Genomic DNA, 144179 nt, shown 5'->3' with positions numbered 1-144179 from the left:
GGTGCAGCATAATCCACTAAAGATCTGATGTATGCAAGGTACATCATTTTGACAATTGTGACATTGGCACCATAGCCTGAGTGATAACCTGCAACATCTCCAAGAGGGCTTATGGAGCCTCTCATTATACTGACGACAGAGTTTGAATACAACAGGACAATACAAGGCCAAGGTATTTGAATCTGTTAACATAGTCAAGCTGGGAGCCATCATACCGTTGCATCTTGCGAACAGCTCCTCCCTGCCTGGGTGAACACCCGTTTAGTATCTTTGTTTCCTCTGCTGAGATATGACTAAACCTAAGTCCTGACATAAGACTAATACAGAGTTAAGAGTGTTCTGCATGTTAGCATAACAAGTAGTGTGTATCATTATATCATCAGCATATACCCAGTAGTGTGTATCATTATATCATCATGTATGATGATTCATGATACAAGGGGGTCTAAATTGATCTATCGAACGATCTAAATTGGGTACTGAAATATGGTCAAAAGATTGGCAGAGCCGTTTAATTCTGACAAATGTAAGGTTTAGAGGATAGGTAATGACAATAGAGTTAGAAGCAAAAGGCAACATGAAAAGCAAATGGAATACCATGACATATCTATTATCCTAGGAACTAAGCAACACTCCTACAACCAGATACTGTACCACTCCCTAAGGATGGCTTTACACCGTCAACTGACTTAGAAATGGCGAATGAATTTAATAGCTTCTTTTCATCGGTTGGTGCTAACCTTGCCAGTAAAATCCCACAGACTCAGACATATATCAACACATATATCTCTCAGGCAGCTATCCAAACTCTCTTCTCCTTTCACCAGTCAGTCCGACAGATGTTGTGTCCATCATACACTCACTAAAAACCAAAGCTGGGAACATCAGTGAAATCCCATCCATTGTATACAAGAGCGCCTCCCATGCCCTTGCGCAACCTATAGCTCTGCTGTTCAACAAATCCCTTGAGTGTCATACCTTTCCTGATATCCTTAAAAAAGCAAGAATAACGCCAGTTCATAAAGGAGGTAATCCGTCAGACATAAACAACTATAGACCAATATCGAACCTACCCATACTATCAAAAATATTTGAAAAATTATCTACAAACAGCTCTACTCCTACCTCGTAAAATTAAACATTCTTAGCCCCTGTCAGTTTGGCTTCCGCTCCCAAAAGAGTACCAACGATGTAGTTATTAGTCTCCTTGATACCTTGATATAATTTACTCAGCCCTTGACAAAAATGAGTTTCCGATTGGACTCTTCATTGACCTGAGAAAGGCCTTTGATACTGTTAATCACAACTACCTCTTATTTAAACTTCATCATTATGGAATCCGAGGCCATGCACTGGACTATATCCATTAATCCTATCATAGTGATAGACACCAATGTGTAACCATCAATAATATATATCCTCTCCCACTCTATCAATAACCGTTGGAGTGCCACAGGGCAGCATCTTGGGACCTCCCCTATTTCTTATATACATCAATGATCTGCCTAATGTCTATAACATTCTGAAACCTATTTTGTTTGCTGATGATACTACCCTCATCTACTCTAACCCCAACCCACATACACTAAATGATGTTAATAATGAACTAAAAAAAGTCCACTTATGGATGTCAACCAACAAACTAACGCTTAACATAGAAAAGACCTACTATACATCTTATTTGGAAGCAAATCTACAAAATCAATTCAGCTTCAGATAGATAATGTAAACATTAGCAATAAAAATGATGGAAAGTTTCTTGGCCTATTCCTAGACAAGAGACTCAACTTCAGTACCCACATACAACACATAACTAAGAAAGTCTCTAAAACAGTTGGTATACTCTCCAAAATCAGATATTATGTACCTAACTCTGCTCTCATCTCTCTATATTATGCACTAATCTATCCCTATCTCAACTATGGTATCTGTGCATGGGGTTCAACCACTGCAAACCACCTCAAGTCCATCATCACCCAGCAAAAATCTGCTATCAGAATAATATCAAATTCTGCTTTTAGACAACACGCAGCCCCCTTGTTTAACTCCCTAAACATGCTAAACATAATCTCACTCCATAAATTCTCTTGTGTCAACTACATTTACAAAACCCTGTTCTTAAATGCAAATCCTTGTCTGAAACTCTTCCTGGACAGATGTATTAGGACCCATTATCACCACACCAGAAATAAATATCTCTTTGATATCCCCAGAGTTAAACTTAATCTGTGTAAACACTCCATGCAAATAAAGGGAACCAGTTTATGGAACTCACTCCCTACTGAATTGAAAAGCTGTCCAACTTTTACATCATTCAAAATCAATACTAAAAAGTACCTAATTTCATCCTCATAGTTTTTCACTTTTTGCCTAAAATTGCACTGTATCTATTGCTACCCAATCTCCCAACCTTTATGTTCCCAATTTGAACATCTTTACCATTGTGATCATTGCTGTTGTAGCGAGTAGATTATCCCAATAATATACTCGCTCCAAATGCATTGTTAATATTCCTGTCAACCTTTGGAGATGAATGAGGTGAGGCGTTGCCCGGGCAACACGGTGAGGAGTTGCCCGAACATATAAGCAGCAGAATAGCAAACATTCACTAGAGGGCTCACACGCTGACAGCACGGGAGACATCTCCCGTCACGCAGGGTGCAGTCGCACCTCCACAGATCTCCTGTATCTTCTATTGATACTGGAAATGGCTCAAAAGGGCCACCACTTATGGGCTATTCATGCCCAAGCCACCTTTTGGGTGGCTTAATCTTCTCTCTCTCTCTCTCATCACTGAGCCACCACCATCTGGTCACCATTTGGTCCGGGAGACATCTTCCGTCACGCAGGGTGCAGTCGCACCTCCACAGATCTCCAGTATCATCTATTGATACTGGTGATGGCTCAAAAGGGCCACCACTTACGAGCTATTCATGCCTGTGCCACCTTTTGGGTGGCTTCATCTTCATCTTAACACATTCACAAGGGAGACATCTCCCGTCATGCAGGGTGCATTCGCACCTCCACAGATCTCTAGTATCAGCTCTTGATACTGGTAATGGCTTAAAAGAGCCACCACTTACGGGCTATTTATGCCCGTGCCACCTTTTGGGTTGCTTCATCTTCATCTTAACACATTCATAAGGGAGACATCTCCCGTCATGCAGGGTGCATTCGCACCTCCACAGATCTCCAGTATCAGCTCTTGATACTGGTAATGGCTTAAAAGGGCCACCACTTACGGGCTATTCATGCCCGTGCCACCTTTTGGGTGGCTTAATCTTCATCAATCATCATCAATCAAACATTCACCAGAGTCTACTTTCAAGTGTGGTCTAGAGCAGACACTTGCGAGATAATGTACCGACGCTCAGTGCGCTCAACTCACCAAAGTATCACCTGTGTACTTCTGTATATTAGACCAAATATATATATATAGTATCTTAGTGTCTGTGTTTATTGTCACCATACCATTACGTAACAATAGAACCGTTACATTGGTGACCCCGGAGAGTTTCGACGATACCCAGCCACGATGGACTACAACATGGACTCTCACTGGACCTCTACTGCAACTGTTTGCTGTGATGGAACACTGCCAACACCCTCGCCACAGCTATGATTTTCATCGCGTCCATCTCTGCATTTTCATCTACTACGGCTTGCTGCTTCACGATCGTTACTCACTCATCTGACAGCCTCATCAATGATTACATCATGTTGGATCTACAGCTTGTCCTGCCGACTCTCCGTCGCTGCCAGGGCACTGCTTGTCCTACGCCCAGGACAGCTGCTCTGTCATCAGATTCATCTACACGTTCACTGCATTTTGATACTCGGCCGACTCAAGCCCTTTGCGCAGTACAGGGCTTACAGCTTGCGTTTCCGACACTTCGTCGCCTTCAGGACAATTCAGCTCTAGATGTGATTACCTCGTTGTCCTATAACTACGTGCCTACATTACCTCCTAATGTCCTGGTGCCCGAGCCCATCCGCCCCGGATCTAAATGCTCCACCAGCGACCCAAGGACGCAACAATTATGCATATTCTTCTCCTGCTACACCGAGCTTGTCCACACGCTGCCTACATCTTTTATTGGTACCAGACTACAATTTCCACAGTCAACAATGTAGTACTCGGCGTGTACAGTCCTAATCAACCCAAGACGCTACAGCTTCGACACAGAGCAGACAGCAGACTACGACCGCATGGAGCCGCCACGCTCTCGCTCCCCGAGTTCAGACACTCACAATTCTCAATCGAGCCGCCACGCTCTCCCACATAGAGCTCCACGACTCCGGCCTCACTCAGCTCTCTGCTCTGCTCCAGGCTTCGTCTCAACGTCTGCGACACTGCTAAATCCAGAGACACATCCGCCGACTACGCAGTTCACTTTTTCGACCACAGTTACCAGCAGCATCGCCACCTACGACAACGGACAATCCTGTACGACCTCCCACCCTATAACCCCAGTTACCAGCCGCACCACAACCTGATCCTACGACGACGGACGATCCTGTGCGACCTCCCACCCTACGACCCAAGTTACCAGCCGCACCACAACCTGATCCTACGACGACGGACGATCCTGTGCGACCTCCCACCCTACGTCCCCAGTTAGATGACATCAGCGAAGAGGAGGAAGTTAACTTTGATGGTTATGAAACGCGAGCAGGGCGTACAATTCACCGACCAGCTAAGTTCCTTGATCAAGTATTTTTCCTTTCATCCCCTGGGAGGGGGAGTTCTGTACCGAGTAGATTATCCCAATAATATACTCGCTCCAAATGCATTGTTAATATTCCTGTCAACCTTTGGAGATGAATGAGGTGAGGCATTGCCCGGGCAACACGGTGAGGAGTTGCCCGAGCATATAAGCAGCAGAATAGCAAACATTCACCAGAGTCTACTTTCAAGTGTGGTCTAGAGCAGACACTTGCGAGATACTGTACCGACGCTCAGTGCGCTCAACTCACACCAAAGTATCACCTGTGTACTTCTGTATATTAGACCAAATATATATATAGTATCTTAGTGTCTGTGTTTATTGTCACCATACCATTACATAACAATAGAACCGTTACACTCTCTTCTTATATGTGCTGCCAATCTGTTGTATGGTGTTTATAAATCTTGTTTATCTGTATCTTTTGCTACCCAGTCTCCCAATCTTTATGTACCCAATCTGAACATCTTCACCATTGTGATCATTGCTGTCTTATATGTGCTGTCAATCTGCTGTATGGTGTCTATTAATCTTGTTTAAATTACTAATCAAGCTGTCAATGTAATCAATCAGAGCTTTAATATAACAATGTGCTTTAATATACCTACTTATCTCTCTCATCTCATTTTTCTCTTGCAATGTATCTTTATCATTTATCAATTCTGATAGAAATTACCTACTTAAAATTATCTGCTAGATAAAGGACCTGCCCGAAACGCTGTGCGTACTAGTGGCTTTACAAGAATGTAAATACTGTACTATCCAATGTATTCTCACAAACCCAATGTACCTTCTTGTATATATATAAATAAATAAATAAATAAATAAATAAATAAATAAAAGTGAATATGAAAAACTTGTTGGTCAACTCTGCGCATGTAGTGCATCGGATACAAGACACTCCGTACATTGACACCATCGCACACTAATATTTTTACCACTTCGGACACCAGCTTTCGACGTTTCGCATATGTGTACGTGTTCCATATTAAAACGACAATATAATGCTATTAACAATTAAAATCTTCTATTTAACAGGCATATAGTTATTAAATGAAGTTTAGTGATGTAATAGACATAATCCGGAGTTGGTAAGGACGCCGCCCGCCAGCGTAAACACAACACACCCGAATGCCTACAAACACGATACAACGCACAAAACACAACACTTCTGTCAGTTTTTGGATAAACTCCTTTTATATTTATTATGTGAGAGTTATACATGTATAAAATGATAACTATTATAGGTAAGCGCCTAATATTTAATATTAATCAATAAAAAAGAAGTCAGAAGCCACACGCCTGTCTGTACATGTCTTTTGTGTAAAAGTATTTTGGGCGCTCATGTACTTGTGCGCTAGCTGGCGTTCACAACTGTTCTCGCCTACAAGCATTAGAATTAAACAAACGAATTTATTTTTTCATTTATATACAAGAAGAGAAGGCTACCCTTGAGTCTGTAATATTCATCTGATCACTGGTCTCCCATTTGGTCCTCATTGCTTTATCTTACTATTATTGAATGTCAATAACCGTATTATGCAATTTCAATTTCTTCTATTTCTTTCTTTATTATGCACCCCATACCCATCCCGTGGGCGGTGGTGTAAAGGATTACAGAGGCACATAATCGGTTCAGGAACTGAACCCTCTAGTTCGTTTAGCTAAGCAAATAACAATGTTTGACGCTAGTTACAAAATTATATATATATATATATATATATATATATATACGTATACATATATACATACACATACATATTTAATCACCTACACAAATACACACATCAATAATCTTTGTGTCACAGGTGATCAACAAGAGGCTCACAACAGTCACTATAAAAGGCACTTTACATCTATAGTGAGTCACACAGTTACTAGTCTTGCTGCAAACCCACCCAACAGGGCGGCAGCTTTACAGTCATGTGCTCCACACCCACCCAACTGGGCGGCAGTTTTACAGTCATGTGCATGCATTACCTACAGTAAGCAAATTTTTGATACTTCGCTAAGATTTCGGGCAGCACATCATTATGAATGAAGTACTTACACATTTCATTATGCAACTTTAATAAAGTTGTCCATCAGCATTTTGTGGTGTTCAGCTACCCTTATCTTCTGTATGTTCCTCACATTACCAGTATACACAAACATTGACATGTAGGGATATAGACCCTCAGGTAAGTTAGTAATTTAAATGCACAGTAGCAGTCCTAGGCGTTCAATCCCCGCCCGCCGTCCAAGTGGTTTGGCACCATTCCTCCCCATCCCATCCCCCAGTCTTGATAAGTCAGATATATTGTTTGTTAACACATTTCTCAACAATGAACAGTCAGTTTTATCAAGCTAACATATCCTAACACAACGAGTGAGAGTATTAACTGGTCTAATTATTTTATTAGACCAGTATATATTATTAGATTATACTGGTATAATTATATATATATATATATATATATATATATATATATATATATATATATATATATATATATATATATATATATATATATATATATATATATATATATATATATATATATATAATTATACCAGTATAATTATACTGGTATATATTATATACAGTATAATTATATATATATATATATATATATATATATATATATATATATATATATATATATTATTATACCAGTATAATCTAATAATATATACTGGTCTAATAAAATAATTAGACCAGTTAATACTCTCACTCGTTGTGTTAGGATATGTTAGCTTGATAAAACTGACTGTTCATTGTTGAGAAATGTGTTAAAAAACAATATATCTGACATTATCAAGACTGTAGCTTGCTTAGCAAAAGGAACTTTTTTTAAATTTGGGTTCAGTTTAACTACCGCTCAATGGATGAGTAATTGGGGCATAATAAAGGCACTAAGCTGATAAAATGAAAGATGGGAAAACAACATTAGAGAGATAAACTCGAGAGACGTTTTCATGTTAACCCGAAAATTATTTGAGGAGCAAGACGGACTGCGGGTCAGGCAATTGGTCTTCATGCTATCGTGATGGGGGATCAGCCATTATACGTGTTAATGACTCTTGTATAGTTGTATAGTTAAGGACAACAGGGTAAAGGGGTAATGGGCATTGTGGTTGATTGTTCTACCTGGGAATCCTCCACTGTTTTATATCTTATGTATGTATGTATGTATGTATGTATGTATGTATGTATGTATGTATGTATGTATGTATGTACTAACCTAGTTGTGGTTGCGGGGGTTGAACTTTGGCTCTTTGGTCCCGCCTCTCAACCGTCAATCAACTGATGTACAGATTCCTGAGCCTACTGGGCTCTGTCATATCTACATTTGAACCTGTATATGGAGTCAGCCTCCACCACATTACTGCCTAATGCATTCCATTTATTAACTACTCTGACACTGAAAAGTTCTTTCTATAATCTCCCTGGCTCATTTGGGTACTCAGCTTCCACCTGTGTCCCCTTGTGCGTGTACCACATGTGTTAAATAAATGTATGTATGTATGTATGTATGTATGTATGTATGTATGTATGTATGTATGTATGTATGTATGTATGTATGTATGTATGTATGTATGTATGTAAGGAGAGAAAGAGATGAAGACCGAGACAGAGAAATAGATATAGACAGAGTCAGGGAGAGAATGTTAAACACAGAGACGGATAGATAAGGATATGCAAAATCAGTGAGAGAATGACAGAGATAGAGCGAGGAAAGAGACAGAGAGATAGGCTGACACAGAGAATGGCAGAAACGAGGAGAGGCAGAGACAGAGGGACAGGGACAGACGGACAGGGCCAGGGACGGGGGAACAGAGGGGGGCAGTGGGACAGAGAGGGAGACAGGGACAGAGAAGGGGACAGGGACAGAGACAGAGGGACAGGGTCAGAGAGGGGAACCGGGGGACAGAAGGAGGAGAGGGGGGCAGGAGACCAAGAGAGAGGGGACAGAGGAGAGACAGGGGATAGAAAGAGTGGGCAGGGGGACAGAGGGAGGGACAGGGACAGACAGAGAAAGACAGGAACAGGGGGGCAGAAAGGGCGGACAGGGGGACAGATAGAGGGACAGGGGGCAGAGACAGGGACAAGGGGACAGAGATGGATAGGGGGACTGGAGGAAAGGGAGGGGGACAGATGAAGGACAGCGGACAGAAAGAGTGGGCAGGGGGACAGAGAGGTACAGGGGACAGAGAGAAGGACAGGGGGACAGAGATGGACAGGGGGACATAGAGGAACAGGGGGACAGAGAGTGACAGGGGGACAGAGAGAGGGACAATGGGATAGAGAGGGACAGGGGGACAGAGAGATGGAAAGGGGGGACAAGGGGACAAAGGGAAAGGGATCGGGGACAGAGGACAGAAAATGTGGGCAAGGGGACAAAGTGAGGGACAGGGGGACAAAGATGGACAGGGGGACAGGAGGAAAGGGGGGAGATGTATGAGGGGGAATGTTTGCGAGAGATGGAGAAGGGGTATTTAGAACGGTAAGTTAGAGAGGGGACAACTAAGGCGCATCATTGAAAAGCAAAGCAAATGAGCATCATTGCAGTAGCAGGAGCCACGCACATCTTCAGCCTGCGTTGTTGAGACATTGTCAATTAAGCGGTGTCCAATAGCTGTATCTTCGGTATTTAAGCGATACCTTAAAAAATACTGGAATTATTGAAAGATATTAATCCAGATATAATCCCCTTGTGCAACGCACACAAGAGGCAACAGCTTCTAGCTCTACAAGCGGCAATATAAAATAGAGAATAGGCGATTGTTTTCACTCATAGTGTAATAAACCCACGGACCCACCCACCCGCTGAAGCCGTAAATACCAAGACATTACTTCCGTTTAAAATTCAGCCGGAATAATCCTCAGGTATGTGGAGGATGTGGGAGGCCTTTGATCAACCGCCGACTTCCTGCCCCGTCGACGGGGCCATCAGCCCTCAGCCAAATTCATGTGAAACATGTATGTGTGTGTATTAAATATTTTAATTTATTATTCCCAAGATTTAGCTGTTAGCTCTTGGACCCCGCCTTTCTAAGCGTCGGTTGTCTAATGTACCAACTCTCAGCCTCTTTTCCTCCATCATATCTAAACAACATATATTTTTATCTAACACACACACACACATCCACAAGATGCAGCCTTTAGCAGCTTCCTGACTTTCAGGTTCCTATTTACTGCAAGGTGAATAGAGGCATTAGTGTGTGTATGTTTGTGTCTGTGTGTGTGTGTGTGTGTACGTGTGTACGTGTGTGTGTGCGTGTGTGTGTTTGTGTGTATACTCACCTAGTTGTGGTTGCGGGGGTTGAGCTCTGGCTCTTTGGTCCCACCTCTCAACTGGCAATCAACTGATGTACAGATTCCTGAACCTACTGGGCTCTATCATATCTGCATTTGAAACTGTGTATGGAGTCAGCCTCCAATGTGTAATAGTCAACAAAATAAAATCCAGCCCATCAACCGTGAAGAGCTCAGTCCCCCAGGGTACTGTGCTTGCTCCAGTACTTTTTCTCATCCTCATTTCGGACATAGACAAGAACACAACATATAGCACTGTATCATCCTTTGCAGATGACACTAGGATCTTCATGAGAGTAGGCAACATAGAGGACACGGCGAACCTCCAGTCAGATGTAGATCAGGTCTTTCTATGGGCTACAGAAAATAATATGGTGTTTAACGAAGATAAGTTCCAGCTCATGCGCTATGGAAAAAATGAAAATATAAAAACGGAAACCACGTACAAAACTCAGGCAAATCATAACATAGAACGAAAAGGCAATGTAAAGGATCTGGGTGTACTCATGTCGGAAGACCTTACCTTTAAGAACACAATAAAGTAGCCGTCACAACTGCAAGAAAAATGACAGGTTGGATAACAAGAACTTTTCACACTAGAGATGCTATACCGATGATGATACTTTTCAAAACGCTTGTGCTCTCTAGAGTGGAGTACTGCTGCACAATGACAGCACCTTTCAAAGCTGGAGAAATTACTGACCTGGAGAGCGTGCAGAGATCCTTTACTGCTAGAATCCACTCAGTAAAACATCTAAACTATTGGGACCGACTAAAGAGCCTAAAACTGTACTCCCTTGAGCGCAGGCGGGAGAGGTACATAATAATTTACACGTGGAAAATATTAGAGGGGCTGGTCCCAAACCTGCACACAGAAATAACATCACATGAGACCAGAAGACATGGCAGGATGTGCAGAATACCCCCGTTGAAAAACAGAGGTGCAACTGGTACTCTGAGAGAGAACTCTATCAACATCAGAGGTCCGAGACTGTTCAACACGCTTCCACTACACATAAGGGGCATAACTGGCCGACCCCTCACAGTGTTCAAGAGAGAACTGGATAAGCACCTCCAAAGGATACCTGATCAACCAGGCTGTGACTCATACGTCAGGCTGCGAGCAGCCGCGTCCAACAGCCTGGTTGATCAGTCCGGCAACCAGGAGGCCTGGTCGACGACCGGGCCGCGGGGACGCTAAGCCCCGGAAGCACCTCAAGGTAAGGTTGCTAAGTATTCTTATATATCTACGTCTAGCTTCCAAGACAAGCACGTTATTACTTGATTGCAAACTGTTTATTGCTCGTAGTGAGGAAAGAGGAAGTAATTAAGCAGTATTAATAGTATGAAGTATTAATAATTAATACTTCAGTGTTGTCAATAATTTCAAGAGACATGAGACAAGCCCATGACATTACTCTAACAAGAGAAATGTTGAACAAGAATACTTGCATAATAGACAAAACCCAAGATTCAAGAAGATTACAAATTCTTGAGGCAATTCACATAAGAATAGAGCGACCTACCATGAACACCCAAATCACGGAACTATTTACTCTACCCACCATGAGAGTAAGGACAAGACAAGAACATATCGATGCCAACACAGAAGACAATGTCCAACATAACAGGCCAATTACACTGGATTAATCTTTGTGTTTAGATAGGAGATGCCTCGTATGGGCCAATAAGCCTTCTGCAGCCCCTATGTTTATCCCTTATGTATCCCCCCATGTTTTCACCTTCATTGTATATATATATGTACATGTATGTATGAGAGTGTGTACATGTATATATAATATTAATAATTTTGTAACTAGTGTCACAAATTGTTATTTGCTTAGCTAAACGAACTAGAGGGTTCAGTTCCTGAACCGATTATGTGCCTCTGTAATCCTTTACACCACCGCCCACGGGATGGGTATGGGGTGCATAATAAAGAAAGAAATAGAGTTGAATTGGCCTGATTAAGACTTTATGACCATGTAATCTATGTTTTGCTCCACTACTTACTGGTTGAGTATGGGGTGCATAACAAATAATAGCCTCCTTCGGGGGCGCCTTGTTTCTAAACGTGTTAGTCTTAAATCCTTTAATCTCAAATCTTGCTACAATGTACCTCTTAATATATGTTATGTACTCTCGCAACCCAATGTACCTTCTTGTATATAAATAAATAGATTTCAACTGTAAGGGGGGTATAGTTTGCACCTTGTTATTCTAATAATGGATAAATAATTCTAATAATGGAAGCGCTAATTATATGAACAAGTGCCATGTATTTATTCAGACGAGAACAACAGCGAACACAAACCAGCGCATATACGAACGGAATGGTTTGTATGTACAAACTTCTCAGTGAACGAAGTTGTTTCTAGCCCGGTATCCGAAATTGCAGTATACGACTTGACCAGTCCCCAGTGCATCAACTGTGGGAGAGCTATTTCCTTCAAAAAGTATAATCGTGTGGCTTTATGTTTAAAGATACAATTTCAAGTACATTCTTTGATTGAAAAACATAAATAAAAATACAAGTGTTAATTGTAAATGATCACTTATAAACAAAAATAAGAAGTAGGAAAAATGATATGTGGAACCAGACAAAAACATTGGAACGCTCAGGTGATGAGAGGGTAAACAACCGCCACCATTTTAGCAGCGCGCCAGCCGGTGATGTCCAGCACGAGCATTAAGGGAAAACCTTGACACAAACTGCACCTATCATAAAGAAGAAGCACCACCACTGACCGCCAAGTGCTCACATCAAGTCTAACTCTAAGAAACAACACTCAAGCCTTGACGCTTCTCCCAACATCCGGGGTAGAAAACCTTCACACAAACTGCACCTGTCATAAAGAAGATGAAGACTCACCAGTGTCCACAGTGTCCGAAGGTATTCACCCGTCATGGACATGTGAAGACTCACATGTTAGTGCATTCAGGTGATAAACCTCACGAGTGTCTAGAGTGTGGGAAGAGATTCAGTAAACGTGGACATATGAAGACTCACATGATGGTGCATACGGATGAGAGACCTTTTCAATGTGCTGAGTGTGGCAAAAAATTTAGAGTACGTGGAAATATAATAAGGCACATGTTAGTGCATTCAGGTGACAAACCTCATGAATGTCCAGAGTGTGGGAAGAGATTCAGTCAAGGTGGAAGTATGAAGACTCACATGTTAGTGCATTCAGGTGACAAACCTCATGCGTGTCCAGAGTGTGGGAAGAGATTCAGTCGTCTTAGTGATATTAAGACTCACATGTTAGTACATTCAGGTGACAAGCCTCATGAGTGTCCAGAGTGTGGGAAGAGATTCAATCAGCGTGGAAGTATGAAGAATCACATGATGGTGCATACGGATGAGAGACCTTTTCAATGTGCCGAGTGTGGCAAAAAATTTAGAGAACGTGGAACTATAATAAGACACATGTTAGTACATTCAGGTGACAAACCACATAAGTGTCCAGAGTGTGGGAAGAGATTCAGTCGTCTTAGTGATATTAAGACTCACATGTTAGTACATTCAGGTGACAAGCCTCATGAGTGTCCAGAGTGTGGAAAGAGATTCAGTCGTCTTGGAAATATGAAGACTCACATGATGGTGCATGCGGATGAGAGACCTTTTCAATGTGCCGAGTGTGGCAAAAAATTTAGAGTACGTGGAAATATAATAAGGCACATGTTAGTGCATTCAGGTGACAAACCTCATGAATGTCCAGAGTGTGGGAAGAGATTCAGTCAAGGTGGAAGTATGAAGACTCACATGTTAGTGCATTCAGGTGAGAAAGCTCATGAATGTCCAGAGTGTGGGAAGAAATTCAGTCAGCATGCACATTTGAAGACTCACATGTTAGTGCATTCAGGTGACAAGCCTCACGAGTGTCCAGAGTGTGGGAAGAGATTCAGTGAGCGTGGACATATGAAGACTCACAGGATGGTGCATGCGGATGAGAGACCTTTTCAATGTGCCGAGTGTGGCAAAAAATTTAGAGAACGTGGAACTATTATAAGGCACATGTTAGTGCATTCAGGTGACAAACCTCATGAATGTCCAGAGTGTGGGAAGAGATTCAGTCAAGGTGGAAGTATGAAGACTCACATGTTAGTGCATTCAGGTGAGAAACCTCATGAATGTCCAGAGTGTGGGAAGAAATTCAGTCAGCATGGACATATGAAGACTCACATGTTAGTGCATTCAGGTGACAAGCCTCACGAGTGTCCAGAGTGTGGGAAGAGATTCAGTGAGCGTGGACATATGAAGACTCACAGGATGGTGCATGCGGATGAGAGACCTTTTCAATGTGCCGAGTGTGGCAAAAAATTTAGAGAACGTGGAAATATAATAAGGCACATGTTAGTGCATTCAGGTGACAAACCTCACGAGTGTCCAGAGTGTGGGAAGAGATTCAGTCGTCTTGGTAATATGAAGAGCCACAAGATGATACATGCAGATAATAGGCTAAACACTTAGAGTGTGGAAGGTAATTAAGAGAATGTTGAAGGATAATGAGGCAGATAATGGTATATTATCTTACCTTTAATCTAACAGTGTGCTATCACAATGCCAGTTGGATGTTCTTCAGAGGTAATTATATTTTGCTTGAGAAATACACTTCATAATGAAAAGGTAAAGATCTGAAGGTATTTTATTATATTGTTCTTTTATGAAAGTTAGATGACTAAGCAAGAACTGGAGAAGCTGTCACTAGGAAAACTCAAAATTGCTTATAAGTACTGTATAGAAATATCTCTTTAATTTAGCAAAGGTAAAACAAAGCTTTAAATGTTTTTCTTCATATTTATGTAATAATGTGCTTCCTTTTTTTGCTTCCTGTGGAAATTTATTTAAAATGTAATATACTCTGTAGCTAAGTTATGGACATTTTTGTTGTAATATTATTTAGCATTGGAGTTGGTGAAGAAGACAATCTGAGATGTACTTAAGGTGACACTATTTGATTGGTAAGGAAATGTATATTAATCGAGGAATCTTCTCAGGAGATTCATATGCAAACTGATGTCCATTTTTTATTTTTTGTTTAGGCCTATTTATGAGTTCTATTCTTGATTATAAATATTTCACCGAAGAGCGTATTGAAGGCTGATTGGCATTTATAGCTGTCAGTCAAGTTAATATGAAATTTAAATTTATATTACTCTAAAAATTTATCACTCTAAATTTACCAGAAATTTATTACTCTAGCCTAACTTTATCAGTTATGCTGTAATTGTCTGGGAATAATATTTTACCCGATTTACCTGAGGGCCACTAACCCGAGTAGCCTCAGTGAAAACAGGAAGTCGTCGGCTTGTTGAAGGTTCCCTTCCCCCTCCCAGTTTGCCTTCATGATTTTTTCCAGGTATATTTTGAAATTCAGCACAGTTTTGGCAGTTATGGGTTTGGTGGGTCGGCAGTTCCATTGATCAATTACCCTGTGGGTGAAAAACCCTGATTCAAAGTTATATTAGTCTGATTGGCAATTATATTATCCTGACTGTCAATTTATATAAAAAAAATTATATCGAAGAGATATTTATGTTGTGGTGCTTGTGGGTTCTATTACATCTATCAATGGAGAGTTTCAGATCAGGGTTAGCATTTAGGAACAAGGTTTTGTACTTGTAAATAGTACAAGAGAATGTGTAGAGCGAGTGTATATGTAGCATGTTCAGGGATTTTAAAAAGAGAGGTTGGGTGTTGTTTGAAGACAGTTTTATTGTTCTGATAGCAGATTTTGTTGGATGATGATGGGCTTGAGGTAGTTTGTAGTGGATGAATGAACCTCATGCATCGATACTGTATGTTGAGATACCACCCCTAATTTACAAAAAAAGCCTCTAGATTTTTAGCTCCAGCCATTGCATTGCTCTACAACAAATTATTTGAACTCTAAACCTTTCCTGATATTTTGAGAAAAAAAGCAAGAGTAACCTTAGTCCTTAAAAGCAGCAATCTCTCTGAAGTCAACAATTATAGACCAATATCAATTCTGCAGATTTTGTCTAAATTATTTTAAAGTTAATTTACACGCAGCCTTACTCCTATTTATACTTAGTTCTTCCCATAACAGCTTCAGGCCCAAAAAAGGACCAATCATGCCCAGTTAGTATGATTAATTTCATTTATGCAGCCCTTGGAAAACTTATTCATTTATTTGTTGACCTACATAAGACGTTTTGATACTGTAAACACATTAACTTTCTTAAATTGCAACATTACGGAGTAAGAGGTCACTCCCTCCAATACCTACAATCTTACTTCAGTGACAGGCTCCAGTATGTCTCTGTGAGTGATTCCAATTTTCCCACTCTACCCATTAACACTGGTGTCTCACCGGGCAGTATTCTTCACCCTCTCGTCTTTTTCATCTCTCCCTCCCTTTCCAGCTCATTGCCATCGTGAGGGGGCTTGGTTGGCAGATGCTAGAGTGTGATGCTCCATGGGACAGTGTCCTCTGTCCTTTTGAAGCCTTATGCTCCTGCTGCCTTCTTCACTAATTGTGCTGAATGCTTTTTCCTACTAAGTTTAATTTCTCCTTCCCAAGTCTCCTTTTTAATTGCTATTTCCCAGCGACTTTTTGCTATTCTTGATCATTCTTTTAGATGTCATCTTCTGTTTTGACACTGGGTGTTAGGTGAGGCACAGTCTCTCGCAAGTAAAACTGTGGTACCCGAAATTGTTGAGCAAAGGGACACTTTTATTGTCACTCTTTTTCTTTGTTGCTGAGCCCAATCTTGACGGACTGATGGTTCTTAAAGTGGTACATGTGATTGCTGGGCATATATCCACGATATACCCCTGGGGAAGGTCCACGTCTTATCGAGTGTCCTATCCTCGAATTGTGTCGCCATGGTGGGTATGGGGGCTTGTTTGTTGATGAAATGATTACCTGTTCATTTACATGCTGATATCTGACCCTTATTTTTAAGTTCTCAGATGTGGGGTGGGAGACCAGGCCCCCGAGTCGGACTGTGATGGAAAGCCGGGCTCTGTAGCCCCCTGCTACTTTGGTCCCAGACCAAGCAGCTTCGGACTTTCCCTGCTTGATGGTGTTTTGGGTGTTCTTCTAGTCTCCGAGGCCAGGCTTGACTTGTGAGAGCTTGGTCTACCAGTCCCGACTATCTCTGCTCCCCTTCTACCTCTGTGGCAGGGTTGAGCCCCAAGCCCCCAGTGATGACCACCTCATCACATGGAGTGGCTTCATCTCTCATTGTAACAACTGCACCTTTTACCCCCCTCTTACTGGGGGTGCTCGGTGCCATCCTCTCCACAGTCACACTCACACGATTCCTTCCGGTTCTAATACCTTCCAAGCTTTGTTTGGTCCTGCTACATGGACTAAGTATTTTAATCTCGGTCATGTTAATTCTACTCGTCCTGATGATTTATTCATCCATAAACACCTAGTTGATACCTGGTTGATGGGGTTCTGGGGGTTATTCTACTCCCCAAGCCCGGCCCGAGGCCAGGTTTGACTTGTGAGAGTTTGGTCCACTAGGCTGTTGCTTGCAGCAGCCCACAGGCCCACATACCCATCGCAGCCCGGTTGGTCCAGCACTCGTTGGAGGAAACTATCTAGTTTCCTCTTGAAGATGTCCACGGTTGTTCCGGCAATATTTCTTATGCTCGCTGGGGGGATGTTGAACAACCATGGACCTCTGATGTTTATATAGTTCTCTCTAATTGTGCCTATGGCACCCCTGCTCTTCACTGGTTGTACAGTACTCTGCATTTTCTACCATATTGTTCACTCCAGTATGTTGTTATTTTACTGTGCAGATTTGGGACCTGGCCCTCCAGTATTTTCCCACTTGTATATTATTTGATATTTCTCCCATCGTCTTTCTAGTGAGTACATTCGGAGAGCTTTGAGACGATCCCAATAATTTAGATGCTTTATCTCGTTCATGTATCCCGTATATGTTTTCTGTACTCCCTCTATTTCAGCAATCTCTCCTGCTCTAAATGGGGAAGTGAGTACTGAGCAGTACTCAAGATGGGACAGCACAAGTGATTTGAAGAGTACAACCATTGTGATGGGATCCCTGGATTTGAAAGTTCTCGTAATCCATCCGATCATTTTTCTGGCTGCCGCAATATTTGCTTGGTTATGCTCCCTAAAATTTAGGTCATCAGACATCATTATTCCCAAATCCTTTACATGTTTCTTTCCTACTATGGGCAAATTAGATTGTGTTTTGTACCCTGTATTAAGTTTAAGGTTCTCAATTTTACTGTATCTTAGTACCTGGAATTTATCGTTGTTAAACATCACGTTATTTTCTGTAGCCCAGTCGAAAACTTTATTAATATCTGCTTGTAGTTTTTCAATATCTTCAGCAGAGGTAATTTTCATGCTGATTTTTGTGTCATCTGCAAAGGATGATACGAAGCTGTGCCTTGTATTTGAGTCTATATCTGATATGAGAATAAGGCAAAGCCGTGGTGCAAGGACTACCTTGAGGTACTGCAGCTTTTAACTGCGCTTGGACTCGATTTTATATGGTTAACTGTTACTCTCTCTGGTCTGTTCGACAGAAAACTGAGTATCCAGCGTCCTACTTTACCAGTTATTCCCATTGACCTCATTTTGTGTGCTATCACTTCATGGTCACATTTATCGAATGCCTTTGCAAATCTGTGTATACTACATCTGAACTCTGTTTTTCTTCTAATGCCTCAGTGATTTTGTCATAATGGTCAAGTGTCTGTGAGAGGCATGATCTTCCTGCTCTAAATCCATGTTGGCCTGGATTGTGGAGGTCATTGGTCTCCATGAAACTAGTGACCTGATCGCTCTCTCAAATACAGTAATTTTATTATGTGGGACGTAAGTGCAACTGGTCTATAATTCTTTGCCAATGCTTTGCTACCTCCCTTGTGTGGAGGGGCTATGCCTGCTGCTTTAAGCGCATCTGGTATCTCCCCCGTGTCCAAGCTCTTTCTCCACACTATACTGAGTGCCTGTGCTACTGGCACTTTGAATTTCATTATAAATATTGAATTCCATGAGTCTGAACCCGGGGCTGAGTGCATGGGCATATTGTCAATTTCTCTTTCAAAACCTGCCACGCTCGTGTTGATATCAATTATATTTACAGGGGTTTGTATATCACGCGTAAAGAAGTTGTCCGGATCTTCCACTTTCATGCTGTGTATCGGGGTGCTAAACATGTCCTCATATTGCTTTTTTAGGGTTTCACTAATTTCTTTGTCATCCTCAGTGTATGAACCTTCACTAGTACGAATAGGTCCAATACTGGCAGTGGTTTTTACTTTTGATTTAGCATATGTGAAGAAATATTTTGGGTATTTCTTTATTTTTTGAATTGCTTTCTGTTTTAGTTGCCTTTCTTCAAGTTGATATGAATGCTTCAGTCTGTTCAATTTCTTCAATCTCCCTGTTTAAATTATTCCTTCTTTGTATGGAAAGTCGTGTCTGCTTCAGCACTTCTGTTAACTTTTTTCTTCTTCTGTAATGTCGTCTGTGTTCTCTTTCTACGTTGGACCTTGTGTAGGATTTTATTTCTTAAACATTTTCCCATTGAATGTTGTAAGTTCCTTGTTTATTTTCTCCGAGTCTATCCTTTTATTATTAAAATTTAATTTATTGAATAGCCCTTCTCGCTTGTTGTTTCTCTTGGGCCTACTACCATTATTAATGTTAGTTTCCACTTCAATGAGCTTGTGGTCCGAGTACATAGTGTCCGAGACAGTAATGTCTCTGATTAGCTCATCATTGTTCGTGAATATGAGGTCCAGCGTGTTCTCATTCCTAGTCGGTTCTGTAATCTGCTGACTGAGCGAGAATTTGTCACAGAATCTCAGTAGTTCTCTGACCTGTGATTGGTTATTTCCAGGTTGATTTCATGCTATAGTATTACTGTTTATTATTCTCCATTGTAAACTGGGTAGATTGAAGTCTCCAAGGAAGATAATATCTGGTACTGGGTTTGCTAGGTTATCAAGGCTATTTTCTATTTTGTGGATCTGCTCAGTGAATTCCTGAACTGTTGCATCTGGCAGTTTGTATATTAGAATAATAATTAGATTTATATTCTCTACCTTGATTCCAAGTACCTCTACCACCTCATTGGTCAAGTTCAGGAGCTCTGTGCATTCCAGCTCCTCTTTAATATACAGACCTACTCCTCCACTTGACCTAATTACTCTTACTCTAGTTGATTTGGTGGATACCTTTGTCACTTTTAACCCCACCCATACTGGTACACGTGTTGTTGCAGCTCCTTCTCGGGAAGCAGCTGTCCACTTAGCCTCGTTGTCCTGCATTGGGGAGACACCGGTTCGAATATAAAAAAATGCCTGGTTAAATAAATGCCAGGATTGGCACAGTTATTCTTCCATACCATGTAGCAACTGGTGATAAGGAACTTAAAGACTACCATAATAAACATGTCCTTGAGGCCCAAGGCCATTCTATCCTCCTTATTAATATGTTACTCGCCTTCCCTCGTGGTCGTCATGGCCAGTCTCTTTGTGTAATGAAAATCACTTTTGATAGGTCCCTTCCATCTTCCGTAACTCTTGGTGCCAGATGCTGTATTCAGGAGTACATCTGCTCTTCTCGGCCCCCTCCCCTCTGTGGTGTCACCTTGTCATGGTGAGGGGCTCACGTACGCCACCCTGGGACTAGTGAGGGTTGCCTTTGCCCACTCTCCTGTCCCCCTCTTTGTGTGTTGTACATGCAGATAGGCACCACGTAGGGGGCTTGTGAGCCATCGGACCGCCCGCTGGAGGGGTAGCCCTGAGTGGATGGCTGGGTGTCCAGGCTGGAGCAATAGGGGGAGTGGGGTCTTTGCACCAATGTGGGAGAATGAACTATGCAGTAGGACTCCTTGTTAAAAAGGGGGGGGGGCCCTGCTGAGAGACGATGCACCCTTCCTGCACTGGCCCGTGCTGTTCCAGGCCCCAAACTTTTAGAAAGACTGCTGCATGGTTGATGAAACGACTTCTCTTTCCCAGGCTCATGGGGGGTGGGTGACCAGGCCCCTGAGTCGGACTGTGCTGGAAGACTGGGCTCTGTAGCCCCCGCTACATTGGGCCCAGACTGGACTACTCCCCCGCTCCCCTTCCTCTTCTGTGGTTGGGTTGAGCCCCAAGCCCCCTGTGGTGATTACCTCGTCCCCTAGTACGACTCCATCTCTCATTGTGACTACTGCACCTTATGACCCCCCTCTCTCTCTCTCTCTAGGGGGTTCTCACCACCGTCCCCGCCATGGCTGCTCTCGTATGCTTCCTTCCCATACCAATTCGTACCATGCCTTGTTTAATCTTGCTACGTGGACTAAGTACTTTGACCTCCATCATTTAGATTCTACTCCTGACAATTTCTCCCTCCATAGGCACCTTGTTGATTCAGTAGATGCCTCTGTTACTTTTAACCCTACCCATCTCGGTACGCATGTTGTTGCTGCTTCTTCTTGGGATGCAGCTGTCCACTTGGCTACTTTGTCCTGCATTGAGGTGACCCTCCCTGTTGGGGTCTCCAAGAATGCTCAGTTAAGTGCCAGTGTTGGCATGTTCTCCTCCCACACCATGTTACAACCGGTATTAGGAACCTCAAGGACTGCCACCAGGATATTAAACATGTCCTCGAGGCCCAAGGCCATTCTGTTCTCCAGGTTTACACTTTCACGACCCCCTCGTGGCCATCGCCGTCTGTCCCATTGGCTTGTGAAAATTACCTTTGATGGTTGGACACTTTCGCCCTCTGTTATTCTTGCTGGTGCCAAATGCTCCATTCAGGAGTACATACCCTCTTCTCGGCTTTGTAATAAGTGCTGGAAGTTCGGACATGGTGCCCTCAAATGCTCCAGTATTCTCTCTCTCTCTGCCCTATGTGTGGGAACGAAGGTCACTTTAAGTCGGAGTGCACTTCTCCCCAGGCTCGCTGCCTCAATTGCGGTGATGCCCACCCTACCTTCTCTCGCGTGTGTATCCATTACAAACACGAGGCAGCTGTCCTCAACTTGAAGCACTGGGAACGTTTGTCTTTTGCTGAGGCGAGGCGCCAAGTTCACCATCCCCCTCCTACCCCTTTTGCTGGGGTTTCTTACGCTCACGTGTTGCGCTCTTCCTCTCCTCGTCCTTCCGACCTTCCTCAGTCTCAACAGTTTCCAGGCCTTAGACCCAGATACGCCCACCGCCTGCTCCCCTGTTCCTTTACATTCTGACCCGAAGGTCCCCTCGCCTGGTTCTCTGTCTGGGGTTCCCCTTCTTTCTACCCAGTTTGCCATGTCTCCTGTGTCTTCTTTCTCATCTCCCTTTGATCCTCCTTCCCATCCTTCTCCTCTGTCTCTTAGCTCTCCACGCCGCCTGTCTGTGCGGGCTGATGTCCATTCTTCTCCTAGCAATCATCGTATTGCTCGCTTTCGTTCTTCTGTTTAGACGTTTGAGTCTGTTGCCCAGTACGTTGCTGCTGGAACACCTGCCTCTCTGAGTCAGAAGCAAAAGCCTGGCTTATCTCCTTTCTCCTCCCCGGCTGGTAAGAAAGCTTCACTTTCATCCTCGCCCCCTACCTCTGACTCTATCGCTCCACCCCTCCCATTTTGGTGGTCGAGCCCCCTGTTCCTGCTGTGGAGGTTTCTTTGGCCCCCGCTACCCTCTCGGTTCCTGCCCTTGCTGAGGTGTGCTTCCTGGTTTCTGCCCCTCCTGCTGTCCTTGAAAGTCCCTCTCGGTTGCCTCCTCCTCTGGTCCCTGCTCATCTGCCTCTGGTCTGTCCTCCCACTCCCTTCCCTCCATCTTTACTCAGTTTACCCATGCCCACTATCCCTGACTTCGCTGACCCTGATCCTGATCCTGCATTTCTTTGACATGCTGTGTTCCTTTTTAACCTTTGTTTCTTCATTGTTCTCTGTTCTTGTCCTTTCTCTTTTTGTCGATGTCTATTCTTCAATGGAATATTCATGGATATTACACCAATTTCCATGAATTCCAACTTTTGATTTCACAGTTTTCGCTCCTTTGTGTCCGTCTCCAGGAGCCGACGCTTGGTGCTCGTGATTATTCCTTTCTCTCCCCCTGCCCCACCCCCCCTTCATATTTTGCTGGGGCCAATAACATTTCTGCTTTTGATTCGTTCTGATGTTCCCTTCGTCCCCTTACTTTTTCCATCACCTCTTCAATGTTCTGTTTCCCGTGTCTTTGTGCATAAATGGTACACAGTTTGTTCCATTTATCTCCCTTAAATGTGCTGCTTTCTCTTCTCGATCTTAAACACCTAGTGGACTCCTTGCCAGAGCCTTGTGCTCCTGCTGGGTGATTTCAGTTGTCGACATACCCTCTGGGGTGATGTTCTGACAAACAGCCGGGGTCGCCTTCTCGAACCGTTCGTCCTCCCTTCTTCCCTGTCTCTAAGGAATTCTGATGAGCCCACTCATTTGGACTCTTGGACTGCACCCTTTCCTTTCTTGATTTTTTCTTTGCTCGTTGTCTCTTTACTTGAATTTCACATGGCAGGTTCTTGATGACTTCCTTGGCAGTGACCATTTCCCCATCCTTGTTACCTTTTTTCTTTTCACCCTGCCCTCTCCTTCCCTAGGTGGCGGTTTGCCGAGGCTGACTGGCATCAATTTACCCTCTGTGCTACTCTCCGACCTCTCCATTTTGCTTCTCCCTTGCGCCCTCCTCCTTTTTCATGATACTGTCTTCAATGCTGCCATCCACTCTATTCCTCGCTCTACCTCTCAGGAAACATGGAAGTGCGTTCCCTGGTGGAATGTGGACTGTGCTTGGGCTGTCTGCTATAAGCGTGCAGCCTGGAAGAGACACCGCCGCCGGCAGATGGCTGATTCTTGTCTTTTGTTTCGGAAGGTGAGTTCAGTGGTCCGTAGGACCATCTGTTCAGGTAAACGTGAGTGTTGGAGGTCTTATGTTTCCTCCATTACGTCCGAAAATACTCTGCCGCAGATCTGGAGGGGTATCCGCAAGATAGTGGGTAAGTTTGCTTCTGATGTCTCGCCGGTCCTCCACCTCTGTGGTACTCTTGTGGTGGACCCGTTGCACGTTGCGACCAAACTGGGTTCCCACTTTTCTTCTGTTAGCTCTGGTTCTCATCTTCCTTAATCTTTCCTTCTTCGTAAGCCTGTTCTTGAATCTCGTCCTTTACATTTCTGCACTCATCTCAGCCTTCCCTATAACGATCCGTTCTCTCTGAACTTAAGTCTGCCCGGTCCCTCTGTGGTTCTATGGCAGTGGGTTCCGATGGCATTCATTATGAGATGCTTCACCATCTCCATCTGTGCATGTCTCGGTATTTACTGAGTCTGTATAATCGGGTCTAAGAGTTGTCTTCAGTACCTGAGGACTGGCTTGATGCCATTGTCCTCCCCGTCCTCCCTGTTATGTTTCCAGGGTCTCTCGGGACATTCCCTAAGGACTTCCACCCTATTGCTCTCATGAGTTGTCTGCAAACTCTTTTGAACGTATGGTTAATGTTTGATGTGGTTTTTAGAATACTCACCACCTCTCCCCTTCTTAATTTGGTTTTCACAAGTGCCGAAGCACAACAGATGTCCTGGCAAACTTGGAGGTCTATATTTGTACTGCTTTTGCTGCGAAGACCTCTGTTGTTGCCGTCTTCTTTGACCTGGAAAAGGCTTACGACACCACCTGGAGATATCATATTCTGTCACAACTTCATCTTGCCTTCGTGGTAATCTCCCTCTCTTCCTCCAAAGCTTTATCTCTTGTTTCTTTCGAGTTAGGCGTGGTGCCACTCTCTCTGCCCCTTTTAGGCAATATGAGGGTGTACCCCAAGGTAGTGTTCTGAGCACTACTTTTTTTCTAGTTGCCCTCAATGGTCTTATTTCCTCCCTTCTGGTGTTTTCTTCGCTCTCTATGTCGACGATCTTGCCCTTTCCTGTCAGGATAATGATTCGCCTCTCCTTCAACGATGGCTTCAACTTGCGATTGATGCCATGTCATCTTGGGCCACTGATCATGGCTTCAAGTTCCCCATGTCTAAGACTTGTGCTATGACTTTTACTCAGAAGCATGTCGTTCTTTGTCCCTCTTTCGCTTTATGGTCATCTCCTTGTGTTCAGGGAGTCCGCTAAGCTTTTGGGGTTAATCTTTCACACTCGTTTGTCTTGGTTGCCTCATATCTCTTACCTCCAAGTTGAATGCTCCAAGACCCTTACCATCCTTAAGGTTTTGTCCCATACTTCTTGGGGAGCTGATAGCCGCACACTCCTCTCTTTACATTCGTCTCTCGTCGTGTGGAAACTCGATTATGGTTGCCCTGCTTACTCATCTCCTTTTACTCTTCGTCGTCTTGATGCTTTGCACTGTACTGGGTTGCGCCTCAGCTCTGGTGCCTTTCATTCGACTCCCACCCTCAGCTTGTATGGTGATACTGCCTTCCTATCTTTCCAGGATCGCCGTGATCGCTACTGTCTTTGATATCTTGCGCAGTCCTTGCAACATCCTTCCTCTCGCCTCTTGTCATGCTTTGACTTTTACCCCTCCTGTAGTTCCTCTTCTTCATCACCACCTCCCTCTTTTTCGTCTTGTCTGTATTTAGATTTCACGTGGTGGGTTCTTCGTGACTCCATAACAGTGACCATTTCCCCACCCTTGTCACCTTTTTCTCTTTTCACCCTTCTCTCTCCTTCCCTAGGTGGCAGTTTGCCAAGGCTGACTGGAATCTATTCACCCTACATGCTACTCTTTCTGACCTCTCCTATCTGCCTCACCGTCGAGCCCTACTCCTTTTTTCATCACACCATATTAGACGCTGCCCTCCACTCTATTCCTTGCTCTACCTCCAGGGGAATGCGGAAGTGCTTTCCCAGGTGGAATGCTGGGTGTTTCGACTGTCCTCTGTAAGAGTGCAGCCTGGAAGAAAGATAGATGCAGACAGACGGCTGTTTTCTTTTGTTTTATAAGGTGACTGCGGTCCGTACGGTTAAACTTGAGAGTTGGAAATCTTTTGTCTCCACCATTACGTCTGACATTCCTCTGCCCCAGATCTGGAAGAAAATCCGTAAGATTGCGAGTAAGTTTGTTCCAGATGTCTCGCCAGTCCTTCACTTCCATGATTCTATTGTGGCGGATCCTGTGTCAGTCGCCACCGAACTGTGTTCCCCTTTTTCGACTGGTGGCTCCAGTTCTAGTCTTCCTTCATCTTTCCTTATTCGTAAGCACCTTCATGAATCTTGTCCAATAGATTTTCGCATGCATCTCCAGCTTCTCTATAATGATCTCTCTCTCCGAACACCAGTCTGCCCTGACTCTCTGCGGTTCTATGGCAGCGGGCTCAGAAAGCGAAACATCTCCTAATAAATGTCACCTCTCTCAATGCATGGTTTCAGTATATACTGAATCTGTTTAACCTTATCTGGCAGTCATCATTTGTCCCTGAGAACTGGCTTCAGGTGGTGGTTTTTCCTATTCAGAAACCAGGGTCTCTAGGGATAGCTGCTAAGGACATCTGCCCTATTGCCCTCACGAGTTGCGTCTGCAAACTCTTTGAACGTATGTTCAATGTCCTTATGATGTTGTTCTTTGAACACTATCGCCACCACTTACCTTCTCAATTTGGCTTTTACAAGTGTCATGACTGATGTCTTGGTGAACATGGTCTATATATGTACTGCTTTTGCTGCAAAGACCTCTGTTGTTGCTGTCCTTTTTTTGACCTGGAAAAGGCATATGACACCACCTGGAGATACCATATTTTGTCCCAACTCCATTCGTGGTAATCTCCTCCTCTTCCTACGAAGCTTCCGCTCTAATCGTTCCTTTAGTGATGGTTTGTACCATTCTGCCTCTTTACGGCAATATGAAGGTGTACCTCACAGTAGTGTTCTGAGCACTTACTAATTTTCCTGGTTCCCCTCAGTGGTCTTCTTTACTCCCTTCCCTCTGGAATCTCATCAGCTCTCTATGTTGACAATCTTACCCATTGCTGTCAAGGTGATGACTTGCCTTTCCTTCAACGGCGACTTCAACTTGTGATTGATGCCGTGTCATCCTGGGACACCAATCATGGCATCAAGTTCTCTACAACTAAAACTTTTGCGATGACTTTTACTCGGAAGAAGGTCGTTCTTCATCCCCCTTTGTCGCTTTATGGTAATCCCCTTTTGTGCAAAGATTTTGCTAAACTTATGGAGTTAATCTTTGAAACTCGTTTGTTTTGGTCTCTCCATATCTCTAACCTCTGAGTTGGATGCTCTAAGGTCCTTAATTTACTTAAGGTAAGTTATACTTCCTTGGGAGCTGATACGAGCACGCTCCACCTTCGTGCTGTCTAAACTCAAGTATGGTTGTCTTGCTTACTCGTCTGCCTCTCCTTCTACTCTATGCTGTCTTGATGCTCTGCATCATAATGGGTTATACCTCAGCTCTGGTGTCTTGCGTTTGACTCCTACCCTAAGTCGGTATGATGAAACAGGCATACTGTATCTACAGGATCGCCATGATCGCTACTGTCTTTGCTACATTGCACAGTCCCTACAACACCCTCCTCACTCTCGCTTATGTCGTACTTTTCCTTGCACACTTTTCTTCACACTTTCGCTCCATTTCTGTCTTCACAGATGGGGTCAAAGTCTGCAGATGGTGTAGCCTACTCTGTTGTTTTTCCTGACCACACCTATGTGTCGCCTGCATCCAGAGACTAGCATCTCCACAGCAGAACTTTGTGCTATTTTGTATGCTCTTTGTCAACAGCTTTCTTGCTGTCAATTTTCATTTATTGTTGTAGTTGACTCTCACAATGCCCTCATGGCTCTGGAGCCCTTTAATCCAGTAAATTCGGTTGTAGTCGAAATTCAACATTGGCTGTTTCTTATCTCCAATAGATTTAAGACAGTGGAATTTTGCCGGTTTCCCAGCCATATTTGTGTGTCCTTAAATGAGCGTGCGGACTCTTGTCACTAAGGAGGCTATCAGCACTTGCCCCATCTCCCTTAAAGGTGTTCCTTATTCTGACTTCTACCCAGTTATTCATTCCTCCATCCTTACCTATTGGCAGGATTGTTGGTCTTCTGTTACTCGTGACAAACTGCTTACTCTTAAAGGTAGTGTGTCCCCATGGCCCTCCTCCCATCACCATAATTTGTGGTGAGAAATGGCTCTGATGAGATTACGTATTAGCCATAAATGTTTAATTCATAGGCACTTAATGGAGCACCGCCCTGCTCTTTATTTTCCAAACTGGATTGTCCCTCTTATGGTCGTGCATATCCTTGTTGAATGTCCTGACTTCCAGGAGGCGTGTGTGTCTTGTTTCCTGACTGTCCCTCGTGGTCACTTGTTCCTCGATAGACTCCTTGAGGAATCAGATACCTTTGACATTGTCTGCCTTATGCACTTTTGTTTTCGAATTGGCATCCTTAGTGATATTTACCGTTTTTTATATCCCACACAGTTGATGGTGCTTCGTAGCCTTCCGGGCTTGGTGCCCTCTTTTGATAATTACTTGCATACTCTTTCTCATCTACATTAATGACATTCCGATTACCTCTCAATACCTCAAGCCAGTTTTATTGACTGTTTACACAACCCTCATTTTCTCCAATCCTAAGAATTGGCAATATCCAGATTGGTAATAAAGTAGATGGTAAATTCCATGATGTTCTCATTGATAAAAAGCTGAAATTCCAGTGTCACATACAAATTATAGCTAAAAAATATTTTAAAGTCACGTGGCATTCTTTTCTAAATCAGATATTATGTACGTCACCCTCTACCTTGGTTAAGCTTTATTGGCCTCTCGTCTTTCCTTATCACAATTTTGGTATCATTGCCTGGGGTTCTCCCTAAAATTATTTATGATCTCTAATTACTCAAGACAAATCATCAATTAGAACAATAACAAACTGAAGCCACGGACAGCATTCTGCCCCCCCCCCCCCCTTTCTTAAATCTAAATCATTGAATATTTTAGATATTAAGTCTAAGTCACTTCACACCCTATCAAGTGCACTATATATATATATATATATATATATATATATATATATATATATATATATATATATATATATATATATATATATATGTCGTACCTAATAGCCAGAACGCACTTCTCAGCCTACTATTCAAGGCCCGATTTGCCTAATAAGCCAAGTTTTCATGAATTAATGTTTTTTCGTCTACCTAACCTACCTAACCTAACCTAACCTAGCTTTTTTTGGCTACCTAACCTAACCTTACCCATAAATATAGGTTAGGTTAGGTTAGGTAGGGTTGGTTAGGTTTGGTCATATATCTACGTTAATTTTAACTCCAATAAAAAAAAATTGACCTCATACATAGAGAAAAGGGTTGCTTTATCATTTCATAAGAAAAAAATTATAGTAAATATATTAATTCAGGAAAACTTGGCTTATTAGGCAAATCGGGCCTTGAATAGTAGGCTGAGAAGTGAGTTCTGGCTACTAGGTACGACATATATATATATATATATATATATATAATATGAAACACTGAACTGCAATGCTCAACTTGTTCTTAAATACATGGTAGGGGGCTGTAGCAGAATCTTTGAAATCCACACTAGAAACAAATATTTATTTGATATTCCAAGAGTGCAACTTAGCCAAAGTGGAAATATTCCACAAATCAAGAGTCCCAAAATGTAAAATGTTCTTCCCAATAACATCAAAGACTGTCCCTCTCTCAACCAGTTTAAGAGAGAAACTAAGTACTACCTAATAAATGCCATGTAACCTACCTTACCTACTGATTGTCAACCTATGTCTTGCTATTATTAAACAATAATGAATAATGACTGAACTTGTAATACTGCTATATGCCAAGTAAAAAAAAATACTGTTTATATAGTTAAAATTACCATCGGCTGTTCTGTTGCAGTTTTGCTGTTCCGTTCATCATGTAATTATTGTCATTCTTTTTATTTTTTTCTACTTTTGTTCAACTTTTGCTTTTCATCTCAATTATTTTTAACAATTAGTTTTAAGTGTTTATCCACAGCATGCCTGAAACACTGTGCATATTAGTGGCTTTAGGCATAGTATATTCTTGCTTTATCTAGAAATCCAACATTGTGCTTGTAACCCATTTTCTATGTACGTTTCTCAAAAAAACATTATCATCTTTAGCATTGTCATTATGTTAAACAGGAATATTTTAGGGAATAGTATAGTGAAAGGATAGAAGAGTGGGGAATATAATATGTGATTTTTGAGAATATACCAACAGTTTGAGACTTTGCCTGTGTACTGTATGTGAGTGTTCAAATTTAGTCTCTTGTTTATGTATAAGCCAAGGAACTTTTTCATCATTTTTAATGGTAAAGTTGACATTATCTATTTGAAGGTGAATTTCATTTGATAATTTACTTCCAAATACAATGTAATAGGTCTTCTCTATATTTAGTTTGTTGGTTGACATCCAACCACATCCAGAGTGTTTCAATTTGTTGTTTACAATATTACTTATTGTGTGTTGCATTGGAGTTTGAATAGATGAAGGCAGCATCGCCAGCAAATAGTATTGGTTTAAGGATGTTAGAGACATTTGGTAAATCATTGATGTATATAAGCAATAGGAGAGGTTCTAAGATGCTGCCCTGTGGCACTCCTACGGTTACAGTAGAGATGTGGGGGGGGGGGTTATGTCATTAATGGCTACATATTGGTGTCTATCATTAAGATATGATAGAATATAGTTATCAGGAAGGCCTCAGATTCTGTAATGATTAAGTTCAAGTAAAAGGTAGGTATGGCTTACAGTATCAAAGCCTGACTGTCAATTATATTAACCTGAATCTGGCAGTTATATTACCCTGAGACTGGCAATTATAAAACTCATATACCTGTATATATATATATATATATATAAATAGCATAAATATGTTAATTACATTATCTTGAATCGGGCAGTTTCATATTTATATATGTATATATGAATCTGGCAATTATATATATATAAGTAGCAAGCAATTATATATATATATATATATATATATATATATATATATATATATATATATATATATATATATATATATATATATATACAGTACTGTATATGAATCTGGCAATAATATTAGCCTGATTCTGATATTTGTATTATCTTGTATCTGGTATTTTATAAACCAAAACTTTGCATATATATGAGTGACTCCAGAATTTGTATTATAATGCGGAGTATTTCATCAAAAGCTTAATTACTAATATTTATTTCATTTGTTTACAGATGCCTTAATCTGACAATTTATTAATATAAAAGGATGTCTGCTTTTAAATTAGTGATTTAAAAAATTTGATGTAAAGTCCTTAGTTTGAATATTGTTTAATTGATAAGTATATTTATGATCATTATTGGCCTGTATTATGAGGTGTAGGAGTAACCTATATGGTTTTGATTGGTCGTTTAATTTCTTGTCTTGATGGATGTGAATGATGTTTAATTATTATTTATTTAGGCTCTATTATTAGTTCAGATTATTTATAGATAGAATAATGTGCAATAGATGGCTCTTAAAACCTGTTAATTATTATATTATTATTACTTGACAATTGTCTGAACATTCCAATTTACTGTCCTCTTACTATAAGTGTTGTTTTAATTAGCACATAAATGATCTTCACGTAATATGGTTTATTTACCCCCATGACAATGCTTCAGTATTTGTAAAGTTATAATTCCCGGTTATTAAGGTAATTAGAGAAATAACAAACCCTGAATATATGAACGTTAAAAGCATTTTGGTATGTGCAAAATATTCTTGTTTTGCAAGAACACTGGCTTACATCTTATGAATATCAAAACCACTTTAAATTTATTGATAGTTCTTTTTCCACTGCCAGTATTGACATGTCTATTGACTGGTCAGGTCTTGGAAGACCCTATGGTGCTGCTGCTATCCTGGGCATAACAATATGCAATGTAAAGTTGAGGTTGTCAATATTGTATCAGGGCTCACTCCTGCTATACTTTTGTCCTATAGTTATCTGGAGATGATTTCGGGGCTTATCCCCCACGGCCCGGTCCTCGACCAGGCCTCCTTTTTGTTACACAATCCCAAGGAAGCAGCCTGTAACAGCTGTCTATCTCTCAGGTACATATTTACTGCTAGGTGAACAGACTCATCAGGATGAAAGAAACTCTGCCCATTTGTTTCCGCCCCCACCAAGGATCGAACCTGGAACCTCAGGACTATGAATCTGATGCACTGTCCACTCAGTTGTCAGGGGCCTGAAAGGTGCTCAGCAGTATTTGATTATGTGTGTGTGTGCATATACATGTTTCACAAGCAATATCAACTGTGCAGATGAGTATGGAAATATATGATCAGAAATATATCAATTGACTAATTTGTATCATAATGCTGAACTCATGGGGTGGTAGGTGATTTTTAACACTGATTTTACTCGCTAAGATGTATACTTAAATTTGTTTAATGAATTCATGAATTCTGAAAATTTACATAATCCTGCTATTAATGATTTATTTACTATTACTATAGCTTTATGTCATGAGATAGGAATGGAAGGTCTCATATTGATCATTTTCTTATTGATGATATAACTGGTCACACCTTTAAGTATAAGGCTGTCAGTGATGACAACCTGTCCTGGTATCATCCTGCCATGGCCACCTCCAATATACCTCACTCACAAGTTGCTGCTGCCAAAGAAAACATAAACCTCCCTAGAACACACCTAAACGTAGGAAGGCCACTCTTGCTGACCTGGATAAGTTTAAATGCCTGCTTAACCAATACTCAAATCACAAGTGATGCAATTGCTTGCAATATTATTCAGTGCAATTTGCATCAGAACAATCTCAAGGACTTTTTCACATCAGTCGTTTCAGTGCTAGATAGGGCAGGGGAAGAGAGTATTTATCTTATAACCAATAAAAGAAGTAGTATGCCAGGTTGGAATAATCATGTTAGGGAATTTCAAAATAGATCTACCTCTTGGCATAACCTACAGAAAGATGAAGGGTGCTCCAGATCTTTTGGAAAACTCTATGGGAAGTTGCTGGGTGCTCCAGACCATTTGACATAACCTACGGAAATATGCAGGGTGTCCCAGACCTTTTGGCATAACCCACAAAAAGATGCAGGGTACTGCGGACGTTTTGGCACGACCTACGGAAAGAGGCAGCAGGCCCTAAACCTTTTGGCATAATCTGCGGAAAGAAGCAGGGGGCCCCAGAGATGGTTGGTGGCCCCAGCTCAGGTGTGGCACCAGGGCTCAATATCATCAAGAAAGAGGATTAAGAAAGAGAAAGATAATATTGTGAGATCAAAAGTAGTCGATAATCTTTCAAGGAAAAAGTTTTATGATTTTTTGGGTGAAATTAGAAAAAAAGGATCATGCAGAGGAGTAACAAAAGTTATAGATGATGTCTCCGGGGCCCATTAATATATGAAATGGTTTAAAAGAAAAATCTTTAACATTGTAGAACACTGCGAGGTGCAGGACAGATGAGACTGAAACTGACCTAATTACAGCTGCATGTGAAGCCTGCATGAACCCTGCCTCCCCCCTAATGTTAAACACCTGCACACAGTAACCCATGTAATGTTTGAGAAAACTTAGAAAGCTAAACAATAGGAATTATGATATTTTACAAAATTATGATAAAATACAGTAATATATTATGATATATTACTGTATTTGTTTATTATTTTTGTATACAAGGGTTCTTACATTCTTGTACAGCCAATAGCACACATAGCGTTATGGGTGAATGTTTGTGTGTCTTACAGGCACACTCTCTCATGGTACATCACCACCTTGTGTCTTACAGGCACACTCTCCCATGGTACATCACCACTATGTGTCTTACAGGCTCTCTCTCCCATGATACATCACCACCTTGTGTCTTACAGGCACACTCTCCCATGGTACATCACCACTATGTGTCTTACAGGCTCTCTCCCATGATACATCACCACCATGTGTCTTACAGGCACACTCTCCCATGGTACATCACCACTATGTGTCTTACAGGCACACTCTCCCATGGTACATCACCACCATGTGTCTTACAGGCACACTCTCCCATGGTACATCACCACCATGTGTCTTACAGGCACACTCTCCCATGGTACATCACCACCATGTGTCTTACAGGCTCTCTCTCCCATGGTACATCACCACGATGTGTCTTACAGGCACACTCTCCCAAGGTACATCACCACCATGTGTCTTACTGGCACACTCTCCCATGGTACATCACCACCATGTGTCTTACAGGCACACTCTCCCATGGTACATCACCACCATGTGTCTTACAGGCACACTCTCCCATGGTACATCACCACCATGTGTCTTACAGGCACACTCTCCCATGGTACATCACCACCATGTGTCTTACAGGCACACTCTCCCATGGTACAATCACCACCATGTGTCTTACAGGCACACTCTCCCATGGTACATCACCACCATGTGTCTTACAGGCACACTCTCCCATGGCACATCACCACCATGTGTCTTACAGGCACACTCTCCCATGGTACATCACCACCATGTGTCTTACAGGCACACTCTCCCATGGTACAATCACCACCATGTGTCTTACAGGCACACTCTCCCATGGTACATCACCACCATGTGTCTTACAGGCACACTCTCCCATGGCACATCACCACCATGTGTCTTACAGGCACACTCTCCCATGGTACATCACCACCATGTATCTTACAGATGTTTATTCAGGTAAGGTATATACATACAAGTGATGTTACATTAATGGATTGATATATAGATAGAGCTAGTACATACAATGCCTAAAGCCACTATTACGCAATGCGTTTCGGGCAAGAAAAACATTAATATCTAGAACTTAATACTAATTGAGCATAAAGAATAAAAAGTGTTGAGAACAAATACAAATAAAGATAAAAAAAAAAAAAAAAGGGGGAACATGACTGAAAAAGCAGTACAAATACAATAGGTTGACAAACAGTGTTGATTAAAAAAAAAGAAAATAAGACATGGGTTGACAATAGAGGAGTGAGGTAGGTTACAGGGAATTTATTAGGTAGTGTTTAGTTTTTATCTTAAACTGGTTGAGAGAGGTACAGTCTTTAACATGGTTGGGAAGGTCATTCCACATTCTGGGCCCCTTGATTTGCAGAGCATTTCTAGTTTGATTAAGTCGTACTCTAGGAATATCAAAACTGTATTTATTTCTGGTGTGGTGCTCATGGGTTCTGTTACAACCTTCTATGAAGCTTTTGAGATCAGGATTGGCATTATAGTTTAGCGTTTTATATATGTATAATACACATGAGAGAATGTGCAGTGACTTAATATCTAACATATTCAGAGATTTGAGTAGGGGTACCGAGTGATGTCTGGGGCCAGAGTTGGATATTGTTCTAATAGCAGCTTTGTGTTGGGTAATTAGAGGACGTAAGTGATTTTGGGTAGTAGAACCCCAAGCACAAATACCATAGTTGAGATATGGATAGATAAGGGAGTAATAGAGAGTCACCAGGGCAGGGCGTGGTACATAATATCTGATCTTAGAAAGAATGCCCACAGTTTTTGAAACTTTTTTTGATATATTTAGAATGTGTCCCTGGAAATTCAGCTTGTGGTCAATGAGAATGCCAAGGAATTTGCCATCTAATTTGTTACAAATTTGGGTATTGTTTATTTTGAGATTTATTTGACTAGAGGATTTATTGCCAAACAGAATATAGAAAGTTTTGTCAATGTTAAGGGTGAGTTTGTTGGCAGTTAGCCAAAGATGGACTTTATTTAGCTCAGTATTTACTGTGGCATTTAGAGCAAGAGGGTCAGGACTGGAGTAAATGAAGGTTGTGTCGTCAGCAAATAGAATTGGTTTGAGGTGTTGGGAGGCATTTGGAAGGTCATTAATGTAGATGAGAAAGAGGAGAGGGCCAAGTATGCTGCCCTGAGGAACACCAATGTTGATGGGTAGGCACACTCTCCCATGGTACATCACCACCATGTGTCTTACAGGCACACTCTCCCATGGCACATCACCACCATGTGTCTTACAGGCTCTCTCTCCCATGGTACATCGCCACCATGTGTCTTACAGGCACACTCTCCCATGGTACATCACCACCATGTGTCTTACAGGCACACTCTCCCATGGTACATCACCACCATGTGTCTTACAGGCACACTCTCTCATGGTACATCACCACCATGTGTCTTACAGGCACACTCTCCCATGGTACATTGACACCATGTGTCTTACAGGCACACTCTCCCATGGTACATCACCACCATGTGTCTTACAGGCACACTCTCCAATGGTACATCACCACCATGTGTCTTACAGGCACACTCTCCCATGGTACATCACCACCATGTGTCTTACAGGCACACTCTCCCATGGTACATCACCACCATGTGTCTTACAGGCACACTCTCCCATAGTACATTGACACCATGTGTCTTACAGGCACACTCTCCCATGGTACATCACCACCATGTGTCTTACAGACACACTCTACCATGGTACATCACCACCATGTGTCTTACAGGCACACTCTCCCATGGTACATCACCACCATGTGTCTTACAGGCACACTCTCCCATGGTACATTGACACCATGTGGCTTACAGACACACTCTACCATGGTACATCACCGCCATGTGTCTTGACCTTGTCAAGCACAAGGCGAAGCTTGAAAAATTTCCGAGGTATGTCACTAGACTAGTCCCAGAATTAGGAGGCATGAGTTACGAGGAAAGGCTGCGTGAAATACATCTCACGACACTAGAAGACAGAAGAGTAAGGGGAGGCATGATCACTACCTACAAAATTCTCAGAGGAATTGACAGGGTTGATAAAGATTAACTGTTTAACACGGGTGGTATGCGAACAAGGGGACACAGGTGGAAACCTGAGTATCCAAATGAACCACAGGGACATCAGAAGGAACTTTTTCAGTGTTAGAGTAGTTAACAGGTGGAATACACTAGGCAGTGATGTGGTGGAGGCTGACTCCATACACAGTTTTAAATGTAGATATGATAGAGCCCAGTAGGCTCAGAAATCTGTACACCAGTTGATTGACAGTTGAGAGGTGGGACCAAAGAGCCAGAGCTGTTGGATATTTCCAACACCGAATACAACACTGTTGTATTCTCATTACTTATTACTAACTATATTAATTATTGTAGTAAGTAAAATTAACAACACGTAGAATTCTCATGTACTAATAATTCCATCTGTACAGTAGGCTAGAATTCTCACGTCACCTGACGCCAGTATTGCGTCAGATTTCCTTACAGTGAACACATTATATCCAATGTATGTGAGAATTAAAATCGATTCTCTATAACTAAGGCATTCTGTATGATAACTAATTGCAGATGAATTGACTTCCAACTAAAAGCCAAATAGAGCGTTGGAGTCATAACGTTTATCTCGTAATAAAGCTAACGTCACCAGTGAATGCCATGGGGAGACATTAATTCCTCTCCCTTATATATTTACTATTCTTAAAGTGGTAAATAATAATAATTTCCTCCTCTAAATAATAAACCCGTCCAGTCTTCAACGTTTCAAGCGTAAATGCAAGAAATATTTATGTTCGTGACATAATTTGTTTTATGAACGCGCGACGCGGCGTGGGTTGAAGAGGACCAACTCAGTACACGTGTGGAGCCGCTCAGAGGCAGACCTGCGCATACCGTACTCACAAGGAGACGCCATTGCCCAGCCACTAGGGCAGACGTTATCCATCCTCAGATGAAAGTCGCCACTGTGAGGCGTGAATAACCTTGCAGATAATATCTTCAGCTGGTGTTGGTGTCAGATAAGGAACCTTTTAACCTGGTTCTTGACGACACGTGACCAGCCAGCGAAGCGCGCCACTATCCAGGATAGGCTTAGACGGAGCCTGGGGACGCGAATTCCGGCAATCTTAAAACTTATACAGTGCCCTTTCAGCTAAGTATATTCCCTTTATGTGATGCATCTAGTAAAGAGTTTTGTAGTAGCTGGGTGATTGACCGTTATGACGCATGATAACATCTAATAACAGGTGATTAAATTTTTCACCTGTAACTCTCAATTTCTTGAATATAGAGATTCAGTAGTTAAATTAGTTGCTACTGTAAATATTTGTCTTGCAGCACGTGAGAAGAATTCTTCCTGCCGCCTTCTCCCATGTTAATCCGTCCCATTCGTCAGCCAACCGAGTCCAGAGAATAAGAGGAAACTCCATGGCTTGTCTAGAGGAATCATCATTAAGCTAAGATTTTATATTCTTTCATGAATCTATTGCAATTCTTTATGTGCAGAATTCCTCAGGATTAATATGTGTTTACTGTAACTCTCATTACTATACATATAATCTATGTTCTCATTTATGGTAATGATATCAGTTTCAATATAAAATTTATAGGATTAGATAATTATTAATTGAATTAGTGAACGAACCACACTAATTCCTGGACGTACTTACCTCCAGTAATAACCCCCCAATGTAGGTGTTTGAGGGTTTGATTCATTTAATTATACAGCCCATTAATTATTTCTATGATCATATTCTCTAGTATTTTATCCATAGTTACTGGTTCATCTAGGAATTATCTAATGATCAGAAATTCTCAGTTTCCCTCTTTACTATAAAAGCGGGTGGTCCTTCGTAATTTAATTTACTACATTAATATTTAAATAATCACAATCAAGCCCCAAATATCCCACATTATGGTCCTTATCGAACCGGATAGGCATTAAATTTATAATTAAAATATTAACCATTAATAACTAATCCTTGTGTAACAGTTAGTCTAGATCACACTAACATATTGCTACTTTCACCTCATGTATAAGGTAGCTTTAGTGGGTCATAGCCAATTACCCACAACATTTAGACCTACAATTCATACTGAAGTAGAATCTTTAGGTCACCAAGAGCAACAGCTCATAACCTTATATTAATCACTAACACCAATTAAGTGTTAACCATTTAGGCTATACCAATGTTTCAATATATGGCTGTCAGCAGACTGTCCATTATAGCCTGAATCCATGTTATAGTTACTGCTTCACTCAAGTCAGTGGATCATTAACATTTAGGGATCCAGTATACTAATATAAATTACTGATCTCATACTAGTTAATTATTACTAACCCTGATAACATTTATTCCACAATTAGGAGTACATTCAGGAGTTAGATAATATTTACGGCAGTAGAATACTTGCCAAACACAATTAATTCCTTTGTGTTCATTTAATTTCTTATACACACAATTACACAAGTGTATATTATATAAAATACAAAAAAAACAAAAACACAGCACAATTATTTGCACATTACTGCACCATAATATAATCTTTGCCAACCTTCATTAGGTAGCAATTTAGGCTGTGATTGTGTTGAATTTGGCACAAGCACAGACTAAATATAGTTGTAGTTTCTCAAGTAGAAATTCTCACGACTAGGCTTGAGCTAGTTAGTGACACATATATTATTCATTTGTGCTGACCCTATCAAGGGTGGGATTAACCATTTATTGTGTAATTATTTTATTGCATATTTCTATGTATGTCTTTGAGTGTTACTGTAAGTCTACTACCCATCCGAGGCTGATTTAGATGAGCTAAGCTGAGGAACACCTGTAGTGAGACCAAGGTACCACTCAAATCTTAGTTACTTATTACTAGGTAGGTAGCTAACCTCTAAATGAGGTAAATTACAACCAGCCTCAAGAAATATTAGGCTGTCAATACTTATACCTGCTCTACATCAAGGAGCAGAAACTATAGCTATACCACTAGCTACATAAGCCCTATCAGGCTGTCAATAATTATACCTGCTCTACATCAAGGAGCAGACTATAGCTATACCACTAGCTACATAAGCCCTATCAGGCTCAATTTACCGCAAGAATGAATCCTTTAGAAAGGAATGCAAGATTCTTGACAGCTCTTCAACGTCCCTTAGGAAAACTGCTTATGAAATGTCATCTCTGTGTCGAAACTGACCCAGGTGACGTCTATAGACTAGCAAGTTACATAAGGAGCGCCATCCAAAAGTATGATCATGTATAGACTGTAATCGAGTCCCACAGGAATTTACTCCAAGTCGGTCATACTGTCTCAGACCACTTACGTCTAACAGAATCTGATCTCGATAACTATGAACATTCCGTTCAAACCAGGTTAGACCGATATAAGGAGGTGCTTGCGAGACAAGATATTCCCGAGTGGGTAGATCAGATCATTAATAGACTTGTATCCAAGTTAACACTCAGTTCAGATGATATACCTGAACTACCTCAAGACGAGGAGAATCCTCTAATTAATACTGATCACTACACAGGATCCATAACTGAAGTTCAACCTTCATTTTCTAACCTCTCATCTAATACAGCTTCATGTGATGATTTGTTTACAGAGTCTGACCAATTTTCAGACCACTCTTCTCAATGTTCCCTGGATTCTATAAGTTCAATACATAAGGCTACTGAATTAACTAGCTTATCACCAGAACCCAAAGAAACAAGTGAAGCTGCCGATGAAACAAGTGAAGCTGCAATGATCAGTGAATCTGAACCTGAAAATGATAAAGCTAATGCTGCAGCAGCAGTCGAAGCTGTAATCAAAGCTGAGGCTAAGCAAGAAGCCTTAAGCAACACAAGTAATGGTCACAATTGCTCCCAACAGCCTTCTAAAGTAAGTGCTAACAATGAGAAGACTATTATAAACCTTGTGCACCAATTATTAAATTTATCTTCGCCAGAGCAATCAGTTGACTCTTTACAAGACTTTAGTTTTCAGCTTGAGTCACTGATAAATTCTTTCAGTAAAGAGGTGGATCACCCAACTACTGAGTGGATGACTAAAATTATCATCCAGAGAAAATTGTCTGGTGACACATTTAATAAATTATATGTATGCCAGAATGGTAATACCCTGTCAATGCAGGATATATTTACAGGTTTGCGTAATATGAGAAATCATACAGCAGACCAAGCAATTAATGCTAAATCTGAATGCACCAAAACTGTACCTACATCAGTTTCCTTGCCTGAAACTCCTAAAGTGACACTGTCACTAGGTAACAAAGGTGCTAATAATCCATGTAACAACAATCAGTCAAATACTGATTCATCAGTGAGGCCTAAGAGTCCCACAGGTGCTCCTAAGAGACCTAATAGTCCAAAGAGCACTCCCAAGAGCCTGTTAATGGTTCCCCAGAGTACACCAAGTACTCACAAGAGAATAAATAACAAGCAAATGCAAGCAGCAAAACCATCACAACCTGCAAATACTGTTTTACCTAAACCGGTAACCCCTAAACGATCTGTAGGATGGGGAATGTGCTTGTTTTGCAATCAAAAACATTCTCTGTACAAATGTACTAATTATCCTAATAGAGACACAAGAGTCAGACGACTCAAACAGTTACACAAATGTACTAGGTGTCTCAAACCACATAATGTTAACAGCTGTGACACCCCACTGAACACCTGCAATAGGTGTAGAAGGGGCAAGCATCATGCTGCACTGTGCAAATTAGTTAGGACTAATTATGTCAATCCTAGAATAGGACGTAGAGAATCTACACCAGTACAGTGCTGCAAGGTGCGAGATGTGTACAGCGTAACTTCACAAGCATCTCAAGTGGATGGTGCTTTGCCTACTGCCCAACTTCAAGTGAAGAACAGAGGAGCCAAGATCACCATACGTGGACTATTTGATCAAGGTTCCCAGAGAACTTTCATTACTCAAAGGGCAGCAGAGGCACTTAATTTACAACCAATAGGACAGGTAAAATTAAACTTGTCAGGGTCCATGATAAATCGAGGAACCCATGAATACTCCGTAGTTCAACCGCTTGTACGACTAGGTAGTCATGCCAAGGCTATCCAAGCCATTGTTGTAGATCAAATACCTTTAGACTTACATATTAAGGGTCTGGGGTACACAGCCCACTTCCTGCAGGAACGTGAAATTAATTTGGCTGACAACAAGTTAACGTCTGACCGCCTTAACAATATAGATGTACTAGTAGGGGCCGACTACTATTACCAGTTCATAACTGGACATGTTAAACGATTGGGAATGAATATGCTCCAATCTGCAGGAGGCTACTTACTTACTGGTAAAGTTCTGAATGTGAACAAGCCTAAACCTGCCAACAATAATAAATTAGTCAGCAGTAAATCAATTCTCAAGCAGCAAGCTAAAAGGAGAGACACAGCTGAGTAATAAACTCAGATTGAATGTAGTGCAATTGATACTCGCCGAGATGTTTCATAGCTCTCAGTGAAAACCAATGGTCCGTACTCAAACAAGTACAAGTCACAGCGACCAAGCCATTGAATTCACTGCAGACCTAGAATTATTCTCGACAAGTAGTAACTGACCACACTCAGTCTTCCTAGTTAAATTGTAATGTTGGGCTAGAGAATCTAGTACTCCCTAGGTAATTAATAATGTTAGGCTAGAGAATCTAGCACTCAATGCCACTGGCATTTCCTGAATTTAGTAATAAATTCACTAGGACCACTGGTCCACTATACTTGCGCTTAAAGGTTTGCCAAGAAAACCTTCTTAATACCATGTTTTCTGCACTAAGAGTTAGTGATAAATACTTGCATTAATTGTTTGAGTTGTTTTTTCTTTCGTTTCTGCTTATTTAGTGTAGGAGCGCAGCACGAACAAACTTGCAAACTTACTAATATGTAAGTGAATTTACAGAGAACTAATATGTTTAATGCATTATCGTTAAACATTAGCATTGTTAATTAACATGCTTCATGAGCTTAACATAGCTCACCTTAGAATTAATGTAATAATATGAGTGCTTGTTCCCCATGCGTACGAGCTTAATATTGCTCGCCATGACAATTGAATGATGCAAAACTCCACCTCGTTAATTCGAGTTCACTGAACTCACCCTGTTAGCACTGCTAACGAGCTCACTGCAGCTCACCCTGTCAACACTGTTGACGAGTTCACTGTAACTCACCCTGTTAGCACTGCTAACGAGCTCACTGTAGCTCACCCTGTCAACACTGTTGACGAGTTCACTGTAACTCACCCTGTTAGCACTGCTAACGAGCTCACTGTAGCTCACCCTGTCAACACTGTTGACGAGTTCAATGTAACTCACCCTGTTAGCACTGCTAACGAGCTCACTGCAGCTCACCCTGTCAACACTGTTGACGAGTTCAATGTAACTCACCATGTTAGCACTGCTAACAAGCTCACTGTAGCTCACCCTGTCAACACTGTTGACGAGTTCACTGCAACTCACCCTGTTAGCACTGCTAACGAGCTCACTGCAGCTCACCCTGTCAACACTGTTGACGAGTTCACTGTAACTCACCCTGTTAGCACTGCTAACGAGCTCACTGTAGCTCACCCTGTCAACACTGTTGACGAGTTCACTGTAACTCACCCTGTTAACACTGCTAACGAGCTCACCCTGTCAACACTGTTGACGAGTTCACTGTAACTCACCCTGTTAGCACTGCTAACGAGCTCACTGTAGCTCACCCTGTCAACACTGTAACTCACCCTGTTAGCACTGCTAACGAGCTCACTGTAGCTCACCCTGTCAACACTGTTGACGAGTTCACTGTAACTCACCCTGTTAGCACTGCTAACGAGCTCACTGCAGCTCACCCTGTCAACACTGTTGACGAGCTCACTGTAGCTCACCATGTTAACGAGCTCACTGCAGCTCACCCTGTCAACACTGTTGACGAGCTCACTGTAGCTCACCATGTTCACGAGTTCAATATAGCTCGACTTGTTAATGAGCTCAATACTGCTCACAATGTTAATTCGAGTACATTTTTGCTCACAATTAGCTTAGTCCCTTACTTAGGTAGGTTAGAAATTCAAACCATTTATTTAGGTAGGTTTAGGGACTTTAGTTAGTGTCAACTGAGTACTAGCCTAGTCTGTACTCACCATTAATTGCAGTTGACTATACTTATAGGGACTGATTTAATAAACTCAAATTCATGTAAAGGTGATTTCGTACTAACCAGTTTACAGTGTCAATCCTATGAGCTGCCGTTTAATTAGCTCATAAGTCAGAATGACTAGGCTACTAATCTCACTGTCGACTCAGAATTTTCCTTGATTTAATTAATAAACTTTTCAGTTCTCTACTTCTATTATTTTAGCTAGTTAGCAAATTAATTGTACCATCAGCCAGAATGACTACTGCACGGCAGTGCACATTAAATTCAATTTCCTCATTTGAATTTGAGGTGATCGTGATGCTGCGTGATGTTATTGTCTAGTAACTCAATAGTTACAAGTCACAGCGACCCTAGACAGTCACCTTACTGTAGTGTCATAGTCTCCTTGATCTTAAATGACTAATAATACTTTACTGTATAATCATACAATAGTGTTATCAGTTCTTAGGAACTTATTCTGAGTTTACCTACGATAGAACAATATCCAACTCTGGCCCCAGACATCACTCGGTACCCCTACTCAAATCTCTTAATATGTTAGATATTAAGTCTCTGCACATTCTCTCATGTGTATTATACATATATAAAACGCTAAACTATAATGCCAATCCTGATCTTAAAAGCTTCATAGTAGGTTGTAACAGAACCCATGAGCACCACACCAGAAATAAATACAGTTTTGATATTCCTAGAGTACGTCTTAATCAAACTAGAAATGCTCTGCAAATCAAGGGGCCCAGAATGTGGAATGACCTTCCCAACCATGTTAAAGACTGTACCTCTCTCAACCAGTTTAAGATAAAAACTAAACACTACCTAATAAATTCCCTGTAATCTACCTCACTCCTCTATTGTCAACCCATGTCTGTTATTTTTTTTTTTTTTTATTTTCTTTTTTTTTTTTTTTTTTTTCTTTTTTAATCAACACTGTTTGTCAACCTATTGTATTTGTGCTGCTTGTTCAGTCATGTTTCCCCCTTTTTTTTTTTATCTTTATTTGTATTTGTTCTCAACATCTTTTATTCTTTATGCTCAATTAGTATTAAGTTCTAGATATTAATGTTTTCTTGCCCGAAACGCATTGCGTAATAGTGGCTTTAGGCATTGTATGTACTAGATCTATCTATATATCAATCCATTAATGTAACATCACTTGTATGTATATACCTTACCTGAATAAACATCTGAATCTGAATCTGAATCTGATTCAGCCGCTACGTAATACACCATTACATGTCACTGCGACCCTAGTTGTTGAGTTTATTGTGAGCTTTAGAGTGTTCCTGATTGCCGATAACTTAATCATTTAATGTTTCAATATTTCATGCATGTTTCCACTAAGGGAAACAGCAAGCCTATTACAACTCTGAAGAAGAGTAATTTCCTTCACTTCCCACTGAGATAACTATGATGATACTACGATGTGATATCACGTAACAAAACATTACATGTCACTATGACCCAGGATATCGCATCACCGTAGATTCTGTTAGTTTAAATTGGGAGAGTTAAATTCTATAAATATTGTGTAGGCTACAAGCAACATGTTTCATTTGACATGTAAATAGCAAGACTCAAGTTCTTGTAAGCCCTTGATAAATCCGGGACGTTTGTTATGTGTGTACTAACATACTAACATATTAACATACTAATGTACTAATCTTAATATCACTTTGGGATAGGTCAGTACTACGCAGTACACTACGACCCTAGAATCCTCCCCCCGGAGTTATGTTGGATATTTCCAACACCGAATACAACACTGTTGTATTCTCATTACTTATTACTATATTAATTATTGTAGTAAGTAAAATTAACAACACGTAGAATTCTCATGTACTAATAATTCCATCTGTACAGTAGGCTAGAATTCTCACGTCACCTGATGCCAGTATTGCGTCAGATTTCCTTACAGTAAACACATTATATCCAATGTATGTGAGAATTAAATTTGATTCTCTATAACTAAGGCATTCTGTATGATAACTAATTGCAGATGAATTGACTTCCAACTAAAAGCCGAATAGAGCGTTGGAGTCATAACGTTTATCTCGTAATAAAGCTAACGTCACCAGTGAATGCCATGGGGAGACATTAATTCCTCTCCCTTATATATTTACTATTCTTAAAGTGGTAAATAATAATAATTTCCTCCTCTAAATAATAAACCCGTCCAGTCTTCAACGTTTCAAGCGTAAATGCGAGAAATATTAATGTTCGTGACATAATTTGTTTTATGAACGCGCGACGCGGCGTGGGTTGAAGAGGACCAACTCAGTACACGTGTGGAGCCGCTCAGAGGCAGACCTGCGCATACCGTACTCACAAGGAGACGCCATTGCCCAGCCACTAGGGCAGACGTTATCCATCCTCAGATGAAAGTCGCCACTGTGAGGCGTGAATAACCTTGCAGATAATATCTTCAGCTGGTGTTGGTGTCAGATAAGGAACCTTTTAACCTGGTTCTTGACGACACGTGACCAGCCAGCGAAGTACGCCACTATCCAGGATAGGCTTAGCCGGAGCCTGGGGACGCGAATTCCGGCAATCTTAAAACTTATACAGTGCCCTTTCAGCTAAGTATATTCCCTTTATGTGATGCATCTAGTAAAGAGTTTTGTAGTAGCTGGGTGATTGACCGTTATGACGCATGATAACATCTAATAACAGGTGATTAAATTTTGTCACCTGTAACTCTCAATTTCTTGAATATAGAGATTCAGTAGTTAAATTAGTTGCTACTGTAAATATTTGTCTTGCAGCACGTGAGAAGAATTCTTCCTGCCGCCTTCTCCCATGTTAATCCGTCCCATTCGTCAGCCAACCGAGTCCAGAGAATAAGAGGAAACTCCATGGCTTGTCTAGAGGAATCATCATTAAGCTAAGATTTTATATTCTTTCATGAATCTATTGCAATTCTTTATGTGCAGAATTCCTCAGGATTAATATGTGTTTACTGTAACTCTCATTACTATACTTATAATCTATGTTCTCATTTATGGTAATGATATCAGTTTCAATATAAAATTTATAGGATTAGATTATTATTAATTGAATTAGTGAACGAACCACACTAATTCCTGGACGTACTTACCTCCAGTAATAACCCCCCAATGTAGGTGTTTGAGGGTTTGATTCATTTAATTATACAGCCCATTAATTATTTCTATGATCATATTCTCTAGTATTTTATCCATAGTTACTGGTTCATCTAGGAATTATCTAATGATCAGAAATTCTCAGTTTCCCTCTTTACTATAAAAGCGGGTGGTCCTTCGTAATTTAATTTACTACATTAATATTTAAATAATCACAATCAAGCCCCAAATATCCCACAAGAGCTCAACCCCTGCAAGCACACACACACACACACAGGGGGCCGGTGGCTGAGTGAACATACGAACGTATGTTCGTATGTTCGTATGAACGTATGTTCGTATGAACTTGTATATCTTTCCTCAATCTTTGACGGCTTTGGTTACATTTATTAAACAGTTTACAAGCATGAAAAATTGCCAATCAACTGTTGTTATTGTTATAAACAGCCTCCTGGTGCTTCAGGGCTCATTAACTGTTTAATATTTGTAAACAAAGCCGCCAAAGATTAAGAAAAGATGGACAGGTTCGTAAGTGTTTGCGTAAGTGCTTTCGTGAATCTGGCTCCTGAACTAGACTCAACAATACGGGTGCTCACTTGCACTCAAGATGCAACTCCAAACAATTGCAACAAAACAATAACAACAATGTTATTTGCCTACAACGCTGCGTACTAGTGGCTCTAGGTAATGTATGTACTAGCTCTATCTATAAATACAACATTATGTTGTAAATCATCTATGTGTGTGTACTTTTCCTCAATAAAAATTTTAATTTGAATTTTAAATTTGAATTTGGGTCACTGAGACGGTCTCCATGGAGACCAAACACACACCGAAACTACGACGTTGGTACAACGTTGGAACAAGTTTTAAAACCTAACCAGTTATAACAACCAATATAGCAAGTTGTAACAACGTTCTAATACGTTATAAACACGATGTAACCACGTTATTACAAGTTGTAACAAGCGGAAAATAGAGACAGTTTCGGTTTGTGTTTCCAGGGTGGTAAACCCTCACAAATTACCTTAATACATGTCATTAAGGACGACAATCAAAACAATTACTTTATCTGTTCGTATCACACAGATAAGAACAGTTGACTACAAATCAGTTTAATCAAAACCACAATTTGGGATATTTACAATGATTAATTACGTTAATTACTGTCATCCAGACAGTTAACAACAACAGTAATTTACGTTAATGACCACCTGTCACTCAGTCCGACAACTGAAGCAATAATTAACAGTAATTACTCTGTCATCAAGACAATTAAACAATCAGTAAGTAATTAGTACTGACACACGGAGGACAGCTTAATCAAGACAAATTACATTAACACAACTATATCACTCAAGACAGCTTCCCAAACAAGAATGTGTCACCTCACATAATTACGCTAATTACACTGCCTCACCGGACAGTTAATGACCACAACTAATTTACTTCACTGACTCTTCAATTAACCTCGTCACGCAGACAGACAAACACGATAACACTACATCCCGTCCTCTTAAAGTAATGTCGCTTTTCGCTCGTCTGCTTTGGCCAAAATTGGACATAATATGAAATGAAATCGGCTCATGAAAGTGACGTACTGTCCCGTTTTCTGTTTGAGTCGTCCGGCCTACTCGGTAAGGTTAGGAGAGGAAACTTTCAATTAACGTTTTTTCATGACGTTTTGAAACTTTAAGAGAATTTCCCGCTGTCCTAACCTCTTAGCGTGCTCGGGTGGGACAGCGCAGTGGGACGCAGAGGAGGCAGCGTGCGTTGTGCTTCTGGGTCACAAAAGTGAGTTAGGTTCTCTCCCAGGTGATGGCAAAGGAGCTTACGGAGTCACAGCTAAGCAGAAGGGAGGAACGAAATGGCACTCGCCCCTACGGTGGTGAGGTGGGCTGTGTACAGTGGGTGCTCATCAGATCATTTGGGAATGCATCGGATGAGGGAGTGGGGAATGGAGGGGAGAACGAAGGGAATAGAGTAGGGGATGGTGGGGAGGACAAGGAACGAGGGAGTGGGGAATGGCAGGGAGGACGAGGGAGTGGGGAATGGCAGGGAGGACGAGGGGATGGGGAAGTTGGGGATGGTGGGGATGACGAAGGAGTAGAGTGGGGGATGGTGGGAGGACAAGGGACGAGGGAGTGGGGAATAGTAGGGAGGACGAGGGGGACCGGGGACCGGAGAGTGGGGAATGGCGGGGAGGACGAGAGGACAGGGAAGGGTTGCTGAGCCACAGCAACGCATGGCCGGGTACAGCTAGTAGTAAATACAGAAACTCACCAAGGCCAACACGAGCAGTGACCTGCAACATTCGTAACCACGAGACATTGCTGTGACTGAGAGTGAGAAAGTTAGGGCAGTGTTCTCCGTCAGTTCTCCCAGACAACCCGTTTCTTCAAAGGTCGCAGGACAACAGCTCTAAAGTTCTTTCTTTGTTCCAACAAGCTCTAAAAATCGAACTTTTGTAGCAATTCTTACCAGGCATTAAGAGAAAAGTCTTTTGTTTGTTGCATGCAGTTTGGCTTTTTTGTTTTGTTTTATGTGTTGCCGCCCCGGCGTGGAGTCCTTGCTATCGTACTCGTCAAAAAGGACCTTTTTTCATGAAATATTACTAAAATACTTCCATAAAAACTTTATTATACTACCTCCTCTCTTTTTTGTAATTTATCAAAGGCATAAAAGACTTTCGCTTCAACACTGAACTGAAAAAAAAAATAACTTTGAAAATCTTCAGACATGTATTCTTGAAACATCTGAGAAAAAACTCCTCCTGAGGTGTTTCCTCACCTGCTTCTCAGAGTGTTCAGGGAAATGTTCATTGTTCTACGCCAGAGTGTTCTTCATGAGAATGTTCTTGGCTCTCAACTTACTTGTTCCTCAGTAATATCAATTGTTCTCCACTGACGATGTTCTAGGTAATGTTGATTAATCTATGCAAGCGTTTTTATTTTGATTTATTTATATTGTATGTGGGTGTAGGTGTAGAGGAGACGGGTGTAGGTGTAGAGGAGATGGGTGTAGGTGTAGAGGAGACGGGTGTAGGTGTAGAGGAGACAGGTGTAGGTGTTTAGGAGACGGGTGTAGGTGTAGAGGAGACGGGTGTAGAGGAGACGGGTGTAGAGGAGACGGGTGTAGAGGAGACGGGTGTAGGTGTAGAGGAGACGGGTGTAGGTGTAGAGGAGACGGGTGTAGGTGTAGAGGAGACGGGTGTAGGTGTAGAGGAGACTGGTGTAGGTGTAGAGGAGACTGGTGTAGGTGTAGAGGAGGTGGGTGTAGGTGTAGAGGAGACGGGTGTAGGTGTAGAGGAGACGGGTGTAGGTGTAGAGGAGACGGGTGTAGGTGTAGAGGAGACGGGTGTAGGTGTAGAGGAGGTGGGTGTAGGTGTAGAGGAGGGAGTAGATGTAGAGGAGACTGGTGTAGGTGTAGAGGAGACGGGTGAAGGTGTAGAGGAGGAGAGTGTAGGTGTAGAGGAGATGGGTGTAGGTGTAGAGGAGGAGGGTATAGGTGTAGAAGAGAAAGGTGTAGGTGTGGAAGAGACAGGTGTAGGTGTAGAGGAGATGGGTGTAGGTGTAGAGGAGGAGGATGTAGGTGTAGAGTAGACTGGTGTAGGTGTAGAGGAGACGGATGAAGGTGTAGAGGAGGAGGGGTGTAGGTGTAGAGGAGATGGGTGTAGAGGAGGGTGTAGGTGTTGAGGAGACGGGTGTAAGTGTGGAAGAGACAGGTGTAGGTGTTGAGGAGACGGGTGTAAGTGTGGAAGAGACAGGTGTAGGTGTAGAAGAGACAGGTGTAGGTGTAGAAGAGACAGGTGTAGGTGTAGGAGACAGGTGTAGGTGTAGAGGAAACGGGTGTAGGTGTAGAGGAAACGGGTGTAGGTGTAGAGGAGACGGGTGTAGGTGTAGAGGAGGAGGATGTAGGTGTAGAGGAGACGGGTGAAGGTGTAGAGGAGGAGGGGTGTAGGTGTAGAGGAGACGGGTGTAGAGGAGGAGGGTGTAGGTGTTGAGGAGACGGGTGTAGGTGTGGAAGAGACAGGTGTAGGTGTAAAAGAGACAGGTGTAGGTGTAGAGGTGGGTGTAGGTGAAGAGGGTGTAGGTGTAGAAGAGACAGGTGTAGGTGTGGAAGAGACAGGTGTAGGTGTAGAGGAGATGGGTGTAGGTGTAGAGGAGGAGGATGTAGGTGTAGAGTAGACTGGTGTAGGTGTAGAGGAGACGGGTGAAGGTGTAGAGGAGGAGGGGTGTAGGTGTAGAGGAGACGGGTGTAGAGGAGGGTGTAGGTGTTAAGGAGATGGGTGTAAGTGTGGAAGAGACAGGTGTAGGTGTAGAAGAGACAGGTGTAGGTGTAGAAGAGACAGGTGTAGGTGTAGAGGAAACGGGTGTAGGTGTAGAGGAAACGGGTGTAGGTGTAGAGGAGACGGGTGTAGGTGTAGAGGAGGAGGATGTAGGTGTAGAGGAGACTGGTGTAGGTGTAGAGGAGACGGGTGAAGGTGTAGAGGAGACGGGTGAAGGTGTAGAGGAGGAGGGGTGTAGGTGTAGAGGAGACGGGTGTAGAGGAGGAGGGTGTAGGTGTTGAGGAGACGGGTGTAGGTGTGGAAGAGACAGGTGTAGGTGTAGAAGAGACAGGTGTAGGTGTAGAGGTGGGTGTAGGTGAAGAGGGTGTAGGTGTAGAAGAGACAGGTGTAGGTGTAGAGGAGATGGGTGAAGGTGTAGAGGAGGAGAGTGTAGGTGTAGAGGAGACGGGTGTAGGTGTAGAGGAGGAGGGTATAGGTGTAGAAGAGACAGGTGAAGGTGTGGAAGAGACAGGTGTAGGTGTAGAGGAGACGGGTACAGGTGTAGAGGAGGGTGTAGGTGTAGAGGAGACTGGTGTAGGTGTAGAGGAGACAGGTGAAAGTGTAGAGGAAGAGGGTGTAGGTGTAGAGGAGACGGGTGTAGAGGAGACGGGTGTAGAGGAGGAGGGTGTAGGTGTGGAAGAGACAGGTGCAGGTGTAGAAGAGACAGGTGTAGGTGAAGAAGAGAGAGGTGTAGGTGTAGAAGAGACAGGTGGTGTAGAGGAGGGTGTAGGTGTAGAGGAGACGGGTGTAGGTGTAGAGGAGACGGGTGTAGGTGTAGAGGAGGAGGGTGTAGGTGTAGAGGAGACGGGTGTAAGTGTAGAGGAGACGGGTGTAGGTGTAGAGGAGACGGGTGTAGGTGTAGAGGAGACGGGTGTAGGTGTAGAGGAGACGGGTGTAGGTGTAGAGGAGACGGGTGTAGGTGTAGAGGAGACGGGTGTAGGTGTAGAGGAGACGGGTGTAGGTGTAGAGGAGACTGGTGTAGGTGTTGAGGAGGTGGGTGTAGGTGTAGAGGAGACGGGTGTAGGTGTAGAGGAGACGGGTGTAGGTGTAGAGGAGACGGGTGTAGGTGTAGAGGAGACGGGTGAAGGTGTAGAGGAGGAGAGTGTAGGTGTAGAGGAGATGGGTGTAGGTGTAGAGGAGGAGGGTATAGGTTTAGAAGAGAAAGGTGTAGGTGTGGAAGAGACAGGTGTAGGTGTAGAGGAGATGGGTGTAGGTGTAGAGGAGGAGGATGTAGGTGTAGATTGGTGTAGGTGTAGAGGAGACGGGTGAAGGTGTAGAGGAGGAGGGGTGTAGGTGTAGAGGAGACGGGTGTAGAGGAGGGTGTAGGTGTTGAGGAGACGGGTGTAAGTGTGGAAGAGACAGGTGTAGGTGTAGAAGAGACAGGTGTAGGTGTAGAAGAGACAGGTGTAGGTGTAGAAGAGACAGGTGTAGGTGTAGAGGAGGAGGATGTAGGTGTAGAGTAGACTGGTGTAGGTGTAGAGGAGACGGGTGAAGGTGTAGAGGAGGAGGGGTGTAGGTGTAGAGGAGACGGGTGTAGAGGAGGGTGTAGGTGTTAAGGAGATGGGTGTAAGTGTGGAAGAGACAGGTGTAGGTGTAGAAGAGACAGGTGTAGGTGTAGAAGAGACAGGTGTAGGTGTAGAGGAAACGGGTGTAGGTGTAGAGGAAACGGGTGTAGGTGTAGAGGAGACGGGTGTAGGTGTAGAGGAGGAGGATGTAGGTGTAGAGGAGACTGGTGTAGGTGTAGAGGAGACGGGTGAAGGTGTAGAGGAGACGGGTGAAGGTGTAGAGGAGGAGGGGTGTAGGTGTAGAGGAGACGGGTGTAGAGGAGGAGGGTGTAGGTGTTGAGGAGACGGGTGTAGGTGTGGAAGAGACAGGTGTAGGTGTAGAAGAGACAGGTGTAGGTGTAGAGGTGGGTGTAGGTGAAGAGGGTGTAGGTGTAGAAGAGACAGGTGTAGGTGTAGAGGAGATGGGTGAAGGTGTAGAGGAGGAGAGTGTAGGTGTAGAGGAGACGGGTGTAGGTGTAGAGGAGGAGGGTATAGGTGTAGAAGAGACAGGTGAAGGTGTGGAAGAGACAGGTGTAGGTGTAGAGGAGACGGGTATAGGTGTAGAGGAGGAGGGTGTAGGTGTAGAGGAGACTGGTGTAGGTGTAGAGGAGACAGGTGAAAGTGTAGAGGAAGAGGGTGTAGGTGTAGAGGAGACGGGTGTAGAGGAGACGGGTGTAGAGGAGGAGGGTGTAGGTGTGGAAGAGACAGGTGCAGGTGTAGAAGAGACAGGTGTAGGTGAAGAAGAGAGAGGTGTAGGTGTAGAAGAGACAGGTGGTGTAGAGGAGGGTGTATGTGTAGAGGAGACGGGTGTAGGTGTAGAGGAGACGGGTGTAGGTGTAGAGGAGGAGGGTGTAGGTGTAGAGGAGACGGGTGTAGGTGTAGAGGAGACGGGTGTAGGTGTAGAGGAGACGGGTGTTGGTGTAGAGGAGACGGGTGTAGGTGTAGAGGAGACAGGTGTAGGTGTAGAGGAGACGGGTGTAGGTGTAGAGGAGACGGGTGTAGGTGTAGAGGAGACGGGTGTAGGTGTAGAGGAGACGGGTGTAGGTGTAGAGGAGACGGGTGTAGGTGTAGAGGAGACTGGTGTAGGTGTTGAGGAGGTGGGTGTAGGTGTAGAGGAGACGGGTGTAGGTGTAGAGGAGACGGGTGTAGGTGTAGAGGAGACGGGTGTAGGTGTAGAGGAGACGGGTGAAGGTGTAGAGGAGGAGAGTGTAGGTGTAGAGGAGATGGGTGTAGGTGTAGAGGAGGAGGGTATAGGTTTAGAAGAGAAAGGTGTAGGTGTGGAAGAGACAGGTGTAGGTGTAGAGGAGATGGGTGTAGGTGTGGAAGAGACAGGTGCAGGTGTAGAAGAGACAGGTGTAGGTGTAGAAGAGACAGGTGTAGGTGTAGAAGAGACAGGTGTAGGTGTAGAGGAGGGTGTAGGTGTAGAGGAGACGGGTGTAGGTGTAGAGGAGACGGGTGTAGGTGTAGAGGAGACGGGTGTAGGTGTAGAGGAGACGGGTGTAGGTGTAGAGGAGACGGGTGTAGGTGTAGAGGAGACGGGTGTACGTGTAGAGAAGACGGGTGTAGGTGTAGAGGAGACGGGTGTAGGTGTAGAGGAGACGGGTGTAAGTGTAGAGGAGACGGGTGTAGGTGTAGAGGAGACGGGTGTAGGTGTAGAGGAGACGGGTGTAGGTGTAGAGGAGACGGGTGTAGGTGTAGAGGAGACGGGTGTAGGTGTAGAGGAGACGGGTGTAGGTGTAGAGGAGACGGGTGTAGGTGTAGAGGAGACTGGTGTAGGTGTTGAGGAGGTGGGTGTAGGTGTAGAGGAGACGGGTGTAGGTGTAGAGGAGACGGGTGTAGGTGTAGAGGAGACGGGTGAAGGTGTAGAGGAGGAGAGTGTAGGTGTAGAGGAGATGGGTGTAGGTGTAGAGGAGGAGGGTATAGGTTTAGAAGAGAAAGGTGTAGGTGTGGAAGAGACAGGTGTAGGTGTAGAGGAGATGGGTGTAGGTGTAGAGGAGGAGGATGTAGGTGTAGATTGGTGTAGGTGTAGAGGAGACGGGTGAAGGTGTAGAGGAGGAGGGGTGTAGGTGTAGAGGAGACGGGTGTAGAGGAGGGTGTAGGTGTTGAGGAGACGGGTGTAAGTGTGGAAGAGACAGGTGTAGGTGTAGAAGAGACAGGTGTAGGTGTAGAAGAGACAGGTGTAGGTGTAGAAGAGACAGGTGTAGGTGTAGAGGAGGAGGATGTAGGTGTAGAGGAGGAGGATGTAGGTGTAGAGTAGACTGGTGTAGGTGTAGAGGAGACGGGTGAAGGTGTAGAGGAGGAGGGGTGTAGGTGTAGAGGAGACGGGTGTAGAGGAGGGTGTAGGTGTTAAGGAGATGGGTGTAAGTGTGGAAGAGACAGGTGTAGGTGTAGAAGAGACAGGTGTAGGTGTAGAAGAGACAGGTGTAGGTGTAGAGGAAACGGGTGTAGGTGTAGAGGAAACGGGTGTAGGTGTAGAGGAGACGGGTGTAGGTGTAGAGGAGGAGGATGTAGGTGTAGAGGAGACTGGTGTAGGTGTAGAGGAGACGGGTGAAGGTGTAGAGGAGACGGGTGAAGGTGTAGAGGAGGAGGGGTGTAGGTGTAGAGGAGACGGGTGTAGAGGAGGAGGGTGTAGGTGTTGAGGAGACGGGTGTAGGTGTGGAAGAGACAGGTGTAGGTGTAGAAGAGACAGGTGTAGGTGTAGAGGTGGGTGTAGGTGAAGAGGGTGTAGGTGTAGAAGAGACAGGTGTAGGTGTAGAGGAGATGGGTGAAGGTGTAGAGGAGGAGAGTGTAGGTGTAGAGGAGACGGGTGTAGGTGTAGAGGAGGAGGGTATAGGTGTAGAAGAGACAGGTGAAGGTGTGGAAGAGACAGGTGTAGGTGTAGAGGAGACGGGTATAGGTGTAGAGGAGGAGGGTGTAGGTGTAGAGGAGACTGGTGTAGGTGTAGAGGAGACAGGTGAAAGTGTAGAGGAAGAGGGTGTAGGTGTAGAGGAGACGGGTGTAGAGGAGACGGGTGTAGAGGAGGAGGGTGTAGGTGTGGAAGAGACAGGTGCAGGTGTAGAAGAGACAGGTGTAGGTGAAGAAGAGAGAGGTGTAGGTGTAGAAGAGACAGGTGGTGTAGAGGAGGGTGTATGTGTAGAGGAGACGGGTGTAGGTGTAGAGGAGACGGGTGTAGGTGTAGAGGAGGAGGGTGTAGGTGTAGAGGAGACGGGTGTAGGTGTAGAGGAGACGGGTGTAGGTGTAGAGGAGACGGGTGTTGGTGTAGAGGAGACGGGTGTAGGTGTAGAGGAGACAGGTGTAGGTGTAGAGGAGACGGGTGTAGGTGTAGAGGAGACGGGTGTAGGTGTAGAGGAGACGGGTGTAGGTGTAGAGGAGACGGGTGTAGGTGTAGAGGAGACGGGTGTAGGTGTAGAGGAGACTGGTGTAGGTGTTGAGGAGGTGGGTGTAGGTGTAGAGGAGACGGGTGTAGGTGTAGAGGAGACGGGTGTAGGTGTAGAGGAGACGGGTGTAGGTGTAGAGGAGACGGGTGAAGGTGTAGAGGAGGAGAGTGTAGGTGTAGAGGAGATGGGTGTAGGTGTAGAGGAGGAGGGTATAGGTTTAGAAGAGAAAGGTGTAGGTGTGGAAGAGACAGGTGTAGGTGTAGAGGAGATGGGTGTAGGTGTAGAGGAGGAGGATGTAGGTGTAGATTGGTGTAGGTGTAGAGGAGACGGGTGAAGGTGTAGAGGAGGAGGGGTGTAGGTGTAGAGGAGACGGGTGTAGAGGAGGGTGTAGGTGTTGAGGAGACGGGTGTAAGTGTGGAAGAGACAGGTGTAGAAGAGACAGGTGTATGTGTAGAAGAGACAGGTGTAGGTGTAGGAGACAGGTGTAGGTGTAGAGGAAACGGGTGTAGGTGTAGAGGAAACGGGTGTAGGTGTAGAGGAAACGGGTGTAGGTGTAGAGGAGACGGGTGTAGGTGTAGAGGAGACGGGTGTAGGTGTAGAGGAGACGGGTGAAGGTGTAGAGGAGGAGGGGTGTAGGTGTAGAGGAGACGGGTGTAGAGGAGGAGGGTGTAGGTGTTGAGGAGACGGGTGTAAGTGTGGAAGAGACAGGTGTAGGTGTAGAAGAGACAGGTGTAGGTGTAGAGGTGGGTGTAGGTGAAGAGGGTATAGGTGTAGAAGAGACAGGTGTAGGTGTAGAGGAGATGGGTGAAGGTGTAGAGGAGGAGAGTGTAGGTGTAGAGGAGATGGGTGTAGGTGTAGAGGAGGAGGGTATAGGTGTAGAAGAGACAGGTGTAGGTGTTGAAGAGACAGGTGTAGGTGTAGAGGAGACGGGTATAGGTGTAGAGGAGGAGGGTGTAGGTGTAGAGGAGACTGGTGTAGGTGTAGAGGAGACAGGTGAAAGTGTAGAGGAAGAGGGTGTAGGTGTAGAGGAGACGGGTGTAGAGGAGACGGGTGTAGAGGAGGAGGGTGTAGGTGTGGAAGAGACAGGTGCAGGTGTAGAAGAGACAGGTGTAGGTGTAGAAGAGACAGGTGTAGGTGTAGAAGAGACAGGTGTAGGTGTAGAGGAGGGTGTAGGTGTAGAGGAGACGGGTGTAGGTGTAGAGGAGACGGGTGTAGGTGTAGAGGAGACGGGTGTAGGTGTAGAGGAGACGGGTGTAGGTGTAGAGGAGACGGGTGTAGGTGTAGAGGAGACGGGTGTACGTGTAGAGAAGACGGGTGTAGGTGTAGAGGAGACGGGTGTAGGTGTAGAGGAGACGGGTGTAGGTGTAGAAGAGAAGGTTGTAGGTGTAGAGGAGACGGGTGTAGGTGTAGAGGAGACGGGTGTGGGTGTAGAGAAGGGTGTAGATGTAGAGGAGGAGGGTGTTGGTGTAGAGGAGGAGGGTGTAGGTGTAGGAGACGGGTGTAGGTGTAGGGGAGACGGGTGTAGGTGTAGAGGAGGTGGGTGTAGGTGGAGAGGAGACAGGTGAACGTGTAGAGCAGGAGGGTGTAGGTGTAGAGGAGAAATGTGTAGGTGTTGTGGAGACGTGTAGGTGTAGAAGAGACAGGTGTAGAGGTGGGTGTAGGTGGTGAGGAGGAGGGTGTAGGTGTAGAAGAGACAGGTGTAGGTGTAGAAGAGACAGGTGTAGGTGTAGAGGTGGGTGTAGGTGGTGAAGAGGGTGTAGGTGTAGAAGAGACAGGTGTAGGTGTAGAGGTGGGTGTAGCTGTAGAAGAGACAGGTGTAGGTGTAGAGGAGATGGGTGTAGGTGTGGAGGAGACGGGTGTAGGTGTGGAGGAGACGGGTGTAGGTGTAGAGACGGGTGTAGGTGTAGAGGAGACGGGTGTAGGTGTAGAGGAGACGGGTGTAGGTGTAGACGAGACGGGTGTAGGTGTAGAGGAGGTGGGTGTAGGTGTAGAGGAGGAGGGTGTAGGTGTAGAGGAGATGGGTGTAGGTGTAGAGGAGGAGGGTGTAGGTGTAGAGGAGGAGGGTGTAGGTGTAGAGGAGGTGGGTGTAGGTGTAGGGGAGACGGGTGTAGGTGTAGAGGAGACAGGTGTAGGTGTGGAGGAGACGGGTGTAGGTGTAGAGGAGACGGGTATAGGTGTGGAGACGGGTGTAGGTGTAGAGGAGACGGGTGTAGGTGTCGAGACGGGTGTAGGTGTAGAGTAGGTGGGTGTAGGTGTAGAGGAGGAGGGTGTAGGTGTAGAGGAGATGGGTGTAGAGGAGGAGGGTGTAGGTGTAAAGGAGGTGGGTGTAGGTGTAGAGAAGATAGGTGTAGGTGTGGAGGAGACGGGTGTGGGTGTAGAGGAGGCGGGTGTATGTGTAGAGGAGACGGGTGTACGTGTAGAGAAGACGGGTGTACGTGTAGAGAAGACGGGTGTAGGTGTAGAGGAGACGGGTGTAGGTGGACAGGGAGGCAAGGAAGGGCCTTCAGGCCATTATACATAAGTATACATGAATACAATATAAAGTATATATATATACAACATGTGTATCAAAACTATGTCTATGTGGTATACATCTCACAATCCCATAATCTAATTTAATGTTAGAGGACAATGTAATGAACAATAATGAAAGGGAAATTACACAGTATACATGAGAGTAATACATCCGAGACCTAAATTTATACATTCTCCATCATAGTTCACATAATATTTCCTATACAGCATTATGTAGCATTCCATAATATAAGCATATACGGATGTTTTTCAAGCTACATGACATTAGGCTACTGCTATTCACTAGACTTCTAATATATATCCACAAATACATGGCAAGGATTTATGGTATAGATATATAATATACATAGATATATGTGGAATACATTGGCAATACACAATTATTTCTAGTGTGTTGACGAAAAAAGAATAACTACATAAATTAATATTCGTGATACTAGGCTAATCAGCCAAGACATCACTATACAGTTTGAGCACATCATACACCAGCTACAGTATGATCATACTGGTGTATGTGTGGTCATAACACCACCTCACACCCATATGGTAATATCACAACACACCATGGACCAGTATGGTAATATCACAACACACCATGGACCAGTATGGTAATATCACAACACACCATGGTCCAGTATGGTAATATCACAACACACTATGGTCCAGTATGGTAATATCACAACACACCATGGTCCAGTATGGTAATATCACAACACACCATGGACCAGTATGGTAATATCACAACACACAATGGACCAGTATGGTAATATCACAACACGCCATGGACCAGTATGGTAATATCACAACACACCATGGTCCAGTAAGGTAATATCACAACACACTATGGTCCAGTATGGTAATATCTGAACACACCATGGTCCAGTATGGTAATATCACAACACACCATGGACCAGTATGGTAATGTCACAACACAGCATGGACCAGTATGGTAATATCACAACACACCATGGTCCAGTATGGTAATATCACAACACACTATGGTCCAGTATGGTAATATCTGAACACACCATGGACCAGTATGGTAATATCACAACACACCATGGTCCAGCATGGTAATATCACAACACACCATGGACCAGTATGGTAATATCACAACACACCATGGTCCAGTATGGTAATATCAACACACTATGGTCCAGTATGGTAATATCACAACACACTATGGACCAGTATGGTAATATCACAACACACCATGGACCAGTATGGTAATATCACAACACACCATGGTCCAGTATGGTAATATCACAACACACCATGGACCAGTATGGTAATATCACAACACACTATGGTCCAGTATGGTAATATCACAACACACTATGGACCAGTTTGGTAATATCACAACACACCATGGTCCAGTATGGTAATATCACAACACACCATGGTCCAGTATGGTAATATCACAACACACCATGGTCCAGTATGGTAATATCACAACACACCATGGTCCAGTATGGTAATATCACAACACACCATGGACCAGTATGGTAATATCACAACACACCATGGACCAGTATGGTAATATCACAACACACTATGGACCAGTATGGTAATATCACAACACACCATGGTCCAGTATGGTAATATCACAACACACCATGGACCAGTATGGTAATATCACAACACACTATGGACCAGTATGGTAATATCACAACACACCATGGTCCAGTATGGTAATATCACAACACACCATGGACCAGTATGGTAATATCACAACACACCATGGACCAGTATGGTAATATCACAACACACTATGGACCAGTATGGTAATATCACAACACACCATGGTCCAGCATGGTAATATCACAACACACCATGGACCAGTATGGTAATATCACAACACACCATGGACCAGTATGGTAATATCACAACACACCATGGACCAGTATGGTAATATCACAACACACCATGGACCAGTATTGTAATATCACAACACACCATGGACCAGTATGGTAATATCACAACACCATAGACCAGTATGGTAATATCACAACACACCATGGACCAGTATGGTAATATCACAACACACCAGGGACCAGTATGATAATATCAGAACACACCATGGTCCAGTATGGTAATATCACAACACACCCATGTGATAGTGAAGTGATGGTAGTATAGCAGTGGTAGTGAGGTGATGGTGATTTGACAGTGATGGTGATACAGTAGTGATGGTGAGGTAGTGATGCTGTAGCAGTGATAGTGATATATCAGTGAATATAAGGAGGAAATATATCAGTGTGAGGTGATAATGCAGAGAAAGTGAAATGATGTTGGTGTAGCAGTGATAGTGTTATGTGATAGTGAGCTGTTGGTGATATAACAGTGACAATAGCTGTCATATAGTGACACCAACAATTTGTTACTCAACATGGTCAGTATATGACCCCAAGTGTGGGGCCTGAGGTGATGGTGATATATAGAGGTGATAGTGAAGCTATAGTGATACAGCAATGATAGGTTACAGGACTGGGAAGATATAGCATTGATGGTGATACAGCCGTGATTGTCAGGTATATGATACCAAAGTATAATACCAAAGATAGTGAAGTTATGATGATATTGTGAAAAAAGTCTGTCCTTAAATTACATTGGCATCAAAACACGCAGTGATGCAAGAGTGATGGTGATGGTACAGTGAACTAGAGTGGCAGCACAACACCACAGTAGTGATGGTGGTGGTACAGTGAACTAGAGTGGCAGCACAACACCACAGTAGTGATGGTGGTGGTACAGTGAACTAGAGTGGCAGCACAACACTACAGTAGTGATGGTACAGTGAACTAGAGTGGCAGCACAACACCACAGTAGTGATGGTGATGGTACAGTGAACTAGAGTGACAGCACAACACCACATTAATGATGGTGGTGTTACAGTGAACTAGAGTGGCAGCACAACACCACAGTAGTGATGGTGGTGGTACAGTGAACTAGAGTGGCAGCACAACACCACAGTAGTGATGGTGGTAGTACAGTGAACTAGAGTGGCAGCACACCATCACAGTAGTGATGGTGGTGGTACAGTGAACTAGAGTGGCAGCACAACACCACAGTAGTGATGGTACAGTGAACTAGAGTGGCAGCACAACACCACAGTAGTGATGGTGATGGTACAGTGAACTAGAGTGGTAGCACAACACCACAGTTGTGATGGTGATGGTACAGTGAACTAGAGTGGCAGCACTACACCACAGTAGTGATGGTGATGGTACAGTGAACTTGAGTGGCAGCACAACACCACAGTAGTGATGGTGATGGTACAGTGAACTAGAGTGGCAGCACAACACCACAGTAGTGATGTTACAGTGAACTAGAGTGGTAGCACAACACCACAGTAGTGATGGTGATGGTACAGTGAACTAAAGTGGCAGCACAACACCACAGTAGTGATGGTACAGTGAACTAGAGTGGTAGCACAACACCACATTAGTGATGGTGCTGGTACAGTGAACTAGAGTAGCAGCACAATACCACAGTAGTGATGGTACAGTGAACTAGAGTGGTAGCACAACACCACAGTAGTGATGGTACAGTGAACTAGAGTGGTAGCACAACACCACAGTAGTGATGGTGATGGTACAGTGAACTAGAGTGGCAGCACAACACCACAGTAGTGATGGTGATGGTACAGTGAACTAGAGTGGCAGCACAACACCACAGTAGTGATGGTACAGTGAACTAGAGTGGCAGGACAACACCACAGTAGTGATGGTGGTGGTACAGTGAACTAGAGTGGCAGCACAACACCACAGTAGTGATGGTGGTGGTACAGTGAACTAGAGTGGCAGGACAACACCACAGTAGTGATGGTGGTGGTACAGTGGACTAGAGTGGCAGCACAACACCACAGTAGTGATGGTACAGTGAACTAGAGTGGCAGCACAACACCACAGTAGTGATGGTACAGCGAACTAGAGTGGAAGCACAACACCACAGTAGTGATGGTGGTGGTACAGTGAACTAGAGTGGCAGCACAACACCACAGTAGTGATGGTACAGTGAACTAGAGTGGCAGCACAACACCACAGTAGTGATGGTACAGTGAACTAGAGTGGCAGCACAACACCACAGTAGTGATGGTGATGGTACAGTGAACTAGAGTGGCAGCACAACACCACAGTAGTGATGGTACAGTGAACTAGAGAGGCAACACAACACCACAGTAGTGATGGTGATGATACAGTGAACTAGAGTGGCAGCACAACACCACAGTAGTGATGGTGATGGTACAGTGAACTGGAGTGGCAGTACAACACCACAGTAGTGATGGTGGTGGTACAGTGAACTAGAATGGCAGCACAACACCACAGTAGTGATGGTACAGTGAACTAGAGTGGCAGCACACCACCACAGTAGTGATGGTGATGGTACAGTGAATTAGAGTGGCAGGAAAACACCACAGTAGTGATGGTACAGTGAACTAGAGTGGCAGCACAACACCACAGTAGTGATGGTACAGTGAACTAGAGTGGCAGCACAACACCACAGTAGTGATGGTGGTGGTACAGTGAACTAGAGAGGTAGCACAACACCACAGTAGTGATGGTGGTGGTACAGTGAACTAGAGTGGCAGCACAACACCACAGTAGTGATGGTGGTGGTACAGTGAACTAGAGTGGCAGCACAACACCACAGTAGTGATGGTGATGGTACAGTGAACTAGAGTGGCAGCACAACACCACAGTAGTGATGATGGTGGTACAGTGAACTAGAGTGGCAGCATAACACTACAGTAGTGATAGTGATGGTACAGTGAACTAGAGTGGCAGCACAACACCACAGTAGTGATGGTGATGGTACAGTGAACTAGAGTGGCAGCACAACACCACAGTAGTGATGGTAGTGATACAGTGAACTAGAGTGACAGCACAACACCACAGAAGTGATGGTGGTGGTACAGTGAACTAGAGAGGCAGCACAACAACACAGTAGTGATGGTTGTGATACAGTGAACTAGAGTGACAGCACAACACCACAGTAGTGATGGTACAGTGAACTAGAGTGGCAGCACAACACCACAGTAGTGATGGTACAGTGAACTAGAGTGGCAGCACAACACCACAGTAGTGATGGTGGTGGTACAGTGTACTAGAGTGGTATCACAATACCACACTAGTGGTGGTGGTGGTGCAGTGAACTAGAGTGGCAGCATAACACCACAGTAGTGATGGTGGTGGTACAGTGAACTAGAGTGGCAGCACAACACCACAGTAGTGATGGTACAGTGAACTAGAGTGGCAGCACAACACCACAGTCCACTACAGTCACCTCCCTAATGTCACTGTGGTTGACTGCTGCCCTCACCACATCACCGAAGACATGTGACCACAGGTAACCATCCTGGCGGTCCCTGGTGGTGATGGTGAACTGGGCACTCCTGGGACCCCCCGGCCTCCACCTGGCCCACACAGCTCCTGCCTGGCCTGACTCCCGGTACTGCCCCTGGAGGTCAGGCAGCAGTGGGGCTCCTCCCTCACCATCATTACTCTCGTAGTCTCTGCCCTCCACCCACTCCCCTGGCCAACCCTTGTCCCACACCTCCAACAGTTTAGTGTTGCGGTAGGTGTGGCCCCGCTGGCCCGTACACAACAACACAAACTGTCTGGCCAGCGGAGTGTCAGGGGTCAGCCGGATGGTGACCCGCCCTCTTGTTGACCCCGCCCACCCGAGGTCAAGGAACGCCAGGGTGCAGGAGGGCTCCAGCACGCCCACAACCTCACTCTCCTGCAGGAAATGAAATAAATCATGCTGATAACTGTATAACAAAATGTTATCATATTAGTTATCAAAACTCAGTAAGTCAGTAATGTCAGTAAGACTAGTGAGTGTAATAAAGTAACCTGGAGGGTGTGGGCGTGGGTGGGCGTGGGCTGACGCAGGAGTGGGTGGAGGTACAGCTGTCCGTCTTGTAGAGTTATCCTGGCGGAGCGGCGGCCATCTTGGTCTTCCTGGACGGCCAACACCCGGCCAGCCTCCACCAGCCTCTTGACGGGCTCCCTCATCCTGTGGAGGTCCTCAACCTGTGGACAGTGTCAGCCCCATTATCACCTGTGGTCAGTGTCAGCCCCATTATCACCTGTGGTCAGTGTCAGACCCATTATAACCTGTGGTCAGTGTCAGTCCCGTTATTTTAGACCTGTAGCTCCAGCCCCCCCTCTACTGGAAGCGGGTTGGTGCTGGACCTGAAGCTCGAGCCCCCTCTACTGGCAGGGGGTTGGTGTTGGACCTGTAGCTCCAGCCCCACTCTACTGGCAGGGGGTTGGTGTTGGACCTGTAGCTCCAGCCCCCTCTACTGGCAGGGGGTTGGTGTTGGACCTGTAGCTCCAGCCCCACTCTACTGGCAGGGGGTTGGTGTTGGACCTGTAGCTCCAGCCCCCTCTACTGGCAGGGGGTTGGTGTTGGACCTGTAGCTCCAGCCCCCTCTACTGGCAGGGGGTTGGTGTTGGACCTGTAGCTCCAGCCCCACTCTACTGGCAGGGGGTTGGTGTTGGACCTGTAGCTCCAGCCCCCTCTACTGGCAGGGGGTTGGTGTTGGACCTGTAGCTCCAGCCCCCTCTACTGGCAGGGGGTTGGTGTTGGACCTGCAGCTCCAGTTCCACTCTACTGGCAGGGGTTGGTGTTGGACCTGTAGCTCCAGCCCCCCTCTTCTGGCAGGGGGTTGGTGCTGGACCTGTAGCTCCAGCCCCCCCTCTACTGGCAGGGGGTTGGTGCTGGACCTATAGCTCCAGCCCCACACTACTGGCCGAAGGGTTCGTGCTGGACCGGTAGCTCCAGCCCCCCTCTACTGGCAGGGGGATGGTGATGGACCTGTAGCTCCAGCCCACCTCTACTGGCAGGTGGTTGGTGCTGGACCTATAACTCCAGCCCCCCCCCCCTCTACAGGCAGCGGGTTGGTGCTGGACCTGTAGCTCTAGCCTCCCTCTACTGGCAGGGGGTTGGTGCTGGACCTTTAGCTCCAGCCCCCCCACTAGTGGCAGGGAGTTGGTGCTGGACCTGTAGCTCCAGCCCCCCTCTACTGGCAGGGGGTTCTTTCAGGACCAGTCGCTCCAGCCTCCCTCTACTGGAAGGGGGTTGGTGCTGGACCTGTAGCTCCAGCCCCCTTCTACTGGCATGGGGTTGGTGCTGGACCTGTAGCTCCAGCCCCCCCTCTACTGGCAGGGGGTTGCTGCTGGAAATGTAGCTCCAGCCCCCCTCTACTGGCAGGAGAGTTGGTGCTGGACCTGTAGCTCCAGCCCCCTCTACAGGCATGGGAGTTGGTGCTGGACCTGTATCTCCAGCCCCCTTCTACTGGCAGGGGGTTGGTGCTGGACCTGTATCTCCAGCCCCCTTCTACTGGCAGGGGGATGGTGCTGGACCTGTATCTCCAGCCCCCCCTCTACTGGCAGGGGGTTGGTGCTGGACCTGTATCTCCAGCCCCCCCTCTACTGGCAGGGGGTTGGTGCTGGACCTGTAGCTCCAGGCCGCCTCTAATGGCAGGGGGTTGGTGCTGGACCAGTAGCTCCAGCCCCCCTCTACTGGCAGGGGTTGGTGCTGGACCTGTATCTCCAGCCCCCCCTCTACTGGCAGGGGGTTGGTGCTGGACCTGTAGCTCCAGGCCGCCTCTACTGGCAGGGGGTTGATGCTGGACCTGTAGCTCCAGCCCCCCTCTACTGGCTGGTGGTTGGTGCTAGACCTGTAGCTCCTGCCCCCCCCCCCCTCTACTGGCATTGGGGGTTGGTGCTGGATATGTAGCTCCAACCCTCCCCTCTACTGGCAGGGGGTTGGTGCTGGACCTGTAGCTCCATCCCCCCTCTGCTGGCAGGGGGTTGGTGCTGGACCTGTAGCTCCAGCCTCCATCTACTGGCAGGGGGTTGGTGCTGGACCAGTAGCTCCAGCCCCCCTCTACTGGCAGGGGGTTGGTGCTGGACCAGTAGCTCCAGCCCCCCTCTACTGGCAGGGGGTTGGTGCTGGACCTGTAGCTCCAGCCCCCCTCTACTGGCAGGGGGTTGGTTCTGGACCTGTAGCTCCAGCACCCCCTCTACTGGCTGGGGGTTGGTGCTAGACCTGTAGCTCCTGCCCCCCCCCCTCTACTGGCATGGGGGGTTGGTGCTGGATATGTAGCTCCTGCACCCCTCTACTGCCAGGGGGTTGGTGCTAGACCTGTAGCTCCAGCCCCCCCCCCTCTACTGGAAAGGGGTTGGTGCTGGACCTTTAGCTCCAGCCCCTCCTCTAATGGCAGAGGGGTTGGTGCTGGACCTGTAGCTCCTGCCCCCCTCTACTGTCAGGGGATTAGTGCTGAACCTGTAGCTTTTGGCCCCCTCTTCTGGCAGGGGGTTGAGGCTGGACCAGTAGCTCCAGCCCTCCTCTACTGGCAGGGGGTTGGTGCTGGACCTGTAGCTCCAGCCCCCTTTTACTTGCAGGGAGTTGGTGCTGGACCTGTAGCTCCAGCCCCCCCTCAACTGGCAGGGGGGTTGGTGCTGGACCTGTAGCTCCATCCCCCCCACCTCTATTGGCAAGGGGTTGGTGCTGGGCCTGTAGCTCCAGCCCCCCCTCTACTGGCATGGGGGGTTGGTGCTGGACCTGTAGCTCCAGCCCCCCTATACTGGCAGGGGGATGCTGCTGGACCTATAGCTTCAGCCCCCCTCTACTGGCAGGGGGTTGGTGCTGGACCTGTAGCTCTAGCCCCCCTCTACTGGCAGGGGGTTGATGCTGGACCTATAGCTCCAGCCCCCCTCTACTGGCAGGGGGTTGGTGTTAGCCCTATATCTCCAGGCCCCCCCCCCCCCTCTGCTGACAGGGGGTTGGTGCTGGGCCTGTAGCTCCAGCCCCCCCTCTACTGGCATGGGGGGTTGGTGCTAGACCTGTAGCTTCAGCCCCCCTCTACTGGCAGGTGATTGGTGCTGGACTTGTAGCTCCAGCCCCCCTCTACTGGCAGGGGGTTGATGCTGGACCTGTAGCTCCAGCCTCCCTCTACTGGCAGGGGGTTGGTGCTGGACCAGTAGCTCCAGCCCCCCTCTGCTGACAGGGGGTTGGTGTTAGCCCTATATCTCCAGTCCCCCCCCCCACTGCTGACAGGGGGTTGGTGTTAGCCCTATAGCTTCAGCCCCCCTCTGCTGACCGGGGGTTGGTGTTAGCCCTATAGCTTCAGCCCCCCCTCTACTGGCAGGGGGTTGGTGCTGGACCTGTAGCTCCAGGCCGCCTCTCCTGGCAGGGGGTTGATGCTGGACTTGTAACTCCAGCCCCCCTCTACTGGCAGGGGGTTGGTTCTGGACCTGTAGCTCAAGCCCCCCCTCTACTGGCATGGGGGGTTGGTGCTAGACCTGTAGCTCCAGCCCCCCTCTACTGGCAGGGGGATGGTGCTGGACCTGTAGCTTCAGCCCCCCTCTACTGGCAGGGGGTTGGTGCTGGACCTGTAGCTCTAGCCCCCCTCTACTGGCAGGGGGTTGATACTTGACCTATAGCTCCAGCCCCCCCTCTACTGGCCGAAGGGTTGGTGCTGGGCCTGTAGCTCCAGCCCCCCTCTACTGGCATGGGGGGTTGGGGCTAGACTTGTAGCTCCAGCCCCCCTCAACTGGCAGGGGGTTGGTGCTGGACCTGTAGCTTCAGCCCCCCTCTACTGGCAGGGGGTTGGTGCTGGACCTGTAGCTCTAGCCCCCCTCTACTGGCAGGGGGTTGGTGCTGGACCAGTAGCTCCAGCCCCCCTCTACTGGCAGGGGGTTGGTGTTAGCCCTATATCTCCAGGCCCCCCCCCCCTCTGCTGACAGGGGGTTGGTGTTAGCCCTATAGCTTCAGCCCCCCTCTGCTGACCGGGGGTTGGTGTTAGCCCTATAGCTTCAGCCCCCCTCTACTGGCAGGGGGATGGTGCTGGACCTGTAGCTCCAGCCCCCCCTCTACTGGCAGGGGTTTGGTGCTGGACCTGTAGCTCCAGCCCCCCCCTCTACTGGAAAGGGGTTGGTGCTGGGCCTGTAGCTCCAGCCCCCTTCTACTGGCAGAGGGGTTGGTGCTAGACCTGTAGCTCCTGCCCCCCTCTACTGTCAGGAGATTAGTGCTGAACCTGTAGCTCCAGGCCCCCTCTACTGGCAGGGGGATGGGGCTGGACCAGTATCTCCAGCCCCCCTCTACTGGCAGAGGGTTGGTGCTAGACCGGTAGCTCCAGCCTTCCTTTACTGGAAGGGGGTTGGTGCTGAACCTGAAGCTCCAACCCTCCCCTCTACTGGCATGGGGTTGGTGCTGGATCTGTATCTCCAGCCCTTCCCCCCTCTACTGGCAGGTGATTGGTGCTGGACCTGTAGCTGCAGCCCCCCCCCCCTCTACTGGCAGGGGGTTGGTGCTGGACCTGTAGCTCCAGCCCAACACCCTCTACTGTCAAGGGGTTGGTCCTGAACCTGAAGCACCAACCCTCCCCTGAACTGGCCGGGGGTTGGTGTTAGCCCTATAGCTCCAGCCCCCCCCCTCTGCTGACAGGGGGTTGGTGTTAGCCCTATAGCTTCAGCCCCCCCTCTGCTGACCGGGGGTTGGTGCTGGACCTGTAGCTCCAGCCCCCTCTACTGGCAGGGGGTTGGTGCTGGACCTGTAGCTCCAGCCCCCCCCCCCGCTACTGGAAAGGGGTTGGTGCTGGACCTTTAGCTCCAGCCCCTCCTCTAATGGCAGAGGGGTTGGTGCTGGACCTGTAGCTCCTGCCCCCCTCTACTGTCAGGGGATTAGTGCTGAACCTGTAGCTCCAGGCCCCCTCTACTGGCAGGGGGATGAGTCTGGACCAGTAGCTCCAGCCCCCCTCTACTGGCAGGGGGTTGGTGCTGGACCTGTAGCTCCAGCCCCCTTCTACTTGCAGGGAGTTGTTGCTGGACCTGTAGCTCCAGCTCCCCCTCAACTGGCAGGGGGGTTGGTGCTGGACCTGTAGCTCCATTCCCCCCCCTCTATTGGCAAGGGGTTGGTGCTGGGCCTGTAGCTCCAGCCCCCCTCTACTGGCATGGGGGGTTGGTGCTAGACCTGTAGCTCCAGCCCCCCTCTACTGGCAGGGGAATGGTGCTGGACCTGTAGCTTCAGCCCCCCCTCTACTGGCAGGGGGTTGGTGCTGGACCTGTAGCTCTAGCCCCCCTCTACTGGAAGGGGGTTGATGCTGGACCTATAGCTCCAGCCCCACACTACTGGCCGAAGGGTTGGTGCTGGGCCTGTAGCTCCAGCCCCCCTCTACTGGCATGGGGTTGGTGCTAGACCTGTAGCTCCAGCCCCCCTCTACTGGCAGGTGATTGGTGCTGGTCCTGTAGCTCCAGCCCCCCCTCTACTGGCAGGGGGTTGGTGCTGGACCAGTAGCTCCAGCCCCCCTCTACTGGCAGGGGGTTGGTGTTAGCCCTATATCTCCAGCCCCCCCCCCCTCTGCTGACAGGGGGTTGGTGTTAGCCCTATAGCTTCAGCCCCCCCTCTGCTGACCGGGGGTTGGTGCTGGACCTGTACCTCCAAACCCCCCCCCCCTCAACTGGCAGAGGGGTTGGTGCTGGACCTGTAACTCCAGCCTCCCTCTACTGGCAGGGGGTTGGTGCTGGACCTGTAGCTCCAGCCCTCCCTCTACTGGCAGGGGGTTGGTGCTGGACCTGTAGCTCCAGCCCCCCTCTACTGGCAGAGGGTTGGTGCTAGACCAGTAGCTCCAGCCTTCCTTTACTGGAAGGGGGTTGGTGCTGGACCTGTAGCTCCAGCCCCCCTCTACTAGCAGGGGGTTGGGGCTGGACCTGTAACTCCAGCCCCCCTCTACTGTCAGGGGGTTGGTGCTAGACCTGTAGCTCCTGCCCCCCCTCTACTGGCAGGGGGTTGGTGCTGGACCTGTAGCTCCAGCCCCCCCTCTACTGTCAAGGTGTTGGTGCTGAACCTGAAGCTCCAACCCTCCCCTCTACTGGCAGGGGGTTGGATCTGTATCTCCAGCCCCCCTTTACTGGCAGGGGGTTCTTTCAGGACCAGTCGCTCCAGCCTCCCTCTACTGGAAGGGCGTTGGTGCTGGACCTGTAGCTTTAGCCCCCCCTCTACTGCCATGGGGTTGGTGCTAGACCTGTAGCTCCAGCCCCCCTCTACTGGCAGGGGGTTGGTGCTGGACCTGTAGCTCCAGCCCCCCTCTACTTGCAGAGAGTTGGTGCTGGACCTGTAGCTCCAGCCCCCTCTCAATTGGCAGGGGGGTTGGTGCTGGACCTGTAGCTCCATCCCCCCCTCTATTGGCAAGGGGTTGGTGCTGGGCCTGTAACTCCAGCCCCCCCTCTACTGGCATGGGGGGTTGATGCTAGACCTGTATCTCCTGCCCCCTCTACTGACAAGGGGCTGGTGCTGAACCTGAAGCTCCAACCCTCCCCTCTAGTGGCAGGGGGTTGGTTCTGGACCTACAGCTCCAGCGCCTCCCTCTACTGGCAGGGGGTTAGGGCTGGACCAGTAGCTCCAGCCCCCCTCAACTGGCAGGGGGTTGGTGCTGGACCTGTAGCTCCAGCCCCCCTCTACTGCCAGGGGGTTGGTGCTGGACCAGTAGCTCCAGCCCCCTCTACTGCCAGGGGGTTGGTGCTGGACCAGTAGCTCCAGCCCCCCTCTACTGCCAGGGGGTTGGTGCTGGACCAGTAGCTCCAGCCCCCCTCTACTGCCAGGGGGTTGGTGCTGGACCAGTAGCTCCAGCCCCCTCCCCCCTTCTACTGCCAGGGGGTTGGTGCTAGACCTGTAGCTCCAGTCTCTCTCTACTGGCAGGGGGTTGGTGCTGGACCTGTAGCTCCTGCCCTCTATTGTCAAGAGGCTGGTGCTAAACCTGAAGCTCCAACCCTCCACTCTACTGGCATGGGGTTGGTGCTGGATCTACAGCTCCAGCCCCCTCTACTAGCAGGGGGTTGGTGCTGGACCTACAGCTCCAGCCCCTCCCTCTACTGGCAGGGGGTTACGGATGGACCAGTAGCTCCAGCCCCCCTTTACTGGCAGCGGGTTGGAGCTGGACCTATATCTCCATGCCCCCCCTCTACTGGCAGGGGGCTGGTGCTGGACCTGTAACTCCAGCCCCCCTCTACTGCCAGGGGGTTGGTGCTGGACCTGTAGCTCCAGCACCCCCCTCTACTGGCAGGGGGTTGGTGCTGGACATGTATCTCCAGCCCCCCTCTACTGGCAGGGGGTTGGTGCTGGACATGTATCTCCAGCCCCCCTCTACTGGGAAGTGGTTGGTGCCGAACCAGAAGCTCCAACCCACCCCTCTACTGCCAGGGGGTTGGTGCTAGACCTGTAACTCCAGCCCCCTTCCACTGGCAGGGGGTTGGTGCTTGACCTGTAGCTCCAGCCCCCCCTCTACTGGCAGGGGGTTGGTGCTGGACCTGTAGCTCCAGCCCCACTCTACTGGCAGGGGGTTGATGCTGGACCTGTAGCTCCAGGGCCGCTCTACTGGCAGGGGGTTGATGCTGGACCTGTAGCTCCAGCCCCCTTCTACTGGCAGGGGGTTGGTGCTAGACCTGTAACTCCAGCCCCCTTCTACTGGCAGGGGGTTAGTGCTGGACCTGTAGCTCCAGCCCCCCTCTACTAGCAGGGGGTTGGTGCTGGACCTGTAGCTCCAGCCCCACTCTACTGGCAGGGGGTTGGTGCTGGAGCAGTAGCTCCAGCCTCCAGCCTCCTACGAGGGGGCCTCGTAGCCTGGTGGATAGCGCGCAGGACTCGTAATTCTGTGGCGCGGGTTCGATTCCCGCACGAGGCAGAAACAAATGGGCAAAAGTTTCTTTCACCCTGAATGCCCCTGTTACCTAGCAGTAAATAGGTACCTGGGAGTTAGTCAGCTGTCACGGGCTGCTTCTTGGGGGTGGAGGCCTGGTCGAGGACCGGGCCGCGGGGACACTAAAGCCCCGAAATCATCTCAAGATAACCTCAAGATAACCTCCCTCTATTGGCTGAGGGATGGAGCTGGACCTGTAACTCCAGCCCCACTCTTCTGGCAAGGGCTGGTGTTGGAGATGTTGCTACAGCCCCCCCTCTACTGGCAGGGGGTTGGTGCTGGACCCGTAGCTCCAGCCCCCCCCCCTCTACTGGAAAGGGGTTGGTGCTGGACCTCTATCTTAAGCCCCCCTCTACTGGCAGGGGGTTGGTGTTGGACCTGAAGCTCCAGCCACCCTCTACTGGCAGAGGGTTGGTTCTGGACCTGTAGCTCCAGCCCACCTCTACTGGCAGGGGTTTGGTGCTGGACCTGTAGCTCCAGCCCCCCTCTGCTGGCAGGGGGTCTGTGCTGGACCTGTAGCTCCAACCCCCACCCCCCTCTCTCCCAACTGGCAGGGGACTGGTGGTGGACCTGTAGCTCCAGCCCCCCTCTACTGGCATGTGTTTGATTCTGGAACTTTAGCTCTAGCCCCACCCCTCTAGTGGTAGGGGGGTTGAAGCTGGACCTGTAGCTCCAGCCCCTCCCCTCTACTGGCAGGGGGTTGGTGCTGGACCTGTAGCTCCAGCCTCACTCTACTGGCAGGGGGAGGGATGGTGCTGGACCTGTAGCCCCAGCCCCCTTCTACTGGCAGGGAGTTGGTGCTGGACCTGTAGCTACAGCCCTCCCTCTACTGGCAGGGGGTTGGTGCTGGACCTGTAGTTCCAGTCCCCCTCTACTGACAGGGGGTTGGTGCTGGACCTGTAGCTCCAGCCCCCCCCCCCATCTACTGGCAGGGGGGATGGTGCTGGATCTGTAGCCCCAGCCCCTTTCTACTGGCAGGGGGTTGGTGCTGGACCTGTAGGTCCAGCCTCCCCTCTACTGGCAGGGGGGGATGGTGCTGGATCTGTAGCCCCAGCCCCCTCTAATGGCAGGGGCTTGGTCCTGGACCTGTAGCTCTAGCCCCCCCCCCTCTACTGGCAGGGGGTTGATTCTGGACCTGTAGCTCCAGCCAACCACTATACTGGCAGGGGGTTGGTGTGGGAAATGTAGCTCCAGCCCCCCCTCTACTGGCAGGGGGTTGGTGCTAGACCTGTACCTTCAGCCCCCCCTCTACTGGCAGGGGGTTGGTTCTGGACCTGTAGCTCCAGCCCACCTCTACTGGCAGGGGGCTGGTGCTGGACCTAAAGCTCCAGCCCCTCTCTACTGGCAGGGGGTTGGTTCTGGATCTGTAGCTTTAGCCCACCTCTACTGCATGTCAAGGATTTGGGAATAATGATGTCCGACGATGTAACATTTAGGGAGCATAACCAAGCAAATATCGCATCAGCCAGAAAAATGATCGCGAGAACTTTCAAATCCAGGGATCCCATCACAATGGTTGTACTCTTCAAGTCACTTGTGTTGTTCCGTCTCGAGTACTGTTCAGTACTCAGTCCCCCCTTTAGAGCAGGAGAGATTGCTGAATTAGAGGGAATACAGAGAACATATACGGCACGCATAGACGAGATAAAACACCTAAATTATTGGGATCGTCTCAAAACTCTCCAAATGTACTCTCTAGAAAGGAGACGAGAGAGTTACCAAATAATATACACACTGAAAATACTGAAGGGTCAGGTCCAAAATGTACACAGTAAAATAACAACGTACTGGAGTGAACAATATGGAAGAAAATGCATGATTGGACCAGTGAAGAGCAGGGGTGCCATAGGCACAATCAGAGAACACTGTATAAACATCAGAGGTCAGCGCTTGTTCAACGTCTTCCCAGTGATTATAATAAATATTGCCGGAACAACTGTGGACATCTTCAAGAGAAAACTGGACGGTTTTCTAAGAGAAGTTCCGGATCAGCCGGGCTGTGGTGGGTATGTGGCCCTGCGGGCCGCTCCAAGCAACAGCCTGGTGGACCAAAATCTCACAAGTCGAGCCTGGCCTCGGGCTGGGCTTGGGGAGTAGAACTCCCAGAACCCCATCAACTAGGTATCAACCAGGTACTGGCAGGGGGTTGGTGCTGGACCGCTGGACCTGTAGCTCCAGCCTCACTCTACTGGCAGGGGGTTGGTGCTGGACCTGTAGCTCCAGCCTCCCTGTACTGGCAGGGGGTTGGTACTGGACCTGTAGCTCCAGCCTCCCTGTACTGGCAGGGGGTTGGTGCTGGACCTGTAGCTCCAGCCTCCCTGTACTGGCAGGGGGTTGGTGCTGGACCTGTAGCTCCACTCCCCCTCTACTGGCAGGGGGTTGGTGTTGGACCTGAAATTCCAGCCTCCTCTTCTGGCAGAGAGGTTTATGCTGGCATTGTCTGGGAGTTTGTTGGCAGTTCTAAGGCTTCAGTCTCTTCGAACCCAGCAGTGGTCTGTTTTGGTTCACTGTCTTCCTGAATGCTTTCCCGGTTGGTTGGTGGAGTGTCACCCGCTCTCTGTGCCTCTGTGAGGGGAGCCAGGATCCCGGGTTCAATAGAGGATCACAGGTTCAATCACCATGCAGGACAGAAATGGTTCACATGCTTCCTTTCACTTGATAGGTCTGTTCACCTACCAGTAAATATTTATCCAGGAGTTAGGCAACTATTGTGCATTGTATGTTAAGGAAAGTCAGTAGTTGACCTTGGGGAACCTCGATAAACCTAAGAACAGGCTTCCTCTCCTCAAAACGCAACTCAATATCTTGTGATATGACCTATGAGAGGAAATCAGAAACTTACTGTTAATTGCTTCTGGTGGATCTCTCCAGTGATTTCCTGAACTTTATTCATGATGCTGGAGGCTGAGTCTCCCAGGTGTACGGTGTCAGCTGTGGCACCTGTCTCTGTGGTCATCATCTCCAGGGCCTCCCTGATGGTCTCCTGCACCTGTCATTACCAACACAAACATTAATGGTGGAGGCTGAGTCTCCCAGGTGTACGGGGTCAGCTGTGGCACCTGTCTCTGTGGTCATCATCTCCAGGGCCTCCCTGATGGTCTCCTGCACCTGTCATTACCAACACAAACATTAATGGTGGAGGCTGAGTCTCCCAGGTGTATGGGGTCAGCTGTGGCACCTGTCTCTGTGGTCATCATCTCCAGGGCCTCCTTGATGGTCTCCTGCACCTGTCATTACCAACACAAACATTAATAGTGGAGGCTGAGTCTCCCAGGTGTACGGGGTCAGCTGTGGCACTTGTCTCTGTGGACATCATCTCCAGGGCCTCCCTCATGGTCTCCTGCACCTGTCATTGCCAACACAAACATTAATGGCGGAACCTGGCTCTGAGTAAATGAAGCATCAGCCTCTGAGTAAAGTAATTTGACAATATAAGTAATGTTTTTCTACACTGACCACAGTGTAGAGAAACACCAAGATGACAGTTGACTTTATTAATAAAAATGTTTCAGGTGTTAGAACAAAAAGTTTCCTATATATAAAGTCTACTCTCATCTTGATGTGTGTCCATGTCAAAAGTGTTTATATAGAGGCAATACTACACTCAGTTGGGTGAGAACAATGTGACCTTCAGCAGCGTACCTTCACTGAGGTGTGGACAGTCTTGACATCTGGGAAGAGTTCCTGGCACTTCCGGAGCCAATTTTCTACCTCCATGTTGCATTGGTCAACTTCATTGATGGTCATGAATACTTCCTGTGCTGTGTTGACTGTGTTGAGGCTCCCCAACATGGCCTGCAGCTGAGTCTTCCCTTCCTCTCCTTGTGTTGTCATATCCACCACACTGGTATCCTCCAGTTCCAAGAGTTTCATTGCTGACTTATTCTGCTCTACCAGAGCATAGAGTCTGTCCTGGAGCTGGAGGTGATGAGTCTTCCAGTCCCCCAACTGCCCCCGGTACTCCCCCAGCTGGGACAGTACCTCTTCACAGCTAGTAATGAGGCGGCTGATGCTGCTCATCTGCTCCTGCACCATGGAACGTAATGTCTTACTGATGCCTTTGGCAGAACCTTCATAAGGTTTTGCTGGCACTACTTCCTCAGTTGTTAGCTGGATATTTTTGAGTTTCCTAACTAAAGCCTCCACAGCATAGTTAATTGGGAACTGAGTAGAGGCTGTGGCAGCGTGCTCGGCACGGCAGCTGGGGCAGGTCAGCTGACCATTCTTGATAGCATTGTCAATACACTGGGAGCAGAATGTGTGGCCACATGGCAGTGTGCGAGGTCGTAGCCGATTTTCGGCATAATCGTTAAAACACACTGAACATTCCTCTGGCTTGTTATCCTGTGGAAAAGAATATTTAGTTTGCTAGATGTATTTACAACTAAAACTAATATTACAGTACTTTATTTACTAATACAAATTACATATTTTTATACATTCTTTGCATTAGCTATTTCAAAGCAGGGTTAATATTACTGACAGATTAACACATTCACAGCAAGGCCAATATTTTTTATAAACATATCCCGGAGTATGGGATAATATATTTTGGTAACACATTGCAGCAGCAGGGCCGTATATAAGTTTATAAGCCGTACCCAAGAGTACAGACTAACAAAACCCGTCCTTACTTTATTAAGAATAATGGAAGGAAATGTATGTATCGTATGTGATAATGGGGGAAGGATCAAGTATTCTTAGTCTAAGTTGGACAATAAGTACACTGTGGGTTACATCTTAACACATGGGTTTTATTGAACAACTCTGGATTATTTTACACTTACTATGGGAACACACAATTACGTTACAGGATTGTTGAGATTGAGTGATACTCTTCACCAAACATAACCATGATGGATAAATTGACTATTGGTCTCACACAAATCTGGGCTTAGTTGATTTGGTGGTGATAAGACCACCAAATCTTATCTATTTGATTTATAAAGTACAGTATATATATACTGTATATAAATATATATATTATTAAATATGACCGAAAAAGTAAGATTAATAATTCTAACACGAATTTTCTCAATCTTTCGTACATTTCTTTTCACTGTTGGAGGTAATTCAAAAATCAATTCTCCAAAATTCATTTTTATTTCTAGTCTGACGCGACACGAGCGCGTTTCGTAAAACTTATTACATTTTCAAAGACTTTAGTTTACAAATACACAACTGAATAGAACTTACGCATCTCCGATTTTGTTTATATCTACATTTGAGTGAGGTGGATGGGGTGAGGTGGCATTAATAGGGTATTAATTTCATCAACACAAGACAGAACAAGAGGTGGCATTAATAGGGTATTAATTTCAACAACACAAGACAGAACACGAAACAATGGGTATTGAAATGGAAGTGATTGTAGAAAGCCTATTGGTCCATATTTCTTGATGCTTCTATATTGGAGCGGAGTCTTGAGGTGGGTAGAATATAGTTGTGCATTAATTGGCTGTTGATTGCTGGTGTTGACTTCTTAATGTGTAGTGCCTCGCAAACGTCAAGCCGCCTGCTATCGCTGTATCTATCGATGATTTCTGTGTTGTTTACTAGGATTTCTCTGGCGATGGTTTGGTTGTGGGAAGAGATTATATGTTCCTTAATGGAGCCCTGTTGTTTATGCATCGTTAAACGCCTAGAAAGAGATGTTGTTGTCTTGCCTATATACTGGGTTTTTTGGAGCTTACAGTCCCCAAGTGGGCATTTGAAGGCATAGACGACGTTGGTCTCTTTTAAAGCGTTCTGCTTTGTGTCTGGAGAGTTTCTCATGAGTAGGCTGGCCGTTTTTCTGGTTTTATAGTAAATCGTCAGTTGTATCCTCTGATTTTTGTCTGTAGGGATAACGTTTCTATTAACAATATCTTTCAGGACCCTTTCCTCTGTTTTATGAGCTGTGGAAAAGAAGTTCCTGTAAAATAGTCTAATAGGGGGTATAGGTGTTGTGTTAGTTGTCTCTTCAGAGGTTGCATGGCGTTTCACTTTCCTTCTTATGATGCCATGGGTTCTCCCCTAGGTGTCCTGTTTGCAAACTTCTACATGGGTACCATCGAGCAAAAAGTCTTAGTCGACATGAAGTTGAAACCGGCCATATACTGCAGGTATGTTGACGACATTTTTACTCAGGTACCTGAGGTCAGACATCTGCAGGAGCTGAAGGAGGCATTTGAGCGAAATTCTGTGTTGCGTTTCACCTACGAGATGGAAAAGGATGGGAAGCTGCCCTTTCTAGATGTAACAGTCATGGAAAGGAGCGGAGGTTTCTACACTGCAGTCTACACTAGAGAAACAAACATAGGAATGTGCCTCAATGCCAATAGTGACTGCCCAGACAGGTACAAGAGGAGTGTTCTTAACGCTTATGTCGACCGTGCTCTCAGCCACAGCTCAGGATGGAAGCAAGTCGATGAAGAACTTTGTAGGGTAAGGCAGGTCCTAGTCAACAACGGCTTCTCCAATGGTTTCGTTGAAGACATCATAAGAAGGAAGGTGAAACGCCATGCAACCTCTGAAGAGACAACTAACACAACACCTGTACCCCCTATTAGACTATTTTACAGGAACTTCTTTTCCACAGCTCATAAAATGCAGGAAAGGGTCCTGAAAGATATTGTTAATAGAAACGTTATCCCTACAGACAAAAATCAGAAGATACAATTGACGATTTACTATAAAACCAAGAAAACTGCCATCCTACTCATGAGAAACTCTCCAGACACAAAGCAGAACGTTTTGAAAGAGACCAATGTCGTCTATGCCTTCAAATGCCTACTTGGGGACTGTAAGCCTCAAAGAACTCAGTATATAGGCAAGACAACAACATCACTTTCCAAGCGATTAACGATACATAAGCAACAGGGCTCCATTAAGGAACATATAATCTCTTCCCACAACCATACTATCACCAGAGAAGTCTTAACAAAAAACACGGAAATCATCGATAGATACACCGATAGCAGGCGGCTTGATATCTGCGAGGCACTACACATTAAGAAGTCTACACCAGCAATCAACAGCCAATTAATGCACAACTATATTCTACCCACTTCAAGACTCCGCACCAATATACTGTAGAAGCATCAAGAAATATGGGCCAATAGGCCCTTTGCATTTACTTCCATTCTTCCCCTTTAACTTTACCCAATATTTCGTGTTCTATCTTGTGTTGAAAGTTTGTTTTCACCTCATCCAAAACTGTTGTAACATATCACCTCACCCAAATGCAGGTATATAAAATGAAAAACATTTGTGTTACGGACCCGGATTCAGCGTCCGAGCCTGGAGCAGTGACAAACACGCCATCTGTGGGTCAGCTCCCGAAACCCCCGCCAAACGAACGACGACACCTAGTGAGGACAGCGTGTACTGGCCTCGAGGACCAGTTTCCAGTCTGGTTCAGCGCTCAACACCGCCGCTCCTGACCTCTGGTGAGGTGGTGCTCCGACGACAGCGCCATCTATGGACTGGATATGTCGGGCGTTGGTGTCTGAGCCTGTAAGTGTGGTGTTTTAGTGTCCCTGTTATTGATGACGTGTCTGCTTACAGAGCCGACCTGGGACCACTGTGATGGAAGTGGAGTCAGTCTACCCGAGGCAGCCAGTCTCCATACTGTGAAGTTTGCTGCAGCTGTTGAGACGTCGTCCCCCCGGAAGAACACTGTGGTGTGTTAAGCCTGCCAGTGGAGTGGCAGTGGAAGGATTTACCCGGGACCGACGGTTGGAGACGATAATCCACTGGGGTATTGAGGACAGGAGGGTGATTGGTGATATCACACGAGACTCCTGTCTAGGGCGTACCCCTTTTATCGTTCGTGGAGTGGCCGTGCCAGCCTTGGTGGCTCAGTACCTGCCAGCAGACCTGCTGGACGTGTGGTTGACGGCCTCCACGACGGTGCCCCCAGTGGACCTGTGTTGTGGCTGACCTGTGGCCAGGGTAGGCTCGGCGTTCTCAGAGGACACGTCTTGAGGCCACGAAGAAAGCACCGCGGACTCAGCACCTAGCTTCTTGATCAAGAGTCTTCAGCAGAAGACTAGATTGTGCACGATCCCCATGTAAAGTGTTAATACCCCTCCCCCTTGTGTACTCTTTTATTATATATATTTAAACGGTGAAGGTGAACATTATATTATATTAAGTTCTTAGCTTTCTTTCCCTACTCCCTTTTAAGTTACTTGCGTCACGGATCTCATCCCTTGATAGCCACTACTGGCTTGGGAACGGATACCTATATCTTCCTCTAACAACATCAGAGTGAGAACCCCGTTGCGTCCCGAGAGGGCCGTAACATAATTGGCATCCCCAGCGGGATCCGTCCCCTTGTTAAGTATGTTTGACAGGGGTGGTGAAGTGGCGTAATCCCTGTATATAATTCCCCCTGTGTGACGATTGTGACGTTATACGTCCTGTGCAGTGCTCAGAGTGACTAAGTGCGATATTGTGCAGTGCGGTGCTCGCTGTGATTAAGCGATTAAGTGCAATATTGACTAGTGCGGTGCTCAGTGATTTAGTGCAATATTGTAGAGCGAAGTGTTCGCTTGGATTCAGTGCAATATTGGGTAGTGCGGTGCCCGAAGTGATTACGTGCAATATTGGCAAGTGCAGTGTTTGGTGCGATAAAGTGCAATATTGGCGTAGAACAGTGCTCGGTGTGTTAAGTGCTAACGTGTAAGCAGTGTGTTAAGCGCAAAGTGTTCCATCTGTGACAATGGCAGACAAAGCTACCATCGATGATCTGGACGAGGTTCAGGCTTTTCTGAACAGAGAGGATTGTCTTGCCAGATTGAAATATTTGAGCAAACCAGAGCTTGTACTAGTGAGCGCCTACCTGGAGATCAAGATCCGTGCCAGTGATTCCCGTGTGGAGATCTTGTCCAAGGTTCACCGGCACCTGAAGGCAGAAGAGAAACAGGAAGGCGAGACTCCTAGTACAAAGGAAAGTGCAGACATAGCTTCCACGGAAAAGGAAGATAAGGGCAGTGACGTTGACAGTGATGCAGGCGAGCTTAATATCAGCTTCCTAACAGTCAAGATGCGTGCCCTAGAGATCAATCGGGAAATAGAATGGAAGAAATTAGAAATGGAACGAGAGAGACAAGATAAAGAATTGGAGATGAGACGTTTAGAATTAGAACGAGAAAGAGAAAGAGAAGAACGAGAAAAAGATAAAGAAGTGGAGATGAAAAATAAAGAAATGGAGATGAAAGAAAAGGAATTGGCGATGAGGCGTCTAGAATTAGAAGAGAGACGAGAAAGAGAAGAACGAGAACGAGAGAGAGAAGAACGAGAAAGAGAAGAGAGACGAGAAAGAGAAGAACGAGAACGAGAGAGAGAAGAACGAGAAAGAGAAGAGAGACGAGAGAGAGAAGAACGAGAACGAGACAAAGAGGAAAGAGAGAGACAACATGAACTAGAAGTTTTGCGATTAGGCGGTGGTCGGAGGCAAACAACGGACACCAGTAGCTTCGATCCGGTACGCAACATCAAAATGGTCCCCAAATTCCATGAGAAGGAAGTGTCAAAATTCTTTGCAGCCTTCGAGAAAGTCGCTGCCTCTTTGGAGTGGCCAAGGGAGAATTGGGCCATCATGATACAGTCAGTCTTGACTGGGAAGGCCCAAATCGCCTACTCTACGTTATCCCTTGACGACTCCAGCGATTATGACAAGGTGAAGAAGGTTGTGCTCATGGCGTACCAATTGGTACCTGAGGCGTACAGGCAGAAATTTAGAAACCTGAAGAAGACCTCAGAGCACACTTTTACCGAATTCGCCACGATCAAGGAGCGACTTTTCCAGGAATGGTGTGCCTCTCGGAAGGTGGAGACCAAGGAAGACCTCGAGCAGCTGATTCTGCTCGAGGACTTCAAGGATTGTTTGTCTGGAGACCTGAAGACGTACCTAGAGGAACAGCAGGTAGAGACCTTGAGTGCCGCAGCCACCATGGCGGAAGAGTATATCCTGACTCATAGGCCGTCTGCTAAGTACGTCCCGAGGAATTACCAGCGCCGGTTTGACAGACCTCACGACGTAGAAGAAGAAAGACCCGTCCCACAAAGTGCTAAGAAGACGCCCCCAAGTAGCCCCCGAAGAACAAGTCCTAGCAGTCCGAAACACCGGAGCCCGAGGAGGAATATGGTGTGCTGGACTTGTGGGCAGAAAGGGCACATAGCTGCTAGGTGCCGAGGCAGAAGAGGTGACAGCGCACGAAGGGAGGTGATGTTGATGAGCTGTGGAACATCACCAGCAGGAAGCCAGTCGACGGCGACGCAGGAAGAACCCAGATTGTTTTCCCCTCACACTTCAGGCGGGTATGTATCGAGTGATCATACTGGTAGATCTGTAGTAGTGCTCAGAGATAGTGGAGCAGCCCAGTCCCTGATCGTGAAGAACTCGGTACCCGAGGGAGTAAGTGTGAACGGGAGACAAGAGGTTGTCCTGGTTGGGTTTCCAAGGACGCAGTACATCGCCCCCTTAGTGCCAGTACATCTCGACACGCCTTATTTCAGCGGCACATGTGCGTTGGCAGTAGTCGATACCCTCCCTGTGGCTGGGATTGACGTGGTACTAGCCAACGACTTGGTGACCGATTGGAGCAACAATCATCCCAAGATAGCGGACGAGTCAGCCAGAACATCAAAGTCTGAGGTGTCAACAGGCAATGGTAACGTCCAGGTAAAGACAGACACGGATTTGAACATGTCTAATTTGTCCTCTCCCCCGCAGATCGACAGTTATCTAGCAGTGTCTCCTGATTCTCTCGACGAGGAACATGAAGTTAAGAAGGCAGAGGTACCTGAGCAAGAAGAGGGGCCTTGTGTGCGGGCACCCACGGATACCAACGAGTCTGGAGCGAAGGCGGATGTGTGCTTGCGGTATGGCAAGTTACAGCGTGTAGTGAACCAGCCAGAGACTCCCCAGACGTCAGAGGTAGGTGCGGTGTGTTCAAAAGGTCTAGTGCCCTCTTCTGTCCAAGCCAGGCTAGTGGATGGCGCCGGCTATGGACATGACAAGCTCAGGAAACTTATCCCTCGAATTGCCAAATGTTTCCTACCGGTATTTTGTTTTGTTCTCCTATGTGTTCTCTGTGTTCTCAGTAAGGACCGGTGGACGACCCGACGAATGATGGCTCCCATGAACATCGCAAAGAGGTCCCAGGGATTGGAGATTTGTACTGCAAGTGTTGCAGTTGAAGAAGGGACCTGGGAGGTAATAGATGATACAGGAGGTACGATATGTGATAATGTGAGTGACTGTTTCCGACAGGTTGACACCCTCCGCGTGACTGCTGAGCCTCAACACAGCGTTATACGGAACGTTGGTCGACCTAACGGGGGCAGAGCGAATGCCATCTTCGGTGAGCAAGCAGCCCTGTTGGAACTAGGTGCGGGCCTAGTAGACGAGTATGTAGTAAGTACTGCCTTGCCCACTGTCGCTATCACTCTGAATTATCAGACCTCTGTATTCCAGGTTCCTGTCTCCCTGAAGGACCATCGGACCGGCACCAGAAATGCCGTCTGTGGACAGCCATCATCGGTGCCACGACATAGGGAAGTGTCGAGTTACCCCAGATCGTGTCGAAACCAATCCGTACTCGAGAGAGGTGAGATGAAGCCCCTGCTTGACATCGCAGTGGAGACGTGGAAGACGTGGAAGGTTACGCCAGGCAGGTCATCGCCTGCCATTTTCAAGCTCTCTTTGTGCCAGAGTTTCTCGGTAGAAAAGTTCCGTGGACAAGACAGCCTCATCTCTCCAGTTCATAGTATAAGTAAGTCCATTTGGAGTTGTGTCGCCCTGCTAATTTGGTTTGTGTTTTTTATAGAACCCCAAACCAAATTCCTTTTGGTGGGGAGGTGTTACGGACCCGGATTCAGCGTCCGAGCCTGGAGCAGTGACAAACACGCCATCTGTGGGTCAGCTCCCGAAACCCCCGCCAAACGAACGACGACACCTAGTGAGGACAGCGTGTACTGGCCTCGAGGACCAGTTTCCAGTCTGGTTCAGCGCTCAACACCGCCGCTCCTGACCTCTGGTGAGGTGGTGCTCCGACGACAGCGCCATCTATGGACTGGATATATCGGGCGTTTGTGTCTGAGCCTGTAAGTGTGGTGTTTTAGTGTCCCTGTTATTGATGACGTGTCTGCTTACAGAGCCGACCTGGGACCACTGTGATGGAAGTGGAGTCAGTCTACCCGAGGCAGCCAGTCTCCATACTGTGAAGTTTGCTGCAGCTGTTGAGACGTCGTCCCCCCGGAAGAACACTGTGGTGTGTTAAGCCTGCCAGTGGAGTGGCAGTGGAAGGATTTACCCGGGACCGACGGTTGGAGACGATAATCCACTGGGGTATTGAGGACAGGAGGGTGATTGGTGATATCACACGAGACTCCTGTCTAGGGCGTACCCCTTTTATCGTTCGTGGAGTGGCCGTGCCAGCCTTGGTGGCTCAGTACCTGCCAGCAGACCTGCTGGACGTGTGGTTGACGGCCTCCACGACGGTGCCCCCAGTGGACCTGTGTTGTGGCTGACCTGTGGCCAGGGTAGGCTCGGCGTTCTCAGAGGACACGTCTTGAGGCCACGAAGAAAGCACCGCGGACTCAGCACCTAGCTTCTTGATCAAGAGTCTTCAGCAGAAGACTAGATTGTGCACGATCCCCATGTAAAGTGTTAATACCCCTCCCCCTTGTGTACTCTTTTATTATATATATTTAAACGGTGAAGGTGAACATTATATTATATTAAGTTCTTAGCTTTCTTTCCCTACTCCCTTTTAAGTTACTTGCGTCACGGATCTCATCCCTTGATAGCCACTACTGGCTTGGGAACGGATACCTATATCTTCCTCTAACAACATCAGAGTGAGAACCCCGTTGCGTCCCGAGAGGGCCGTAACAATTTGAATTATAGCATAGTAAGAAATCTGTTTAGTGTTTGCAGGTTATAGTTGTGTGTGTGTAAACTAAAGTCTTTGAAAATGTAATGAGTTATTACGAAACGCGTTCAAATGTGGCGTCAGACTAGAAATAAAAATGAATTTTGGAGAACTGATTTTTCAATTACCATCGACAGTGAAAAGAAACATAAGAAATATTGAGAAAATTTGTGTTAGAATTATTAATCTTACTTTTTAGGTCATATTTAATAATATATGCCTACAGGAAAGAATGCTACCAAAATATACTAATATATATATATATATACAGTGTATGTATATATATATATATATATATATATATATATGTCGTACCTAGTAGCCAGAATGCACTTCTCGGCCTACTATTCAAGTCCCGATTTGCCTAATAAGCCAAGTTTTCCTGAATTAATATATTTTCTCTAATTTTTTTCTTATGAAATGATAGAGCTACCCATTTCATTACGTATGAGGTCAATTTTTTGTTATTGGAGTTAAAATTAACATAGATATATGACCGAACCTAACCAACTCTACCTAACCTAACCTAACCTATCTTTATAGGTTAGGTTAGGTTAGGTAGCCGAAAAAGTTAGGTTAGGTTAGGTTAGGTTGGTTAGGTAGTCGAAAACCAATTAATTCATGAAAACTTGGCTTAATAGGCAAATCGGGCCTTGCATAGTAGGCAGAGAAGTGCGTTCTGGCTACTAGGTACGACATATATATATATATATATATATATATATATATATATATATATATATATATATATATATATATATATATATATTAGTATATTTTGGTAGCAGTCTTTCCTGTAGACATATATTATTAAATATGACCTAAAAAGTAAGATTAATAATTCTAACACGAATTTTCTCCATATTTCTTATGTTTGTTTTCACTGTCGATGGTAATTGAAAAATCAATTCTCCAAAATTCATTTTTAATTCTAGTTTGACGCGACACTTGAATGCGTTTCGTAATAACTTATTACATTTTCAAAGACTTTAGTTTACACACACACAACTATAACTTACAAACACTAAACAGAGTTTAACCCTTAAACTGCGCATGGTGTATATATACGCCCTGAGTAACATGTCCCACGATGTGCATGGAGTATATATACGCCATAGGGTGCCAGGCCCGATTCAAATGGCCCGCGGCTACACGGGGTTCACAGAAGCTTCCTCAGGGCTCTTGTAAACAGACGCCATTTTTTAAACAAATCGTGGGCAATATTCTCAGGTGTAAGAGGCACAGTACTGTTGGAGCAACCAAGGCTGGCGCACGCAGCATGAGCGAACAGCTTTGCTGTTCAGCTTGTGACCACAGCATCGCCGAAAAATGTCAAAATAAATATATAATTGTTATTATTTAGCGATGACAATATTACAGATGACCCCTGACTGATATAAATAACCAGGGTTGTGATAATAGCAGGAATGTTGTAATAATTAGCGCTGTGGGAGGAGTGATGCTGAGAGACGGAGAGAGACAGCATCGTTTACTGACTGTGTGGCCACCTGTTATTGTTTGCATTCACCATACCAGGTCAGTGGTTCTCTATGGTGAACACAAATGTAGATACTTATATATAATGTGTGTATTAGTGTATTAACAGCAAAAGGATTATGCTGGGAGGAGCCATATGGGTGACGGAGGTGACGTCGTCTGCACGATTTGTCTAGCTGTTTAGAGGGTGGCCACTATGCTCTTTGGGCGCACTACAAGCTTAGGTGTATAGTTACGGTGCATAAAACATGTAGATACTTATATATAACATGTGTATATAGGGTAATAACACTGCAAACAGTATTGTTGGGGGAGAAAGTTTAGTGCGTGTGACCTTGAATGAGTGAGGGAGCCGCCAGCCGCCATCTGTGTATAGCGACGACTCTTAGTGCCTGAACTAACTATTTCAGCTTAGCTGTACAGTTGTGGTGAACAAAATATATACATACTTATATATAACGTCTGTATATAGTGTAATAACACCACAAATGGTATTGTTGGGGGAAGAAAGTTTAGTGCGTGTGTTGAGGGAGTGGCAGCGAGTGGCTGGCTGGTGTGTGGTGGTAACTCTTCGTTGCTTTTCGACTCTCAATACCAACTTAGTGGTTCGTTATGGTGACCAAAACATGCAGATACTTATATATAACCTGTGTATAGAGTGTAAAAGCAGCAAAACTATTTGTTTATGGTTTTATAAACATAATAATTGAATCACTAATATGCACATCATACTTTTGAGTATAGTGATTATTCACCACTTTTATTATATAAATATATTACAATACACACTACTGAATAATATTACTGCAAAAAAACTAAGAAAAAATCAATCGAAGACATTGAAACAATTAGGTAATAATATCTTTGTGGCAACTCCCACCTGTCAGCGCGGGTGACGCTGACCGGGTCTGACGACCGCTCTGTCAACGCCCACTTTTTGCCAGACTTTCTCGGTCAATTGCGCCCAAAATATGTCACCTACGATTTTTTTTATTTTTCCCGTGCTCAGGGGACACAAATTAACATGTCTAGAAGACGAAAAAAAAATGTTGAATTTTTTTTTTTCTTGCGCACAGGGGTGTAAATGTCCCCAGGACCCCTGAGCAGTGTAAGGGTTAAACAGCTTTGATTTTATACCTGCATTTGGGTGAGGTGATATGTTACAACAGTTTTGGATGAGGTGAAAACAAATTTTCAACACAAGACAAAACACGAAACAATGGGTATAATATTTTGTAAGTTAAAAGGAAGAATGTAAGACCCTGCAATGGGCCTATATTGGTGCGGAGTCTTGAAGTGGGTAGAATATAGTTGTGCATTAAATGGCTGTCGATTGCTGGTATCGACTTCTTAATGTGTAGTGCCTCGCAGATATCAAGCCGCCTGCTATCGCTGTATCTATCGATGATTTATGTGTTTTTTGATAAGACTTCTCTGGTGATGGTCTGGTTGTGGGAAGAGATTATATGTTCCTTAATGGAGGCCTGTTGCTTATGCATCGTTAACGATGCATAAGCCATTCTATAGGCCATTGCTCCCCTTGCCTCTCTGAGGGGGCCAGGTTCTGGCCGTGGTCCCCGGTAGGCCCTTGAACTCCATACACATGACTGATGCCAAAGTCTGACATTAGCATATCAGCCTGGTAAAGCTCCGGGGAGCCTCCGGGTCTCACCCAGAAAATGGCGTTTCATTACATTCAACGCTGGTTTTTTCCAAAATTTTCACTATACTGTAACACTTGTCAATGATACAGGTCTATATTTGATGGGATCTTCCCTGCTGCCACTGTTGTAGATTGCTGCTGCCTCTAATATCAACAGGGAATCTGAAATAGGTAGTAGAGTGAATATCAACCTTGTAGTGCAAACATTTGTTCTGTGTTAGCCTTTTTCCACACATCTGCTAGGACTCCTGTTCACGGGGATGCCTGAAAAAATCTGTTAAGTGGAATGCTGAGCTCAAGTGCACATTCTCTCAAAACCCATGGTGAAACTCCATCTGGACCAAATGCTTTGTTCTTACTTAGCTCCTTTGGCATTTTTTTCACTTTATATTCAGACACCTCTATGAAATGTGAGAAATCTTTAAAGAATTTGGATAAAGAAAGAGATCTAGAAGTGGTTCTAGATAAAAAGCTATCACCTGAGGACCACATAAAGAACATTGTGTGAAGAGCCAATGCTACACTTTCTAACTTCAGAATTGCTTTTAAATACATGGATGGCAAAATACTAAAGAAATTATTCACAACTATTGTCAGAGCAAAACTGGAATATGCAGTGGTTGTATGGTGCCCATATCTTAAGCAGCACATCAACAAACTGGAAAAGGTGCAGAGACATGCAACTACTGTAATTTACTCGTGGAAAATAGTAGAGGGGCTGGTCCCAAATCTGCACACAGAAATAATATCATTTGAGACCGGAAGGTATGGCAGCATGTGCAGAATACCCCCATTGAAGAGCAGAGGTTCAATAGGTACTCTGAGAGAACTCTGTCAACATCAGAGGCCTGATACTGTTCAACACGCTTCCACTAAATATAAGAGGCATAACTGGCCGACCCCTCACAATGTTCAAGAGAGAACTCAATAAGCACCTCCAAATGATACCTGATTAACCAGGCTGTGATTCATACGTCAGGCTGCGAGTAGCCGCATTCAACAGCCTGGTTGACCAATCCAGCAACGAGGAGGCCTGGTCGACGACCGGGCAGCGGGGACGCTAAGCCCAGAAAACACCTCAAGGTAGCCTTAAGGCAAGGCTAAAAGTTTTGTGAAGAAATGTTTGCACTACAAGGTTGATAATCACTATGTCACCTATTTCAAACTCCCAATTGATATTAGAGGCAGCAGCAATACAGTTGCTTTTACAAGTTTCATTGTGTAGCCTAAGGCTTATCTTCATTGTATCTAGAGGCAGTTTACCTGCTTGATGGGGTTCTGGGAGTTGTTCTACTTCTACTCTACTGGAAGTACTTGAGGAGTACTCTCTACTCCTCAAACTCTGACTTGTGAGAGTTTGGTCCACCAGGCTGTTGCTTGGAGCGGCCCACATACCCACCATAGCCAGGTTGGTCCAGCACTCCTTGGAGAAACCTATCTAGTTTTATCTTGAAGATGTCCACGGTTGTCCCAGCAATATTTCTTATGCTTGCCGGGAGAATGTTGAACAACCGCGGACCACTGACGTTTATACAGTGTTCTCTGTGCCTATGGCACCCCTGCTCTTCACTGGTTTTATTGAGCTTTTTCTTTCGTATCATTCACTCCAGTATGTTATTATTTTACAGTGTAGATTTGGAACCTGGCCCTCTAGTATTTTCCATATGTATATTATTTGATATCTCTCTCGTCGACTTTCTAGTGAGTACATTTGGGGGGCTTTGAGACGATCCCAATAATTTAGGTGCTTTATCGGGTCTATGTATGCCGTATATGTTCTCTGTACTCCCTCTATTTCTGCAATCTCTCCTGCTCTGAAGGGTAAAGTGAGTACTGAGCAGTACTCATGATGCGACAACACAAGTTATTTGAAGAGCACAACCATTGTGATGGGATCCCTGGATTTGAAAGTTCTCGTAATCCATCATTTTTCTGGCTGACGCAATATTTGCTTGGTTATGCTCCCTAAACATTAGGTCGTTAGACATCATTATTCCCAAATTCTTTACATGGTGCTTACCTACTATGGGCAAATTTGATTGTGTTATGTACCCTGTATTATGTTTAACCCCTTGTGTGGCTCAAAGTTATTTAGCATTTGTCACCCACAGGCGCATACAAAAAAATAATTATTTTTTCTTTTAAACCTGTTAATTTGTGTTCTCTGATCATGGGAAAAATAATAAAAATATCGTAAGTGGCATATATTGCCCGCTATAGGGCGGGAAGTCTGGCAAAAAACAGGCGCTGACTCAGCGTGCGTCCCAAGCGGTCTGTTGCTCGCCAGCTGTCAGGCAGGAGTGGCCACAAAGAGATAATTACCTAATTATTTCAATGTCTCTGATTGATTTTTCATAGTATTTTTGCTGTAATATTATTCAATAGTGTGTAGTGTGATATATTTATATAATAAAATGAGTGAATCATCGCTGTACTCAAAAATATAGTGTGCATATTGTTGATTCAATTATTATGTTCATCAAACAGTGAACAAATACTTTGTCGATTATTACACTATATACACAGGTTATATATAAATATCTGCATGTTTTGTTCACCATAACGTACCATTAAGTCGCTAATATGAGTCAAAAAGCAACGAGGAGTGACCGCCACACACCAGCCAGCCACTCACTCGCCCACATTCTCCTCCCACCATACTGTTTTTGCTTTTATTCACTATATACAGACGTTACATATAAGTATCTACATTCGTGTTCACCATAACGAACCACTAAGTTGGCATGCTGAGTGGCAGTGGCAACCAGTGGCAGCCCGCCTCTGGCTGCTACTTCCTCCCTCCCTCACCCACATTCTCCTCCCACAATACTGTTTTTGATTTTATTCACTATATACAGATGTTATATGTAAGTATCTACATGTTTTGTTCACTACAACTGTACAACTAAGTTGATATAGTTAGTTCAGGCACTAAGAGACGTCACTACACACAGTCAGGTGGCGGCTGCTTCCTTCACACATTCAAGGTCAGACGCACTAAAGTTTCACCCCAACAATACTGTTTGTGGTGTTATTACCCTATATACAAACGTTTTAAACACTTTTATTATGTGTGATGTTAGTGCAACTGGCCTATAATTTTTTGCCAAGGCTTTACTCCCCCCCACCTTGTGCAACGGAGCTATATCTGCAGATTTAAGTGCTGCTGGTATGTCCCCTGTATCCAGGCTCTTTCTCCAAATTACGCTGAGTGCTCTCGCTACTGGTACTTTACATTTCTTTATGAATATTGAATTCCATGAGTCAGGCCCAGGAGCTGAGTGCATAGGCATATTGTCAATTTCTCTTTCAAAGTCTTTCGAGTTTGTGGTAATATCCGTTATATTATCTGCAGCTTGAATGTCATTCATAAAGAAGCTGTCTGGGTCATCAACTTTCATGTTGTTTATTGGTGTGCTAAACATAGCCTCATACTGGCGTCTTAGAATTTCACTAATCTCTTTGTTGTCCTCTGTGTACGTACCTTCATTTGTAATTAACGGTCCAATACTGGTAGAGGTTTTTGATTTTGGTTTTGCGTATGTGAAAAAATATTTCGGATTTTTCCTTATCTCTTGTATAGCTTTCTGTTCCAATTCCATTTCCTCAGACTCATATGATCGCTTCAACGTTTGTTCTATTTCTTCGATCTCCCTGCTTAGGCTTATTTTTTTTGCTTCTGATAGTTGTGTCTGCCGAAGCATTTCCGTTATTTTTTTCCTTCTCCTGTAGAGTTGTCTGCGTTCTCTTTCTAGAGTGGTCCTCTTTCTGCCCCTCCTCACAGGCACGTGCTTCAAGCAGACCTTGTAAGCTTCAGCTGTCAGTTGAGCTATTCCCTGTGTGGGAGTTTTGTCGTTTATGACTGTCTCCCATTGAATGGTTGCAAGGTCTACATTTATTTTTTCCCAGTCGATCCTCTTATTGTTAAAATTGAATTGATTGAATATTCCTTCTCGCTTGTTGGGTCTCTTAGACCTACTACCATTATTTATGCTAGTTCGCACTTCAATGAGCTTATGGCCTGAGTATGAAGTATCTGAGATTGTGATGTCTCTGATTAGTTCATCATTGTTTGTGAACTAATGATGAACTAGAAAACAAGTCTAGAAAACTAGAAAACAACAAAAACACACTAGAAAACAAGTCTAGTGTGTTTTCGTTCCTAGTTGGTTCTGTAATCTGTTGATTGAGCGAGAATTTGTCACAGAATCTCAAAAGTTCTCTAACCTGTGGTTAGAGAACTATTTCCGATTGATTTCTATTAACTATTTCCTATGATTTCCCGGGTCATTCCTTGCTATGCTAATTGTGTTTGCCATTCTCCATCTTAGACTCGGTAAATTGAAATCTCCAAGGAAGATTAACTCTTTTGCTGGCCTGGCAAGCGACCTGGCACACACTGCAACGAAGGCTGAGCATTGGCCGTGAGCGCACAAACCACACTTAAATATTTATACAGTGTGACCTCACTCGAACGAGGCGAGGCCGATTCGTTTCACTGCAGAATTCGTTCTACCCGTCAGCCCCAGGCTGTCCCTCCCCTTCATGTGAAAATAACAAAGGTCCTACATCCACTATCAACAAAACAAAAAATCACAGAAAATCTATTTATTATGTATTTATCATTTTGAACATGGCACATGATAGAACAATCAATTGTAAACAATTCCATATTAAAATCAAAACTATGTGACTGTTATTGGTGGCTGCAAATATGATGTAATGGCCAGGATTTCCATAAGCCAACTGTATCAGTCTACATAAATATTCATAAACAATTCATTTATTATGAAGTCTTCATTTTCACTATGGCATTTGATAGAACAATCACTTACAAACAATTTGGATTAAAAATTCTACATATATGAGCATTATTGAATCCAAAAAAGCAAAATCATATAATTTTCTCAACAAACTGAAGAGAGGAGGAGGGGTGGTTGGCGGCCCCCGGTGGTAGGGGAAGGAGGGTCAGGGCCGGCCGCTGGTAGTCAGGTGCGGGAGAGGAAGGGGGAGGGGTTGTAGCATGTTGGCGGTATAGGAGTGAGGGGGGGAGGGTGGCAGCCAGACTGACAGGCCTTGAGCCAGACCAGGCCTCAGGCCAGACCTTGAACCCAGACCTCGACGAAACTCGACCCAATGTTGACTGCATAGAGGCTAGCCGCCTCCTTACCCCTCCCTCCCCCCCCCCCAATACATCCCCTCACCACTGACCCCACACATTATTATGAATTCTTCATTTTGACTACGGAATATGGTAGAGCGATGCATTACAAACCACTGAAATGGTAAAATTTTCTCTCCTAATTTTGTCAAAAGCAGCAAGTGAGCTTAGTATCGAGGCAGGCACGTGCTGTAGCAGTCAGCTGGTGTCTCTACTCACCCTCCTTCTCTGACGCCTTTCCACCCCCTAATACATCCTCTCACCACTGACACCACAATTTATTATAAATTGTTAATTTTGACTATGGAATATGATAGAGCTTTGTGTTGCAAACAACTGAAATGGTAACATTTTCTCAGCTAATTTGGTGAAAAGCAGACAGTGAGTGAACTATCAAGGTGGAGCATGGAGGCGCCAGCCACGTGTTGCCATTTACATGATAACTCGAGCCAGAGCTCTCCACTGACACAACCTGCCTCCCCTGACACCACTATTACTCCAGCTTCCCTGACAACTTACACCACTGACAACCTGCCTTCCATGAGAATAACTTACACCACCTGCCCCCCCTAACAATAAACCCTAACTACTGACACCACTTGCCCCCCCTGACAACAACTCTCACCAATGACCCTTGATACCATTTTATCATCCTTCAACCATTTATCCCTAGAAACAATGGGTAAGCATAATAAAACACTGTATAACTGTTTACACTTTGGCGAATCATAGATGATGACAGCCACCTCCGACGCTCGGTCTCGGTGACTGCTTGGATGAACAATCTTCGCTTAATCAAACATTTGTATGTTCCACTGAACATTTAGTACCTAATTCAATTTGTTCGGATCTTCTGGGAATTCGCTAGAACGGGGTTCGTTAGTGAGGATGAACTGTACTCTTTTCAGCTTTCTAACCTCAATTTTCATGCTACGTCATTCATTTTGCTATCAAACTGTTCACAATATAAAGGGGCACATTTAAAACCAGTCCCATAATATTCGGACAATAAATGGGATTTTTAAAAATGCATTAATTGATGATGGCATTACCTTCATCAGGGACTCGGCGTGTTTTGGTTTTATGATGTCGATACCCTCATCAGGCCGCGAAACCCCTGATATTATTAGTTGGTTTTTGTTAACCCTTGAGCTGCTCTCTTGCGATTTTAGCCTGCAACACGTGTTGAAGAAAAAGTTATAAAAGTGTTCATGTGTGTTTCCTGATCATGGGAAAAATAGAAAATAATTTGTGACATATTTTGACCACAATAGGGCGAGGAAGTCTGGCAAAAGTGAGGCGTTGACAGAGTAATCATCGGAGGCAGTCAGCTCCACCCGAGCTGTCAGGCGGGAGTTGCCACAAAAATATTATTACTTAATTATTTCAATGTCTTTGATTTTTTTTTCTGTTTTTTTTTCGAGTAATATTATTCAATAGTGTGTAGTGTGATATATTTATATAATAAAATGTGATCCATCGCTATACTCAAAAAGTATTGTGAGCATATTAGTGATTCAATTACAGTGCATCCTCACTCTAACGAACCCTACTCTAAAGCATTCCCGGATAATCCGAACAAATTGCATTTGGCGCTAAATGTTCAGGAGAACATACAAAAATTCATTTGTGTTGTTCCACTGATGGTGATGACCTAGGCCGGCATGGCAGGGCTGTGAGAGCTGTGTACTGTACATACTCTCCACAGCGTTCACTTCAATATCTGTATCACTAGTATCAGACACCTGTCTTAGGTCTTTTTCCAGATTTGAGTTATCAAAATCACTGGCATGCTCATCTTCAAGCAATATGCCCTGTATTTCAACATCAGAGAGTGTTTTCTCAAAAACATGACCAACTAGAGACTGGGAGCTCAATATACAAACAGATACATACAAAATGGTTGCTACCTTGAATATGAGCTTGCCCACAACCATGGGGAATGCTGGGAATTTTTTTCAAGCTGGCAAACACCTCAGGAATCCATCTTGTACCCAAGTTTTGAACCCTACAATATATCTACGAGTGCCTTAACCACTGTGATGCGCCGAGTTTATTGTGACATTCCCCATGCGCATGAAATCAAGTGTTCCCCAAAAAATGCTTTTTTAACCCTGAACATGTCTATGTAAAAATAAATACAAAATTCCACTTACTTTGGCAGTGGGGACGTGGACAAGGTGCGCTGTGACGTCATCATGGCTGGTCGCCCGTACCAGAAACTCCCAGAAACAAGCGTGCAGGCCATTCAAGCATTGTGAGTTGCCACAAATATATTTTCAATTATTTGTTCTATGTATTTCCAATGCTGTTTTATTAGTTTTTTTATTGTATATGATGCATATTTTTGTTATTTACAATATGTATACAACAGAACGTTCATAATGTTCCATGGAACTGTGATACTGTGTGTCAGTAATGTATCCACAATGTTTATTGTTGCAATATTACTTGCTAAAAATTCACTAAGATTACAATATGTATAGTTTCACACACTATTTACACACTAACACACTGTATTACACAATCAGTACTTTGGAAGTGAGTAATAATCAATGAAGTAGTCCATGGTACAAAGCGCGACTTCGCTCTCGTTGCACCAGGTACTGATAGATTTTCGCTGTTTCTTTGTTCTGTGTGCTTGCAAATAACGCACTCACGTACACCCTTGGCTTTAGTACTTGTAAGTTGTAACAAACTAGGCTGTTGTAAGAATTATTCCAGAAGGTTCCTGAAGTTCGAGTAGGGACCTGACCTCTCAACAACGCCCAGTCCCCTGGGAATTAGCAGGTCTGAGTCACAAATGGCGGGCATCTTTGTTCATAATTTTGTATAATGAACCATCCTATAGTATTCAGTAATTTAGAGAAATTAGCCTTTATTCATTTTGCATTAAAATTGTATTGTATAATAGTACTGGGTACAATATCAAGAGTATTCTAATTATTGAGTTTAAGTCACCATCAGTGACGTCACGAATCAGATCTAACTTGTAAGGCGGAGTGACCGGCGGTCATAGGTCATCAGGGGTTGACAGGTCTACTATTTCTCAAAGTTTTAATAACCATCTTTGTGATCGGGAACAGCTCTGCCGTTAGAGGCTTGTGTAATTTAATTTCAGTAAAATAATTCAACCAGTCTGGATCAATTAAGTACAACAGAGGTTAATTGTTATAACTTAAACCTTGCTAGTAACTTTGTGAAACTTTGACTAGGCGGAAGGTTACAATGGTCTGTCTGGGGTAGACCAGACAAGGGAGAGATCAGTGTGGAAACGGGAGCAGCTGGGATAAGAGGCCAACCATCTTACCTCTCCCCAAGACCAGCCAAACATCTAGAGCTGTGGTCGCCCAAGGTATAGTTGCTATTGTTAATTATAGGGATAGTCTTCTCATTTGCCACTCAGGTCAAGTAGGGAGTGTTAAAGTGACAGGGAGTGAACATATTTAGATTTTGTTTTAGTTTTCTTTTAATAAATTAAATTTGTTAATATTTTGCATTTCATTATTTCCATGTGTTTTATGTGTAAACTTGTCCTGGTCACGTGGTCCACACGAGGTAAAGTTGGATTGGGCGCCGATTCTAACATCGAATCGGAATTATCATTACCGTGTAATTTATTCCACACTCAAGGTCATCGTATATAGTGGGGATCAAGCCCCTAGGTTGATTAATTAGCGTGATCGATCCAGACCTCGATCATTGCTCTTGTGTTACTGGTCTGGTGGTGGCAGCGTAGAGGCGACTCTAGGGTTTTGCTCAGAGCCTAGGTCACGTCATACTGGGTGTAGAATCCTAAGTCGGTCAATCGTCTTAGGACCACGTGGCGTGGAGTTGGCTTTGGTAAAAGTTTTGGAGTCCCTTGGTAGAGAATAAAAAGTAAAAATACGGGTAGAGGGCAAAGAAGGAAGAGAAGTAGAGAGAGAGAAACCCAAATCCGTGTTACAAAGTGGTATGTAGCCAAGCTCGTAATGCATAAGGTAGTCTTGAAAATATTGCTTTGTAAGGTCCCTGACTGGAAGATTCAGTCATTTACAGCAAGTGTCAGTCAATCTAGAAGAGATTCAGCCATTCTGGAAGAGATTCAGCTAATCTTGAAAATATCTATGGAAAACACCACCATGGAAACCGCTAACACTGTTCATCTATGCTACTTGTATCAGATGCATCATCACTGAACCCAGAAAACGATTCATCTATGTATCCCTTATATAAATTGGAGATGGCATAGGTGGGCATGGGTGGCGTTCACAGCTACAACTGGATACGCTCGCTGTATCATCCTAATAGGTGTGGTATAACTTGCATCCGACCTTTGTGTTAGGTCCTTATTGCGCCTAGCTTCATCAATATCATGACCTTTATGTTCTTTAAGCTATAAGGTCTGAATTTCACCGACAGAGAGCGATCTTTCAACACTGCGTCGGACAGGTGTTTGGGAGCCAGAGGCGTGTGCACCACCCCATGGTTACTCACTCAATACTAACCCAGCGAGCAGCCCTAGGACATTCTAAGAATTTTTTTCAAAGAAAGCTGCCTCTCACTGGTCCTCCCCTCCCAAGAGTTCATTTTGTATCCAACCTACCGCGAGCGTGTTTTGACCGTGTACAAAAAAAAAACTTTTGTCGGTGGGGACAGTTATTGGCGAAAAGCATTTGTCGTTTGGCACAGAGCAGTGGTTAAGGTGTTATGCGCACCCCTTGATCGAGCGAAATTAGGCGCTAATGCATTTCAGAGGGTTAATACACTCAACAAAACTGGTGAATAATACCATGACTAATACAATCAACATCACTGGGTAATGCCAATATGATGAATACACTCACCATCACTGGGTAATGAAAACACCAAGAATAACCCTTGTGTGGCTCCGGGCTATTTAGCATTTGTCACCCACAGGCGCATACCAAAAAAAAAAAAAAAAATTTTTCTTCCCAACCTGTTAAGTCGTGTTCCCTGACCATGAGAACAAAAAATTCAATTGAACTTACCGACGACGTAATTGAGCCGACAAGATGGGAGATGACGTCACACCATGCATGATCGCTCATGCACGGTGTGTCCCAGAGGCGTCGCGCGCGGTCTTCAAGCAGCCAGAGTTGCCACGAATTTATTTTCGCGGCATTATTTACAGTGTTTAGGCCTATTTTATTAGCAATATTAGTCACAATTGTGTTGCACATAATGTTACATCACAGTCATTGTCAATAAATGTTACATACATCGAGTATACACATGTGCACACAAATGTTTTCCATTATGCCATTATATTATGTATCACAATGTTCATTATTATATGTACACACAAGCATGCACTATGTACAGGCTTTTGCACTATTATTGCACATTTAGAATTCTTAGAGAGAGTGGTAGTCGTTGAAGCAGTCGACAGCACACAATGGAACTGCACACGCTTCACACCATGTTTGCACCACTTTACGTTTCTGTACTCTCCTTTTTGTTGTTTTACATACTAGGCATTCATGTTGGCCTATTGCACGCTTTCCAGCTGGTGGCAAATGTTTTAGTCTGTGTTGCTGAAAGGCCTCCATGTGAGCAAGCGTGGGTGTTACAGCATGCTGCAACATTGGGTTCATGATTGGTCTTTGCATGCCAGGGACATCTTTACCAAGCTTTGCTAATAACTGTGTTGCAAGTGTAAAAGCAAACGCACGGAAACTAGGTTTACGTCCAGTTTTCACCAGATACATATTATAGCAGTTCAACATGCTCATGTCAACATGATGGAAAAAATCTTTTTTCGTCCATTTCAATGTTTTCCGCACACACTCGATAGTGCCAACCATCATGTTAGCCTTATTAATCAAACGCATGTTGATATTACAGTATAGTCAAGAACACAATCTGGCTTATATACTGGTTCTTTCGTTACACAGTTCACCTTGCCACTGTTCAACATTGTACCCTCATGAATGGTTGTCAGCATGTTCACTTCTCTCTTGTCTTTCCACCGAACCGAGAGTATTTGATCACATTTCCGTAACTGGCACTCACCAACTGAGAGTCTACCGTCAAACACTGGCATTTCCCTCCTTCGTGCCTTTACTGTGCCAACCAATCCAGTTCTATTTTCAACCAAAAACTTAGTTAGCAATGGACTTGTATAGTAATTATCTGTGTATAAGATGTGGCCCTTGTTCATCCATGGTGCCATCAGTGACTTCACCACACTACCCGAGAAACCATGTTCGTCGTTACCGGGAATGTCTACATCACTAGCTGAATACAGAATCATGTGTAACACATATCCTGTTTCACAGTCACACAGTACAAAGAATTTCAATCCAAATCTGTTTTGTTTGGAGGGAATATACTGCTTGAATGAAACATATCCTTTGAAAAGCACAAAGGATTCGTCAATCACCAGCTTCTGTGCTGGTACGTAAAAATCTCTGAACTTATCAATCACTTCATTCATATAGTGCATCACTCGCCAAAGTCTATCATCCTCTGTCCGGTCCTCATTACATTGCAAAATGCAGACACCTGAGGAGTATCTGAAACCTATCTCGGGATATATATTTCCCTAAGAAAGGTGTTGAAATAGTCAGATCTTTGCTCCAGTAATCTGTGATAGCGTGTTTGACACAGTGCTTCATCAACATACATATTGCTAAAACACATACATTTCACCTACATTGGTGGTTTTCCAATGTTGCAATCATGAAAATTCTGTTATCTCTCTTCTAATGAGATGAGCCGCATGAAGGTTCGTTTGGTGTACAATATATTCCATGAGCGGCTCATCATAGAATGGTGTAAAATAAAATAGGATATGAGTGTAAAATTCACTCATATCCTCTCCATTATCAGGAAAAAGCTCGGTAATCCCATCTTTATTGTCAAAGGCAGGAATTCGAGGAATAAAACCAGCACCATCACTCCACACTAGTACACCTGGTGTCCTGCGAGACGCAACAGGGGCACGACGGCGAGGAAGTGATGTACACAGCGGACCAGGAGCTGAAGCCCGTTTACGCACAGTTTTACGCACAGTGGAAGCACGTGAACATCACCACACTACACAGTACCCCATAAAAGGTTGATGCATAAGCTGGAGAAACAGGCAGGAGTAACTGGTAGCGCGCTCCAGTGGATAAGGGAGTACCTAAACAATAGAAAGCAGAGAGTTACAGTGAGGGGTGAGACCTCAGACTGGCGTGAAGTCACCAGTGGAGTCCCACAGGGCTCTGTACTTAGACCTATCCTGTTTCTGATATACGTAAATGATCTCCCAGAGGGTATAGACTCATTCCTCTCAATGTTTGCTGACGACGCCAAAATTATGAGAAGGATTAAGACAGAGGAGGACAGTTTGAGGCTTCAAGAAGACCTGGACAAGCTGCAGGAATGGTCGAACAAATGGCTGCTAGAGTTTAACCCAAGCAAATGTAATGTAATGAAGATAGGGGTAGGAAGCAGGAAACCAGATACAAGGTACCATTTGGGAGATGAAATACTTCAAGAGTCAGAGAGAAAGACCTGGGGGTTGATATCACGCCAGACCTGTCCCCTGAAGCTCATATCAAGAGGATAACATCAGCAGCATATGCCAGGTTGGCTAACATAAGAACGGCCTTTAGAAACTTGTGTAAGGAATCTTTCAGAACATTATATACCGCATATGTCAGACCAATCCTGGAGTATGCGGCTCCAGCATGGAGTCCATATCTAGTCAAGCATAAGACTAAAATGGAAAAGGTTCAAAGGTTTGCCACCAGACTAGTACCCGAGCTGAGAGGTATTAGCTACGAGGAGAGACTACGGGAATTAAACCTCACTTCGTTGGAAGACAGAAGAGTTAGGGGGGACATGGTCACCACATTCAAGATTCTCAAGGGAATCGACAGGGTTGATAAAGACAGGCTGTTTAACACAAGGGGCACACGCACTAGGGGACACAGGTGGAAACTGAGTGCCCAAATGAGCCACAGATATATTAGAAAGAACTTTTTTAGTGTCAGAGTGGTTGACAAATGGAATGCATTAGGAAGTGATATGGTGGAGGCTGACTCCATACACAGTTTCAAGTGTAGATATGATAGAGCCCAATAGGCTCAGGAACCTGTACACCTGTTGATTGACAGTTGAGAGGCGGGACCAAAGAGCCAGAGCTCATCCCCCGCAAGCACAACTAGGTGAGTACACTACCCGAGAACATCACCATCACTACACTACTCTTGGTGCCTCGGCGGCGTGTTCCATGCGGCGGCGCTTGGCTGGGCGAGACACTGCTGACGTAACAAATTCTTGCCCAGTAACACCACTGGTACTGGCACCAGGCTCGGTAACACTATGTTCTGATTCCACTTCACTAAAACCAGAAAAAGAGTCACCTTCCTCTGACTTGTTACCGAAAATATCCTCAGACTCTAAATAATCACATGAACTGTGTGGTCGAGGGTGAATTGGAGTAGACACTGGGCTAAGTGGTATGGGTGAGCATACAGTATAGGCCTCGCCATGGGAGGCGGCTGTATCTCATTTTCACTGTCAGTGCTACTATCATCGGTCAATTGTGTGTAGTCTTTATCAATATCAGTTATCAAAATTACTTTCCTCACCATCAGAAAATAATTCACTGGTTATTTGCTCTTGGACGAGTGATTGCGTGGTGCGCGCCCGATAAGCGTTCGGCCGTGCGCTCGACATGGTGGCTGCTGGGTAACTGATGCCTCCCACGCGATGGTAGCGTGAGCTGGATTTTTTTTTACAAAATGGTGTCTGTTTACTATAACCCCTAAGCAGCGTATGGGAGTCCCCTCTACCCGCGCGCCTTTCAAATCTTGCGCGGTACTCCAATGCATCATATGATGTGGAGCACAAGTTACTGCAAGTCACTTAACCCATCATATGATGTGTTGCGCACTTAAAGGGTTAATACGCTCAGCATCACTAGTTAATGGCAACATAATAAATATACTTACCATCACTAGTTAATAACAATATGATACACACACACACACTGGTAGTACAGTAAGAATAAAACTGTCCTTACCATCATTAATGGGCAGAAGTTGTGTCTGCTATCGTCCTTGGGAGCCGAGCAGAGATGGAAGCAGTATTACCTATTAGGCAAAATAAAACAAATTTAAGGTTTCTATGACTAAATTTTTCCCACCAAAACATAGTACATTTTTAGAAAAATTTAATAATATTTTTTAGGTATTGTACTTTGAGCAAAAGTAAGGAGGGTGGGCAGGAGTAAGGAGGGTGGGCAAGAGTATGGAGGGTGGGCAGGAGTAAGGAGGGTGGGCAGGAGTAAGGAGGGTGGGCAGGAGTATGGAGGGTGGGCAGGAGTAAGGAGGGTGGGCAGGAGTAAGGAGGGTGGGCAGGAGTATGGAGGGTGGGCAGGAGTAAGGAGGGTGGGCAGGAGTATGGAGGGTGGGCAGGAGTATGGAGGGTGGACAGGAGTATGGAGGGTGGGCAGAAGTAAGAAAGGTGGGCAGGAATAAGGCGGGTGGGCAGGAGTAAGGAGGGTGGGCAGGAGTATGGAGGGTGGGTAGGAGTAAGGAGGGTGGGTAGGAGTAAGGAGGGTGGACAGGAGTATGGAGGGTGGGCAGGAGTAAGGAGGGTGGGCAGGAGTAAGGAGGATGGGCAGGAGTATGGAGAGAGGGCAGGAGTATGGAGGGTGGGCAGGAGTAAGGAGGGTGGGCAGAAGTATGGAGGGTGGGCAGGAGTAAGGAGGGTGGGCAGGAGTATGGAGGGTGGGCAGGAGTAAGGAGGGTGGGCAGGAGTAAGGAGGGTGGGCAGGAGTAAGGAGGGTGGGCAGGAGTAAGGAGGGTGGGCAGGAGTATGGAGGATGGGCAGGAGTAAGGAGGGTGGGCAGGAGTAAGGAGGGTGGGCAGGAGTAAGGAGGGTGGGCAGGAGTAAGGAGGATGGGCAGGAGTATGGAGGGAGGGCAGGAGTAAGGAGGGTGGGCAGGAGTAAGGAGGGTGGACAGGAGTATGGAGGGTGGGCAGGAGTAAGGAGGGTGGGGCAGGAAAGGGGAAGGGGTATGGGCGGGTTCTCGGCTGCCTCCCCTCCCTCTCTAACAGCCTACGTAATACAAGCCACGTGCATTAACCCTAAAGCTGCTACAGCCTGGGCTGTAAAAGCTGGGGCTGGGCAAAAAATATTTGAATTATGTGAAAATTAATATTAAATGTTAGACAAATCTCCAACTTATTGGCATAAGCGTCATGCAAGTTTCATCCTAATATTTTCAAAAATGTATTTTAGACAATTTTTTTTTAAAAGGAGAACATTTTGTTGATAAGGAGAACAGCTCCTATTAACTGGAACTGAGGGATAATGCAGTAATAAAGAGATGCAAACACTTGTCCAATGTACAAAGAAGAAGAATAGTAGCAAGAAGTGTCCACAAAGTGGATATGCAGCTGGTGCCTGTATAGCATTGCTGAGTGATGCATCATAATACCAATAATAATGAGTATGTTATCATGCTCTATTTTGTTAAATATCATAAAAATGTATTGCCTAATGTTAATATCTGTTACTCTCACCAATATCCAAAAAATATATATATTTTTTATCTCCCTTGTTTATTATCTCATTTTGATGTAACCTCTACATCCTGGAGAGTGCATACCCATCCCTAACTATGTCAAGATAGAATGAAATTGGTCACCCAATAAATCAGTCACAACTGGCAGAACTTGGGACTTTGAATTTCTTTTGACTGAGTTTTTCACAGATTTCAAATTCTATTTTCTTTGTCTCTTTAGGCGGTTTTTGATGATCAGAGCTTTATCACTTTTATAAAGTACAGTGGCACCTCGATTAACGAGCGGCTGTATCTAAGATCATTTCGAGTAACGAGTGAGCCACTCACAGCAAATTTGTCTCTATTGACGAGCTTCACCTCTATTAACGAGCAAAACCACATGGTGCTTCCTAGCGTCTCGCGGGTTCTCACAAATTCTCGGACGCCTCCGACGCCAGTGTTGTTGTTGTATCGCGCATGACAAGCATCCCTCTGCATTTATTTGTGCTTTTCTTTCAGTATTTTGTGGTTTTGTGAAAACAATTTGTAACGCAAGATGTCGCCAAAGAAGCTGCTTGTTAAAGATAGTCTTGTCAAGAGGAAGAAACACACAATTACTATGGATTTGAAGAAGGAAATTATAGCAAAGCATGAGCGTGGTGTCTGTGTGACTGATCTCACAATGGAGTATGGCAGATCCTCATCAACAATTTGCACCATTAGTAAGGGGGTAGGAGGTAAGGGAGGATGCTGCCTCTTTCAGTGAGATCAGGGAAGTGTTGGGAATGTTTGAAAAGGTGACCGCATTCTTGGAAAAGCTGCCCTGATAAAGCAGTGACAACCTTGTGTGTGAACATGTTTAATGACAATTTGCCGACTCGTTTTAGGAACATCCTAAAACAAAGACAAAAGCAATTGTCAATAGATACGTTCTTTGGAAAAGTAGAGAAAAGAAGAGCCAGTGATAGTGAACCACAATCCGGTCCCAGTGGGGAGAAATTTCCGAGAGAGCCCCCCTGATTCAGAGGTGGATTCTCCTGCCACACCATAACCCCTCTCCTCCTTCCCACCTCCCCATCGTCTCATTCAAGCAAGCAACGACTCTTCATAAGGTAAACATGAAAATAGTACAACAAAACATTCATAAATACATGTGCAGTATTATATTTACATTATAAAATGTCATACAAGTATGGATATTTTTGTGAGTGGAACGGATTAAATTTATTTCCTTTATTTTATATGGGGAAATTTGTTTCTAAAGACGAGTTTTCCACATAACGAGCTCGGTGCCAGAAAGGATTAAACTCGTTAATCGAGGTGCCACTATATATATTTTTATCCCCTAAATCATTATAATTTTTCCTATACAGTATTTAGTTTTTTTTTTTTTTTTTGGGGGGGGGGGTATTTTTTCTTGACATCATTCCAACACATATTGACCTACAACTTTCACATATTTGAGTACGAATGCCAAACAACGTTTATTAAAACATATAAGTAAATTAATGAATTAGAACTACCTTATTCATTATCGATAAATTTAACTTCAATTATCTCTAAAACTTTGAGTCAGCTTCAAAAAATTCAGTTTCTGACCGATTCTCACGATTTTTACAAATATTGTGCACAGTTGTCTGTTCTACAATCCTATTAGAATGGATTTTTCACAAACCCTGAACATTTGTAGTTATCAATTTTTTTTCTAAATTTGGCGCATAATTCAAATGCCACATTGATGATATTTTTTACAGTAAACTAAACTGAAAACATATATTCTAAATCTATGAAAATGAAGATCATATACTATTCTGAGAGCATAATAACACCAAATGAACAATTAGTGATAGTTTATATTTTTGCAGCATATCTCAATATCTGAAGTTTTCAATATTCAATTTTATAATTATTTTTTATTTTCTTACTTTACAAGTTACGTTTATGATCATTTAGACAAAGTTGCAGGATTTGCTAGTATGCACAAAAACTTGGAAAGCATTAGAGCAAATTTGAGAAATTGAACTTTGCCATCAGGTCCTGTTGTATATGTATGCCATGCACAGCTTAAGGGTTAATACAGAACTGTACTGTATAAAATGCATAAAACTTCAAACTAACAATATTTCTCTAATTATAACAATAATAATATTTTAAATAAAACAACTTGTAACAGTCAATATGTACATTAAATTTTGAGTATGCCTATAAAATAAGCACAGGTCATGTCAACGCATTGGGCCTGGATGAGATGGCTGGCACCATGTGCTTCTCCTCTTCCTGGGGTAAAAATGTCGGGCTCGCGCGTGAAGGATTTTGTGATAAATTTGAACAATTTTTACTGTTTGAACTCATTTAATCTACCAAGATGTCTCAGAGCAGCATTCATGGTATTGAAGGTATAAAATAAAAGAGAAAACATTTGTCAATTGATCAGACAGTTGACTTAACAGAGAAAGCAGAGCGTGGATACTCTGTCACTCGACTCGCCCAAGAATTCAACATTGGTAAAGCTACAATTTGTGATATAAAAAAGCAGAAGGATAATATTAAGAAATTCTTTGCTCAAACTGATGCAATAGGCAACAGGAAAAATTGAGGCCTGCTAAGTATACGGATTTGGACTCGTCTGTATTTAAATGGTTTACACAGCATGGTGTGAAAGGAATTGCTGTTTCAGTTGATTCTATTAGAAATGCAGCTGAAAGACTTGCTGTAAAGTTAAACATTAACAATTTCAAGGCTAGCACTGAATGGGTATGTCAATTTAAAGAAAGGTATGGCATCATTAACAAGAAAATTTGTGGCGAGGCATTAAGTGCAGATGTTGGAAGTGCTAATGCATATAAGCATAAACTTTCTCAGCACATTATATCTAATAATCTAAGCTGGTTTTAAGTGTACAATGCAGATGTAACAGGCTTTAACTGGAAATGCCTTCAAAGAAACACTTTGACCTTCAGGCTTGAGAAGAGTATTCCTAGTTGCAAGGTAAAGAAGGAAAGAATTTCAGCATTATTGTGCTGTAACGCAAATGGCAGTCACCGAACAAAGTGCGCAATTGTTGGGAAATCTGCCAACCTCAGAGCATTGAAAAACTGCATGAACAGATTACCTGTCATCTACTACAACACAAAAAATGCCTGGTTCACACAGATTATTTTTGAGGATTGGTTCCAGAATCATTTTTGTAAAGAAGTAAAAAAGCAGCAGATCAATATGTGTAGAATTCATCCTGCTGAGGTAAAGGCAATGTTGTTGACTGACAATGCCCCAGCTCACCCCATTGCTAAATTAACATCGCCTGATGGCAAAATAACATGTATGGCTTTACCACCAAACACTACATCTGTAATACAGCCCATGGATTAGGGGTTATCTATGCTCTCAAAGGCTTTATAAAAGAGCTATGAATTCAGATATTTTGGAAGTTCTGCTCTCTGAGGAAGACGAGATGCCTAATAAGGATACGAAGGTTAGTAGAACACTAGAAAATTTCAAGAAATATTCAATTAAAGATGCAATTTACAACTAGGCCAAGGAATGGAGCGAGTTGAAGGTCACCACATAAAAGAATGCATGGAATAAAATTCTGAGTCCGGTATCTGGTTAGAATAAAGACGAAGATGACTATGATTTTGAGTGCTTTGATAATGCGATTTTTGAGACATTCAGAGATGAAGGTGAGGAAGATTTGCAACTTTCTGATGTGACTGAGTGGTTAGATAATGATGCTGATGATCCAGGTTATATTGAATTAACTGATAATGAGATTATCCAGTGTGTTACTGGTAATAATGATGAGGATGTGGAAGAGGAAGATGATAGTGTGTTACCTATTCCATATGCTGCATCATTGCAAAAGGTTAATGATCTGCTTGATTTGGTTGTTGTAACTGATAATGAAGAACTGACAGATTATTACCAGCACCTAAAGGACATGAAAGATATTATAATGAAACTCACAACAAAGAAACAAACTAAGATTCAAAAGTTTTTGGTACGGTTTCACAGTAGGCCTACAGGACCAGCACCCTGCACTAGCAAGGACTCACGATCCGAGGATGCCCAGGCAATTGGACCAGCACTAGCAAGGACTCGCCTCCTGAGAATGTCCAGGCAACTGGACCAGCACCCAGCACTAGCAAGGACTCACCTGCTGAGGATGCCCAGGCAACTGGACCAGCACCCAGCACTAGCAAGAACACACCTTCTAAGGATGTACAGGCCACTGGACCAGCACTAGCAAGGACACACCTTCTAAGGATGTCCAGGCCACTGGACCAGCACCCAGCACTAGCAAGGACTCACCTTCCGAGGATACCCAGGCAACTGGACCAGCACCCAGCACTAGCAAGGACTCACAGGCAACTGGACCAGCACCCATCACAAGCAAGGACTCACCTTCCGAGGATGCCCAGGCAACTAGACCAGCACCCAGCACTAGCAAGGACTCACCTTCCGAGGATGCCCAGGCAACTGGACCATCACCCAGCACAAGCAAGGACTCACCTTCCGAGGATGCCCAGGCAACTGGACCAGCACCCAGCACTAGCAAGGACTCACCTTGCGTGCGTGAGGGCCAGAGACCAAAAGACACAAAAATGGAATCAATACAGGAAGAGGCCGAACCCCCAAACATACCAGCAATACAAAGATGCGAGAAACAACTACACGGCAGTGAGGAGAGAGGCAGAAAGAAATTTTGAAAAAGGGATTGCAGACAAATGCAAAACAGAACCAGGTCTGTTCTATAAATTCATAAACAACAAATTGCAGGTAAAGGATAATATTCAGAGGTTGAAAATGGGAAATAGATTCACGGAAAATGAAAAGGAAATGTGTGAAACATTAAACAAAAAGTTCCAAAGTGTGTTTGTACAAAATGAAATCTTCAGGGAACCAGATACAATAAGAATTCCAGAGAACAACATAGAGCACATAGAGATGTCCAGAGAAGAAGTGGAAAAAATGCTCAAGGAGCTAAATAAGAACAAAGCAGTTGGTCCAGATGGAGTTTCACAATGGGTTCTGAGAGAATGTGCACCTGAGCTCAGCATTCCTCTTCAACTGATTTTTCAGGCATCCCTGTATACAGGAGTTGTAGCTGATGTGTGGAAAAAGGCTAACATAGTTCCAATCGACAAAAGTGGAAGCAGAGAAGACCCCCTTAATTATAGACCGGTATCATTGACAAGTGTAATAGTCAAAATATTGGAAAAAAATAACTAAAACTAAATGGGTAGAACACCTGGAGAGAAATGATATAATATCAGACAGACAGTATGGTTTTCGATCTGGAAGATCCTGTGTATCGAATTTACTCAGTTTCTATGATCGAGCAACAGAGATATTACAGGAAAGAGATGGTTGGGTTGACTGCATCTATCTGGACCTAAAAAAGGCTTTCGACAGAGTTCCACATAAGAGGTTGTTCTGGAAACTGGAAAATATTGGAGGAGTGACAGGTATGCTTCTAACATGGATGAAAAATTTTCTGACATAGAAAAATGAGGGCTGTGATCAGAGGCAATGTATCGGACTGGAGAAATGTCACAAGTGGAGTACCACAGGGTTCAGTTCTTGCACCAGTGATGTTTATTGTCTACATAAATGATCTACCAGTTGGTATACAGAATTATATGAACATGTTTGCTGATGATGCTAAGATAATAGGAAGGATAAGAAACTTAGATGATTGTCATGCCCTTCAAGAAGACCTGGACAAAAGTACATGGAGTGCCACTTGGCAAATGGAATTTAATGTTAATAAATGCCATGTTATGGAATGTGGAATAGGAGAACATAGATCCCACACAACCTATATATTATGTGAGAAATCTTTAAAGAATTCTGATAAAGAAAGAGATCTAGGAGTGGTTCTAGATAGAAAACTATCACCTGAGGACCACAAAGAATATTGTGCGAGGAGTCTATGCTACGCTTTCTAACTTCAGAATTGCTGTTAAATACATGGATGGCGATATACTAAAGAAATTGTTCACGACTTTTGTTAGGCCAAAGCTAGAATATGCAGCAGTTGTGTGGTGCCCATATCTTAAGAAGCACATCAACAAACTGGAAAAGGTGCAAAGACATGCTACTAAGTGGCTCCCAGAACTGAAGGGCAAGAGCTACGAGGAGAGGATAGAGGCATTAAATATGCCAAAACTAGAAGACAGAAGAAAAAGAGGTGATATGATCACTACATACAAAATAGTAACAGGAATTGATAAAATCGATAGGGAAGATTTCTTGAGACCTGGAACGTTAAGAACAAGAGGTCATAGATATAAACTAGCTAAACACAGATGCCGAAGAAATATAAGAAAATTCACTTTCGCAAACAGAGTGGTAGACGGTTGGAACAAGTTAGGGGAGAAGGTGGTGGAGGCCAAGACCGTCAGTAGTTTCAAAGCGTTATATGACAAAGAGTGCTGGGAAGACGGGACACCACGAGCGTAGCTCTCATCCTGTAACTACACTTAGGTAATTACCTGCTGAGGATACCCAGGCCACTAGACCAGCACCCAGCACTAGCCATAACTTACCTGGGAGTACCAATTGAGCTGTACAGCACAGTTCTAATGACATTAAATGTACAAAGTGTAGTTTATGATATAAGTGTACTGCAGTAGTGTGATTCTAGTGGTCTGTACTTTATGTACAGACTGTAGTGTATAATGTACATTTGTTAGAAAAGTTACTGTTCTTTAAACAATTTATATTCATACGTGTGGCACTCTCAGGATATTAAGGCTAACAAAGTTTGCACTACAAAACTCAACTGGTAGGGTAAGTACAGTACTGTAACGTGCAATATCAATTTATTTCATTGCAATTCAAATTCTTGGTTATTTAAATTTTTCAAAAGGCAAATGTGTACTGGCATATGTATTATTAATTTTTTTTTTTTTTTTTTGGGGGGGGGGAGGGGGATGCTGGGGCCGGATTGATGGAATGAATTCCACGCTGAAATGAATCGGCTACGCCCCCATATAGTTCGTTCAAGCGAGGGCACACTGTATTACTCATATAATTTCTACATTTACTGTCTACATTTAATGTCATTTAATTTCATGCATTTCTTTGATAAAGTGTTTACTCGTGTCCTTTATGATCTTGGTTATTTGTAAGTGTTGGCCCCATTAACCTTAAATTATAGTGTGTTTATGTTACTCTATGTTCTGATATGTTCCAAGAAAATGTCATGAGGAGCAGTTCTAAATTACACCTTGTATTTCCATTCTGTAATTAATGTAAATAAACTACTGTACTGTTGCTAGAACTACTGACTCCGTAATGTAATAATCTATGCCAGTACTCTGACTATACTCTGTACCTGTAAAGTAAGGCTGTAAAGTGCCTGTACACATTTTTTGTCAATTTTACTGTAAATTATCTACTTAAAATTATCAGTTAGTTTAAGGACTTCCCCGAAACTCTATGCGTGCTAATGGCTTTACAAGAATGTAAAATCAACTTCATTTCTATGTTCTCTCTTAACCCCCAATGTACCTTCTTGTATATAAATAAATAAATAAATGCTTGCCATCCTTATGTATCACCTTTGTATTAATTTTTTATTTTCCTTGAACATTCTCATTTTGTTAACTTACTTCTCTTATAATATTAAGTGTTTTACCCCGTCACAACATTAATTAAAAAATTTCTATATTACTATTAATTTTGCCCGAAACACTTTTCGTAATAGTGGCTTCATTAGTACAGTATGTGTAACTGCTGTCCCTTCAATTGAACAATACTCTTATTACACATAGAAATCACAATAGTGTGATGCATCAAATTTATTTATTTATTTATTTATTTAGTTATTTATATACAAGAAGGTACATTGGGTTTGTGAGAATACATAGCATGGTATTTACAATCTTGTAAAGCCACTAGTACGCGCAACATTTCGGGCAGGTCCTTAATCTAACAGATAATTTTAAGTAGGAAAATTCTAGCGGAATTAATAAAATGATAACAGATACATTGCAAGAAAGAAAAAAAAATGAGATGAGAGAGATTAGTAGGAATATTAAAGCACATTGGTATATTAAAGTTCAGTTTGATTGCATTGACAGCTTGATTGGTAATTAAAACGAAGATTAATAGGCACCATACAGCAAATTGAAAGCACATATAAGAAGACAGCAATGATCACAATGGTAAAGTTGTTTGGATTGGGTACATGAAGATTGGGAGATTGGGTAGCACTAGATACAGTGCAATTTTAAAGCAACAAGGTAAAAAACTATGAAGATGAAATTAGGTAATTTTAGTTTTGTTTTTGAATGACACAAAAGTTGGACAGCTTTCCAATTCATTAGGGAGTGAGTTCCATAGACTAAGTCAGTTTATTTGCAAAGATTGTTTGCACAGATTAAGTTTGACTCTGGGAATATCAAAGATATATTTATTTCTGGTGTGGTGATAATGGATCCTATTACATCTGTCCAGGGAGAGTTTCAGAACATGATTTGCATTTAAGAACAGGGTTTGTAAATGTAGTTGACACAAGAGAATGTGTGGAGTGAGATTATGTTTAGCATGTTTAGGGAGTTAAACAAGGGGGCTGAGTGTTGTCTGAAAACAGAATTTGTTATTATTCTGAAAGCAGATTTTGCTGGGGGATGATGGACCTGAGGTGGTTTGTAGTGGTTGAACCCCATGCACAGATACCATAATTAAGATAGGGATAGATTGGTGTATAATATAGTGAGATGAGAGCAGAGTTAGATACATAGTATTTGATTTTGGAGAGTATACCAACTGTTTAGAGACTTTCTTAGTTATGTGACTTTAGACTTTAGACTTTTAGTTACTTTCCATCATTTTTATTATTAATGTTAACATTGTCTATCTGAAGCTGAATTGCATTTGTTGATTTGCTTCCAAATAAGATGTAGTAGGTCTTTTCTATGTTAAGTGTTAGTTTGTTGGTTGACATCCATAAGTGGACTTTTTTTTTAGTTCATTATTAACAGCATTATTTAGTGTATGTGTTTTGGGGTTAGAATAGATGAGGGTAGTATCATCAGCAAACAATATAGGATTCAGAATGTTGGTGACATCAGGCAGACCATTGATGTATATAAGAAATAGGAGAGATCCCAAGATGCTGCCCAGTGGCACCCCAATGGTTATTGGTAGAGTGGGAGAGGTTATATTATTGATGGCTACACATTGGTGTCTATCACTAGGATAGGATTGTATATAATCCAGGGCATGGCCTCGGATTCCATAATGATGCAGTTTACATAAGAGGTAGTTGTGATTAACAGTATCAAAGGCCTTTCTCAGGTCAATGAAGAGTCCAATCGGAAACTCATTTTTGTCAGGGGCTGAGTAAATTATATCAAGGAGACTAATAATTGCGTCGTTAGTACTCTCTTGGGAGCGGAAGCCAAACTGACAGGGGCCGAGTATGTCGAGTTTTACGAGGTAGGAGTACAGCTGTTTGTAGATAATTTTTTCAAATATTTTTGATACTACGGGTAGGTTTGATATGAACAAATTTGAAATGAGTTTGTTTGTTTGTTTGTTTGTTTCATTTCAAGTTTGAAATGAACAAAACAAATCCACAAGAGCCATGACAAGGGTTCAAATCTACGTCCGAGAGTGTATAATGAAGTAAGGGTGAAGAGGTAGAACAAGCTTATTGATAGAGCTCAGGTGCATGGGGGAATTGTGTAAAAACCTAGTTTGTGTCTCGGAGAGACTGCAGGATCCGTGGTAGGTCAAGTTGATTTCTTGGTTGTAATTCTTATCCATGTCGTAGCTCAGTCGATTAACCACCATACTGCGCCAAGTTTATTGTGAAATTCCCCCCCTGTGCGCATGAAATAAAGTGTTCCCCAAAAATTCTTTTTTCTTCGTAAAATGATAAATTCCCTTCCCTGAACATGTCTATGTAAAAATAAGTACCAAATTCCTCTTACTTTGCCTCTGGGGACGTGGACAAGGTGCGTTGTGATGTCATCAGGGGCTGGTCGCCCGTGCGTGACACGCCCAGACACGGTCGCGCGGGCCATTCAAGCACCAGATGTTGGCACAAATATATTTTCAATTATCTGTTTTATGTATTTCCAATGCGGATTTATTTGCTTTTTTTATCATATATGATGCATATTTGTATTCTTTACCATATGTATACAGTAGAAAGTTCACAATGTTCCGTGGAACTGTGATACATGTGTCAGCAATGTGTCCAAAATAAATGTTTATTGTCGCAATATTACTTGTTAAAAATTCACTAAAATTACAATATGTACAGTTTCACACACTACACAGTAACACACTGTATTACACACTCAGTACTTCGGAAGTGAGTAATAATCAACAAAGTAGTCCAGGGTACACAGTGCGACTTCGCTCTCGTTGCACCAGGTACAGATAGATTTTCGCTTCCTGTTTCTTTGTTCTGTGTGCTTGCAAATAACGCACTCATGTACACCCTTGGCATTAGTACCTGTAGGTAGTATGTAGCCAAGCTTGTAAAATGTAAGGTAGTCTTGAAAAGATTACAGGGAAAGATCAATTTGTAAGGTAGTCATGAAAAGATCCCCTTGTAAGGTCCCACACAAGAAGAGATTCAGCCAGCCTCAAAGAGTGTCCGTCAGTAAAGAAGAGATTCAGCTATTCTTGAAAATATCTATGGAAAACACCACCATGGAAGCCGCTAACACTGCTCATCTATGCTACTTGTATCAGATGCATCATCAATGAATGCAGAAAACGATTCATCTATGTATCATCTAAATAAATTGGAGATAGCATAGATGGGCAAGGGTGGCGCTCAGAGCTACAACTGGATACGCTCGCTGTATCGTCCTCATAGGTGCTGTATCACTTGCATCTGATCTTTGTGTTAGGTCCTATTGCGTCTAGCTTCACCAATATTATGACCCTTATATTCTTTAAACATTAAGGTTTGAATTTCACCGACAAACCACGATCTTTCAACTTGCGTCGGACAGGTGTTTGGGAGCCAGAGGCGCGTGTGTCACTCGGTACTAACCCAGCCAGCAGCCCTAGGGCATAAGGGGAATTTTTTCCTAGATGGCTACCTCTCACTGGAGGTCCTAAGAGTCCATTTCGTACACAACCAACCTCGCACACATTTAGAATGGGTACGAAAAAATCAAAATGAGCTTTCTCGGTTGGCAAACCGCGTATTCTCGGTTGGCGCAGTTAAGTGGTTAAGGAGCGTCTGGGATCTTCTCTGATGTAGGTTCGAACCCTCTTCACGGCCCTTATGGATTGATTTATTTATTTAATTTATATACAAGAAGGTACATTGTGTTAGAGAATACATAGCATAGTATTTACAATCTTGTAAAGCCACTAGTACGCGCAGTGTTTCGGGCAGGTCATTATCTAACTATTACCTAACAGCTAATTTTAAGTAGGTAAATTCTAGCAGAATTAATAAAATGATAACATACATTGCAAGAAAAAAAAATGAGATGAGAGAGAATAGTAAGTATATTAAAGCACATTGGTTTATTAAAGCTCTGGTTGATTACATTGTCAACTTGATTGTTAATTTAAACAAGATTAACAGACACCATACAGCAGATTGATAGCACATATAAGAAGACAGCAATGATCACAATGGTAAAGCCATTATTCATTTATTACTCTTATGTTCTTTGTACACAATCTTTTGAATAATAATAATATTTTTAATATTATTATTTACACATAAAATCACACTAACGTGATATACATCAATGAGAAAATTCACTCGGGCTGTGAGGCGATGTGAACCTGCAATGTTTGTGTCACCTCACAGCCCCAGTGGATCGTTCATTGATGTATATCTCCTTAGTGCGATTTTCTGTGTATCTGAAGATGGGCATACGGTGTTCAACTACAATACTTAACCCCTTCACCTGAGTGCTTAGGGGCCTTACGTAAAACTTGGCCTGGCTTCAGGACTTCCTGTGATATCAGTAGAAATCTGATTGTAAGACTTTTAGGAAGTCAGTGGTGGTACAGTGGTAGAGTATGCAGTTGGCAATGCCTTGGTCATGGGTTTGCAACACCACACAGTCCCAGTAGATTTTCTCTATTATTATTATTATTATAAAAATTATCATATTCGATAGGCCAATGTCCACACCCCAACACTGCCATAGGCCTATTTCCACACCCCAACAATTGCATGTTGAGGTGTAAGACAATGGTGGAGCAGAAAGTACTCAAGAACTTACGGAGGATGATGAGAGTGCGAGGAACAAGGTGGTCAGGTGGAGCCAGTGACTCCTTCCTTCAACAGTTTTGTCTCTCCCTCGTGGTATATCCTCAATGGTGTGGCCTCACCACACACTTACACTGTCACAAGTGTCCTGAGAGTACTGTGAGAGGGACAATTTGGCGGGTATTGTGGACACAGGTCTTTAAGACAGGCGAACTTCACGAGTCGTGGAGACGGCTATAGCAACCTTTGTTGTGATGACGTCACTTGCTCGCTCGCTTACCCGCCACGGTGCTCTTCCCATTTTCTTTGGTTACTGATCTTTGCTGACGTTTAACCTGAGAGCCACTAATACTGGTGGCCTCAACGAGGACAGGAAGTTGGCGGCTTGTCAAAGGTCCTACCCATTTGCCTGGATGATCTTTTCCGATGTACTGAACGGGGTGAGAATAGCTTGAGCTACCTCATCCCTTTGTGTGTATTTTACCTCAATAAACTTATTTCAATTTCAATTTCAATTCAATCTTTTCTATCTGTATTTTAAAACCCAGTAGAGTTTTGGTGTTTACCTTACCTACTCCTTGGCGGGTAGGCTGTTCCACGGGTTTACAACCATACGGGTGAAGAAGCCTCTCCTGTTTTCTGTCCTACATTGTGGCTTGTTGAGCTTGAACCCTTTGCTCCTCGTTCATGTTACATCTGACCTTTTGAAGAAAGTGTCCGGATTGACATCGTCCAAATTGTTGACTTGTGATGGACTCTACTACCGGGACCCTGGACTGTACTATCAGGACCCTGGACTGTACTACCGGGACCCTGGACTGTACTACCGGGACCCTGGACTGTTCTACTGGTGTAAGGGGGGCTAGCCTTTAACCCTCACTTTCCTGGTTAAATGCTGGTCGTTACTAAGTAAAACTATATACAGGAACCAGAGTATGTGCTGTGTAGCCTATAATAGTTCACCTCGTCAAGATCTAAACATTTGACAGTTTAGATGTCACGGCTGGAGGATACTGTACCCTTCTATGTTATACTGCAACTCTGAAGTTCTCCGCCACCACCTGCTACCCACTGATTAGTTTCCTCAATTGACGGTGGAGCAGGATACCCTCAACTAGGCATAAACCCCGAAAATGGATCCCCAGTTATCGGAAAAGGATGGGATAAGATTTCGACGTTAGTGTGGGAATTAAATCTAAGTATAAAGGGACTATCTTTGGTATTAAATAAATGCTTGCTGGCTTACAGGGCAGTTATAGCCCCGCTCCTGTGCCAGGTAAGTCCACTACGGGCTCACCATAGCCCGTGTTACTTTGGAACTTTTGTTGTAAGTAGCTGAATCTAAAGCAGCTGCAGGCTTACAGGGGGAACCCAAGTTTCAAACACGGGGACTTAAGATCAACAACAATGAAAAATTATCGTTGGGGAAATTCCACTAAACACCACAAATTCTATAACAGATTTATTACAGCAAAGATTAACACTGAAAATAATGGTAAGTTTCAAACGTTCTATCTGAACACTTCCTAAACTGAATACTGAATACAAAAATGATGTGGACTCTACACTGTACTAAAACTTCAGAGACAGATACCTTAAACACCACAGACAGGCCAGTTGTTCAGCCTTACTCTCTGAGAGATGTTGACCCCCAGGAAGCCTCCAACACACACTAACTAACCTCTCCACACTGACCTCTCACAGGCTGACCCAGGCTAGTTGCCAGATTAATCTTTGAAAATGATTATTAACTAAAATCCAGTATTTGTCACTGAAGGTGACTTTATTATTCCAAAACAATTGGGATTTATCTAGATACAAGAGCCAGATTAATTACAATATTCAGTAGCACTTGTATTTCACTAATTACATGATTTAGGAAACTAGACTGGGTATTTATTTTCCAATGACGAAATACTTTTTCATATATTCAAATCTTACTGAAGTCAAATGCTTCTTAGGTAACATACAAGACTTATTCTCTGTTCTCAATTGACGTTAATTTTAACATAAGTGCTTAACCATGATTGATAATTCCTCCTAATTCTGTAATATCTTTCATAATTCAAGTTCAAGTTCAAGTATGTTTATTGAGATAAGCAATAAATACATCTCAAAGGGATAGAGTAGCTTAGGCTATTTCTACCCCCCTCTACTTCAAGTCCCTCAAGGGGCGCACAAATTCAGTGAGTACAAATAGACATATAACAGTACAAGAATCCCATTTAACATTGCATACAGCAAGTACAGCATATAATTGTTACATTCTTGGGGCAAAATTCTTGTAGCTCCTAAGTATACTGTCTATTATACCATTATCACACATCCAAACAATTTGATGTGGTACACTATTTATTTCCTTATTTCTATATTTTTCAATAAGGTGACACTCTAATACATAATGTTCTAAGGTGTGGGCGTACGGCATACTACATAATTTACACTCCTTATCTTTTTCACTGACATCAACACCGTATTGCCAGATATATTTATATCCTAATCGTAATCTCATGTAAATTGAATCCTTCCAAGTAGACTTTCCTTTACCATAAGTGAAGGACGAATTTGTATTTATTATTGAATAATTCTTAAGTGTGTTACTACTGTCCACCATTGCCATTCTCTTTATCATTTCTTCACCCTCCTGAATCACCTTGAGTCTTGTTTTTATTTGTTTCAAGGTTAACTGACATACAACATCAACAAGAGTTTTTTCAGTGGCTCTCTTCGCTATGTCATCAACTACCTCATTCAACAGTATTCCCACATGTGAAGGGATCCACATGAATCTTACTTTATACCCAGTTTTTTCTAGTCTCTTAACATTCTCTCTACACTCTATCACAATATTCTGATATACTGGGCGTCTGCTATTTAAAGACTCTAACGCTCCTCTGCTGTCAATAAAGAAGCAAGCATTTTTACCACATTTTTTTTTTGAGATATATACAAGAGTTGTTACATTCTTGTACAGCCACTAGTACGCGTAGCGTTTCGGGCAGGTCCCTGGAATACGATCCCCGCCGCGAAGAATCGTTTTTTCATCCAAGTACACATTTTACTGTTGCGTTAAACAGAGGCTACAGTTAAGGATTTGCGCCCAGTAAATCCTCCCCGGCCAGGATACGAACCCATGACATAGCGCTCGCGGAACGCCAGGCAAGTGTCTTACCACTACACCACGGAGACTGTAAACTGACTATTTGACTACTTCCTGTAATCCTGCTAATACTCCTTGGAGTTCAGCCTGCGTTGAAGAGACATTGTCAGTTAAGCGGCGTCCAATAACAGTATCTACAGTGCCGATGTCAGTGTACTCCCTGATCAAGACTCCACATCCTGCCTTCCCATCCCTAGCTACTGACCCATCACAATATACATGTAGAGTGTTTTCCGTAGGCAGTTTTCTAATTATACAATCATATGTTGCCCTCAGCTCTCCTATTTCATACATACTTTTTTTCTTATGCAAGGGAGTAATTACTACATCTACATTACAATCCTCCCATGGTGGTGTAAATTTTCTCTTGGGCACAGCAATACACTCTGTAATAACATCATACTTTATAACATTATAACATAATTTATTCATATATACTCTCTTCTTCATCATACACTGTTCACTACTTCCCACCTTTTGAACCGAGAGGATTAATTCATTAGCTCCCCAACCTCTCATTAATCTAATGGCAGAGGCTACATTTATCTCTGAAATTCTATCCCCAATACTCTGCAGATTCAACTCCATCCTCATTATCTCAATCATAGCATTTCTTGGGCATCCTAAGATAATTCTCATGGCTTCATTTTGTACCTTCTCCAACTTGCCCATCCTACCTTTACCAAAACAAGAAATGACAGGTGCAGCATAATCAATAAGAGATCTTACAGTACTCAAGTATAACATTCGTAACACAGGGACTCCCACTCCCTTTCCACAGCATGCCAAAGCCTTCAGAGGTTGTAATCTCTTCCGACATTGACCCAACAGTCTGTTCATTTCAGCTTCCAAACTCTCATGGGTATATCCAACATATATGCCTAAATATTTATATATATTAACTCTCTCTATATTTTTATCGTTTATTTTCAAAACAATGGGGCTCCGACTTCTACATTCAAACTTAGTTTTGTTTTCATTAACCACCAATCCCATATGGTGACACAGGTTTCCGAAATTGTCCAACACTGTTTGAACCTTTGAAATATCTTTGCCCTGAAACAAAATATCATCGGCATATATGATCGGAGTTACCCCATTTGAGTATCTCTCAGATGCTATCTTATTCATTAGTACATTAAACAGGGTGGGACTCAACACTCCTCCCTGAGGTGTGCCGAGTTCAAAAGACCTCACACCTGATATACAACCTTGATACCACACCTGAGCCTTCCTTTCGTAAAGATAATCCCCTATCCAGCGCAATAATTTCCCTTTAACACCAAGACTAGCTAATTCATATAAAATAACCTCTTTGTTGGCTTTATCAAAAGCTCCTTGTAAATCAATGAAAATTCTATAATAATCATTTTCATTAGCTAGACATTTAATAATACAATCAGAGGTACTTTTTCCTTTGAGGAACCCGAACAAGTTACTAGACAGCTGATCACCTATTATATATAAAAGTCTATTTAAAATGATTCTCTCCATCATTTTACAAAAACACGAGGTTAAGGACACAGGTCTGTACTCTCCATTGGCTTTAGGGATAGGGATGATCATTGCTTTTTTCCATTTACTGGGATTATTGCCCTCTTTATAACTAATATTAAAGAGGTCTAAAAGTGGGCTTTTCGTCATAGTGGCAAGTTCATTAAGTATTTTATAAGTTACTCCATCCTCCCCAGGTGCGGTAGATTTCCCAACTTTAATCGCCGTTATTAGTTCTTCTCTGGTAATACCTGTGCAAGTGACATCACCACTGTTACCTGCTATAAGTATAAAATCCTTTCTTAGATCTTTCCAAGAATCTAATGACTCTCTCGTTACAGCGGGTAATGAACTAAGTTTGGGAGCTTCCGCCCATTTATTTACGAGACCATTTGCAATTCCTTGCGGGTCAGGATATGCAAGAAAATTATGCTTTTTACTCCGTACTTTATTTACGTCTTGCCAGATTTCCTTCAAGTTTCTGTTACTCCCAACTTTCTCTGCAATTTCCTGCCAATACTTGCTCCTAATTTCCTTTCTCTTCTCCCCACACAGCCTAGCAACTGCCAGTAAAGCATTCTTCCCTTCCTCAGTCCTAGCAATCCTATTCCAATACCTGTGAGCTCTCTTCATTGTTAATGTCCACCCCTTAAGCATCTTGTCATGTGTATAATTTTCTTTTCTGGGGGGGATGCTTTTTTATACTAGCTGTTTTCCGGTTCAATATTGCATTAAATACATCTACCTCCTTAATTAGATCTTCATAAAATGATACTGCCGGAACTGGCTTATAAGTATCATACCAAGACTTAATATGAGCAACAAGACCCCTTAATTCTCCCTCACTAACCTCTAAACTTTTTCTCTGAAGGCAGGAATTCTTTCTGCAGGCAGGAAGATCAGCAAAAGCTGCTTGACTCTGTAGTTGTGTCGTCCCAAGCTATTCCAGTGGAAAGCGAAGGTGAAAAGAGTATTAAAATTGTTCAGGATCTCTTAAAAAAAGAATTGCAGGTCTCTCTAAACAAAACAGACATTATTGCTGCCTACAGAGTAGGCAAAAAGAATCCATCAGGACAAAACCAGCGGAAAATTCGCCTGAAGCTGGCTTCCCAGTTCATGAAATCGTATCTTGTCCGGACAGCTGCATCCCAACGACAGGGAATCTACATCAACGAGTGCTTGACTAGAAAAAGACAGAAACTCCTCCACCGCCTGCGTCAAATCCGTCATCAAAACCCAGCTGCGATTCATCAGTGCTTCGTTAGAGATGGCGTGATTAAAGCGAGAAAGACTTCAGTAGGTAAAATGTTTACAATTGCTAATGAGGATAACCTCAACACTTTCCTCACCCAATGTGGTTTGTCTCACCTTATTATCACTCTCAATGAGTCAACATAATTAACCCCTTTGTCACCTAGTGCGGGATAGGTATCCTAAGTGCACATGAGCACCACACCAGAAACCATGAGCACAGATCCCATGAGCAACACACCAGAAACAAATACCTATTTGATATTCCAAGAGTACGACTTAGTCAAACTAGAAATGCTTTACAAATCAAGGGACCTCGTATATTAAAGTCCCCTGCAATAATTAAATGGTTTTTGTTCAGTCTGTTATCTAGTATTAGATTTCTAAGGTTTGAGTTGAATTCAGACACATCAGTGTTAGAAATTCTATAGACTGCACCCACAGACAGGACAGACTCGGCACCCTTGACTCTGAAACTGGCGAAGATATACTCCCCACAGCAGTCTCTAGTTCTTATTACTTTTAAGCATGTCAGTTCTTGGTGGTAGTAAAGAGCAGTACCACCACCTCTCTGAATTTGACGACAGTTGTGAATTGCCGAGTAGTTAGGCATGTTAAAGAGTTGAGTAGTATCCTCTTTCAACCATGTTTCAGTAAGTATAATAAAAGAGAATTTGTTGTCAATAGTTTCAATCAAGGCACTAACATCATCGAAGTGTTTACCTAGGGATCTAACGTTCAAGTTGATTACAGAGATATTGTGATTATCTGTTAATACATTGTTTACATCATGTGCTGTAAAATATCTGCAATTTTGATCATTAAAGTGATGATTGTCATAGATAGTGGATGGAGGTTTAGTTCTGGGTCAATACTTGTCTATCAAAATTTTGTCTATTTGTCAAAATACTTGTCTATCAAAATTTTTTGAAAAACTAATCTACAAGCAGCTTAATTTACTCTTATCTAGCCAAGCACAATATACTTAGCTCTTGCCAATATGGCTTCAGACCCAAAAAAAGCACTAACGATGCACTTATTAGTATGATTAACTTAATTCATGCAGCTCTTGATAAAAATGAGTTCCCTGTTGGGTTATTTGTGGACCTGCGTAAGGCTTTTGACACTGTCGACCACCAAAACCTTCTTCTTAAATTACATCATTATGGAGTCAGAGGTCACTCCCTGCAGTACCTCAGATCTTACCTTACTGACAGGCTCCAGTATGTTTCTGTGAACAATTCAATTTCTCCCACCCTACCCATCAACATTGGTGTTCCTCCAGGCCCTACTTGGCCCTCTCCTCTTTCTCATCTTCATTAATGACCTTCCAAATGCCTCCCAACACCTCAAACCTATTCTATTTGCTGACGACACAACCTTCATTTACTCCAGTCCTGACCCCCTTGCTCTAAATGCCTCAGTAAATACTGAGCTAAATAAAGCCCATCTTTGGCTAACTGCCAACAAACTCACCCTTAACATTGACAAAACTTTCTATAATCTGTTTGGCAATAAATCCTCTAATCAAATAAATCTCAAAATAAACAATACCCAAATTTGTCACAAATTAGATGAAAAATTCCTTGGCGTTCTCATTGATCACAAGCTGAATTTCCAGGGACACATTCTAAATATATCAAAAAAAGTTTCAAAAACTGTTGGCATTCTTTCTAAGATCAGATATTTTGTACCCCGCTCTGCCCTGGTTACTCTCTATTACTCCCTCATCTATCCATACCTCAACTATGGTATTTGTGCTTGGGGTTCTACTACCCAAAATCATTTACGTCCTCTAATTACTCAACACAAAGCTGCTATTAGGACAATATCCAACTCAGGCCCCAGACATCACTCGGTACCCCTACTCAAGTCTCGGAATATGTTAGATATTAAGTCACTGCACATTCTCTCTTGTGTATTATACATATATAAAACGCTGAACTGTAATGCCAATCCTGACCTCAAAAGCTTCATTGAAGGTTGTAACAAAACCCATGAGCACCACACCAGAAATAAATACAGTTTTGATATTCCAAGAGTACGACTTAATCAAACTAGAAATGCTCTACAAATCAAGGGACCCAGAATGTGGAATGACCTTCCCAACCATGTTAGACTGTACCTCTCTCAACCAGTTTAAGATAAAAACTAAACACTACCTAATAAATTCCCTGTAACCTACCTCACCCCTCTATTGTCAACCCATGTCTGTTATTTTTTTTTAATCAACACTGTTTCTCAACCTATTGTATTTGTGCTGCTTTTTCAGTCATGTTCCCCTTTTTTTTATCTTTATTTGTATTTGTTCTCAACACTTTTTATTCTTTATGCTCAATTAGTATTAAGTTCTAGATATTAATGTTTTTCTTGCCCGAAACGCATTGCGTAATAGTGGCTTTAGGCATTGTATGTACTAGCTCTATCTATATATCAATCCATTAATGTAACATCACTTGTATGTATGTACCTTACCTGAATAAACATATTTATTTATTTATTTATTTATGTACCACGGTAATATATAGCTGTGCCGCCACCTTTTTTATTAGGCCTACAGTTATGAATGGCTTTATAACCAGCTAAGTTGTAGAGTTGGGTATAGTCTTTATTTAGCCAAGTTTCTGTTAAAATAATGAACGATAGGTTAGTACCTAGTGCTGTGAGTAATGCATTTAAATCGTCAAAATGTTTACCAAGTGATCTAACATTTTGGTTGTAAACTGATAGATAGGTGCTATTTTGGAGTTTGTTTTTAGCCTGGTGTGCTGTGAAATACTTGCAATAATGATGATCAATGTGCTGGTTGGTGTAGATATGAGACAGAAGATTTTGATCAGGATCAATATCAGTGTGCATAGAGATGCAGAGGGATCACGATACAAGATACACGATATAGCAAAACACAAGAATAAAAGCAAATACAATAAAATAGTAACTAATTAGAAGTAAAATAAAGATCCAATAGATAGCCAGAAAGGACACAGAAGTTAGATAAAATAAAAAAACAAAAAATCAGTAGAGATTGACAATATAAATGTAAAATAAAAAATAATAAGAAAAATAATGATCATAAAGTAAAATGATCTTGAAGATAATTAGCTTAGTAATGGTTAATTAAAATCCTATAATTAGTATGAACCTAAGAAAACAAAGTGAGCTCAAATAGATAATTCCGAGAAAAAAAAGATGACATGTAAATCTAAGTAAATCTAGAAATTTACTCTAATATAAATCTAAGTGTAAAAATAAACAGGGTGAGTGTATATTCATGTGGAAGATTTTACTATGATACTGAGGTAGATGCTTATATAAACAATTATACTGTTAATTAATTCCAATAAATGATTACAAGAAACAAATACCAAGTTACTTTAAGTAACAGGGTAATAAAAAGCCCGAGGTTTAGTGACAAGGGAATTAACTAAGAACAAATAATTAAGAGTAAAAAACAAGCAATTTCAACAACAAAGATGACAAACAAAAAATAAAATTAAAAAACCTTTGGAAAGGAAAGGCAGAGCTTAAGTTCACTTTGGTCGTATGTGAGACTACAAATTATGTTCTGGTTATTCAGCTGTTATCTCACAGTCATCCAGGAAAGAAGTGAGGTGTGCCTCAGTGGTTATGACATAAGTCTTTCCAGAGTCAGTCTTCCTAGCTATTATTTTACCATCGCGCACAAAACAATGTTTAATAGCAAGGGATCTTTTGCAGATTCCACGTAGTTTAAATAAGATACGAAAAAATAAGATTATACGTATATAAAACGCTGAACTATAATGCCAATCCTGACCTCAAAAGATTCATTGAAGGTTGTAACAGAACCCATGAGCACCACACCAGAAATAAATGCAGTTTTGATATTCCTAGAGTACGACTTAATCAAACTAGAAATGCTCTTCAAATCAAGGGACCCAGAATGTGGAATGATCTTCCCAACCATGTTAAAGACAGTACCTCTCTCAACCAGTTTAAGATAAAAACGAAGCACTACCTAATAAATTCCCTGTAACCTACCTTACCCCTCTATTGTCAACCAATGTCTGTTTTTTTTTTTTAATGACGCTGTTTGTCGACCGAATTGTATTTGTGCTGCTTTTTCAGCTATGTTTTCATTCCATGTTTTCATTTTATTCTTTATGCTCAATTAGTATTAAGCTTTAGTCATTTAAGTTTTTCATGCCCGAAACGCTTTGCGTAATAGTAGCTTTAGGCATTGTATGTACTAGCCCTATCTATAAATCCATCACTCTTTGTAAAATCTCTTGTATGTATGTACCTTACCTAAATAAACATTTGATTTGATTTGATTTGATTTGATTTTTGGACAGGGATAAACCTGTCTGCAGCTTCCTGGCACTTCTGGGTGACAAAATCTATCATGACCTGCACATTCTTGTCTCTAAGTTCTGTTTCCCATGGTATTCCCCTGAGGAAGTTCCTCATCTCGTCATATTTTCCTCTTCGGTAATTCAGTCTTTTTCCCTCCGATCTCATCCTTGGATAGGTTATTCCTACCTCCACCAAGTACTCAAAGGTCAGTACACTGTGGTCACTCATTCCTATGGGGGCTTCAACTTTGACTTCCCTTATTTCTGACTCATTCAGGGTGAATATCAAGTCGAGTCTAGCTGGTTCATCATTGCCTCTCACTCTTGTGGGTTCCTTGACATGCTGGCTCAGAAAATTCCTTGTTTCCACTTCCAAGAGTTTAGCTCTCCACGTATCTGCACCACCATGTGGGTCCCCATTCTCCCAGTCTATCTTTCCATGGTTGAAATCGCCCATGATTAAGAGTCTTGAGCCATTCCTGCAGGCAACTGAAGCTGCTCTCTCTATTATATTAATGGTTGCCATGTTGTTCCTATCAAACTCCTGTCTAGGTCTTCTGTCATTTAGGGGAGGGTTGAAAATGACTGCCACTATTATCTTAGGTCCACCCATTGTTATTATAGTTCCTGTTATGTAGTCTCTGAACCCGTCACAGCCCGGAATTTCCATGTATGTATGAGAGTGTGTACATGTGTATACAACATTAATAATTTCGCAACTAGCGTCAAAATTGTTATTTGCTTAGCTAAACGAACTAGAGAGTTCAGTTCCTGAATCAATTATGTGCCTCTGTAATTCTTTACACCACTGCCCACGGGATGGGTATGGGGTGCATAATAAAGAAAGAAATTGAATTGTACGCACTGGCTTTGTATATGTATATGTATATATATATATATATATATATATATATATATATATATATATATATATATATATATATATATATATATATATATATATATATATATATATATATATATATATATATATATATATTAGTATATTTTGGTAGCAGTCTTTCCTGTAGACATATATTATTAAATATGACCGAAAAAGTAAGATTAATAATTCTAACACGAATTTTCTCAATCTTTCGTACATTACGCTTCACTGTTGGAGGTAAATCAAAAATCAATTCTCCAAAATTCATTTTTATTTCTAGTCTGACGCGACACGGGCGCGTTTCGTAAAATTTATTACATTTTCAAAGACTTTAGTTCACAAATACACAACTGATTAGAACTTACGTATCTCCGATTTTATATCTACATTTGAGTGAGGTGGGAGGGGTGATGTGGCATTAACACAAGACAGAACAAGAGGGGATATTAATAGGGTATTAAAAGTATCAACACAAGACAGAACACAAACAATGGGTATTGAATAGAAGTGTTTGAAGAAAGCCTATTGGTCCATATTTCTTGATGCTTCTATATTGGAGCGGAGTCTTGAGGTGGGTAGAATATAGTTATGCAATAATTGGCTGTTGATTGCTGGTGTTGACTTCTTGATGTGTAGTGCCTCGCAAACGTCAAGCCGCCTGCTATCGCTGTATCTATCGATGATTTCTGTGTTGTTTACTAGGATTTCTCTGGCGATGGTTTGGTTGTGGGAAGAGATTATATGTTCCTTAATGGAGCCCTGTTGCTTATGCATCGTTAAACGCCTAGAAAGAGATGTTGTTGTCTTGCCTATATACTGGGTTTTTTGGAGCTTACAGTCCCCAAGTGGGCATTTGAAGGCATAGACGACGTTAGTCTCTTTTAAAGCGTTCTGTTTTGTGTCTGGAGAGTTTCTCATGAGAAGGCTGGCCGTTTTTCTGGTTTTATAGTAAATCGTCAGTTGTATCCTCTGATTTTTGTCTGTAGGGATAACGTTTCTATTAACAATATCTTTCAGAACCCTTTCCTCCGTTTTATGAGCTGTGGAAAAGAAGTTCCTGTAAAATAGTCTAATAGGGGTATAGGTGTTGTGTTAGTTGTCTCTTCAGAGGTTGCATGGCTTTTCACTTTCCTTCTTATGATGTCTTCGATGAAACCATTGGAGAAGCCGTTATTGACTAGGACCTGCCTTACCCTACAGAGTTCTTCGTCGACTTGCTTCCATTCTGAGCTGTGGCTGAGAGCACGGTCGACATATGCGTTAACAACACTCCTCTTGTACCTGTCAGGGCAGTCGCTGTTGGCATTTAGGCACATTCCTATGTTTGTTTCCTTAGTGTAGACTGCAGTGTGGAAACCTCTGCCCTTTTCCATGACTGTTACATCTAGAAAGGGCAGCTTCCCATCCTTTTCCATCTCGTAAGTGAAACGCAGCACGGAACTCTGCTCAAATGCCTCCTTCAGCTCCTGCAGATGTCTGACATCAGGTACCTGTGTAAAAATGTCGTCAACATACCTGCAGTATATGGCCGGTTTCAAGTTCATGTCGACTAAGACTTTTTGCTCGATGGTACCCATGTAGAAGTTTGCAAACAGGACACCTAGGGGAGAACCCATGGCGACCCCATCTACTTGCTTATACATGTGCCCATCCGGGCTCAAGAAGGGTGCCTCTTTAGTACAAGCTTGGAGTAGTTTCCTCAGAATATTTTCTGGCATGTCAAGAGGATATTGACATGCCAGAAATATTCTGAGGAGGAATATTCTGAGGAAACTACTCCAAGCTTGTACTAAAGAGGCACCCTTCTTGAGCCCGGATGGGCACATGTATAAGCAAGTAGATGGGGTCGCCATGGGTTCTCCCCTAGGTGTCCTGTTTGCAAACTTCTACATGGGTACCATCGAGCAAAAAGTCTTAGTCGACATGAACTTGAAACCGGCCATATACTGCAGGTATGTTGACGACATTTTTACACAGGTACCTGATGTCAGACATCTGCAGGAGCTGAAGGAGGCATTTGAGCAGAGTTCCGTGCTGCGTTTCACTTACGAGATGGAAAAGGATGGGAAGCTGCCCTTTCTAGATGTAACAGTCATGGAAAAGGGCAGAGGTTTCCACACTGCAGTCTACACTAAGGAAACAAACATAGGAATGTGCCTAAATGCCAACAGCGACTGCCCTGACAGGTACAAGAGGAGTGTTGTTAACGCATATGTCGACCGTGCTCTCAGCCACAGCTCAGAATGGAAGCAAGTCGACGAAGAACTCTGTAGGGTAAGGCAGGTCCTAGTCAATAACGGCTTCTCCAATGGTTTCATCGAAGACATCATAAGAAGGAAAGTGAAAAGCCATGCAACCTCTGAAGAGACAACTAACACAACACCTATACCCCCTATTAGACTATTTTACAGGAACTTCTTTTCCACAGCTCATAAAACGGAGGAAAGGGTCCTGAAAGATATTGTTAATAGAAACGTTATCCCTACAGACAAAAATCAGAGGATACAACTGACGATTTACTATAAAACCAGAAAAACGGCCAGCCTTCTCATGAGAAACTCTCCAGACACAAAACAGAACGCTTTAAAAGAGACTAACGTCGTCTATGCCTTCAAATGCCCACTTGGGGACTGTAAGCTCCAAAAAACCCAGTATATAGGCAAGACAACAACATCTCTTTCTAGGCGTTTAACGATGCATAAGCAACAGGGCTCCATTAAGGAACATATAATCTCTTCCCACAACCAAACCATCGCCAGAGAAATCCTAGTAAACAACACAGAAATCATCGATAGATACAGCGATAGCAGGCGGCTTGACGTTTGCGAGGCACTACACATCAAGAAGTCAACACCAGCAATCAACAGCCAATTATTGCACAACTATATTCTACCCACCTCAAGACTCCACTCCAATATAGAAGCATCAAGAAATATGGACCAATAGGCTTTCTACAAACACTTCTATTCAATACCCATTGTTTGTGTTCTGTCTTGTGTTGATACTTTTAATACCCTATTAATATCCCCTCTTGTTCTGTCTTGTGTTAATGCCACATCACCCCTCCCACCTCACTCAAATGTAGATATAAAATCGGAGATACGTAAGTTCTAATCAGTTGTAAACTTATTGTAAGTTCTAATCAGTTGTGTATTTGTGAACTAAAGTCTTTGAAAATGTAATAAGTTTTACGAAACTTATTGTATGCTTATTTATGTAACTTATTGTATACCCATTGTTTCGTGTTCTGTCTTGTGTTGATGAAATTAATACCCTATTAATGCCACCCCTTGTTCTGTCTTGTGTTGATGAAATTAATACCCTATTAATGCCACCTCACCCCATCCACCTCACTCAAATGTAGATATAAAATCGGAGATGCGTAAGTTCTATTCAGTTGTGTATTTGTAAACTAAAGTCTTTGAAAATGTAATAAGTTTTACGAAACGCGCTCGCACATGTCGCGTCAGACTAGAAATAAAAATGAATTTTGGAGAATTGATTTTTGATTTACCTCCAACAGTGAAAAGAAATGTACGAAAGATTGAGAAAATTCGTGTTAGAATTATTAATCTTACTTTTTCGGTCATATTTAATATATATATATATATATATATATATATATATATATATATATATACATATATATATATATATATATATATATATATATATATATATATATATAGAAGGGGTACGTACCACCTCTGGTGCAAGTGTAGGAACCCATAGCCTCGGAGAAGAAAATAAAGAGTACTCAGAGAAGACCTTGTGGATCCTCACTGAACATTTTGATATTTTCTTCTCCTACCACCCCTATTTTGGTATATATATATATATATATATATATATATATATATATATATATATATATATATATATATATATAACTGAAAACTCACACCCCAGAAGTGACTCGAACCCATACTCCCACAACTGGTATGTACAGGGACGCCTTAATCCGCTTGACCATCACGACCGGACATAAGGAAGTGATAGCCGAGGCTATATGAACCACTTCCCCGCCGGCACTCGGATGGTAATCTTGGGCATAGCATTTTATCAAATCACCTCATTCTTTGGGGCACACGTGAGGAACACAAATGCAAATTTTGCATTTGTGTTCCTCACGTGTGCCCCAAAGAATGAGGTGATTTGATAAAATGCTATGCCCAAGATTACCATCCGAGTGCCGGCGGGGAAGTGGTTCATATAGCCTCGGCTATCACTTCCTTATGTCCGGTCGTGATGGTCAAGCGGATTAAGGCGTCCCTGTACATACCAGTTGTGGGAGTATGGGTTCGAGTCACTTCTGGGGTGTGAGTTTTCAGTTGTATATAGTCCTGGGGACCATTCAGGCTTGTTTGCATATATATATATATATATATATATATATATATATATATATATATATATATATATATATATATATATATATATATATATATATATATATATGTCGTACCTAGTAGCCAGAACGCACTTCTCAGCCTACTATGCAAGGCCCGATTTGCCTAATAAGCCAAGTTTTCCTGAATTAATATATTTTCTCTATTTTTTTTTCTTATGAAATGATAAAGCTACCCATTTCATTATATATGAGATCATTTTTTTTATTGGAGTTAAAATTAATGTAGATATATGACCAAACCTAACCTAACCTATCTTTATAGGTTAGGTTAGGTAGCAGAAAAAGTTAGGTTAGGTTAGGTGTGGGATATTTGGGTTTGATTCTGATTAATTAATAATTAAAGTAGTAAATTAAATTACGAAGGACCACCCGCTTTTAAAGAGAAGAGGGAAACTGAGAATTTAGATCATTAAATAAAGTTCTAGAGAAAACCAGTGACTATGGATATGACTAGAAAGTATGATCATAAGAATAATTAATGGGCTGTATTATTAAAAAAACAAACCTCAAACACCTACATTGGGGGGTTATTACTGGAGGTCAGTACGTCCAGGAATCAGTGTGGTTCGTTCACTAATTCTATTAATAATAATCTAATCCTATAATTAATGTTGAATATAATATTATTCATACAAAGAAGAACATGAATATGTGCATAATAATGAATTACAGTAAATCACACATTATGTTGAAAACATTCTGAATGTATCAAATTGCAATGTTATGAGTAAAAGAAATAAGCCTTAGCTGGTAATAGATTCCTTTAGATAACCCTGGTAGTCCTCTTAATCTCCAGGTCTGATACACCGACGTCTGACACGGTTAACATGGAGAAGACAGCATGAGGAATTCGTCTCTCGAGCTGCAAAATAAATAACTACCAGTAGCAATTGATTTAACTACTCAATACATATTCAAGATTATTGATATCTACAGAGAAATTTCTAATCACCTGTTATTAGGTGTTGTCGTGCCGCGTGACGCGCAATCACCCCGCTATTATTAAACCTGTAAATGATGCATCAAATAAAAGGTACTTAGCTGTGGGCACTGTGTAAGTATTAAGATTGCCGTAATTTCGCATCCCAGGCTCCGGTGAACCTATCCTGGATTGATGCGTTTCAAGCTGGCTGATCACGTGTCGTCAGGAACCAAGTCTAGGGGTCCCTTATTTAACACCAGCACTAGTTGAAGATATTATCTGCAAGGTCGTTCACGCCTCACAGTGGCGGCTTTCATCTGAGGATGGACACACTTGTCCTATTTGCTGGACAATGGCGTCTTTTGTGAGTACGGTAAGCGTAGCTTTGCCTCCTTCTGGCCTTGCACATGTCCGCTTCCCGACTGAGGATGGCGTCGCGTCCCCTACCCCACGCCGAGTCGACGTTCATTACACAAATTATTGGCATGAACATTAATATTTCTCGCATTCGCGCTTGAAACTCTAAAGACTGGACGGGTTTATTATTTAGAGGAACGGAATATTATTATTTAACTATTTTAGAATAGTAAATATATAAGGGAGAGGAATTAATGTCTCCCCATGGCATTCATTGATGACGTTAACACTATCGCGAGGTAGACGGTATAATTCTAACGCTCTATTCGGCTTTTAGTTAGAGAACAATTCGTCTGCAATCAGTTGTCATACAGAATGCTTTAATTATGGAGAATCGTATTTAATTCTCACACAAATTGTATATAATGTGTTTTACTGTAAAGAAATCTGACACAATACTAGCGTTAGATGACGTGAGAATTCTAGCCTAATGCACAGATGAATTATTAGTACAGGAGAATTCTACGAGTTGTTAATTTTACTTACAACAATATTAATATGATTAGTAATAAGTAATGAGAATACAACAATGTTGTATTCGATGTTGGAAATATCCAACATAACTCCGGGGGGGGATTCCCAGGGTCGCAGTGTACTGTGTTGTACTGACCTATCCCGAAGTGATATTAAGATTAACACATTAGTATGTTAGTATGTTAGTACACACATAACGAACGTCCCGGATTTATCAAGAACTTACAAGAATTTAAGTCTTGTTATTCACATGTCAACTGAAACATGTTTGTAGCCTACACAATATTTATAAATTTAACTCTCCCAATTTAAACTAACAGAATCTACAGTGATGCGACATCTTGGGTCATAGTGACGTGTAATGTTTCGTTACGCGATATCACATCGTAGTATCAGTACAGTTTCCTTAGGGGGAAATGAAGGAAATTATTCTTCTTCAGAGTTATAATAGGCTCGCAAATTCCGCCTACATTGTTGAGCTGCAGCTCTAGTGGGACGGTTGCTTGGAGGAACAGATTCATTGTCCTCTGAAATTACTGGGGAAGCTGGATTTGGCTGATATTCTTGTTCAGTCAGTTCTAGGGGAACCAGCTTCTCTAAAGTTTTTAGAGTAGTGTTGCCCTTGCATAAGACTTTAACCACTCTTAGGACACCTTGTCGATCTGGGTGGATGGTGACGATTTTTCCTATAGGCCACTCGGACCTTGGTCCATCACTGTCGACTAGTACAAGGTCTCCAGGTTTTAATTGTACCTTATTGTAAGGACTCGAAGCTCCGTAGTGGTATTCTCGTAGAGCTGTGAGGTATTCTCGAGTCCACACCTCATTCCACCTGTTGATAACTCCAGAAAGATGTTGGTAGCTTTCCACCAAGTCTCCTCGAGTCACATGGGATGGGTCTACTGGGTCCTCTTCGACTAAGGGGATGAGAGGGCTCAATAGACCTCCATGGATCAAGTGAGAGGGGCTCAGTGGTTCTCTCTGGGTGTAATCATCAGACAGGTAGGTGATCGGGCGGTTATTGACTCGCGCCTCGATTTCTACAACAATAGTTTGGAGTTCTGAGTAACTGACCCTTTGTCGGTGTAACGTTTTCCTTAGACATCTTTTGACTGTGCCTACCATTCGCTCATAGAACCCACCTTGCCAAGGGGCTCTTGGTGCTATGAATTTCCAGTGACATTGTCTTCGTTGTAAGACTGATTGCACTTCAGGGTGGTTCCAGACTTCTCGTAAACAGCTTTCTCCCGCTACAAAATTAGATCCGTTGTCTGATATCATTAATCTAGGACATGATCGACGGGCAGCAAATCTGCGGAAAGCTTGAATGAACGCTTCAGCACTCATGTCTGGGGTGACCTCTAAGTGTACACCTCTGGTTGTAGCACAGGTAAAGAGACAAATGTACGCTTTCACTGGTATATTATCTGGGTTACCAGTGAGGAGTAAGGCTCCTGTATAATCTACTCCAGTTGTTTCGAATGGACGAAGATGAACTACTCGCTCTTCTGGGAGTGGAGGAGGTCCTGGGTAAGGACAGACTCTAGCGTCGTATCTCTTACAGATTACACAAGATTTAATAATGGTCTTAACAGTCTGACGACCTTGAGGAAGCCAGTACTTTTGTCTAAGATCGGTGAGAGTATCTAAAACTCCACCATGTAGGGTACCATATTGATGGTGATGTAAGACAAAAAGTTTAGTTATGATGTGGTGGCGAGGTAAAAGGATTGGGTTCTTAGTGTCTAAGTCAATCTTTGCATGTAGCAAACGTCCTCCACATCGTAGTATGTTATGAGTGTTGACATCGTACCAGATGCCCAGAGATTTAGTGAGTTTATCCGGAAGATTCTCAAATTCGCTTCCGTAAGTCTCTTGCTGCGCCCGTTTAATCCAATAATGAACAGGATTGGGGAATTTGTGTTGTATTCCTATTTTAGAGAGGAAATCAAACACGTGTGCAGTCACTCGTAACAATTTGCTTAAATTAGAATAATGATGAGGATTAATGGCTAATGTTCGCTGAGGCTCTGGGTCCTTCATGGGAGTGGTGATATTGGTCACGATGACTTGTGGCTTTTGTTTGGGCCACTGACCACCAACAAGCCATGAAGGTCCGTTGAACCACAGTGAAGATTTGACAAGTTGTTTTAATGTCAATCCTCTCGACAAATAATCTGCAGGATTGTCCTTAGTAGGGACATGTCTAAACTTATAACCTGCGGATAAATCATGAATCTCCCTGACGCGATTACTGACGTAAGGAGTTTTGTTATTATTGTTTCTTACCCATTGTAAGACTGCCTCGTTGTCTGACCACACTACAATCTCACCAAAGTGGATATTACTGAGTGTCTTTGCCAGGCAATGGGCTAACCTTACTCCCACTAGCAACGCAGTCAATTCCATCTGAGGTAAGGATCTCCTTTTGATGGGAGCAACTCTTGCTTTTGATGTGAGTAAAATTGATTGAGCACTGTTAACTAAATAGGCTACTGCGCCATATGCTTTGCCAGAGGCATCGCAAAAAACGTGCAAATTGGTGGGTAAGTTTGGTCCCGAGGCATTACGTGGAAATTTCAAAACACCTAACTGATTAAAATCCGTTGAGAGTATTTGCCATTTGGCTTGTAACTCACTTGGTAACGGGTCATCCCATCCCATATGTTGTTGCCAGCACTCCTGCATTAGGAGTTTACCCCTTATTAATATAGGACTAAGTAGGCCTAAAGGGTCAAATGGTTGACTGACAAATGAGAGCAGTGTTCTCATGGTAAGGGTGGAGTCATCAGTTTGCACTGACTTGACATTCATTTCGTCAGTGTTGGTGTTCCATTCCACACCTAGAACCTTTAAGCTACTGGGTACCTGATAATCGGGAAATTCCTTCTCAATTAACTGGTTAAGTAGTTTATTATTTGAGGCCCATGACTGTAGAGGCATATTAGCTCCTAACAGTTCACGGTTAGCCTCATGGTAGATTTCTACCAGATCAGCTTGATCATTAGTTGTCCCCTGGAAATTGTCGACATACAAGTTGTCGCTAATGGTTGCCTTATAAGGGCTGTCTGATTTCCTCAAATGCGTGTCTAATGTGGCTTGCAAAAGAAACGGTGAGGATGTAGCACCAAATAATACAGAGGCGAACCGATAGGTGATTATTTCACTGTTAGGATCCAGTGGATCCTTGTGCCAGAGGAATTTTGTGTAGTCACGATCTTCCTCCTGCAATCCTACTCGGAGAAAGGCTTTGCTGATGTCAGCAGTGTAGGCAAAAATGCCTGTACGAAATCGTAACAATACGTCATGTAGCCTTTGTGTTAGGCTAGGTCCCGTTTGGAGACATTCATTTAGAGACACACTATTAGGCTTTACTTTAGCACTGCAATTAAAGACAATACGAATAGGTGTTGTCAGTGAGTCCTTCACCACAGCATGGTGAGGTAAATAATGACCTGCTTTTCGGTCATCGTGTTCAACAACTTCAATGAACTTATTGTTAAGTTGTTGTTGGATAAGTTGGTGATACATGGTTAATTTCTCTGGCTGCTTCTGCAGTCGTGTTAATTGAGACCGCAATTGTGAGGCTGCCATAAAATAATTCACTGGAAGTTGGGGATGATCTAACTTCCATGGGAGTCTTACCCAGTATTGTTTATTTGAGTAGACAACCGTATCCAGATATTGCTGGTAAGTCCATGTATCATCAGGACTTGGTTGCTCAGGGATGATGCCTAACGTATCTAGATCCCACAAACGATGTATTGGTGGGTCAGGCTCAATGTCCTCGGCTATTTCCCTGAAGCGTAGGGGTGACTGCTCTAAGCCTAGTCACGCCACAATTACATTATTGGTTTGTTGGTTTGTGGGCGTTGGACCTTGTCTGAAAAGCACGGGTCCTGTGAGCAATTTGCCCCCTGCGGACGACAACAAATTCATACCATGTTGCCTAGTGCATCCAGTGATAAACTTGTAATAATGATCCGCGCCTATTAATATTCCAATATCTGTGAGACAATCGGAATTTATTTTATGATCCGCTAGCCTCATGCGGTTTCGCTTAAGGTGTCTCGCAGTTCGAGCTAATCCTGTGACCTGTAGGTCCGTAGGAATCTTATCTACGACCACAGCATGAATGGGGCTGGCAGAGGATCCTAATCTAACTAGTAATTTGACTACCTTGTAGTCACGTGGTCCACTATTTGATAGGAAACCAGAAATGTTTAACTTCACACTTTTGGTAGGTTTTAAATTTAAATCATCTACCAACTGTTGTGTGATGAAAGTTTTTTGGGAACCTTGGTCAAAGAGACCTCTACTGTTAATTCTAGATCGTCGGTTTATTAATTTAAGCTGAGCAGTAGGCAAGGTAGTACTGTTGCCTGACTCAGTAGCGAGTACATTCACTTCGTGATGTACTTTACAATATTGCACTGACGTAAAATTAGTAGAATTCTCTCCAGTGGGCATAGTTGGTGTAGGAGATTTCCTACATAAGGCGTAGTGGTGTACACCCTGTTTACAACGGTTGCAAGTACGTAGTGGTACTGCACATTGCTTGGGATCATGAGAACCCATACATTTAGTGCATTTGTGCAATTCCTGTAACCTTTTAACTCTAGCATTATACGTAGGATAAGCAGAGCATTGATAAGTGGTGTGTTCCTGATTGCAGAACAGACACTTTCTTTGATTAATAGACCTAGTCTCTTTAGTGGACAAGTCATGAGTTATCTCTGAAGGAGATACTGAGTAGGTACCTACATTTCCACTTCTTTTCCTGGTGGATGGAGTAGGTTTGGATTTATATTTATTAGACTTACTTGGAGTCTGTTTAGGTTTGACTGAAATATCAGTATTGATTGGTTTAGACTCAGGTTTAATTTTATCATGAGTCTTTAACCTATTAACTGTGATCCTCAACCCCTCGAAAATCTGATCGAGAGTAAGAAACTCAGTATTATAATGTGAGCAGAGCTCTGTCAAGACATTCCGAGGTAATTTCCTCTGTAACAATAGCTTGATAGACCATTCAGAACTAGGTATATTAACCTTGGTACCTAAGGCCTTTACTAGAGACTCTACTTCTAGTCTGAAGCTTTGAAGTGACTCTGGTCTACTGTTTGGTGCATTCAGATCTAGCAATTGATAATAAAGGGTGGCTATACTTAACTCTTTGTTGCAATAGTTCAACTTCAGAAGTTTTATAGCTTCCTCATAATTACTCTCATCAAGAGTAAGGTTATGTATGACCCTTTTAGCCTCTCCTGTGAGAAGACTGAGTAGGTATGAAAATTTAGAAACCTTGTCTAGAGACTGTTTCTTATGGATGTGAACTTTAAAGGAAGTCCAAAAATTGTCCCAATTTTCTGTATCTAATCCTGAAAAGGTGGGTAAGTCTAGAGTAGGTAAACGAACCTCAGATAAGTGATTATTGGGGTGAGACCCAGTGTTGCTGGCATTGGATCCAGCCTGTTTGGCTAATTTAGATAGCCTGAAAATTTTATCATGAGTATCCTCTTCATATTGGGAGATGTCGTTTACTATTTGACTTACTTCATCAGGATCAATTTCTACAGTATTTAGCAGAGCAAGATAAGATTGACCTGCAGTTCTGACTTGATCAAATTTCAGATCAGCCAATCTAACTGTTGACTCTAAGTGATAAGAGTCAATGGGATTATCTTTAGTTAAGGCATCAGCCTTATTGATTAATCTGGTCAAGTGACCTTTAAGGCCAATGTAGGTTCTCCTCAATTGTTCAGGAGTAGCCATGTTGGGCTTAGGTTCAAACTTCACAGTGTTAGGGTATGTATTACTAATGAAGCTTGGGTACTTGTTCATTAGTGAACAGGTAACATTAATGGTAGCCTAAATTAAGGTGACTACTTTATACTTTACCTCACTTGAGGTTGAATGTACCTACCTACCTAACAACAAATAGCTAGATATTTTGTGCACTGTCTGAACTCCACCATTAGTTCTCGTCCGGTTAGCTCATCCTTATCACCATCAGAGTTAATGGAGATAATCCAGCAATACACAAAATAGATACACAAAATAATGTATACAAAAGAAATATTATGGAGATACTCCAATCAGAGTTATCTCAAAATTTATCCCACCCTGTAGAGGGTCAGCACAATAATGTAATATATACACAACACTGACTAGTTTTAGATCTAGTCATAATAATTCCTAGCTAAGAACTATAAAATTATTTAGTCTGGGCTTGTACCAAATTCAGCACAATCTCAGCCTAAATTCTACCTAATAACATGGGTAAAGATTATTGTGGTGCAATAAGGTAACTATAGTTGTGCTGTATTTTTGGGTTTTTTGTTTTATAAGAGTGCTCTTGCACACACAGGTGAATAATTGTGTACAGTTAAGTTTGGCTTGCTAGCCACAGCCTTTTGTGATGGTTGATGGTGTTAATTAACTTGTCAACCACATGCAACCTAGATTCCCCTGACAAATGTACACCGTCTCTGGTCAGGTTCTGTCTGTAAGGTCTGGCTGTAAATTGTATATATGTGGCATCCAATCTCACTCGTTTTTTCAGCCTGAAATTTATGTACTTAGCAGCTCTCAGGTAGTATTCCGGAGTTACTCCCCAACGATTATCTTGGCTAGGTTGGCGAGGCTCCACTAATGTGAATACTACTGATTCACTGATGAGCTTGAAAGAAGAAATTATGTTTTTGAGGTGTTTGATCACCTCGGCTGGATGACGAGTGGGGTGGATGTCATTACCACCTAAGTATATGATAGTTAGGTGGTGAGGCCACTCTAACGCAGGTGTTAGGGTGGTGTTATTGTAAAAGTTGTGAGCTGTTGCTCCTGGTGACCTAAAGATTCTCACCTCGGTGTGAGGTATAGGTCTAAGTGTTGTGGGTAATTGGCTATGACCCACTAAAGCCACTTTATACATGAGATAAAAGTAGCAATATGTTAGTGTGATCTAGGCTAACTAATGTGTTACAATGTTAGTTGTCACAATTGATTAAATAGTTAGTCTAGCTTCTATCACACAAGGATTAGCTATTAATGGTTAATATTTTAATTATAAATTTAATGCCTATCCGGTTCGAAAAGGACCATAATGTGGGATATTTGGGTTTGATTCTGATTAATTAATAATTAAAGTAGTAAATTAAATTACGAAGGACCACCCGCTTTTAAAGAGAAGAGGGAAACTGAGAATTTAGATCATTAAATAAAGTTCTAGAGAAAACCAGTGACTATGGATATGACTAGAAAGTATGATCATAAGAATAATTAATGGGCTGTATTATTAAAAAACCAAACCTCAAACACCTACATTGGGGGGTTATTACTGGAGGTCAGTACGTCCAGGAATCAGTGTGGTTCGTTCACTAATTCTATTAATAATAATCTAATCCTATAATTAATGTTGAATATAATATTATTCATACAAAGAAGAACATGAATATGTGCATAATAATGAATTACAGTAAATCACACATTATGTTGAAAACATTCTGAATGTATCAAATTGCAATGTTATGAGTAAAAGAAATAAGCCTTAGCTGGTAATAGATTCCTTTAGATAACCCTGGTAGTCCTCTTAATCTCCAGGTCTGATACACCGACGTCTGACACGGTTAACATGGAGAAGACAGCATGAGGAATTCGTCTCTCGAGCTGCAAAATAAATAACTACCAGTAGCAATTGATTTAACTACTCAATACATATTCAAGATTATTGATATCTACAGAGAAATTTCTAATCACCTGTTATTAGGTGTTGTCGTGCCGCGTGACGCGCAATCACCCCGCTATTATTAAACCTGTAAATGATGCATCAAATAAAAGGTACTTAGCTGTGGGCACTGTGTAAGTATTAAGATTGCCGTAATTTCGCATCCCAGGCTCCGGTGAACCTATCCTGGATTGATGCGTTTCAAGCTGGCTGATCACGTGTCGTCAGGAACCAAGTCTAGGGGTCCCTTATTTAACACCAGCACTAGTTGAAGATATTATCTGCAAGGTCGTTCACGCCTCACAGTGGCGGCTTTCATCTGAGGATGGACACACTTGTCCTATTTGCTGGACAATGGCGTCTTTTGTGAGTACGGTAAGCGTAGCTTTGCCTCCTTCTGGCCTTGCACGTGTCCGCTTCCCGACTGAGGATGGCGTCGCGTCCCCTACCCCACGCCGAGTCGACGTTCATTACACAAATTATTGGCATGAACATTAATATTTCTCGCATTCGCGCTTGAAACTCTAAAGACTGGACGGGTTTATTATTTAGAGGAACGGAATATTATTATTTAACTATTTTAGAATAGTAAATATATAAGGGAGAGGAATTAATGTCTCCCCATGGCATTCATTGATGACGTTAACACTATCGCGAGGTAGACGGTATAATTCTAACGCTCTATTCGGCTTTTAGTTAGAGAACAATTCGTCTGCAATCAGTTGTCATACAGAATGCTTTAATTATGGAGAATCGTATTTAATTCTCACACAAATTGTATATAATGTGTTTTACTGTAAAGAAATCTGACACAATACTAGCGTTAGATGACGTGAGAATTCTAGCCTAATGCACAGATGAATTATTAGTACAGGAGAATTCTACGAGTTGTTAATTTTACTTACAACAATATTAATATGATTAGTAATAAGTAATGAGAATACAACAATGTTGTATTCGATGTTGGAAATATCCAACATTAGGTTAGGTAGTCGAAAAACAATTCATGAAAACTTTTCTTATTAGGCAAATCGGGCCTTGCATAGTAGTTTGCGAGGGCAGCGGCGGGGGCAGGCGGAGTGAAGGCAGAGCCCCTCTGTGCGCCCGTATTTATACGGCCCCAGACTGCCCGCGCAACGCCGCGGGACGCGCAGCGCAAATGTTTCTCTCTCCCCCATCAGAAATATCCCCGCTTGCGATCAAGCAGTGACCATTTTCTGATCAGGGGGAGAAAGATACTGGCAGTATGGGGCTTTAAATTTATTGAAGATTAAATTCTGCAGAACATGTAAATATATAAAGTTCAAATATATAAAGTAAGTAATTATATAAAGTTTATATCAAACACGGTTTATATTATAGACTTATAACAAAGTTTATATTATATTAAACTTAATATTGAACATGTAAATATATAAAGTTTCAAATATATAAATTAAGTAAATATATAACGTTTATATTAAAATATATAAAGTAAATAATTCATGAACGTTCAACATGTTCAATATTAAGTTTAATATAATATCAACTTTGTTATAAGTCTATAATATAAACCGTGTTTAATATAAACTTTATATAATTACTTACTTTATATATTTGAACTTTATATATTTACATGTTCTGCAGAATTTAATCTTCAATAAACTTTAACGCCCCATACTGCCAGTATCTTTCTCCCCCTGGTCAGAAAAACACCATTAATAGTGTCCAAGAAATGTGTAAGTACTTCATTCATAATGATGTGCTTCCCGAAATTTTAGCGAAGTATCCAAAATTTGCTTACTGTAGGTAATGCATGCACATGACTGTAAAGCTGCCACCCAGTTGGGTGGGTGTGCAGCAAGACTAGTATATCTGGCGAAAATGAACCTCATACTCTCTGACCAAACTAAGTTCCAAAGGGTAACGAAGGACACTACAGCCGAATTAAAAGCAAAGGTCAACAAACTGATCGAAACTGTGAACGCCAAGAAATCTGGACTCCACCTGCCAAAGATCATTGGGGAATATAAACCTGGATATGCGTATGGAAATGTCAAGACACACAAGCCTGGAAACCCACTTCGGCCAATCATTAGCCAGATACCCACACCCACGTACAGACTGGCGAAGCGACTCAACGGCCTGCTGACTCCTTATGTTCCTTGCGCCTGCAGCCTGAAGTCTCCAAAGGAATTTGTTGACTTACTGCGGGGCACACGGGCCACAGGGATAAGAGCCTCGTTGGACGTAGAATCGCTGTTTACCAACGTACCTGTGGACGAGACAATCGGGATGATAGCCGACAGAGTGTATCGTGATCCAGCCTGTACTCCTCTTGACATACCAGAAAATATTCTGAGGAAACTCCTCCAAGCTTGTACTAAAGAGGCACCCTTCTTGAGCCCGGATGGGCACATGTATAAGCAAGTAGATGGGGTCGCCATGGGTTCTCCCCTAGGTGTCCTGTTTGCAAACTTCTACATGGGTACCATCGAGCAAAAAGTCTTAGTCGACATGAACTTGAAACCGGCCATATACTGCAGGTATGTTGACGACATTTTTACACAGGTACCTGATGTCAGACATCTGCAGGAGCTGAAGGAGGCATTTGAGCAGAGTTCCGTGCTGCGTTTCACTTAC

At 43.4% G+C, this 144179-nt stretch overlaps 1 protein-coding gene across 1 annotated transcript; it reads right to left on the bottom strand.

Moving 5' to 3' along the window:
* Nucleotides 1–62671: 62671 nt before the first annotated feature.
* LOC138371348 (uncharacterized) lies at nucleotides 62672–116592 on the bottom strand. The gene is made up of 5 exons (XM_069336136.1): nucleotides 116496–116592; nucleotides 76163–76864; nucleotides 75363–75509; nucleotides 64671–64850; nucleotides 62672–64554 (listed from the first exon to the last, which is right to left on the bottom strand). Exons 2-5 carry the CDS (start codon nucleotides 76553–76555, stop codon nucleotides 64060–64062), a joined length of 1215 nt encoding a protein of 404 aa, XP_069192237.1. The 5' UTR covers nucleotides 76556–76864; nucleotides 116496–116592; the 3' UTR covers nucleotides 62672–64059.
* Between the last annotated feature and the right edge of the window lie 27587 nt (nucleotides 116593–144179).

Source organism: Procambarus clarkii, chromosome 35 (genome assembly GCF_040958095.1).
Source record: "Procambarus clarkii isolate CNS0578487 chromosome 35, FALCON_Pclarkii_2.0, whole genome shotgun sequence".
In the NCBI taxonomy this organism is placed as follows: domain Eukaryota; kingdom Metazoa; phylum Arthropoda; class Malacostraca; order Decapoda; family Cambaridae; genus Procambarus; species Procambarus clarkii.
Note: the sequence above shows the minus strand (reverse complement) of the source record. Positions and strands in the feature narration are given on the sequence as shown.

What these genes read in the sequence shown, in the direction of transcription:
- LOC138371348 (XM_069336136.1), bottom strand. Translation starts at nt 76,555, where the DNA reads ATGGTGCAGGAGCAGATGAGCAGCATCAGCCGCCTCATTACTAGCTGT. An exon ending in TCCACCAGAAGCAATTAACA is followed by an intron (nt 64,851 to 75,362) that starts GTAAGTTTCTGA and finishes CACTGTCCACAG; the next exon opens with GTTGAGGACCTCCACAGGAT. An exon ending in CCCACGCCCACACCCTCCAG is followed by an intron (nt 64,555 to 64,670) that starts GTTACTTTATTA and finishes CATTTCCTGCAG; the next exon opens with GAGAGTGAGGTTGTGGGCGT.